Consider the following 138,389-nt stretch of genomic DNA (forward strand, 5'->3'; position numbering starts at 1 on the left):
CCGCTTTGGGGGCCAGACTTGTGCTCAAGTAGCAACTGTACCCCCAACATGTTGAGTGACTTTGGGCAAGTGAAGTAACCCCTCTGAACCTTTGATTCCTCTTCGGAGATGTCTCTTAGGACCTTTGTCATGCTGTACAGCTTCAGAGGGTCAGGGATGGGCAGGGACAAGCCTTCATGGGCCAGAGGGATGTTCCCCAGGGTCCTGACACCGAGTCGCTGCCAAGTCTCGTGTGGCCTTGAGAAGCTGCCAACAATACTGCGAGGCTGTCCACCGTCAGTCCAGCCACCATGGGACCCTTGGTGCTCCTCATTATCCCAGCTCACAAGCCAAGACCCTGCCACCGAGGGGACAGTTGGGCCAGGCCTGCCATCTAGCGCTGGGTGGTGACTGACCGAATGGGCAGACCGTTCAGCTTGGGGCACCAGCAAGGTGGCAGCAGCACATGCGCACACACATGAGTGGAAGAGATTCTGCTTTGATGATCATATCCAGAACTCTGCAATTGAAAACCCAAAAAGAAGTTGCTTTCATTTCAGCACACGTGTATGCGTTGTGCTTCATGGACTAATACCATTTCTATTATGAATTATGTATGGGGAACACCAGACTCTTTTCAATGGGTAGGGCATCTAAATGCCTTAATCTGACCCAGATGACTCCCGTCCTGAGCTGCCCTAGGACTACCCAGCTGACCTTCTCTGAGCCACGCTGTCTAGCCTTGAACCAGAAGAGCCTGGCTTAGTCACTCATTTACTCAGTAAACATTGTCTGATGCCAAGTCGTCTGGCCAGGCTCTGAGCTTGACACTGACAAAGTAAAGATGAGGAAGGCATGGTCTCTAGGAAGGATACCAAGGAGGAGGGAAGCAGGGGGAAGGGATGGGTTTTGTTTTCTCTGCCCCAAACTTCCCATTGCCCCTATTATAAAGTGAAGGCTCCACACTGTAGCCCAAGAGGTGTGGCCTGGTCTGGCCCCGCCCACAGCACTGACCGAGAGTCTCTTACCACTGTCCTCACTGACGGAGCTCTAGTCTTGTGGCCTTCTTTTGGCTCCTCCAACACATTTCATGGTTTCTCCCACCCCAGGGCCTTTGCATGTGCTGTACCCGGCACTTAAAAGTCTCCTTTGGAGCTTCATCTTTTGATTGAAGCTCTAATGTCACCTCCTCAGAAAGGCCTTCTTTGCATACCCCTTGCCCCTCTGAGTCATTTTTGATCACATCACCCTCATCCATAGTACTGCTTCTCCCAATCTGAAATTATAGCACCTGTTTCCTATTTATTGCCCGTCTCCCTCACTAGACTGTGAGCCTGAGGGCAGAACAGAGTGAGATTCACTGATATATATATTCATTCAACAACGTCTTTTACGTTCCAGTCATGTACCAGGCAATGTTATATATATATATATATATATATATATATATATATATATATATATATATATATATATATACACTAGAGGCCCAGTGCATGATTTAATCATGCACCTGGTGCACCAGCGGGCTGGCTGTCCGCCGGTGCCCCAGGCCTTCCGAAAGCCTCCGGCAGCCATGGTACAGACGCTGAGCTCGCGGCGCCACTGGCGCCGCGAGCTCAGCGTCCTGCTGGCCCAATCAGCTACCCCGGCCACCCTGAGTCCCGCCCCTGCGCCTCCTGCTGGCCCAATCGTGGGCGTAGCGGAGTGATGGTAATTTACATATTACCATTTTATTATGTAGGATATATATGGTATATATATATATATATATATATATATATATATATATATATATATATATACCATTGCCTGGTACATGACTGGAACGTAAAAGACGTTGAATGAATGATGAATGAACGTAGTGCTTAAAGTTCCCACAGGACATTAAGAGGGTGGGTATCCTGGAAGCAGAGCGAGAGCTCTGGCTGTCAGTGCCCTGCCACAGGCCACCTGTGTCTGTCTCTAGTCCTGGGGAGTAAGTAGGGGGGATGGTGTTGCATGTGCCGGCCTGGGAAGGGGAGAGCCCCATAGGATTCCAGCCTCAGGGCATGCATATTGCAGGAGGCTCATTCCCTGCATATTAACTTGCTGCTGGACTAGCAGCTCCCACTGCTGCTGAATTTTTCAGTATCAGGGCAAATGGTTGCTTGGGGGTGGGGGTTGGGAGGACAGAGCATCCAAGTTCAGAAGGAAGGCCATATACACTTTTTGTGTCCGTATCATTTGCAGCCATTTAGGGAGGACTTGCTCCTCGGTGGCCGTGCGTGGATGCGACACGTGCAGCTGCATGTCTGAGTGTGCTGGGCCTTTAACTGGCCTGCAGTGCACTAGGTGACTTCTGTTTCACATGCTATCACTTCTAAACAGGGGGAAGGAAGGGCCCTTAGAGAGTCCATGGAGGGTCAGGGCTAATGCTTCGTGGACCGTGAGCATTTATGGAGAACCCAATGTGCCTGGCACTGTGCTGGGCACCGGGGACTTGCCACACTAGAGAAGCTCATAGTCCAGGATAGGGGGCTGAAGGAAGAGGGAGATAGACATGGACATGAGTAGGGGGGGTCTCCTCGTTTAGCCTTCGGGGGGAGGCTAAAAGAAGGAAACACTTGTGCTGAGCTTTGAAAACGAATTGGAAGCTCAGCAGGCAGAGAAAGGGGAAAGGGCGCCCCAGGCGGAGGGTGCCACATAAGCCCAGGCACGAGGCATGAAACTACCTGGCAAGTTTGCAAGTCGTGTGGTTTGGCTGCAGAGGAGAATGCCGGGAGGATGCTGGGCTGCAGGTATGAGGCTGCGAGGGAACGGGTTCTGATCAGAGTGGGCCTGGTGGGCCGTGATGGGGGTCTGGATTTTATTTTGAGGACTTCCCGGGAATCACTGAAACCAACCTGGGTTTTAGAAAGATTTGTGTAGTTACCAAGGGAAAGTGAATTCAACAAATACGTTTCGAGCACTTGCTCTGTGCCAGGCACATGCTGGGTCCTGAGGACTGGGTTCTGAATGAGGCACGCACATCTCAGCCCAGCAGTGCGAATACAACAGACGGGTGTAGCAGGTAGGAAGCTTGGCACACACACGCAAGAAGTACCCCATCTCTCTATTTCTGTTAAATCAGCTCCAATCTGACTCACTGTCCTATGAGTTGGCAGAAAATTCCACCTCAACCGTCACTGGTGCCCCCTGTGAGGCTTGTGCAAGGACCTGCTGTCCCGCCTGGGCCCACGCATGGAGGAGGGGCCTTGTCTTGGGCCTACGTTGGTCACACGGAGATGGCGATTGTCCTGGTCTGCGTGGTCCCTTGAGATGCAGCAACTCAGCTGCTCCTCTGCCACGTGGAGGCACTGAGGCTAGTACCCCAGTGCTTGGGCTCCAGCCTCCCCAGATACATGGCCACCTGTCTCCCACAGCTCCGGTCATCTGTCCGGGGAGGTGCTGCTGGACACAGGTCCCCACTGCGCACGGAACCCCCACTTCCGCTCCCGCTCCAGCTCGCTGCTCTCTCTCCTTTCTCTGCCCACACAGGCTGCCCTCTTCTCCCCGTCCCTTGGGAACACTAGCACAGTCACTTCCAGGAGGTCCGCTTTTTTAACAGTCGGGGTGAGCCATCAGACTTCAAGCAGCTTTTGTGTTCCGCCCCGCACAGCTCCCCGAGGCTAGGAAAATCAAAGGGCTTGGCTACCAGCTTGGAACTGGGAGGAAAGCAAGAAAATTAACATTGCAACACATTATCCAGAGTGGACAGATAGGAGAGACCGAGGCAGTGCTACTCAGAGGGCAGGGAGGCACCTGGGAGCTCAGACAGGGGACATCTAACTCACACACGGGGTCAAGGAAGGCCTCCCAAGGAGGGGAGTTGTTTGTTTGTTTGTTTGTTTGTTTTTGCCAAACTGAGCCCTGAGGACAGCAAGGAAAAGTTTTAGGAGGAGGGAACAGCAGGTGTGAAGGGCTCAAGGTAAGAGCCTGCAGGGGTGTGTGACGAACAGTTAGCTGCTCTGTGAGAATAGCTAGGACCGCAGGAGACAGGGCTGGGTGGTGGAGCCTCCTCAGCCCCAAGCCAAGGTTTGGAGTTCATCCTGACTATGAGAAACCATGGAAAGATTTTAATCAAGAAGTGGCATTTCCAGATTTCTGGTTTAGAAACACTAGTTGGCTAGTAGTTGCAGAGAGGGTAAAATTGGAGGAAGGGGGAGCCCCTGGCAGGAGCTGCAGGGATCCAGGCAAAGGATGGTGGCTGCCTGGATGGGTGGCGGTGGTGGTGATGGAGAGGGCATTATCCATAGTCAAGTATGAGGAAGAAAGGACAGGACTTGGGGTTGGGGAGGGGGGAGTGGGGAGGGCAGATCTGTAAATGACCATGTGGGTGAATCCTTGAGATGGAGCAGCCTGAGCAGGATGGTGGTGTGTAGATGCCAGTGGGACAACCAGGGAGAGGAAGGGTTCGGGTGCAATGGATCCCTCCCACCACCCCACCTCTGCATCCCGAGATTCCCAAACTTTCCACTAGATGGAGGGCTGGTGCTGGGAGACCGGCTCCTCTTTCCATCCTCCGCCCCTTACCCCCCAGTGAGATGGGCCTCCACTTAGGCCTTCTCAAACCCTGAATTCGCCAGGCAAGCCCATGTATTCGGGGCCATCAGCTGCCCCCACACCCCAGGTCAGTGACCTCAGCCAATGGGGGTCCAGTAATAGGGGCATCAGCCCAGAGACCTCTGTCCCAGGCGACTCCGTGTGCCGCTCTGTGTATATAGGGGTGTCTCCGTGCTCGGGAATGCCTCAGCCACCCGGCCTGTGAGACCTTCCGCAGATACGTCCTCAGCCTGGAGGCCTCTCGGACCAGTCCACGTCAACGGCGCCATTGCTGCTCTTCCGCCCCCAGCTCTCTCCTCCCTGACCCCACGGTGGGGGAGGAGGCCCCCTTTTCTTTCACTTCTGCCCCAGGCCCCAGAGGCAGGCCCAGGCTGTCAGATGTCCAGCATCTGGGCCATTCTGGATCTTGGGAGCAAGAGACGAGGTTGACCGGAGCTGGGCGGAGCCAGCTAGGAGGCGGGGCCTGGGTGGAGCCGTGGGTGTGGCCCGACGCAGGCCAGGGGCGTGGCCAGAGTGGGCTGGGGCGGGGCCAGCGGCAGGGCGGGGCCGGATCCCCCAACTTGGAAGCTTCCCTGAGTTTCCACCCACAGTCACTTAGGTCGCCCGGAGCCCCGCCCGCTTTGGCCCCCAGTTCAATAGCGGGGCAGACCGGCTGTCTGGCCCCACTTAACAGAGGTCGTTTCTTGGGAGGCCGCGCCCAGCTCCCTAGAACTGCCAGGCCTTGAGGGGAGGCAGGGAAAAGGGGTCAGGGACGCGGTCTCCCGGCCTGCACCTCACCCTGCACGCCCCGCTCCCACCCCAAGGGCTCCCCTTCTTTTCTAGTTGTCGGCTGGAGGGCCTGAGGACTGAGCTCCCGAGCCCAGCCCAGCCCAGCCGAGCCGAGCTGGAGGAGTTGGTCAGGCGCCTGCGCCCCCGTGAGGCCCCCTTCCCTGGCCCTCTGTGCTCCGGCCTGGAGCCGGCTCTAAAAATAGACCAGGGCTGGGGACCGTGCCCACCCAGGAGGGGGTCTGGGAGGCCTGAGTCACCCTGCAGGGAGGGCATCCCGCCCTTCTCTGGAGCCCAGGCCGCCTTGACGGCCAGGCATCCTTCTCTTGGCCCAACTCTGCGCTCTTGGCCGGGCCGTGTCGCCAGGGAGCGGGCCAGGCAATGGGGGCCCAGGCCGGTGAACTGCGCAGTAGCAGCCACAGCCGGGAAGGATTAGTAGTTCCTGGCCCTGATTTATTCAGTTGTTTTTGTGTGTCTGGCGGCTGCGTAAAGCGAACCTCACCCCCCCACCCCCTTCTTTGGCGGGACAGTCATGTCTACACCTGCCTTTCTCTCCCGCCCAGGCCCAAGGGACTGTTCTCTGGGTGGGGACCTGGGCTTGAAGAAACAGAAAGTCCCAACTTGGTTCTTAGTGATTCTGGAGCTAACATGCCCATTCTACAGATGAGGAAACTGAGTCCCAAAGAGAGGAAGGGGCATATCACACAGTAGAGATTCAAATCCCAGCTCTGCCTCTTAGCAAGACACTTCTTAGGGCCTGTGGTCTCCCTGTAAAGTGCTCACATTGAGGATGACACCCATGCACCTGTGAGATGGGAATAATGACAGATACTTAGGATTGTCCTGATGGTTAAAATTATTTTTTTAAAAAGCAGCATTGGCATGTTAGGAGTTACAGTATGCCTAGTTTCAAGCCCAGCTTGGCAAGTTAGTTACCATCAAACTTGGGGAATGGAAGGAGCTCAAGAGTCCCCAGGTTCAGCTTTCCCTTGTTGTCAAAGGGCATGGACCCTCCTCAGGGCAAATAATGCATCAAGGCAGACCTTGTTCTTGCACCCAGGTTCAGTCCCAAGCTCTTTCCTCCTGTCTTCAACCACCGGTCCTCACACCAGTGTCAGGCTTTCTGAATGGTCAAGGCTGACAATACTCCAAGTGATTTTATTTCTTTACATATTATTTGCTACTTGGGTCACTTTGTGGCGGGGAAACAAACCCTTTCTTATATTTATCAGAAATATCATTTACCTCTTAAAGCTACATGAGATCAGCTATGTAAATATTTAAGGGGGCCGGGGGACTCAGAGATGAATATGGGTGTGAGGTGCAGGGCAAGAGTACCTAGTGAATTGCTATCCTTCCTCCAGTAAGAATAATGTTAATAATGACACGTTTGAGTGTCTACTATGGGTTTGGCTTAGTTTCATATTATCTCATGTACTCCTCCCCCAAATTCCATGTGGTTAGGTGTTACTATCACCCCATTTTACAGGTATGGAAACTAAGGGCTCAGAGAAGTGAAGGGATTTGCCTAAGAGAATAAAGCCAGGAAGCAGAAGTAGCAGAACCCTCTCAGATCTTTGATTTTATTTTCTGCCTTGATGAAAAAGTTGGGTTTTCGCTTTGAACTTTCTCTCCTTCAGCCTCCCCTCTGGGCTAGGTTGTCAGGCCTCCCAGCCCAGCCCGGGGCACTATTGGGAGGAGCCGGAGCAGGCGCTGGGGCTGGGCAACCGCAAAGGCATCTCTCTACCCCGAGATTCCAGGATTCGAAGAAATTACGAGTCCAACTGTCTCAGTCTCTTACATGCAAGGAAAGAATCTGGGAGTCCCCGAATGCTCCCTTCCTCACCACACCTCACCCAGGACACGCCATGGAGGGGAGTTTGTCCTGGAAAGGAGCTGAGCCCCCTCTTTCATTCATCCAGCACATCTTTATAAAGTGCCTACTCTCTGTCATAGGCTCTGGGATCAAATAGTAGCCAAAGTGGCTCTTTCTACGGCATACGGTCTAGCAGGGCAAAGACACTCAAAGGAATCAGTGGCTGATCATTGATTACACCCCTCCCTCTCCCAAGCTTCTGTTCAGATGTACCCTCCCAGCCGCCTTCCTCACGGCCTCGTGGGAAGGGAGGTGAAGACAGTCTCAAAGCTAAACGCTGGGGTGGGAGCAGGAGGGGCGGGAAGCCTGCCAACAGATTGCGGGCGTTGTGGGGAGGTTACACTTTCTCATCGTACGTGCAGAAGAGCTGGCATCTACTGGGTTCCAGGAACTGTGCTCACTACTTGATTTGTGTCACCTCAGGCAACCCTCACAGCATCCTTGTGAGCTGTGGACAATTCTGCTTTACCAACGAGGAAAATGAAACTCACTCCAAGAGGTGAAGTGACTTGCCAAAATTGAGGTGGGGTTTGAACCCAGTTATTCTGGGGCTGGAGCCCCCAGCCTTAGCCACTGTGCGGAGTTCTTATTTGATTTTTAGGTGAAGAAACTAAGATCCAGAGAGGCCTTGCGATTGGCTAAAGGCCCCACAGCACAGTAGCACTCACTTGAGTTGATTGGCAGCCAAAGGGATGCCTGGGTAAGGGTATACCAACGATCCCATCAGGGCCTTGGGAAGCAACTCTTGCCCCAAAAGGGACCATTGGGGGTGGGCAGGGTCTTGAGGACGGCTGGGGTCAAGGTCAGTCTGGGTGTCCTCAGTGGCACTGAGGCCTCTTGGATGCCTTGGCAGATGTGGGCTACCCCCCACTGCCCATCCTATGCTGCTCTGAGATGTCACCGCTGTGCCCTCTCTGTGCAGGCCCGAGGAGGTGGCCGGAGACGGGAAGGGGAAGTTTCAGCCCTTCATCCTCTGGGGGCTGTCAGTCTGCCTGTGCTGGGGATCTTTACGCAGTGAGCTTGTCTGAGCTTCTCCTCGGTGCCGGCACCCCGAGAGCGGCTTTCCCTCGCCATTATCTCCTTTAATCCTGTCAGCAAACCCTACGCGGTAGATATGGCTGTTATTTCTGCTTTTCAGAGGAAGAGGCTAAGCAATACCTCCAAGGTACCAAGCTGGCAAGAGCCGGCGGCAGGATTTGAACCCAGGCACAGGCGATCTAACCCCACGCTCTCCGCAGGGGTTTTCTGACGTGGCCCCTGGGCCAGCAGCATCAGCATCGCTCGGGAACTTGTTCAAAAAGCAAACCATTGAGTCAGAAACTCCGGGGGGAGGCCCGGCAAGCTGTTTAAGTCCTCCGAGCCCGAGAACTTATGCTCCACTGCTCTACGGCCCCTGGAGGGCTACGGGGCACCTGTTTGAGATCACGACCCTTGTTCTACCACTTCCCAGCCCTATGACCTCGGGACTTAAATCGTGAATCCTGTTTGGCAGATGGCAAAATAAAGGCTCAGAGAGGGAAGAGGACTTGCCCAGCCCTCTTCGGTGTGGGCTCTTTCCCAGGGAGGCCTCTGCCCTGAGGGCCTGTCCCCAAATGGCCAGTTCAAATCCAGCTCCGTCCTTGCCAGCTGTGTGACCCAGAGCCGATTACTCACCTGTTCCCCGCCTGCCTCCTCCTGCTCAGGAGGGGATGGAGAGAGTGCCGGGGCCTCCCGTGGTGACTGTGAGACTAAAATGAGTTTCTCTGTGCGTGGTGCCGGCCAGCACTTTAGAAGGGCTCAATAGATGTCAGCTGCTGTTATTAAAGGCAGAGCCAGCATCAAACTCTGGTGTCTTCGAGCGGCCCCCACCCCTGGTCAGAGAATGATTAAGAGTTGAAAGGGGGTCAGAGAGTGTGGGAGTTCTGAGAAGCAGGCTGTCTCCGCCTTGGCACCGGGACATTTTGGGTCGGATAATTCTGCCCTGTGGGGCCGGCCTGTGCAGTGCCAGTGTTTAGCAGCATCCCTGGCCTCTGCCCTCCGGGCGTTGTCCCCAGACATTGCCCAAAGTCCCCTGGGGAGCAAAGTTGCCCGGGTTGGGAACTACGGAAGCAATCAGGCCTTTCTGGTGCTTTTAGGGGCTTTAACACGCCAGCTGAATTAACATGGGATCCTACAGTGTACCTCGTGGTGTGGTGGGCCCAGGGTCCCACAGTGGGTGGAGCGAGGACTGCAATCCAGGGCTCTTGTGCCTGTCGCCTCTCCAGGGGTCCCTCAGGACAGGTGGGCAGAGCCAGGGGACAGCCACGCTGGGGCCTGGCATGTTCTGCCTTCTTCCCGCCTGACCACCGCCACATCCACCAGGGTCTGGGCTGACCTCTCCAGAAGCACCCAGGTTACCAAACCAAGCAGGTGCCTGGTGCCAGGAGCTACTGAAGTAGGACGCCCTGGTCGGGCATCGAAAACTGTTGCCGAGGCCAGAGCTGCCAGGGCCCAGGGTGTGGAGCTCACCATGCCCTGCAGGGAAGGCGGGCATCGGCGGAGTGGCGCACCAGTTTGCCCGTTGAGACCATAAAGCTGCCATCAGAGGTGAATGATGGGTCTCCCTGCCACAGGGATGCAGACAGCCATGAGACATGGTGGCAGGGCTGATTTAGGGCCAGGAGAGGGCGGGAGGGAGAACGAGAGACGGAGTCAGAGAGTCAGAGAGCCAGAGCCAGAAACAGGGACGCGGGCAGACAGAGGCAGAGACAGGGCGGAGAGAAGCAAAGAGCAGGGCAGCTCTGAGATAAGCAGAGACAGGAGACAGGGACACCAAGACACAGGGAGTGTGAGCAAAAGACAAAGGCCAGAGACGCAGAGAGATAGAGACAGACACAGATCCAAGAGCAGAGGGAAGCAGGAGTAGAGACAGAGACAAAGGCTGGAGAGGGGCCAGTCACAGGGACGGAGAACCAGAGATCTGACACAGACACAGAGAAAAGAGGACAGGGACGGCGAGAGGCAGTGTAGGAAGGAGACAGGCCAGAGACACCCAGAGAAACCAAAGAGGTGGAGACACACCTTGTCCTCGGCTCTCAGTCTCCGCTGTGACCCAGACACCGCGTGTGTATCTCTGCATACGTGTACGTTCATGTTTTGTTTTTGTTAATCCTCACCCGAGGATATTTTTTCCCACTGATTCTTAGAGAGATTGGAAAGGAGAGAGGAAGAGAGAGGGAGGGGGAAGAAGGGGAGAGAGAGAGAAAGAGAAACATGGATTGGTTGCCTCCCACATGCACCCTGACTGGGGCTGGGGATCGAACGTGCAACCCAAGTATGTGTCCTTGATGGGGAATGGAACTGAGACCCTTTGGTGCGGGGGCCGACACGTTAAGCTTCGCCAGCCAGGGCGTGTGCATTCATGTTTGTGCTTTATGTCACACCTCCTATGGGTGCATGTCTGTGTCTGAGCTCAGACCGTGGACAGTGCTCTTGTACATCTGCCCACTAACTCCCCAGTGGGTGCCTGTGGGGTGCCAGGCTCGGCTGTAAGGCAGTGAGTACCAGCGGACAGGGCCCCTCATGGAGCCTCTTGTTTATTAGTAGAGGACAATACACAAACAAACACATACCAGAGCTAGTCAGAGATTTACAACAGAGTCATGTGGCCCTAGATGGTTTGGCTCAGTGGATAGAGCGTTGGCCTGTGGACTGAAGGGTCCCGGGTTCGATTCCGGTCAAGGGCACATGCCCGGGTTGCGGGCTCGATCCCCAGTAGGGGGCCTGCAGGAGGCAGCCGATCAATGATTCTCCCTCATCACTGATGTTTCTATCTCTTTCTCCCTCTCCCTTCCTCCCTGAAATCAATAAAAGAAATTAAAAAATTAAAACAGAATCACGTGATAGGAAGCGACTTGGGGCTCCTCTCGATCTGGTGGTCAGGAAAGGCCACCCTGGGAAGGTGCTTGTGAGGTGAGACCTGTTGGAGAGCCAGCGTAGCACAGCTCAGGGACAAATCCTCCCAGGAGGAGGGAAGCGTTGGTGCAAAAGGCCTGTGGACAAAACCAGTTTGGCAAATTCAGGACTGAGAAAGAAGCCGGTCTGGCCGCAGCGTCTGCAGCTTCTGGGGGGAGGTGTTGGACAGGAAGGTAGAGGCCAGACCATGAAGGACTTGGTAAGGCCAGGGAAAGATTTTGGCTTGTATTGTGGGTGAAATGAGACCGGGAAGATTGAAGCAGGTCTTGCTGGCGGCTGGGTGGGAAGTGGAGGTTGGGAAGCTCCTACAACAATCCGGGCAAAAGAGGGTGGTGGCTTGGGTGAGGGTGGGGAGAAGTGGGTGGATACGGGCTGTATTTTGGGGTGGAATCGATAGGATGGTGGTGGTTTGCGGGGGCGGGGCGGGGGGGGGGTGAAGGAAAGGAAGGAGCCAATGATGACTAGGTTTTTAGACTGAACATCCAAATGAATTATGGTGGCATTTACTAGAATGAGGTAGACAGGGAGAAACAGATCTATGGAGAAATAACCACGAGGTCTGTTTTGAAAGTGTGATATGCTTGTGCGCTTGTGTGTGTGCGCGCATACGCTATGGCCCAGGTGTGTATGTGTGCATGTGGGGCTTCAGACCGCCTCTGCTCGGCTGTCTGGGGGCTCCTGGGCCTGTCTGGGACCAGGCCCTGTCTTGGCTCTTCACTCCCCCTCCACTCCCGCCCCAGGTGCTGCCGCTGCCAGGCAGGGATTCCCCACTGGCCAGCTGGGACGGTATGGTGGCTTGGCCCTTGGGCACTGCCGACATCTGGGCAGACTACTCCCGGCCCAGGAGGCCTTGGTAGGCCCACCCGGCAGCGGCTGCAGGCTCGAGGGCAGCTGGTGGCGATTAGTAGTGCTGATTACCTTGTGGCAATGCCATCTGGGGTGAGGGCACTGAGCCCAGACCCAAGGATACCCTGCTTGCTGGCGTGCAGGGATTTCTAGGGCTGAATGCATGTAAGTGTCAGCCTCACTACAGGCATACGTGTGTACATGTGTGCATGTCGGAGTGGGGGTTTCTGTGAGAGCCATTCGTGTCTGTGGCCACCTGTGTATGTGCTGTAGGTCTGCAGGTTTCTCTGCTTGCATGTATGAGTAATTATGCCTGTGGGCACATGTGTGTGTTTCTGTGTGTATGTCTGTGGGTGTACATGTCTGTGGGTGCATGCATGTGTGTATGTCCAAGTACCTGCAGTGCTGTGTGCATGCATTCTGCGAATTATGCACCTGGGTTTGAGTTTGTGTCTGTATGTGTGTGTCTCTTTATGTGGAGGAGTATTATGTATGTACATGTGTCTGCATATAAACGTAAGTGCCTACATGTGCATGTGGAGTCTATGCACACATGTCGTGATAGAGCGTATCTGACTGCATGCTTCTGGATGTATGTACATATGTGTCGGAGGGAGGAAGGGGCACGGACTCATTTCTAGACCGTGTCTATGACAGTGTGTCTAGGTCTAGCATGCACCCCAGGCTTGGCTGTTTTGGTGAGCACCTTCGGGTGCTGTGGGAAGTATCTGGCCTCCCCCTTCTCAGGCCCCTCCAGCTCTGGGTCCAGCCATCCCCTGCTGCCTGGGAGATCTGGGGAATGAAGGGTAGGAATTTCCCAGAATGGCACAGTGGTTAGGAACTTATGCTATGAGTCCAGGTTAGCTGGGCATGGGTCCCTGCCCAACTACCCACTAACCAAGGGCAAGTTGTGTTTCTGTGTTCCAGGTTTCCCCATCTGTAAAATGGGGATAAGAACAGAATTCTCCCTGCTGGGTGGTTGTGAGGATTGACGGAGTTAGCTTATGTGAAGTTTTCAACACAGAGCCTCACCTAGCTGTGTTGCCTAATTTTTCCCCACTGCCCACCACGGGGGCAGTGCCCTCTGGCCAGGCTGGCTGTGCCTACCCCCCCCTCAGGCCAGAGCACCCAGAAGGCTGCACCCCCTCCGCTTCCCGCCTGCTGAGCTCAGCGATTCCCAGGCTCCACCACTGTCGTAGCCACATCTGGGCCGGCTCCGTGCAGGGACCACAGCCGGGGCGCCTCCGTGGCCGTGGTTGGGGTTTCCGCTGACTCAGCGCCTCTGGTTCTGGAGGCGGGAAATCCTGGGTTAGATGGGGCCACAGGGCTACACCACGTCGCTTCTACAGAAGCCCCCCCCCCCAAAACCAGTTGGTCCCCCTCACCCCCACACCATTCCTACCACTCATGGGCCTCTTGAACCCACGTCTCTGTAAGTTGCTCAGCCTTGGTGTCCAGAAATTTGCTGCCTCTGGGGGAGACCCTTGGAAAGGTCACCTTGACAATTCCCCTGCCTCTGGACAGACCTGGACACGTGACCTGCTCCCTTCTCCTCAGAAGTCCAGTCTCTCATCCAGCCTCAATTCCTCTTGCTTCCCCAGACCCTGGATATAAAGCAACGCCTCTCCGTTGCTGGGTATAAGCTTGAATCCCAGCCTCACCCCTCACCTAACCCCCACCTCCCGCCTGGTTCGCAATAATAATGATCCCAACAGTGAATATTTATTGAGCTCCTCTTTTGTGCCAAGCCCAGTAGTAAGCATTTTTACAGATGTTAACGCGTTTCCTGCTCACAACAACCCTGTAAGGCATATAGGTCATTATTCTGTGCTCCAGAGGAGAAATGCAGCCAGAGGTAAACGGTATGTTTGAAGCCACAGAGCGGAGGACAGGGACTGGAGCCCTGCTAACTGCCTGGAGCAAGGAAGAATAACGGGGAAGAGGCCGGAGCAGAAGGGGTTAATTCAAACTCCCCTTCCTGGGTGGGGGCGGGGGGCGGACAGCACCGTCCCCCCAATTCAGACAGACCTAGAAACAGACTAACGGGAAATGCTAGGATGAGAAAGTGGGAAAAGCTGACCAAGGAGGCTTGGGCAGCAGCCACGTCACGGGTGCCATGGAAGTGGGGGGGGGGGAGGGTCTCCACCCAGATACCCCAGCCATCAAGAGGCCCAGCCAGGAAAGGGGAAGGGGGTGGCGCAGGGAGGCCCTTTCAGCTCAGGCCTGGCTCTTAAAGGGCCGGCCTCCCCGCCCACCCACCTGCCCCCAGAGCCCCCTTGCAGGGCAGTTCTGGGCACGCAGGGTCCCGCCTTGCTGGCTGGCTGGCTGGCTCGCTCACCTGGCGGGAATCGGGAGGGCGGGCCTAGGAGGACAGCCAGGCCAGGAACGGGTTGTGTGTCTGCAGCCTCTGCCGCTGCCGAGCCCCCTCCTGGCCCTCCCGCCCTCCTGCTGCCTGGCGGGCGGGTCCAGCTGTGTTCCATTAGCAGCCCTGGCTGATCCCCAGCCCCCTAGAACCTCCCCTTCTTCCCCCACCCGGAGTGGCCGGCAGTCCCGCCAGTCCCGGCAGGCAGGCCGAGAGCCTGGGCAGCATTCAGCCCCAAGAGCTCAGGACCTGGGACGTTGCGGACCTGAGGACAGCCAGAAGTGATCGAGGACTCCCCCGTGGGCCTGAGGAGCCCGGGCCCTGCTCCCCCTGGCTGGCTGCACTGGGCTGCACTGGATTCTCGGTGAGGTAGGGGGATCTCCAGCCACGGTAAGTAGGGGGCGGAGTGGGCTGCTTCCTGGCTGTGGGCTGAAGGGGACCTTCTGCCCTGACTTGCTGTGTGACCTGGGGCAAGTGGCTTTCCCTCTCTGGATCTCAACTGCCTTCTCTATAGGGGATGAACTCTAAACTGAGTCCCAGTTCTGCCTCTCCCTACCCTCAGATCTGTGCCTTTGAATTGGGGTGGGATCATCTCCTTGGCAGGTTCTGTCCCTGTGGCCCCTGGCTCTGGCTGGAGCCAGGGGAGTGGAGGCCAGAGACAGGAGTGGGAAGGGGACACAAATACATCAATGTTCACGCCTCCACATGCATTCACACGTCTCAAACAGTTGGCAGCCCTTCACTGACTGGAAGGAGGGGAGGCCAGGACTGGGTTTGAGAGATGGGATGTGCACACCACCAGAATGGGGGATGATGAATAAAGTGGGAACAGTTCTGCCCCAGGAAGAAGGGGATTTGGGTCCTATCTCCAAATACATTGAGGTGAGGGAGCCCTTTCTGTTCTCATTCCCTATCCAGGGCTGAGGGAGGAGAAATAGAATTCATTACAGCCGGAGGGAATGAAGTCAGACTTGCATAAGAACTTCCCTTCAGGAAGGCCATTGATAGGCTAGCTGTGTACACGTGTGTATGCGCAAGCTGTTGTGTCTGGGTATGTTGGTGAACATAGATCTCTGTGAGCATGCCCGTGTACAGGTAGGCTTGTATGCATATATGTGTCTGTGTGTATATCCTGTGTATATCTGTGTGCCATGCTGACACATGCATGACCCTGTGTGTGTGTGAGTCTTGGGGGAGGCTGACTGATGTATGGCTCTGCTGGCTGCGTGCTGAGCCTGCATTGATTTATCTGGGCCCATCCATCCAGGGTTTAATAAAACTAAAAGATGAACATCCATCAGCACTGAAGGTTGGCAACAACCTGAGCCCTGGTGACCTGCTCTCCCGCTCACTGTACCCACGGGGGAGGCTTCCTTGGCGCACAGGCAGCCCTGTGATGCCTGCCAGGAAACAGCCCAGTCGTCAGCCCCTGACCTTGTGGGGAGCTAGCAGGGCCTCCTGGCTGAGCTGGGTGCAGCTAGCCAGGTACCAGGCTAGTATATACAAGCACGGCGCCCAGGTTGATAAAGTACTGAAGTGCTTCCAAGTGTATTGGTGAATGGCCTCTGCCTCAAGCCCCCTCACTCTCCCAATCGGCCTGGCCTTCTAGGACCCTCTAGATGTCTCCTCAGTGCAGCGGCTCTCCACCGGCACAGCCAGATGCCGCTTGGACTCTGTGCTCCTGCCAGCATTCTGCTCTGGCTGGTTGGTGTCCATGCCATACTGGTGGTTAAATATTTTGAATATCACCCTGGCCCAAATCCTGTGGCTGGGCCTCTGAGAGGGACGGATGCCTGGCCAGACCTCCTGCCACCCCAGACCAGTGCTTGGGCCCCAGGGGCTGGCTGCTACTTGCCCACACGTGGAGTTGTGCTGCGTGAGCTCAGCAATCCACGTTCCTGGTTTCTGTGATTTTCAGGTGCTGCGGCTGTGGCCGGCTTCTCTGAGCCAGGATGTGGGCATCTTGGGCCCCTGGCCTGTGGCTGCTTGGTCTCTGGGCCACCTGCAGCCATGGGGCAAATACAGGTGAGATGACACATGAGGCCTGCGACTTGGTTCCCTGAGGTGCCAGGTCCTATGTACCTACGTGACCTGGGCCATGTGGGCATTTGTAGGAGAGTCTGGAGGCTGGGCGCAAGGTGGCCTGGGGGGGTTTGTGAGGTGAGCCTGTGCCAGGTGAGCTAGAGTGTGTGTGGGTTCTGCCTGCATATCTGTGTGTCTCTGGGTCTCTCTGTGTTTGCATCTCAGAGGCGCTCTATGCATCTGTGCCTATTCCTGTGTCTGTGTGTGAGACAGCTACCGTCCTCCCTGACACCTAAACCTCTCCTGTGCACACAGAGCTGGTCGGGCCGTGGGGTAGAGAGGAGCAGGCAGTGAGCTCTCCTGCAAAAGGAAGCTGCATCCTGAAAGAGACCCAGGCCCCTCTGATCCTTCTCAAGGTGGGGACTCCATCCTCCAGCCAAGGGCTCCTCCTCCACGGCTGGCCCTGGATCTCAGATAAAGGGCCGCCTTGAGGCCCAGACGCTGGATGAGACAGAGGGTGCAGCTTTCCAAGGCCCAAAGCCAGAGGAAGTTGACCGGGCAACTTGCCCTGCCCTGCTGGGTGCCCTCTGGGCTCGGTAGTTTAGCCTCCTAACTGAGCAGAAATAGAACCACTAGAACCCAAATCCAGCCGAAGGAGGCTGATGCGGGAGAGGTATGCACCTGGGGGCACGCGGCCGCCTGTGAACTGTGTGTGTACATATGTGTGTCTGCATGTGTGCACATGTGCGTTGCTCTCCTCTGTCTCACCGGGTCCCCTGGGGGATGGGGCAGAGGATTTCAACATCTGTAAGGAATCTGGGCCCACTGCCATGGGGTGAGTCACCCATTGCTGCTGCTGTTGAATACAGTGATAATCTTTCTGGTCGGACCTGGGGGAGGGAGGCTCCAGTGGAGTCATCGGGCTAAGGGATCCAGGATGTCTTCTTCCGGCCAGGCCGCCTGGGAGTCCAATGTGCAGCTTCCAGGCGCTGTGTTCACTGTCTTGTCCCAGCTACCACATCTGTATTGATGGGAAGGCCTTTGTGACTCTAGCCCCCATCGCTCCTGTTGTAACACCTCTCCCAACACTTCTGCTCAATCAGGCCTAGGGAGGAGGCAGGCCCATGGTATCCACCTGTCCCCTCAGAGACCTGGATTAAGCTATCCCTCTCCAGTAGCCTTCACCTCCTTGATAGCTGGTCCAAGGCACAGCCTGGCTAAAGGTCCAGAGTGGGGACTGTAACCTCCCTGGATCCCCAGGAGCCTGGCTGTGCAGCTACCTTAACCTGTGCACATCCATTTTTCTTCCAGGTGAGAAGTGCCCACCTTCGCAGCAAGAAGGACTCAAGTTGGAACACAGAAGTGACTTATCGACCAATGTGACTGGTGAGTGCCCCTCTCATCCTGCTGTCCCGCCCCCCACCCCAACCTTTGTCTGGAGTGGCCTGCACTCATCTGCCCCACACTTGGTGTCTCCCCTGAAGGCTTCAACCTCATCCGCCGTCTCAACTTCATGAAGACATCGGCCATCAAGAAGATCCGCAACCCCAATGGGCCTCTCATCCTGCGACTGGGGGCGGCCCCGCTCACCCAGCCCACACGGTAAAGGCCCCAGAGTGACCGCTGGGAGTCAATACTGATCTCCGCCGCACTCACCAGCCACACTGGGTGTTAAGGTGCTAAGGCTCGGAGCACCTGTGGTCATTTCATCCCACCCCCTGGTCTCCACTCCTAGGGCTTGCGGGGTGGGCAAAGAGGGGGTGCCTGCCAGGCCCACACTCCGTCCCTCTCCTGTCTCTGGTTAGCAGTGGTTGGGGACAGGTCTGCATCCTGTGGGTATCATGAGGACCCCAGGATGGGGGTGGAACCTGGCAAGAGTGCGTGTGTGTGTGTGTGTGTGTGTGTGTGTGTGTGTGAGAGAGAGAGAGAGAGAGAGAGAGATCCAAACTCCCACAAATCCCTGGATATTCTGGCCTCTGCTTACCTCTCCAGCCTCATCTCCCAAAATGGTCCTCTTTCTTTCTTGCTTCTCTAGTCCTACTGAACCCTTTTCATCGTTCTTAGTGTCTCTCCTCCCTGCTCTTCCTCCCCCCCCCCCCCCACACACACACCCAGTTATTCTCCCCAGGACATCCTGAATTCCTTGGAAGCACTTTCACTATTGTAATGAGATGGTGAAACAGTCATTCTGGGGATTCTTTGTTTGTGGTCTGCTCCCCCATCACCTCCCACCCCGTTAGACTTGAAAGCTCCGTGAGGGTAGGCACCTTCTCTGTGTTCCCACTACTGTCCTCTCCAGCAGCCAGACCCACACCTGGCACATAGTAGGCACTCAAGAAATGTCTGTAAATTAATGGGTGTGTGTGGGTTGTGCTGGTTTGGAGGTGTGGGCCTGCAGGTATCTTGCGTAGGCTCAACAGTCCCGAGGGCCCACAGTGGGCAGTAGGTGGTCTCTCCCCTGAGCCTCAGGGCACCCTCCCTACTCTGTCCCCAGCCGAGTATTCCCGCGGGGCCTCCCCGATGAGTTCACCCTGGTGCTGACGCTATTGCTGAAGAAACACACCCACCAGAACACGTGGTATTTGTTTCAAGTGACCGATGGAGAGGGGTACCCGCAGGTGAGCCCCCCTCCCACACCTTTTGGGGCTGAGAGCAGCTCTGTCCCAGGTGGGGATGTCTGAGGCCTCCCCGCTACTCCCCAGTGCCCACCCTCACGGCCACCCCACCCCACCAGCATCTCTCATCTGTGACTCCAGCCAGCGTCCTTTCCTTTCTGGGCCTCAGTTTCCCCTCCTGTGAAATGAACTTGAGGGCCCTTAACGGTGCCATGCGGTGGTCCCGGGCTCTGATCCTCTGACCTGCATCTTTCCCAATTCCACCCAGATTTCCCTGGAAGTCAACAGCCAGGAGCAGAGCCTGGAGCTGCGGGCCCGGGGCCCCGATGGCGACTTCGTGTCCTGCATCTTCTCGGTGCCCCAGCTCTTTGACCTGCGCTGGCACAAGCTGCTGCTGAGCGTGGCGGAGCGCGTGGCCTCCGTGCACGTGGACTGCACCTCAGCCTTCTCCCAGCCTCTGGGGCCCCGGCGACCCATCCGGCCCGTGGGCCATGTCTTTCTGGGCTTGGATGCTGAGCAGGCCAAGCCCGTCTCGGTGAGGGCGAGATGGGGCTCTGGCCTCTGCTCCCGCTTCCTGGGAGCCTGGGCGAGCTCCCTGGAATCTGTGTCTGACCAGGTCCTTCCCTTGCTCAGAATCCTGGCTTGTCTCCCCACTGCCCCCCAGATGCAGCCTAAACATATTCACCCGGCATCCAAGGCCCTTCTGACCTGGTCCTTATAAATGTGCGCTGCGGCAGCTTCCGTTACCTCTCCACGCAGCTCTGCTCTTATCGACTCCATCCTGGCCGTCCGCGTCGCCAGGACTTGCACACCTCCATGCCTTTGCCTGTGCTGTTACACCCCCCCCCCCCCCTCCGCGCGTAGTGCTTTTCCTTGCGTGCCCATCTGCTGAAGATCGACTGGCCCTTCATGCCCAGCTTGAATGGAGCCCCCTGACCCCCTGTTCCTCCGGGCCAACGTGAACATTTCTCCCTCCTCTCCCTCTTTCCTGCACACGCAGTGTTTTCCTCTCGGGGACAGCGATATTCCTGATGGTCTCCCAGGCCAGACTAGAAACTCTCTGAGGTCAAATCCTAGGGTGGAGCCTCCTCTGTGCCTCACTGGGGACCAGGACTATTTGCTAAAATGAAGTGAAGCTGACTTGTGTGTCCCCCACAGTTTGACCTTCAGCAGGCACACATCTACTGCGACCCGGAGCTGGTGCTGGAGGAGGGCTGCTGTGAGATTTCACCGGGAGGAGTGAGTGGCCCGGCGCCAGCACAGCGGGGGGAGGGGGTGTTGGGGCACTGCGCAGGGGCACAGTGTGCTGGAGGTGGGCGACCAGGAGGGGATGCCTAGAGATCTTAAGATGAGTGGGTGAAGGGCGGGTGTCAGCCTTCTGTACTGAACCCAGCCCTTCCCTCACACTGGGCAGTGCCCTCCAGAGACCTCCAAGGCCCGCCGGGACACCCAGAGCAATGAGCTCATCGAGATCAATCCACAGACGGAGGGCAAGGTCTACACTCGCTGCTTCTGCCTGGAGGAACCTCAAAGAAGCAAGGTGGGCAGGGCAGGCAGACATAGGGAGACTACCCCTCACCCAGCCTGACTGAGGTCTGCCCCAGGGTCAGGTGTACCTGGGGTAGGGAGGGCACTGGAAGTCTGCCTCTGTGTGTACCATTCCTGTAGGATTCAGGGAGGCAGAGAGACAGCCCACTGGGTGACCCTGTGCCTGCCTGCCTATTGGCATTGAGTTGTGCCCATCTAGCTCTGGCACTACCCAGACCCTCATTGATGCCACTCCAGGCCCTCCTGGTGAGGGCAAGATGAGGTTTGTAACCAAAGGCAGTTTCCGGGACAGGGATACCCGAGGCCAGAGGCCAGACCACACTGCTTCCCTTGGGGTTTCCTCACTCTCCTGGGCCCAGCCCCGGTCAAGGCCAGGCTGGTTCTGCACCCAGCACCATGGCCAGCTGTCCTGCTCATTTGCAGGTTCTTTAGGGGTAGCCTGGAAGCCCAGTTCTTCTCTTATCCCCACCCACTGACTGGGCAACCTCCCTGCCCACTGGGCATCATGCCCAGCCTTTGGCTGCAGGAACACAGGATCTCATTGATTCATGGTCTTATTTTCTCCGACATCACGTGGGTGGGGGGAAAGAAAGGGGTCAGTGGGGTGTCAGGGGCCTGAACAGGCTCTTGATGCCCTAGGAGGTGCCAGATGTCACCTGTCTGAGTACCCCTTTCCAGCATGGGCCCCAGACTGCCCTCTCCTCAACAGCTCCCCTTCACTCTGTCTGCCCAGGTGGATGCCCAGCTGACGGGAAGAATCAGCCAGAAGGCAGAAAGGGGAACAAAGGTAGAGATGGTGGGTGGGGGGAGGAGCCCACGGTACCCTCAGTTTGCCCTCCATGCCCTCCATGCCCTCTTGCATAAGAGACTCTACTCCCACACTCTTCCTACCTGCTCCCTTTTGGACAGAGCTAAGACACATAGGTGCCAGCTCTGAGAAGGAAGGATGAATGGGAGTGAGGCAGACACAGTACCTGGCACTACTGAGGGCACCTGCTCCTGGTGGTTCTTGGGCAGGGGTGTTAGAAGCAGTGCCTCATCCCCTCCATTCCCTGCCCACCCCCATGCCCCCCCTCTTCCCAGGCCCATCAGGAGACAGCCCCCGATGAGGTAAGCCTCCCATCTAGACTGGCAAAAAGAGCTCGGTTGAAGAGGTGCCAGCATGAACCCTTTGGACAAGGCTTTGGGGCACTGGAGCCTGGGCATGGGGGTGTGGGATGACTACACAGCTCCCAGCATTCCTTGGGGGATCAATGCTGGGTCATGTCTGTCTGCTGCCTTTCCTTGGCGGGAGGGGGGGGGGAAGGGGCGGGGGGAGGCGTGATTTAACCCTGGATACTCCTGCTAAGTTGGCAGCCAGTAGCCATGGGCATCATGGGGAGAGCCCAGGCCTTGGCCATGGGACCCCAGATTATAGACCTCATTCTGCTCTGACATGCGGTGTGACCCAGAGTCCACTGCTATTCCTCTCTGGGCTTCAGTTTCCTCATCTGAGAAATGCCTGGCTCTGGGTGGGTGGGAATTAAGGGGCAAGGCTTGTTGGATATGATTCCTATCTTCATGCTCCCTCAGACTTCGCCCAGAACATATATGATGTTCTGTGTGCTTGGTGTGTGTGTGGGTATGCATGGGTGGTCCTGAGCTCTCAGAGCTGACCTCCTGGCCTGTTCTTCCCTTTCAGTGCCCACCCTGTGTCCATGGTGCCCGGGAAAGCAATGTGAGTGAACAGAAGATGTGCAGCATGGGGTGGGCACTGGCTGGGAGTGAGCGTGGCTTAGAGGTTTATTGGCAGCTTCCTGGTTCAGGACAAGGGGTCTTTGTGCACTTTCACACTCCCTCTCTGCCCGTCTCCCCGAGCTGGGCTTGACCCCCACCCCCATCCTCACCAAGCCAGGCTGCAGGGAAGGAAGCCTCACGCCCTGTGATCTGGGCCATGCATTGGGATCCAGGGTGCCACGGGGATGGGGTGGTGGCCCGGAGGATCAGGGCCTTGGCTGCAGATCCCAGCTTTACACTCCCCCAAGGACTCAGGCCTGCTTTGCTTGAGGGCCCCCACATCGTCTTGGAGGACTAGAGAAGGGGAAGGGCTCAGAGTGACACAGCCCAGCACTGGCCCCCAAAACACATGCTGGCTCAAGGCCTCCCCTCCTCACCCTCTCTAGCTGGCCCTGCCCTCCCTCCCTCTGGGGTCCAGAAGGACAAGGGAGAGGGACTCAGCGCAAGCCCAGCTGGTACCCAACTGTGCCTCTTCCGTGAGCAGCATGAGTCACCACTTCCCCAGGGCCTGATATTCTGAGGTGACAAGTCACATTGGTCCTGCTCCCCTCAGCTCCAAGCCCCCTGACTTAGGGGGGCATCAGGAAGTGCCCCTTTTTCTACCTAGTCCCCAACCAAATCTGGCAAGGCTGCAGTCCCCAGATATACAGGGTTACCATGGCAACCAAGCAGCCATGTTATCCTAGCAACTGAGGGTCAGAGCTAGCCAAAGCCAGGCAGGTTCAGAGGGTAGGTTGGACCCCTGTGCAAGTTTGACAGCCTTAGGATACCAAGTCAGCTGGCTGGTTGCCTGGGAGACGGATCAGGGACTGGGATTCAGCGTGTTGTTCCTGTCACCATGCTGTGTGCCCCTGGCTAAATAGGTTGTTCTCTCTGGGCCCCGTTTCTTCTCCCTCTCCGAGGTGTAATGCTCTCGCCTCTGTCCCCTCAGGTCACAACTGGTCCCTCTGGCCTCCAGGTGAGTTCCAGATGGAGAGCAGGACACTCCTACCCTCTTCAGAGATCCCAGCCCATCCTGCAGCATGTCACCTTGGGGCTGTGTTTCTGTCAGGGCTACCAGAGCCTGTGTGTGTGTGTGGTGATTAGACATGTGCGTGTTGGAAAGAGTGAAGGTTGGGTGTGTATAAGGGTGTTAAGAACTGCCCCTTTTAGAGGCCCCGCTGCACATCAGGCCATGGGCCACACATCTATGACCTTCCCGAATCCCCTCAAGCATCCTGTGGGGTGGGTATTGTCATTTCACTTATGGAAAAACCGAAACCCCACCATCCCACGTGTGTGACGCGTGTGTCAGAGTGATTGTGTGTGTGTGTATGTGGATACATGCACCTCTGGTCACATGTTTGCATGTGTGTAGCCCACAGTAGTGGTGTTGAGGGCTGAATCCACATACCTGTGGGCCTGATAGGACCGCAGAGCTTGTGAGTGATGGGGTAGGCCGCATGCGTGCGAGTGTGAGCTTGTGCGCTTATGCGTGCCTGTGAGTATGTAATAGCTCTTGGGGCCACCCTCATGTGAGTGCTGACTGAGTGCTAGGCCCTGTGCCAAGCACTCTACCTGCAGCATAAACACCTGGCACCACACGATGAGATAGTTGCTGACATGAGCCCCATTTTATTGATGAGGAAACTGAGGCTCAGAGAGGTCACATGACTTGAGTCACGTACTAAAGCAGTAGGAGCAGGAATTGAACTCAGGCAGCCTGACACTCATCTCCGTGGGTTTCTTGCTGCTCCACGTTTGTGTCCATGCACGTGTCCCTGTGTCCCTGGGTGCTGCGTGTGAGCTAGTGTGCTTGGGTAGGGGTGTGGGGGGAGGGATACCCTCTGCGTGAGACTATAGATTTGCCAGATAGAGCCTCTTGGCCTGGGAGGGACGTGTGGTTGAATGCATATGGAATCCATGTGTTGGGTGTGTGGTGGGGGTTGGGTGGGGCTGTGCTCATTTACACACCCTTGTGGGGTGGATGGTGGAGAAGACCAGATTTGGGAGGCTCCCCTGTGCCCCCTCTGGTCCCAGCACCCGTTTTGGTCTCATCCACAGGGAGGGAAAGGTGAGCAGGGCCTGCCTGGCCCATCAGGCCTCAAGGGAGAGAAGGGAGCCCGGGTAAGTGGCCAGCCCTGCCTGCTGCCCTGGGGGTGGGCTGGGATGTGAGCCATCCTCCCCGTCATCTCAGCTGGAAACCTGCAGCCTGGCCCAAAGGAGGGATGAGGACCAGGGGCTTTCTAGGGGTTAGTGTGGAAATCTCTATTTTTCTAGGGGCACCTAGGACTGTGGGATTCCTGGGCCCATCCTCTTCAAAACAGGTCTGGGGAGACTCTCCTAGGGGGCCCCACCCCTGATCCCTTGCTCCCTACCCCCAGGGCAATGACTGTGTCCGAATCTCTCCGGATGCCCCGCTTCAGGTAAGAGCTGGAGGTGAGGCCTGCTTTAGCGTCAGCATGGGGTTAGCCTTGGGGAAGGGGCTGTGCCCTTGGCAGCCCATGGGGGGACCCTGGGCCCCTCTCAACACCTTATCTCCCTGCTCAGTGTTCAGAAGGCGCGAAGGGAGAGAAGGGGGAGTCAGGAGGCTTGGTGAGTGTGGATCAGGGGTAGGGCAGGGGCAATGGGGCCTTAGCCTTCCTCTCCTTTATCACGCCTCCTTTTGTGTCCCCAACTCATCTCAGGGACCCGCAGGACCCCCGGGCTCCACAGGCCAGAAGGTAACGGGTCTGGGTTTGAAGGGGTGGGTGGCAGAGAGATCTGAGGGCTCTGCAGACATGAGGAGGGAGGTGACATCAGGCACAGAGTTGGCAGTACCCGCCAACACTCCCAGTCACTCCACCATGTCCAAATTCCCACCAAGACCTGGAGGGAAGTGCCACCGGCCCCAGAGGGAGCGGCCTGGCTGGTTTGGGAGTTCTTCCTGTTGTCTACCCTCCTGTGGGGACGAGGCCGTTTAACCTCAGGGGCAGCAGAGACCTGGGTCTCGAAGGGAGTTGCCTCTCCCCTGGATGGAGCTGCCCTGGTTCTTCCAGGCCCTGCCCTCAACCCCAGTCACGTTGTCTCTACCTCTTCCAGGGCCAGAAAGGAGAGAAGGGAGACGGAGGCATCAAGGGCTCTATGGGAAAGCCAGGCCGAGACGTATGTATGGCTCCCAGCCCTTCCCCACCACAACCCCACGTCCCTCAGCCTGGGGGTCTGGAATGCTCGAGTTTAACCATCAGAATCCATGCTGATACCCTCGCCCAGACAGGACAGGCCTGGGAGGGGCAGGCTCTGCCTGAGGACACAGCCAGGAGGGGGCCTCCTGACTCCCGGCCGAAGAGCCCCTGACCTCTAACACCCTGAGGCTGACATCGGATGACCTTGGGGCCCTGGGTGGAGTGTGGCTTGTGAGGGACAGTGGGGTGGGCGGTGGGTCTGTGCCAAGCCTTGGCCGTTCTTACACCCACCCACAGGGCCGGCCAGGAGAGATCTGTGTCATGGGGCCCAAAGGACAGAAGGTGAGCTGGGGTGTCTGTGGGGTGGAGAGTGGGTGCTGAGCCGAGGCGGCAGCTCTCTCACACCCACATAACACCTGACCAGGGAGACCCTGGCTTTGTCGGGCCCGAGGGGCTGGCAGGAGAGCCCGGGCCACCTGGCCTACCTGGGCCCCCTGGCATAGGACTTCCTGGGATCCCGGTGAGTACTCCTTGCCCCTCCTTTCTTCAGAGACCCTTCTCCTGCCTGGCCAGTGGTGGGGGGCAAGACCCAGGGTCCTGCTGGGGGAGGGGCTGTAATGTGAGGCCCCTGGCACTGTTTCTGCCCTCAGGGGGACCCGGGAGGCCCAGCAGGTCCTAAAGGAGACAAGGTAAGCACAGGCTAGAGCATGGGCGCATGGGGGAGCCCCCTGCTTGGCGGGAGGAGAGAGAATGGGGCTGGGGGCAGCTGGGGTGATGGACATGTAGGGGGAGCGGGGAGGATGGGCTCTGAGGAGGATGGGCTCTCTGCTCAGCCAGGCCCCTCGGTGGGGAGTGTCCCCCTCCCAGTACTCGCTGATGAGGGAGCCTTGGCCTGGGTTCCAGACATCGGGGAGGGCAGTCCGAAGTCTAGTGATGACCAGAGTGGCCTTGCCCGGAGGGCCCAAGCTCATTTTAGGGCCTTGTGCCTTAGTGAGCAAAGGCCCTGGAAATGTTGGTCGGTCTGTCTGCTGCGGCTCCTCTGGGGTCCCCCAGGTCACGTTCCAACCTGCTGCCCTGGGGAAGGGGCACACAGAGGCCTCAGGACGCCCTTCCTTTGCAACCAGAGGACTTGGATTAGACAGACATGGAGGACAGGCAGCAGAGGGGGGTCTCTGCTGACCAAACAGAGCAGGAGGCGACGGGAGACTTGGCAGAGATGATCCTGCCGTCCGGAGAGGGGACTGCATGGGGAGGGGGTGAATGGGCTCAGGTCACAGCCAGGAGCCTCCCCCTTCACCCTTCTTCTGACCACAGGGCAGCTCCGGGGTGCCGGGAAAGGAAGGTCCTGGCGGGAAACCTGTGAGTGACCCCAATTCGGTGGGGGTGGGGGGGGGCCGCTGCCCACCATGTCCAAGTCGGCTCTACCAAGGCTCCCAGAGGTGGGGGGCTAGGTCCTCGGGCCCTGTCCTGATGCACCAGTCCTAATGCCCACTGCTTCTCCCACAGGGGAAGCCAGGGGTGCCAGGACTGAAGGGAGAGAAGGTGAGTCCTCCACCGTGCTGCCCCAGGGTGGGGTGGGAGTGGGAGCCCCTCTCTGGAGGTGACACTAAGCATCAGGGGCCCTGTGACCAAGGGTGCTGACCTTCCTCAGTGGACCCCACCCCTTCTTTGTCACTACAGTGTGTGTGTGTGATTACCACATACAGAGCCTGGCTGGGAGTTACACCGCTGGGTTCAAGGCCCGCCTCAGCCACACATGATTTATGACCGTGGCAAGTTTCCACTTCTGTAGATCGGACACGATGCTTTCTGATGGCCGGCTGTGAGGATGCAGTTTTGCGATGTCCAGGAATCAGTTGAATGAATGAGTCAGCTGAACAGAAAGCCCCTCCAGGGTTCCTGCCGATATTGGGGCTAGGGCCTGGCCCCCCAACGTCTAGAGGTCCTTGTCTTCCCCTAGGTCTCAGCCCCACCTTGTCCACTTACGGTCTCTCCGTTCTTCTAGGGTGACCCCTGTGAGGTGTGCCCAACGCTGCCTGAAGGGTTCCAGAACTTCGTGGGGCTCCCTGGAAAGCCAGGGCCCAAGGGGGAACCGGGTGATCCTGCACCAGCCAGGGTGAGTACCTAGGGTGGCCATGGAGGGACCCCGCAAAGAACTTAAGGGTATCACCACGAAGTGGAGTTGGGCAGAGAGACTGGGTACTTCTCATGGCCATAGAGAGATTGTGGGCAGAGGGTCTGGGTGCTTAGCTCCATGGGTAGCAGCTGAACCATAGAGTTTAGTGCTGGGCTAGAAGGTCACCCCAGGTCTCCATGGCAACCCTGCAGAGTTCCTAAGGAACTGCTAAAATGCCTTTTGGGCAAGCTGGTGTGGAGCCAGCCCTTATAGTGAGCGAGGCTGTGCTCTCCTTCTGGGATTGGGTGTTGGTGGGGATGGTGGGCAGGAGTGGGCAGGGCTGGGTTAGGGTCCGGGCCTGGCCTCCCTCCCCCTCTCCCTCACAGACTCTTTTTTTCAGGAGGGCCTGGGAGCTGTAGGACAGAAAGGTGATCGGGTATGTATAGGGACTTTCTCGCGGGAGAGCTTAGCCTGGCTTCATGGGTTGATGAGCACTGGCTCTGGGGTGCTGCTGACCTTGGACCCCCGAGGACACTTGGGTGTTTGAAGTGCTTGTGGTGTGTGACATGGCTGTCATACGTGGCTAGGAAGTTGGGGTGTATCCCAACATGCCCAGTCTCAGCCCATAAACCTTTTCTCCCCACAGGGAGACCCTGGCATCCAAGGCCTCAAAGGAGAGAAGGTGAGGGAACCCCAGTCACCCGGCTGCCCCCTCTGACTATTGGGGGCCTTTTTGATCCCGTCTCTTCCTTCTCCAGGGGGAGTCCTGCTTGTCCTGCAGCCCAGCTGTGGGGGCCCAGCAGCTTGGGCCTCTTGCAGGGACCAAAGGAGACGGGGGGCCCCCTGGCTTCGCGTTTCCTGGCCTTCCGGTGAGTGGCTGCTTCCTGCCAGCCCCGCCCAGTCCAGCCCGTCCTTGCTATACAGTGTCCTCCCTGGCTCCTTAGGCCCCCCCATCTCAAGGCAGAGGCCAGGGGGAGGCCCTGCGGCCGGTGTCCCCAGCCTGCAGCCTGGTCCCTCCCTTCTTCCTGCACCGGCCCAGGCTACGCGCCCCCGGAACTCCCTCTCGGAACCTCTGAGTCCCCAGCTGTATAACTGAAATAACTGCCCAGCTGCCTGCAGGGCCGTGGGGTGTGTAATCCGGAGCCGGCTTCTTTTTCTCCGCGGACACCGGGGCCCATGGAGTCTCAGAGGGGTGGGGATGGGGAGATGCTGTGACTATAACTTGATTGTTTTTCAGGGGAAAGTTGGGGCTCCAGGGCCAACAGGGCTGAAAGGAGAAAAGGTGAGGCCGGGATTAGATGTTAGGGACACCTGGGCTTAGCAGGGAGACGGGAGCCCTGGGTGGGGAGTAGAGACAATATAGACAAGACAGCAAATGTACATGTGCAGTGAAATAAATCCATCAATGTTTTGCAAACTGGAGTTGAAGAACTTATACCTGAAAGCCCTCATGTTCTCCAAGAGAATTCCTTAATGTTGTGTTTTTAATTTAGTGATAATATAAAGTAATAAAGTATATTCAAGATAGTCTTATAATAATATAATAATATAAACATTTCTTAACTACTTATTTTGTGCAGGGCACTGTGCTAAGTGCTTGTACATATATTGTTTCCTCTTCCCAAAACCTTGTAGGGTAGGGACCCCATTATTCCCATTTTACAGATGAGAAAATAGAGGCACAGAAAGGCCAAGTAAATGGCCCAAAGTCACGTGGGTGTTTGTGTGCAGAAGTGGGATGGAGCTCAGGAAGTCTGTAATGTTCACCTCTCGGCTGGGTCCTCGATTTCAGTGCCCGTGTTAACGTTTGTGTTTGTGGTTGAACTGGAGACAAGTCACAGCACTGAACGTACAGTGCAGTGTGACTCAATGAGGGGTTCTGTGGGTGTGCGAGTGTTAAGTGTGAGAAACACTGGGATATATGTTCACACTCGGCTCTCCCAAGCAAACCTGTCGTTTCTCAGATGGAGCTTTGCACTCCCATGTGACCTGATGTTCTCTCCTTTGATCGCAGGGTGATTTCGGGGAGGCAGGGCCTGCTGGCAGTTCGGTAAGTGTACTCGGGGCGGGCGGCAGCAGCTCTGGGAAAGGACAAGGTGGGAGGTGCTGCCCACTTCCGGGAGATGACAGGCCTGGTGGTGCCTCTGACTGGCTCAGGCAGATGCTGGGCATCACACGTGTGGTCCTGTTGTTTTTATCACACAGGGGCCACCGGGGCCAGTGGGACCCACAGGAATCAAAGGGGAAAAAGTGAGTATGGGGACATTCCCCACCCAACATTATTCCCTTATAATAATATAATATAAACACTTCTTTACTACTTATTAGTGCAGGGTACTGTGCTAAGTGCTTGTACATATATTGTTTCCTCTTCCCAAAACCTTGTAGGGTAGGGACCCCATTATTCCCATTTTACAGATGAGAAAATAGAGGCACAGAAAGGCCAAGTAAATTGCCCAAAGTCACATGGGTGTTTGTGTGCAGAAGTGGGATGGAGCTCAGGAAGTCTGTAATGTTCACCTCTCGGCTGGGTCCTCGATTTCAGCGCCCGTGTTAACGTTTGGGTAAACTTCCCAAACACATCCATATCCTCTCCTTCAAGCTCTCCGAGGCTCCCTAATGCCCGAGGGTCCCAGCTGACCCCTTAGCGTGACCCCTGATGACTTGGCCCCGCCTTCCTTTCTTATCTGTTCTTTCACAACCTCTCCTGAGATATCCCTTACCCATTAGAGGTGCTGTGTCAGGCCTGGCTACATTCCCCAGATTCCAACCTGGCCTGGGGCCCCCAACCCTGTGTCCTTGCTTGGCAGGGGGAGCCTTGCGAGCCGTGTTCAGCTCCGTCCAAGCCTCAGAATGGGGACAGCCACGTGGTGGCCTTGCCTGGCCCCCCTGGAGAAAAGGGAGAGCCTGGGCCTCCGGGCTTCGGCCTGCCAGGAAAACAGGTGAGCTCCAGGGCCTCGCAGGGGGGACGCAGACAGGGCTGGAGAGAGGCGGGGACCCCCCACCCCCGGTCTCTTGGCTCCCTGGGCAGTGGGGAGTAGGTGGGTCAGCCAGGCAGGAGTCTGGCTCAGGTCTTTTCTCTTAGTCTATGCAGTATCCGAGAGCAGAGATTTGGGTCCCAGGACATAGCATGATAGGATGTGCAGAAAGAGTACCAGCCTGGGACCAGACAGACCTGGGTTCAAAGTCCAGGTCTGCCTTTTACTAGCTTTTAGACTTGAGCAAGTCCCTTTTGCTCTGTGCCTGTTTCCCGTGCCTGGTGGTGTAAAGCCTAGGATGTGTGTGAAGCACTTAGCACACACTAGGCCTTCAGGAAATGACAGTCACCACTGCGGTGGTTATTATTGTTACTGCTTTGCCAGTAACAGTAAACACTGGCAGTATGCACAATGAGCCATGCACTGCTTCACGTATATTAGCCCATCTAATCTCACAAGGACCCTACAGTGTAGACGCCTATGCTATTTTATCATCCCCATTTGACAGATGAGGAAACCGAGGCGCAGAGAGGTTGAATAGCTTGCCCAGGGTCACCCAGGCAGGAGTCTGGCTCAAGTCTTTGCCCGTAATCTATACAGTGCCGGAGAGCAGAGACTTGGGTTGTATTTCCCGGGTCTAACGCAGTGACAGCCACTGTGGGGTGTCGGGCATGAGTGAATGGAAATGCTTTCTCCTTAGGGCAGGGCTGGAGAGCGCGGATTCAAGGGGCAGAAGGTGAGAAAGCCTCGGTGGGCATGGGTGGGCACCACCTCTTCTCAATGCCCTCTCCTCCTCCTTTTCCTGATTGCCCTGTGCCCACTTTCTACTCTGCCCAGACCCAGACCCAAGAAGGGCTCTGAGTACCTGCAGGTCCCAGGAGACCCCCCGCTGGGTCACCTCTGCCCTCCTTGATCCCCACTCCTTACAGGGTGACGCAGGGAATCCTGGAGACCCTGGAACGCCAGGCACCTCGGGGCAGCCGGGACTGTCGGGAGAGCCAGGGGTTCGGGGCCCCATGGGGCCAAAAGGAGAAAAGGTCAGGCAGGCAGGGGGCAGTTTGTTGCATGAACAAAAGGAGGCTAAGGGTTATGAGGGGAAGACGGGTCGGGCTGTGAGCCTTCTCTGATGCCAGAGCACTGGGAGGGGGCGCCTCAGCTCTTCTCTGAGGCAGGAGTGTCGGGCGCCTGTTGTGACTTCCCAGGCTGAGGTGGGGGCAGTGGAGGGGCAGAGCTCTCAGAGGGACACAAGGACCCCCCTTCCCCATGCCTCCTGCTGGCCCAGCTGCCAGCCCTGGCTCACTCCTGGCTATGCCCATCTCTGACTAGGGCGATGGCTGCACTGCCTGCCCCAGCCTGCAGGGGGCGTTGACTCATGCGACGGGACTGCCTGGGAAGCCAGGCCCCAAAGGAGAGCCAGGCCCAGAAGGCGTGGGCCGGCCTGGGAAACCGGTGAGTTCCGGCTGCCTGCCCTCTGGTCCTTTCTTACCTGGGCTCCCCTTTCCCCTGTGTGACCCATAGGCCACCTGTGTCTTTTAGGGCCAGCCTGGTTTACCAGGAGTTCAAGGTCCCCCAGGACTGAAGGGCCTACAGGTAGGTGTGGCTATGGGGGGCCTGAGCTGCAGGTATGTGTGGGTGAAAGTCGGGGTGGGGAGTACATGGGGGCTGGAGTGGGGAATGGAGATCAGCTTTAGAGTAGGGCGAAGGTGGAGGAGGTTAAGGAGGTCAAGGGTCAGTGGGAATCTCAAGCCAAGGATGTCCTTCTTCCTCTTCAGGGAGAGCCTGGGCCTCCGGGAATGGGAGTCCAGGGGCCTGAGGTACGTCTTCAGCCTTACCTTTGCCTGCCTGCCACCCCGCCCCCAGCACTGCTACCAGCCAGCTGTCCACTCCCATCTGCCTTGGAAACCATGGAGCGCTGCCCTCCCCTAAGTGCTCCAGGGCACAGCTCTGGGATGGAGTTGTGCCGCAGCCTTAGCCTTGCTTCTGTCCAGGGTCTTGGTTTTGACCCCCACCTCTCTGACCCTCAGGGTCTCCTTGGGGTGCTCTTCTGAGGGCTGGCAGACAGCCCACCCCAGACCAGGTCTGCCAGTGGGGCAGGTTGGCTTGCGCAGGTGTGGCCCAGTCTGCCTTTTCTGACTTGCAGGGGGAACCTGGAGCCCAGGGTTTGCCTGGCGTTCAGGTACGTCTGTCTGGAGGAGGCTGGCAGGGGAAGGGGCCGCTCTAGGATAAGGGATAACTAGCTGTGATTCCATCTGCAGGGGTTTCCGGGGCCTCGAGGACCGCCTGGCCCCGCTGGAGAGAAGGGTACCAAGGTGAGCGTCTGCCTCCTTGGGCACTAGGCCTGCATTGCTCCGGGTGCCCCGGCAGTGGGCACAGGGGACGAGAACTCAGTGATGCCCATGACAGCAGCCCGAGACCTGGTCTGGTGTGTCTCACCTGCTGGATTGCACTGCAACCTTTGTACCCTCTTCCGCAGGGATCTCCAGGGGTAAAAGGAGCCATTGGACCCATGGGACTCCCTGGTGCCAGTATCTCTGGGCCTCCGGTAAGGGTCCTCTCTGTGCTCCGTGCTGGGGGTGTTGCTGGGACCAAGAGCGTTGCTTCTGGGAAGAGGGCACAGGGCTGACCCTGCCCACCCAGCAGCAGGGGGCATGGGAGCAGAGAGGCTCGGCTCAGCCCAGCCCAGCCTCGGAGAAGGAGGACCACACAGTTTGGGGGCGGCACCTGAATAACGGCAATACTGATCACCCGCGGTTTGGGAGCAGTGACTGTGCTGAGGCTCTGTGCTATGCTCTAGACAAGCAGCGATTCACTCAGCCCTCCCCACAGCTCCGTAAGGGAGCGGCTGTTACTGTCCCCATTTCACAGACGAGGAAACTGAAGGCCAGGGAGTGAAGAGGCAGAGCCAGGACTTGGACACAATTCTGTCTGACTCAAAGCCCATACGTTAGCTCCCGCACCCCCACTTCAAGCCTGGGAGCATTAGGGATCATCCAAACCAGTGCTACCCATAACCACCTAGGAGGATGGAAACATTTCGCTCCACACTGCCAGAGACTGCAGCCACGTGGCTGCTGAGCACTTGAAATGTAGCTCGTGTGCCTGGGGAACTGAATGTTAAGTTTCATTTCATTTTAACTCCTTTAAGTGGAAATAGCCACCTGTGCCTATTGGCTGCCATACTGGACAGCAAAGATCTCTCTGGACCAGCGATACTTTCAACCCTCAGAGGCCCCCTCCCCCTGCATTATTGTCCCACCAGAGTCCGATGTCCTGACAGATGTATCTATTGAACAAATTGCATCGATTAAGTTACGATAAATGCCATTTCCTCATTTTCATTCATCAAAGTCCTGTATAGCAGCCAGCCTCCACTTCTCAGGAACCCACCAGGATTTTGTGAGAGGATATAATTCCAGCCTAAATCAAAGAAATGCTACCTTTCAGCCAGGCTGGGCCAGGCCGGGTTGTGGGCAAATGGTAGAACGTGTCTTGTGCTTTTAGTAATGTTGGGAATGGCCCAGGGAACAGAATCTTTTCTGGATTTACGGATCCCTAGAGGCATTCCACTTCCAGTTTGGGAGTCACTGAGGGGTTCCTTCCAGGGTGCTCTGACGCCCCCGGGGCCCGGGGCCTTGCCCACGCCCGCGCAGCCAGTCCGTATTGCCCAGCGGGCCTGGCGGTCAGGGTCCCTCCCTGCCGGGCCCAGGGACTCCCCGTGTAAAGCAGAGGTAAAGGGGAAGGTGGTCCTGGTCCCTGGGCAGCCTTTGGTCCATGTGTGAAGGCGGCAGGTCCCACAGGAAGGCAGCCGTCGGAAGGCCCGTGTGCCAGGCCGACCTCCCCAGGCCTGCTTCCCTGAAGCTGAGTCTCATCCAGGAGGCTCCCCAGTCCCCGCCCCACACTCACCAGCTGTGCCCAGAGGCCAGTGACAGCCCCCGAGTTTCCAGCTCCTTGTGGATAAAATAGGGGCTGCAATAAATCAACCGAGATGACCTTTGTGATAGAGAGAATGTGTGCCCGCACTGAGCGGGGGGAGGGGAGAGCAGGAACTTCGGGCCACACAGACCTGGGTGCAGTCCTGCTGTTGGGCCTCTTATAACATTTCTTTCAGCCTCCGTTTCCTTAGTTGTGCCTCAGATGGTACCGTCCGGCAGGGCTGGGGGTGAGGACCCACTCAGTGTTCTCTGGTGGGCGCTCGGCCTGGCGTCTGACACGCACAGGCGATGAGGAGAGGCCCGGCTTCTCCCTCCTGCCTCCTCTCCTTGTCTCCTGCGCCTCAGTCTTGTCCTCCGGGGCCTGGGCACTGGGGAGCCTAGTCTGCCTCTGTTTGTCCTGAGCCCGCCCTGCAGGCAGGCCGATGGCTGGCTGCTGCCTGGCACTAACCACTGACCCTGCGCGCTCTCCCTTCAGGGGCGTGATGGGCAGCAAGGACAGACTGGACTTCCAGGAGCCAGAGGGATGCCGGTGAGTAGTGTCTCGAGGCAGCGGGAAGCCGCCGCTGGCCCTGCCTCCGCACCCAGACCTGCTCACCGTCCTGTGCTTCCTCCTCGCAGGGTGAAAAAGGGCCTCAGGGCGCGAAGGTACGTCCCATCACTCTGGGGAAACTAGCAGCCCCTCTCGTCCAGCCACTGAAGCGAGCCTGCGTGCATGCCAGTGGCCCTGGACTGGGGAATGGGAACCCCCTGAACCTGGCCTTCCACCAGCTTCCTGGTCCCAGGGAGCCGGGGCCCCAAACGCTCCCCACTTTATCTGGTTGCTGACTCAGGGCTCAGCCACGATCCCAGGAGACCCAGAGAGCTCCAAGATCCCGCCCCACGCCCCCCCCACCCCGGCCCCCAGCAGGGGGCAGCTGCATTTTCAAATGGGCGCTGTCAGAGGACAGGGCCAGGGCAGAGATGTCAGGGAGCAGGAGAGAAGGGCCTGGAGGCCAGGCTGGGCCAGCGGGAGTGGGGCGGCAGCCGGGCCAAGCTGCGACTGTCCCGGAGGCGAGGATACCCGGGCTGTGGCAGACAACGGTGAAACGAAAAAGGCAGGCACAGCAGCAGCCAGTGTCTGCTGAGTGCTTGCCATGGGGCAGGAACTCTAAGTACTCAAATCCATCCCATCCTCATGGCAGTCTGTATTTGGTATTATTATCCCACCTTACAGGTGAGGAGACTGAGGTTCAGAGTGGTCGAGCAGACAGTCCAGTGCCCAAGAGACAGGTTCTAGATTTAAACCCTGGCCTCTCCATCCCGAGAGCCGGTGCTGCCTCCCACATGCCAGTTCCCAGGAGGCCCCCCACCCCGGCCCTCCTCTGACAGAGGCTCCTGTCTTCCAGGGCGAGCCCGGGGAGTGCTCCTGTCCCTCGCGAGGAGACCCTGTCTTCTCCGGCATGCCGGTGAGTGGCGCTGAGAGCCTCCCCCAGTCCGGGGAGAGGCCCCGCTCCCCCCAGCCCAACACGCAAGGGCCCCACGGGGCTTTGTGCGCCCCCCCCAGCCGCCTCCCCACGCAGCCCTGCGCTTGGTGTGGACGTTGCCTGTAACCTCTCTTTTGCGACCCCCCACTCCCACCCAGGGTGCTCCGGGACTTTGGATGGGCAGCTCCTGGCAGCCGGGCCCGCAGGTGTGTGTCGCTTGTCTCCTCTGTGTCTCCTCTTGTCCGCCAGCGCCCCTCGGCTTGCCCACCCTCCGCTCCCTGCCCCCCAGCAATGGGGCAGAGCTTTCTTCTGGGTCCGATTATGTCTTCTCTCCCTCAGGGTCCCCCAGGTGTTCCCGGACCACCAGGCCCCCCTGGAATGCCTGGGCTGCAGGTAAACGGGGGAGAAGAGAAGGAGTTTGGGAGGCAAGGCGCATGCGCCGTGCCCGACCCCACGTGTGTGGCTCCCCTGCCCTGCACACACACACCTGCCATTTCTCCCTGCTCTGTGCTTCTGCTCCCAGAGTGGCGTGGAGGGCATGTCCTGCTGTGAGCTAGCCCAGGCACCCTGCTGACACCCGGGCCAGGCTCGGGCCTCGGCCAGCTGCCAGGAACCCAGAATCTGGGTCAGATAGAAATGTTTCCCCTGGTGCAGAGCTGCACCTGTGTTTGGCACACCAGCTGTTCTCCCGGGGCTGTGTTTTGTTGTTGTTGGGTTGGCGATAGAACAGCGGACAAACATGAAAAACCCTGTCCTCTTGAAGCCTGCATTCTAGCAGGAGGCACAGACGACGAGCAAGATAAATAAGTAAAATACAGTGTGTGAGAAGGGGACCCGTGCTAGGAGAAAAACAAAGCAGGGAGTGGAGTTAAAAAATGGGAGGCGGGCAGGGAAGAGATTTGGGGGCAAGTTGAAAAGAAGGTGACATTTGAATAAAGAGGTAAAGGAAACGAGGAATGAGCCTGTGAAGGGAGAGCATTCCTGACAGAGAAAGCAGCAGGTGCGGAGGCCCCAGGTGGGACTGCGCCCCCTCTGGCGAGGAGGCCAGGGATAGTAAGGGCAGAGGAGTTGGAGTTGAGATCCCGGCCCAGCTGAGATGAGAGGGTTCATTCCAGAGCCTGGCAGCTGACTTTGAATCCCAGCTCTGCCATGTGCTAGCTGTGTGATGCCGGTCAAGTTACTCACCCTCTCTGTGTCTCCAGTCCTCCATCTGTTAAGTGGAGATAGTTACAGCATGTACCTCACGGGCTATTGTGAATGTTAAACAAGGTAATGCCCGCAAAATGTGTAGAACCATCCGTGGCACATAGTAGATGCTTAGAAGGCATTCATCATCGCAACAACTATTACTGCTATTTTACATCCATCCTTTCATTCATTGGAGCCTTCCATCAACCCCAGGAGGAAGGTGGTGTTATCCCTCTGTCACAGCTGGGTGCACCGAGACCCTGAGCAGGGAGGCATCTTGGCTGAGGTCACCGGCTCGGCGTCGGTGGCCTGGCCCGAGCTTCCGGGTGCAGGGCACTTTCTTCTCCCCTGTGCTGCCTTCCAGGACAGTTCCCCAGTGGTTTGCACACCAGGCCGCCTTTGGGGGAGCTCCTAGGAGGCACAGACAGTGGCTGCTGCATGCCTGGCTCTCAGCTCCCGAAAAAAAAAGTGATTCTTACCTGAAGCAAAGCAGAATCACGTGGAACTTTTTATAAATTATGTACTCCCCACGCCCTGGCGATTTTGAGACTTTACACACACACACACACACACACACACACACACACACACACACACGCACACGCACGCGCACACACACACGCGCACACACGCCCATTGCTGGTGGGAGTCTCCACTGGGATCAAGTTCCCTCCCAGAGGCAGAAGTAGAGCCAACGCTGGGTCCTCCGGGGGCAGTCACACATTTACCAAGTGCCCGGCTTCCTGCTTCCCTCCTGCCAGGCAGCGGGAATCTGCCCGCAGGGGGCTTGCAGTCTGCCTGGGGAAGCAGGGCAGCCACTTCAAAGGGATCCGTGAACAAGCTCACGCTGCTGCAGTGTGAACCCCGCCCAGACGTGCTGGGGAACGAGGCTGGAGAGGGACTGCCGAGCCTGGTTCCAGGCACCGGGTCTTCCTCCAGCGCCAGCGCTGAGGCCACCACGGGCACCTGCCCTGTGCCAGGCAGGGCGCAGAAACAGGCTCGGAAATACACGGCACTTACTGTCCAAGGCCCAGGCCTGGATCTACCATGTCACCCGCGTCCATTTCACAGAAGCGGAAGCTGAGGCACCGGGGTGGGGAGGTGTGCCCAAGGCTAGACAGCGAGGAGACAGCTGCTCACACCTACAGCAGAACAGATGGGCGCTTTAGTTCTGGGAGGGCAGGAAGAGAAAGCCACAGAAAATCAGGCGTGAGCTAATACCTGGGCAATGGAGAGAGGAGCATGGGGTGAGTCATCATTTAGGTCATAATTATAATGAACATGTGCAAGGTGTTTTCCCTCTCCAGGGCGCTATTCTAAGCGGTTTACCCTGTTCATTCATTAAGGAGACAGAAGGAGAAGGGCAGGGCCTTGACGTGTGGTGGTGCAAGAGGGGGAACCTGGCCTGAAGGACGGTGGCTGGTGGGAGAAGGTGGCCTGTTCTCTCGCTGATAGCTGGGGCTTGAGGGAGGCCAACTCTCAGGGCGGCCAAGGAAGTCCTGTTTGGGGAGAGCAGGGTGAGCAGCAGTGCGTTCATACGATGCGTATTTAATGCACGCCTCCTCCGCGTCGGGCACTGGGGACTTAAAGGGGAACATACTCCCTGCCTCCATGGAGTGTTTCATATGCAGATGCTCATTGTGAGTCTGTGAGGGAAGCAGAGTTTGCTTGGCAAACATTTCACATGAGCATCCTTTGTGCCAGGCTCTGTACTAAACTCCTTACAGCTATGGTCTCCTTTAAGCCTCACCGTAAACTAACCCGGTTTTACAGATAAGGAAACTGAGGCACAGAGATCTCCAACTCCCCCCAAGTAACCTGCCACAGTTCCCCAGGGGGTGGGAATTGGTGCCCGGCTAGGTCTGTGCCCAGCCTCACCTGGTGGTGGATGTTCTGGGAGTGTCCTTGGAGGAACGTGCCGGAATAGTGGTGGAGGGAGGAGCTAAGCCAGCCGTCCTCCTCGGAGTCTCACCTCCGGGCCTTGCTTGTCCCGTGTCGCCCTCTCGGAATTCCTTTTTCTGGCTTCAAGATGGTGATAACACCTCGTTCAATAGGATTGTGATGATTCAATGAGAAAGATAGAGGAAAGGACTTAGCACAGAAAGAACCAATAGTCACTTGCTATATAGACGGCCCTCTGCCTAATTTCTGACTTCCTGTAACAAGTGCGGAAAAACAGACTGTCGGACTGGTTTTGGGGGTCACCCCGCTGGGCCTCCTCAGCTTTCCCTACACACTGGTCTGGGGGTTTTGAGCTACGAAGACGGGCTCAGCTCTGCAGGGTGAGGGGCAGAGGCAGTGGGGATGGTGGGAAGGACGCAGAGAGAGGAGTCCACTCACCCGTGTCTCTCCTTGGCCGCAGGGAATACCTGGAAACAACGGTTTGCCAGGACAGCCCGGGCTCACTGCGGAGCTGGTAGGTACCGGCCAGGGCTCACTGTCCAGCCGCCGCCCTGCCCTTGCCAGGGCTGAGCTTGCCAGTAGGGGGCCCTCTTCTCTCCCTCTGGGAGGAGCCTGGTTGGCACGTGGCTTCCCGAGGCTCTACCTGATGCCATGAGTCTCCTTCCCCTTCGCCTCCCCGCCTGAGCCCTCCCGTCTGTCTCCTGCAGGGATCCTTACCCATTGAGCAGCACCTCCTGCAGGTAAGAGGAGAAGCGGGAGGGGGTGGCAGAGGGAGCTGCAGATGGGGCTGTTTGTGGGCAGTGTGTGTGTGTGTGTGTGTGTGTGTGTGTGTGTGTGTGTGCTCCCAGCATGTCTAAAAGGGCTCAGCGCGGTGCCCGGCTCCTAACAACCCCTAAGTCAGTACCTGCCGAATCACTGAAGGAACCCTGAGAAGGTACCCATCTTGCGGATGCTGTTGGCAGTTCCAACCACAGAGCTGCTGCCAGTGAGGCCCTGTACCCCCCTGGTTACGCCAGGGCAGGGCCCAGCAGCATGCAGAGCAGAGTGGGGAGGGTGGCAGGGCACTGGTGAGACCCTCAGGCCTGCCCGCCAAGGTTACGTTCCGTGGTAAGATGGGGTGGGGCCTGGAAGAAGGCTTCGGCATCCTCTCTCCGGTCAATCCAGAAAGAATCCGGGGAGGAGATGGGATTCGAGAAGCAAGTCTAGTGGCGCAAGGGGACTTGGGCCTGGGAGGGTGGAGAGTCGGCCTGTGCCCGGGCCTGCAGACACGGTCAAGATCACACCCGAGGGCTGTGGCTTGGTCTGGCCTCTCAAGCTGGGCAGCGATTCCCTTGGGAACCGAGGGTGGCACAGCTCTTCCTTGCTCAGACCTGAGCTCTGCTCTCCTCCAGCTTGGCATCTTCAGGGGTCCCTCCCAAGCTTTGGCCAGCAGAGTGCGCTGTCCTGGCCACCCCCTTACAGCACTGGACATCCCAGTACCCCACCGGGATACTGGGGCGTTGGAGAGACTGCCCCACCTGCTCTAGCAGAGACGTCTCCGGAAACAGCCTGAGGCCAGGGTAACCTCCCGGCACAGTTACGCCGTGGATCAGAGCGGGGTGGTGGCGGTGAAACTGCAGCTTCTCCCCCGGGCTTCCGGCAGCTGGGTCCCCCCAAGTCCTGCCCCTGGGCACGTGACTGTGCAACTCACGCAGGATTTAGCATTTCTCTGTGTAACATTTCATCCGGTGGTTTCTCAGCCAAGTGCTCTGCAGGGGGCGCTAAGCAGCTGTCTGGAGAGGAGTCAGATGGCACCCAGGGTGCTGCCCTGGAGCCCCCACCACACACACGCACAGCCCAGAGGAAGCCTGGGCCTGTGGCCTGAGCACCAGCTCTGGCCTCAGACAGACCAGGGCTTCGTCCAGGCTCCCCCCACCGTGGACACGTCACACTGTCCCTCCGGTGTCGGCTTCCTTATCTCCGCATGCGTGTAAGATGACCTGCCTCCTGGTGCTGCCAGGACGGAGTGAGATAATGCAGGCCCATTACGGTGACTGAGTGCTGAGTAAATGACAACCGTCATCACGGGGCTTTGCAGTGCAGTGAAGGTGGAGCCAGGGCCCTGCCTGGGGGTCCATGGACACCCCACCAGGCCATGCATGGACTCCAGGCCCCCAGTCCTCTGAGATTGTAGCCCGCTTTTCACGAGTGGGTTTCATTTTTCTGGGACGAGGACTCATAGCTTCCATCAAACTCCCAGAGGGCCAGGGGAGAGGAGCGCCTTCTCGTCGGGAAGACTGGCAGGCCCAGCGAACTGGGAGTCTGACGGTTGGGATCTGCGGGGGACAGAGGGCGGGCTCCACCCCAGGTGTCTGCAAAGACCTGGCTGCTCCTGCAGCTGCCGCCCTTGCTCCCGGAGAAGCTGTTTGGAACCGGCCTTTGCAGCCCAAGTCCTCGTGGCGTGTCCTCCCAGCGGGCGCCGGCTGCAGGAACAGCCGGGACAGATGGTGCCTCTGTGGGCCCCTCTGCCTCCCCCACACGCCTGTCTGGAAAGTGGCTTTCGCGGGGGGCCCCCCCAGAGCTTCTTCCTGGAGAAAACGCAAAGCCGGCGCTGGGATTGGGTCCCCTGAGGGTGGGGCTAAGCCGCCGCAGGGCTGTGGCTGGGAAGTGCGGGTGGAGGCCTGCTGCCAGGCAGGTGACGGGGCTTCCCATCTGGCCCTTCCTGGCCGGCTCAGACCCCTGCCCTGCCCTCTCCTCTCCCTCCTAGAGCATCTGTGGGGACTGTGCCCAGGGGCAGAAGGCCCGCCCAGCGGCCCTCCTGCAGAAAGGCGAGAAGGGAGACCAGGGCATCCCCGGCGTGCCAGGCTTTGACAACTGTGCCCGGGTAGGAGGCTGGGCTCGGGGCGGCCTTGCTACAGGGAGGGCTCCCAGTGGCCTCACCTGACAGAGCCCCTCTGTCCCCCACAGTGCTTCACAGAGCGGGAGCGCCCCAGAGCGGAGGAGGCCCGGGTGAGTCGCCCTCGTCTCCCCTTCACCCCCTGCCCGGAGCCCCACCGGGAGCGAAGCAGCCGACTGCTCACTCCCACCATCTCCATCCACTGCAGGGAGACAACAGCGAGGGAGATCCGGGCTGTGCTGGGAGCCCTGGCCTGCCCGGTCCTCCGGGGCTGCCGGGCCAGAGAGGAGAAGAGGTAAGGCCAGGGCCTGGGCCCTCACCTGCGCGGTGGCCCTTAGTTCCCCAGGGCAGCTCCACTCCGGCCCGATGTCTTCTTGGGCCCTCCAGTGGCTCCCTGTCTCCTGGGAGGCCTTCCAGGGCTCTGGGGCCTTAGGTCAGCAGGCACCCCATCTCATCTGCTCTCCTCACACACTGGCCTCCTCTCTGCTCTTGATCCATGCGACACTCTCCCTCCCCGGCCTGGCTGCTGCTTTGTTGTTGTTAATCCTCACCTGAGGATATTTTTTTCTTTAATTTTTTTTTTAGAGAGAGTGGAAGGGAGGGAGGAAGTTAGAGAAACACGATGTGAGAGACACATTGATTGGTTGCTTCCGCACATGCCCCGACCAGGGCCGGGAATCAAACCTGCCACCCAGGTACATGCCCTTGACGAGGAATCGAACCTGTGACCCTGCAGTGCTCTGGCCAACGCTCTAACCACTGAGCCACAGTGGCCAGGGCCCTAGCTGCCTCTGTCTCCCCACACTCATCCCGGTCTGACATACTGTGTATTTCTTTCATTTAAGAACATCCCACAGGTATCTACTGAGCACCAACTACGTGACAGCCCCTGTTCTACCGTATTTATTACCGTCCACCTCTCCCCTAGGGTGTAAGCGCCACGAGGCTCAGATTTTTGTATGTTGTTTATTGCCGTGCCCCCAGCACCTGGACTAATGCCTGGTACATAGTAGCTGCTCAGTAAATGCTTGTTGGATGATGGAATGAACTGAATGAAAAGTTTAACATCAGCTTTGACACCAGCTGCCCGGAGACTCTGGCTGGGGTGAGCCAGGAGGAAGGCGCTGAGACCCTGTGGGGCCTGGGCCTCTCTATCCATTTCTCTTGGCTTCCTTTGCAGGGTCCACCTGGCGTGAGGGGCTCCCCGGGTCCTCCAGGCCCTGTTGTGAGTATCTGTGGATTCCTGGCTTGGTTGACGAGCTCTCAGAGGGGTCCTAGTGCTCAGACACCACTTCGCTGCCTGGTCTCCAGGAAGCGGGGCAGGGCAGACAGGGGAAACCTCCACTGCCTGCTTTCTCTTGTCGGAGCGTCTGTGGGAACTGAGGACTCCCACCCCCGAACCCCTGGGAATGGGCCTGCTGTGCCTGTGGTCCTGCTTAGAGGAGGCCCTTGGGGCGCATCTGTGTTTCCCCGTCCCTGACCCGCTGTGTCTTGCACAGGGACCCAGGCTGCAGGGGGCAGGGGTCTAGGCTTCTGGCTCGTGGTCTCGGCAGCCGGGAAAGCATGGTGGCCAGCCTAGATCTCTGTGCCCCGGTGACACCAGGCCCTCCAGGGGCCAGGGGCTGCGACGGAGCTGCCCTCCACTGCTCTGTAGGGCCATCGCAAGGACAAGTCTACAAAGAAAGGCCAGACGAGGGCCTCCTCCTTGGAGTCCTCTGTGGTGTTGATATGGCAGGAACATAGAAATGACTAGAAAAGACCGAAAGAACTGAAAATGCTTTCTTTAGAGAGAGAGAAAAAAAAAAAGGCTGGTGGGAGCTATGTTAGAACCAGGAGCCATCCATCTGGGAGCCTGTGGAGGTCAGGAGGAAGCAGGCGTGAGGGGCTCCACTCCAGCAAGGGGGTTCAGTTAGACTCAGGGAGACTCGGGAAGGGCTGCTGACCGGGGACTGTTTCGTGTCTCTGCGGATGGCAGAGCCATTCCTCCTGGAGCCCAGGGCAGGAGCACGTGTGTCTGGGCCAAGCCTTCCAGGGAGCCTCTTTTCCAGCTGCCTTGCCATAGTCCCGTGACCTCTCCCACGACCCTCAGCCCAGACTGCCCAGGGAGGCTGTGCTTGTGAGATGTGACCTGCCTGTTTCTCCCACCAGGGCCCCCCAGGTTTTCCTGGTGCCGTTGGCTCCCCCGGATTGCCTGTAAGAACCTAGCGCTGCTCGACCTCCCTTCCCCCCGCCAACCAGGTCTCTGTGGCTTTTGCTGTCTCCTTTGCCGTCACACCCGCCCCTCCATCCTCCGTGTTTGCGTTGTCCGCCTGCAGGCATGGTAGCTAACGACACAGGTTCCTGAGGTCCCAGCAGCTTGGACATCCTCCTGGTCTCGGCCTTCTTTTCCTTTTCCCTTCTCCCCCCTCTCCTGCTTCCTTCCTCTCATTGCCCCCATCCCACTTCCAGCTCCCTTTTCTCTCCCACAGCCACACATCACTCCCCACGAGTCCTCTCCCATAAGTCCTCTGGAGCTATTTTACCGTCTCAGCTTAAGCTGGTGCCTCTAAGGGGCTCTTTATTCCTCCCTTCTCATTCCTGCCTCCTGCTTCTCCCACCTTTGGTGTTGACTAAAGATTTGCTGAAAGTCGTTCTTGGGGCCCTGCCAGGCACCTGGCACTGAGCCTGGCAGAGATGCCAAAGCTTTAGGGCTTCACATTGCAGGCTGGCATAGGTTTGCCGCCCTGCTGCTTGGCCAGGCTGTCCAGAGGCCCCCGGGAACCGAAAGGCGAGGACGCCCGCATCTTTTCCATGGTCCTGGAGGAAACGCTCAGCTTCCTTCTCTTCTCCTTTCCTCTTTCTGAGCTCCAGTGCCTGTCTGCTCCGAGGCTGGACACGTGATGCCAGCCAGTTGGGTTTCTGAGCGTCGGGGGGCCCTGCCCCTCTGTTCCCGGCCCCTTGGCCGGCTCCTTCTGCCAGGTGTCGTTAATTGCTCTGCCTTCATCGTCATCACGGTGTATTTAAGTCATCCCCATCCTCACTGTTGCTCCCTCCTGGGTCATGGACACTAACCTTTTGTTTGTCCGGTTGCGTGTTTCTGGGGTCTGGCTCCTCTCCTCCGGGGAGCGGGGCCCCCCTTGCCGCAGTTCCATCTGTCCCCACGCCCTCATCCTGGCCGGACCTTGTCTGTTTCTGCTTGCTTGGGTGAAGGGGCCATCTGTCCGTCTAGCCATCTGTCTTGTGTTGTGGAGAGGTTTGGGCGCCGTCTCTTGCGGGCATGAGGGAAGAAGGGGCAGACATGGCCCCTTAATGGTGAGGCGAATGTATGGAGGGCAGAGTGAGGAGGGGGAGGGGCGCTCTGGCTTTGATGGGCATTGAGATCCCTTTCCACCCCGAAAAGTGACAGGGAATGCTCTGACGGAGCCTTCCCCTGTCCCTCCCCGGGTCCCTATAAGAAGGTGATTTTGACGGGGGCGGGGGGACTTGGGCAGGTAAGTGTTGGGCACCTGGTGGGACATTTTAGTGGGAGCATCACGCTAGGGACACTTCTCCAGGCAGTTGCCACCACAGGGAAAGGACACACACGTCACCCTCCTAAAGGCACACCCCAGACAGTTACTGCAATAGGGCACACCAATGACGGTCACCTGCCCGGGAGGCACCCATTGGGATCACCCAACTTGGGGGACACATCACTGTGGTTACCTGTCTTGGGGAGGATGCTTCTGAGAGGCACCCGTCTACGGGAGTTTATATCTCTGACAGTTAGCCTTCTGGGCACACACCCTATGGATGCCTTATTGGGACCCTAGGGGACCACCAGCAGCCCCCCTTTGCCTGGAACAGAGACAGAGGCTGTGGGGTGGGGGCAGGAGTTAGGGGCTGGGCGGGAATGCCCTTCCCTGCAGTTTCTCATGATTTTTCTCTCCAAGGGTCTCCAAGGAGAGCGAGGCCTCAGGGGCCCGACGGGCGAGAAGGGGGAACTGGTAAGAGGAGGCCGCAGGGGCCTGCGGTAGATGAGGAGCCCTGGGGAGACATCCGGGCCCCAGGGTGGCTGCTGTGCGGGAGAGGGGAGGGGACTCCTCCTTTTGAAGCTCTCTGCCCCTCCGCCCCGATTCCCTCGGGGTGGGGGTCTTCGCACCACCTCAGGGTGAAAGGAGGCCCATCTGCAGGCGCCCAGCTCCCTGCCCCCTGGCTTCCACCAGCGTCCTTGGGGGCTCTTCTCCCCACCTCTCCCTACAGCAGGTCCCTCTGCTCCCCCTCCCTGGGCCCATCAGCCCCTGCCCTGGGCCCCTCCCAGGGTCTCAGTGAAGTCGAGGCCTAGCGAGCCTGGCCTGGGGGAAACGGCCCCTGTGCCTGCTGTGCGGGGTGGGTGCCTGCTGCGTGGGGTGGGTGCCTGCTGTGCGAGGTGGGTGCCTGCTGTGCGGGGTGGGTGCCTGCTGTGCGGGGTGGGTGCCTGCTGCGTGGCAGCTCCGGGGGTTCTGGCTCTGGCCACCCTTCTGCCCAGGAAGGGGAGCAGAAACGTTAGGGGCTGATCATGTCTACCTTTCTTTGCAGGGTCCTCCAGGGCAACCTGGCTACCCAGGTGCCATGGGCCCACCGGGACTGCCTGTGAGTACGGGGGCCCTGGCTCTGGGGGTCTGGAGCCTTGGAGGGGTGGTCAGGACAGGGCCAGCTTGGACCTCCCTCAGCAGAGCAGGCTCCTTCCTTCCCCAGCATTTCAGCCCGCGCTCTGCCGGGCCATCCACGCACAGCCCCTGCGGGAGCCCCGGGGTCGCAGGCGTGGTCCCTTCTCTGCCCTTTGGGGACCCACTGCAGTCACTGCACATCAAGGCCCAGACTCTCAGAGGACCCGAGAGGCCGAGACCCGCAACACGGAGATCTATCTGCTCCTGGGGTGGGGTGTTAGATAATTGGAGGGTCAGCACGGAGCCGCCACCCCACACAGGAGCCCACTGGGTGGGCATGCCCCCCCTTTCCACTGAGGGCCACCACGGCCGATGAGACGCAGCCCACCTCTCCCCCGTCTGAGTACCAGCTGCAGTCTCCACCCCTCACATTAGTGCGGTGACAGCAGGCCACGGGGCTAATTCCTCTCTCTCTGCTCGCTTGTCAGGGCATCAAGGGAGAGCGAGGCTACGCTGGGCCTTCAGGAGAGAAGGGAGAATCGGTGAGTCTGAGTCGCAGCTCAGCACGGGGGCGGGAGCAAGGCTTCAGAGAGAGCCGGGCCCTGCCTGCTGCCCCCACCGCCGCCGCTAGAGATTTTCCCAGAAGCCTGGGGGGGGGGGGGGCATGACCCCTGCTTCCCTGTCCCCTGAGTCACTCCAGCTGCATCTCAAGCAGTCAGCACAGGCTGGTGGCGGCGGAGGCCAGAGCTGTGAGGAGAATGCCAGCAGGATTCATGGAGCCAATGGCCGCCTGCTAGGGGGAGGGGCACGGGGAGTCAGCTGACAGGAGACCCCTCCCACCCCCATCCAGCAAAGGCAGGCTTACAGGGGCGGCCTGAGAGGCCCAGGCCTGGCATCTAGACCCAGCTCAGCCACCTAGTCGGTCCTGCCCCCACCAGCCTGGAGCCACCCTTTGCAGAGCCAGGCCCTGGCTGAGTGCAGGAGCCAGGCTGCTGTCGGATGTGTGAGGTGGTGTGGCTCCCCAGGGTCCCGCAGCTAGTTAGTGAGTTAGGGTGCAACCTGCATTCAAACCTGGGTTTCCCCTTCCCCCTCACACATGTCAGTGAGGCCCCGTGGGTGCAGCCAACCGCGCTGTGCATTCATTCAATAACTCGTGGGCCTGCTGGGCGCCAGGCTCTGAAGATGCTGTGGTGAATAAAACAGGCAATTTTGTCCCCTGACCTCATAGGGCTCACATTCCAGGGGGTGGGGGGAGGCAGATAAGAGAGGAATAGACAAACACATACAAATGATGAGCGATCTGATGGAGAAAACGGGTGAGGGCCGGAGTGGCGTGCAGAGCACTGTTAACATGGATGGTCAGGGAGGCCTCTCGGAGGAGACGGCCTTTGAGCTCAGCCCTGAGTAAAGTGGGGGAGGGGCACACGGTTTCTGTACTGGGGAATCCCAGAGGGAGGGTCCAGGGCTGGGAGCACGGAAGGAACAGCTTTGAGCCATTTAATGATCTAATGATCCGAGAGACCTGGAAGGGGTTGGGGAACAGAGGGCATTGTGGGTAGTGGGTACAGTGTGCAAAGGCCCAGGGTGTAGATGTGCAGTGTGTTCAGGGAGCAGCGGGCTGACCAAGCAGGGCAGGAGGTGAGAAAGGGGGGGGAGGGGGTAGTGAAGTTGCGGGGTGGTGGGTACCAGATCACAGACGGCCTCAAACCGGCATCAGCATGGGGGGGGGGGGGGAGTGTGCTCCTCCTTCAGGTGGCGGAGGGGAGCCAGGCAAGGTTCTGAAGCAAGAGAGTGTCCTAACCCCAGCCGGGCTGGAGGAGATGGCAGCCAGTCGCTGGCTGGATTGGAGTGAGCCAAGTGGGGGGCAGGGCTGGTTAAGAGCTAGTCCAGTAGCTCAGGCTCAGAGGAAACTTGAACAGACAAGGGGAGGAGTCCTGTCGGCTCAGCGGGCCTCCCACCACATCCCCTGCCCCCTCCCCTGATTGCCCACCTCCTCCGGTCAGAGGGGCTGATTTTGCTCCTCTGTGTCCCCAGGGCCCACCGGGATCTGAAGGCCTCCCAGGTGCCCCAGGCCCAGAGGTGAGTAAGGGAGGGGCGGGGAGATGTGGCCATGGGGATCCCTAGGCCTGGTCCTGGTCCTGCCCTGGGGCCTGGGGGCAGGAAGATTGAGTTCCATCTGCGTTGTTCTCTGTGGTGACAGGGTCCCCGAGGAGAGCGAGGACCCCAAGGGAACTCCGGTGAGAAGGGCGACCAGGTGAGTGGCAACTAGGACCTGGCTAGCCATTCTGACCAGAGTGGAGGGCTGGGTCCTCTCCTTGGTGGTCACCTTCACGTGTGGAGGGGTGACCAGCTGTAGCCTCCCAGCCCCCATCCATCTGGAGTTGTAACCTCCCACCTCGTGCCCAGAGCCTTGCCTGCTGGCCATCTTGGGCAGAGTGGAGGGCCAGGCCCATGTCTGGAAGCAACATCACCCTGTCACTCTTTCTGCCTAGTGGCCGGTGGGAGAGGAGGGCAGCCCAGCAAACTGTCCCCTGCTTCTTCCCGCAGGGTTTTCAGGGCCAGCCAGGCTTTCCCGGCCCGCCGGTGAGTGAAGACACGAAGCAGCTCTGTCTGATGTGACTCCATCTGGAAGGGCAGGCTGGCCGGCCAGGCTCGGCCGATGGATCTGTGGAGGGGAGGGAAGAGGCTCGGGGGCGGGGAGGGGAGGGAGGGAGGGACAGCCTGGGTGGCCAGGCCTGATTCCAGGAGCCGGGACCTGGAGATCAGGGCCTCCTGGGTGGGCCCCAGCCCAGCAGGCCGGCCGGACCCAACGCTCCTGGGGGGTGTTTCTAGAAAGCATCCACAACAGTGGGGCACACGCAGCAGGAAGAAGGAGGAGCGCCCCCTCCGGCCCACTTCATTCCGATCTCTCCTCTGTTGGTATAGGGTCCCCCTGGATTCCCAGGCAAAGCTGGAGCGCCTGGCCCACCCGGCCCCCAAGCTGAGAAGGTGAGCTGGACGCCACGTTGGCCACAGTCACAGATCTGAGTCACTCAGCTCCCACACCCCCGTTTCAGCCCCAGCATCAGCCTTTGGAAATTCGAGAACCGCCTCCCTTACATCCGGGGGGGGGGGGGGGGGGAAGGACCTCCAGGATGGCCCTAGCAACAGGGCCATGCTAGCAACCAGGCCCCAGGGCAAACCCGTGGGCTCCTAGGATGGGCCAGTACACCCGCCAGCCTCTGCAGGAGGTCTCTGCCTGGTGGGAGAGGGTGGGTGGGGAGAAGGCAGAGGGTACAGTGAGAGGGGGTGACTAGGGTGTGACTGGCCGGCCTAGGCCAGCTTCATCTCCTCAGGGGGGATGGGGGGGCGTTGGGGGAAGGAGGAAGTGTGCTGACACTGGGAGCCCCAGCGCCCCACAGCAGGGGGAGCTCCGGGCACTTTCCTTCTGGGTCTGACACCAGCAGGAAGAAACTCACCTGGAGGTGTTGTCCCCAAGGGCGCAGTGTGACTTGGCGACAAGGGTGGGAAGGGGCAGCCATCTGGGGAGCCCCACACTGGCTGCCCCCCCCCCCCCCCCCGGGTTGGGCTTGCTAAACTGCCCTGGTCTGGGGGCGGACGCTCCTGTCTCAGCCCAATTTCTGGGCGTCTCAGAGGTGACAGCCGGTGGTGTAAGAGGCCCAGCACTGACTGAGAGCTTGGGGCAGGGGGAACCTCTTTCCTCTGGAGCCCACACAGCACAGCTGGGGTGACTTAGAGGGCTCCCCTGCTCTAACTACTCGCTGTCCAGGTAAAGAAGTGAGGCCCGGAGAGGCCAGGGCATCCCAGGGGCACACAGCAAGTTAGAGGCAAAGCCGAGGCCTCCCTCCCAGCCCCAGGGAGCCCCCAGGCTGCTTCCCAGAACCAGTGCCGCCTCCCTTCCTTCTGAGGGACCTGATTGGCAGCCACTGCGGGGGCCCTCTGTGCTGCCTCTGTACTCCAGGGCTGCCTGCTGGCCTAAGGATGATCATTGCAGACAATCCCCAACCTCCGGCCAGGGGTTCCAGTCCCGATTCCCGGTGGAGCTGACATTTCTCTGGGGCTGTGCTGACCCCTCCTGGTGGGTGGTGGCATTGCACCGCCACCCAGAGCTCTTCTCCCTCCACCCCACCCCAGGGGTTTCTAACTGGATCCCTTCCCCTTGGCCACCCCCATAGCCACTGCTCCAGGGCAGCCACTCTCTCCCCACAGGGGATGCAGCAGCCTTCCTCACCAAGCTGCCGATCTGGCCCCTCCTCCTGTAAACACTCTGATTCAAATGGTCCGTTGTCATCACTCCCCTATTTTGAAACTTCAGTGGCTCCCCAGGGCCCACGGCAGCGGTTTTCACTTTATTTTGTAGTCCTAGAGTCTTGTCATCACACAGAAGCTCACGTGGACCCTCGGTCTATAAAACAGATTCAACTGGAGCTTCTCTGGCTAAGGCAAGGGAAGGGGGTCCCGGAGTCCCACCCACTGGGCCCCCACTTTGTGCCTTAGCTCCGAGGCCCTCCAGGGACCCCCGGGACTCTGAGAAGCCCCGTTTGAAAATCACAGGTCTTGGTAATAATGTTGAGCACGGCGTTCAGGGCCCACAGCCACCAGGCTCTAACCTCCCCAGCCTCCACCACCACCCATCGCACGGGCTCCCCAGACACCCTGGGCTAGGCCAGGCGTGCAACCACTTCCAAGTCCTTCTCCTTCTCTGGAGCTCCCTCTGGCGTGCCCTGTCCTCCTCCACCGCCGGCCAGGCCTCAGGCACCAGGCGGAGTCAGCATCTGTGACTCTTGTGTGACGCTTCCCCGGCCCGGGCCGGAGTGAGCCTCGCCCTCTTCTGAGCTCCTGTGGCCCCTTCCCCACGGAGCACGTGGACGGCTGCGTGGCCCTGGCTGTGAGCCTGTGACCCTCTCTGGACTGCGAGCTCCTTGAGGACGGGGGCCGCCCCTTCTCTCCGGGGAGAATCAGGGGCCCCGTAGTGCTCGGTGCCTCGTTGGGACTGAGGCGAACTGAGTGCTGTCGGTTAGCGCATGCTACTGAGCACCCACCGTGCCAGCCCCTGGTCAACCTTGGAGAAGACGCTAGACTTCCTAGGCTCTGTCCCTTCGTGGAGCAGCCAGGACTGCTCTGCAGATGAGACAGATCCTCCTGGGGGAGTGGTGTGTGTGGAGTGTATCTACTCAGTCCAGAGCAGAGCTGGGTTAGAAGCCAGCCGTCCTGGCTCCCAGCAGCCGCCGAGCATGTGGCCCAGGGCCGTGTCTCCAGCATGGGACGAGGCTCTGCTGCTTTTGTTTCCAGGGCAGCGAAGGGATGCGGGGCCCATCAGGCATGCCTGGTCCCCCCGGGCCGCCAGGGCCTCCCGGGATTCAGGTGAGTGTGTGCCCCTTAGCCTGACAGGCGTGGGTTATGTGTGCGTGTGCGCGGGTGTGTGCGCGGGCGTGTGCGCGGGTGTTTGGTAGGGCTGGGAGTTGGGTGGGGGTGGCGAGGCTGGAGGTTCTGGGCAGGCTGTAGAAATGCCCGTTTCCTGTTCCCAGGGCCCTGCCGGCCTGGATGGTCTGGACGGGAAGGACGGCAAGCCCGGCTTCAGGGTGAGATGACGCGCCGGGGAGGGCACCCCTTCCTTCTCCAAGAGCCCAAGTCCAGGGAACCCTGATGAAGGGACTGAAGTGCCCCCCCCACCTCAGTCAGGGGGAGCCCATGCCTTCCCTTGGTCTGCCTCTCACTGCACCCCGCCTCCCTGGGTCTCGCTTATCCTGGTAGCCTTGGCCAGCTTGGCTGAGCTAGGCCTCCCCAAAGTCAGGACAGTGAAGTGAGTAAGTTCCTATCCAGAAACTCAGACAACTAAAGAAATAGAACCCTCAGGTCTTCAGCAAGGGGTGCAGAGCCCCCGACTGGGACCCCAGGTCTAGCTCGGAGCCTGCACAGGCAGGGTGGCCTGAGTGGCCACAATGGCATAAGGGTCCTGGACTCTGGCCCGGTCAACAGCTCGTACCGGCTGGCACCAAGGTTCCCAGCCCGTGGGTGGATGGGTTAACCTAGTGGTCGGCAAACTCATTAGTCAACAGTGCCAAATATCAACAGTACAACGATTTAAATTTCTTTTGAGAGCCAAATTTTTTAAACTTAAACTATATAGGTAGGTACATTGTTATTAACTTAATTAGGGTACTCCTAAGCTGGCCTTTGCTAAAAACTCAAGGGGCCAAAGAGCCGCATGTGGCTCGCGAGCCGCAGTTTGCCGACCACTGGGTTAACCCACGGAAGAAGCAGGATGCAGGCATGGAAGGACTTGAGCAAGCTCCTTGATTTTGCTGGGGAATCTGAAAGGGATGGAGCCGTGGCAATGAGCAGAGCATCCAGGTCAATCCCCGTCTGTACCCAAAAGAAGGAAAACTGAGGTCCAGAGCGGGGGTGGGGTTCATGCAGGGGCCATGGCCAGTCAGAGGCTGAGCCTGGCTTAGTCTTCCCTCCGCCGCATAGGCCTTCGCTCCATCCTGGGGCGGGTGGGGGAGGGGCTGGAGAAGGGAGAAGACAGTGGCGAGTGAGTTGGGTACAAGCTGGACAGCGTTCCTGCCCCAACGCCCCCGATCTGTTTTCCTAGGGAGAACCCGGTCCCGCTGGCCCGCCTGGACTCATGGGCCCCCCGGTAAGTCGAGCTTCAGGGAGGAGCTGGGAGGTGCCACCACTGACACCCCCCCCTCCCGGGGCAGCTCTGCGTTGGTGTGTGTGTGGGGGGGTGTTCTGAATTGGTTAACCGGAGGAAAGAGGGTGGGACGAGGCCTCTGGTTGAGGCGAGGGATGTGGCAGCTCCCTGCTTCTCTTCTAGGGTTTCAAGGGGAAAACAGGACACCCTGGTCTCCCAGGACCAAAGGTAAGGGCCCCGCAGGCGGAGCCTGGCCCCCGCCAGAGGGGACACACTGCCTGGTCCTTGCCCGAGATGCCATCCCGGCACCCAAGCCTCCTGAGGCCGCTGGTGCCTGGCAGAGTGGGTCGGGGCTTCTCCCACCCACCAGCCTGAGGGTGTCAGAGGGCCGCGGGCCAGAGCAGGCACGTGGCTGGATCCCTCTGGTGTGGGGGCAGCCACGTGGCAGTCTGCTGAGCTCCTCTCTCTCTTTCAGGGCGACTGTGGAAAGCCAGGGCCCCCCGGCAGCAGTGGCCGGCCCGGAGCTGAGGTGAGGGCTGGGGTCTGTGCACGCTGCCTTCAGACAGCCTCTGGGCTCTGCTGATCCCGATGCAGCCACTTCTTCGCTCTCTAGCAACATGGCTGCCTCCTCTCCTCCCCTTTCTGGGGGAGGTGTTGCCCAACACGGCACATCTTGACTTTCTCCCTCCTCTTAAGGGTTGTACCTGGTTCCCCTTTCTATAGGCTGTTGGGTCATTAGCCTAAAAGGGCAGGGCTTGGCCTTCTCCGGCTGGGGGCTCTGCTGTCTCTCTCCACAGTCCTCACGGGCAGGGCTGGGGCCTTGGCCTGGAAGGCTTAGGCCTGGAGGTCAGGGCTCAGCTGGGCTCCTGGGAGCACCGGTGTTCCACCTGCTCTGCTCAGCCCTCTCCCCCTATAGCCCCGTGTGTCATTCTGTTTCTGTGTCTTCTTTTTTCTGGCTCCTGCAGGGTGAGCCTGGTGCCATGGGACCCCAGGGAAGACCCGGCCCCCCTGGCCACGCTGTGAGTTAACTGGATTGTCTCTGCCTCATGAGAGTTGGGATTCTGTTGGAGCGGGGGCGGAGGGCGGGGTGGGGGAGGAGGGGAAGGGAGGGTGTGGGTGAGCTGGCTATAACCCCGAAGAACTGAGCGCAGGAGCAGCCCCAGCGCGCGGAGCCGTGAGGGGCTTTGGGCTCACCCAGTCCAGTGGTTCCCAGGCCTTTTGCCATTTTCTTGTTTTCTGGGTACATTCGAATCTACTTATCTTTTTTATTTTAATGCATTTTTATTGATTTCAGAGAGGAAGGGAGAGGGAGAGAGATAGAAACATCAATGATGAGAGAGTATCATTGATCGGCTGCCTCCTGCACGCCCCCTACTGGGGATGGAGCCCACAGCACGGGCATGTGCCCTTCACTGGAATCAAACCCAGGACTCTTCAGTCCACAGGCCGGTGCTCTATCCACTGAGCCAAACCCGCTAGGGCCGAATCTACTTATCAAACAAAGATCATTCAGTTATTCAACAAATAATGATTGAGCACCTGCTCCACGCCAGGCACTGTTTCAGGCCTTGGACTAAGGCAGTGAGGAAGCAAGCACAGCGCACAGATTAACGCGGAAGTGTGTGGCGTGCGGGGAGGGACTGGGAGGTGACTTTAGAGCCATGTTTTAGGAGAAGGGGCCAGTTGTCCAGCAGTTTGGGGAAGAGCATCCAGGTCAGGGGGGGGAGGGGAGGGGAGCGAGCAGGTGATGCAGAGCCTGAGGCAGGGGGGAGCTTGGTGTATTTGGGGAGCCCAACGTCAGCATGGCTGGAGTGGAGTTCAGGGGGTGTGAGTGGGAGCGGGAAGCTGAGTTTGGAGAAGACGTGGTGCAGATGGTGGAGGACCTGGGAGGTGCGGGCTTGGGGTGGGGGAGGGGGCCGCAAATGGAAGCGGAGATCCGTGGGAGGCTTTGCAGAGGTGGTGGCTGGTGGCCGTGGAGCGGGGTAGCCGTGCACAGACCTGGTGTGGGTTTAGGGGCCGAGGACTTGCTGACGACCTGCGTGGGGTGGGTGGTGGGAGGTGGGAGCAATGGAAAGACAGCAATCAAGGGGCACTCCTGTGTCTGGCAGCTGGGTGAGTGGGCGGTGTATTTACTGAGATAAGCGACTTGGAGAGAATATTAAGTAATAATGGATTTTCCGTCTTCTCATCGGTAGCATAGAGGACTGCCAATGGGCGCCTTTGATCAGTGTGAGGGAGCAAGCTGGTGGGGTTCCAGAGAAAGGCGAATCAGCACGCCGGCATTTTATCGCAGCCCTGCTGTGGCTGGCTGCGTGGTTGCAGGCTTTGGGAAATGTTAAAAATAGCTCATGGCCAAAAAACAGAACTCTCAGGTCTTCCGCACTATTTTTATAGGTCGCAAGGGGTCCCGAGCCCCCAGTTGGGGACCCCAGCTCTAGCTCAGTCGCCCCTCATGTTACAGATGAAAGAAGGAGTCACACCCTCTGGATGTGTCCCCACTGGAGACTGGTTCAGGGGCTGGGGACAGGAGGGGCGACAAGAGGGGTGCAGGGTTCCTCTTCTCACCTGTCCACCCAGCCCCGGCTGTGTGCCGGGCCGAGGGCTGGAGATTCCCGAGCGTTCAGATGAGTAGGGCCGACCAGGCCTCCGGAACGTTCCATCTGGGAGTGTGGAGGGAAGTGCTCTGAGAGGCGCGTGTGCCCTGGGAGCCCTGGGTGGCTCTGTGTGGCTCCGTTCAGGGAGGTGGCCTGGAGCTGTGCCTCCGCTGAAGGTGCAGGAGATGGGGGAGGGCATTTGGACAAGGGCCAGCCCAGCCAGGGCAGGAGCGCTCCTTGGTGTCTGAGTCTCGTAGGAGACCAGGGAGGCCTGGGGCTGTGCTGAGCCCCTGCCCTTCACTCCCTGCTGCACAGACCAGACCCCCAGCTCCTGCTCTTTGCTCCTCCCAGTACACAAGGTGGGGGGCGGGATGCTCTGAAGACACCCAGGCCCCCAGGCCTGCCGTCTGCACTGGTTCTGGGTGCCAGCTCATCCCTTCAGCACGGCCCCAGAGGTACCACTCCCTGTGTGGCAGGCATGAGGGTCCTGTGAGCTTGGGGACCCTCAGGCCTCAGCTCTGGCACAAATCTTCTGGCAGAAGCTCAAGTGCAAGACCGGAGGGAAGGAGGGCTTAGGGCGAAGTTTAGGGCTTGGTCCTGCTGTCGGTCCCTCCACACCTCCCGGGGGCCTTGTTACTGGAGCCTCTTCCCAACCCACTGCCTTTGTCTCTCTTTAGGGACCACCGGGGCCTCCAGGCCAGCCAGGCCCAGCTGGGATCTCTGCAGTGGTGAGCGACAGGGCCCCTCACCCCTCCCTCCCAGGGGTTGGGCCCTGCTCTGCTGTGGGCTCCTTTCAGCGGGAGCTGGGGGGAGGGGAGAGCAGTTTGCCCCAACCCTCGCCTTTCTTGGTCAGCCTCTCTTGCCCCCAGAGATCTCCCTGACGGCAGGCGGTGAAAGTGAAGGCCTTTGGAGAGGGCTGGAGCCGTCCCAGGCCCTGTCTCCAGTTCAGGAAGCACCAGCTCTCCCTGTAGAGCCCGTGGTTGGAGGCATGGTCCCTGGCACACAGCACCTGCCCCTGGCTCTGTGGAGTTCATTTTTCCCTCTCCCCTCCCCTCTCACCACCCTCCTTCCTTTTGTCCAGGGCCAGAAAGGAGACCAGGGAGCCACTGGGGAAAGAGGCCTTGCAGGCTTTCCGGGCGAGCCTGGCCCACCTGGACACCCTGGCCCCCCGGTAAGACCCCACCTCTCAACGCACAGCCCCAGGGAAAGGGCCCGTTGGCCTTGCTGGTTGAGCGCGGCCCTGCACGTCCGGGGTCTCCGGGGAAGGAGAGGCTGTCTGCATGGAAAAGGCAGCGTGGAGCTTGTGCCTGAGGATCACATCATGTTTGGGAGAAGGGACGAGCTCAGCAGCCAGCGCTGTGCCCACCGCACACCAGGCCGCTGCCTGACCCTGCACAGCACCGCCTGTAGAGATCCCTCCCCCAGATGTCAGGCAGGGGACACCTGGCTCCTGATCCGCCCTGCCCCTCTCCAGGGGCACTTTTGGTAACCACAGAAAACTTGGTCACCAGAATCGAACCCACAGCCCTTCAGTTCATAGGCCGACACACTAACCACCCAGCACACTGGCCAGGGCAACAGTACTCCCACTTTTAAAGGTTCTAGGCAGGTGAACCCCATCAGGTGGGACTGGTTGTCAGTGGGTGGAGCTGAGACAGGAACCCAGGCCTCCCAGCCCCCAGGTCAGGGCACTTTCCATCAATGTGGGGAGCATAGCAATGACCCTGGGACTGGTGTCCTGGGATGGGGTGCCTGACTCCAGCAGAGGTGACTGGTCAGCCCATGTGCCAAGAGGACCAAGTCTCACCTCCCACTCACTCTGATTCCTGCCAGCCCTCCACCTCCCCTGCCTGCAGGCTCAGGAGCCTCCAAGATCCGGGATGAATCTGCCTGGTTGCCTAGCAAGCGCAGATTCCTCTTCCCCAGCATCCTCCAGAAGCGGGTGGGCGGGGCCCAGGAGGCAGCCTCTACTGTCCCGGGGAGGGAGCAGGCTCACCTGACCAGATCTCTGGTTCACACCTTCATTCAGCAAACATCTAACCTATACTCAGAGCCAGAGAGTGTGCAAGATGCTACGTTTCCGAGCCTGTGCCCAGCGTGTCCGAGGGGAAGGGGTAGGAGCAGGACCCATTGATGGAATGGGGGTTGGGCGTGCCCAGTGGGCAAGGTGAGGCATGTGACATCAAGCGAGGTTGGCATTCATCACATCTTTATTGCTCTCACTTCCCAGGGCGAGCCTGGTGCAGATGGTGCAGCTGGCAAAGAGGTACTGTTGTCCTGGGCTTGTCCTGTCCCCGTGGGAATGCTGCTGCTTGCGCCTCGCCTTACCCTGGCCCCTTTGTGCATTCAGTAACCATTCTTCATGTAAATGTTCTCTGGACAGATGTGTGGGAAACGTGCCCTTGTTGCTCTGGGAAGAGGAGTGGGGGACTAGGTGATAAGGATGAGAGCGAGACTTGTTTTTCACTATTTTTTTAACCGTGAACCTGGTCAAAAGGAGGCAATAAGAATAATAAACTCCAAACAAACAAGGACTGGGCACCAGTCCTTGCCAGGCCCTTCAATATGCTACAGATTGGCCCTTTCATGCCGACTCCTCACCTCCTTTTGTCTGTGACAAGGGACCCAGCCAACATAATCATCTAAGGCCATGCTCTGGGGGACATTCGTCTCCTTTGCAGCTGTCAGCCCTTCTGTTATCAGGGACGCTGTCATCATTTCTCACCCAGAGCCCAGCCAGACAGCGCAGGGGCCCGAGGCAGTGGGAGGGACCTGTCACAGCACGTGCCTCCCCTGGGTGGCTTGGAGATGCTGCAAAGACTTGACCTTTGACGTTTGATTTCCTCTAGGGACCCCCTGGAAAACAGGGACTCTATGGACCGCCTGGCCCAAAGGTGAGTGGACACGGGCTGGGTTTGAGAGAAGCTCCCGAGTTGGTTAAGCCTGACTCCCCGCTGTGGCTTTAGCCATGGAGGGGAGACACAGGAAGGCCAGTGGACAGGAACACATAGTGGACAGAGCTTGGAGCAACCTCATCTCTGAAAACGTCCAACATGGGGCTGTTTCGAGGTTCTTAGCTATGGTTGGGGGAATGGAAATTTCAAATTCATTCACTCATTGATTGATTGATTCATTCAGTCTGCAAGCATCTGCTTGATCTTGCTTCCATTCCTGGCCAGGTGCTCACTTAGTCCCGTCACACTTACTCTAGAGCAGTGATGGGCAACCTTTTGAGCTTGGTGTGTCAAACTTCGCCAAAAAACCGAGCATAACTCGGGTAGTGTGTCACTTTGAGGAAAAAACATTATTTCGCGATATTTATAGTTTAAATAACATAAATATTTCATCCTCGGCATGCGGCCGCCTCAGCAGCCGCGTGTCATCAGAAATGGCCCTGACACGCGTGTCAGGGGTTCGCCATCACTGCTCTAGAGCATGGCAGATTTTACTGAAGATTAGAGCCTGTACTGTGGGATTAGAGGGAGAGAGCACCAGCTCAGCTTGGGCGTCAGGGAGGCTGCACAGGAAAACAGGAGCATGCGTCTGGGTTGGGGAGTGCACTGGGTAGGAAGGCGGGGGAGGGCATTCAGGCGGGGAGGACTCATCGGAGAATGATAACCTCTGAGGTCTGGAGGGAGATGAGGCTGCGAAGGTGAGATCAGAACCACATCATGAATGGTCCTGAAAGCCTGGCCATGGAATGAGGCCTTTATTTGGAGGGCAGTGGGAACTGGCAGGACGTTCAGGCACGGAGTAGCCCCATGAGAACTGTCTTCTAGAAGGACTGTCCTGGGCAGTGAAGTGAGCCATCTGTCAGGATGCTGTGGCCACAGTCCAGAGGCAGATGCTGGGGGCCTGGCTGAAGGATGGAGAGAGGGGCATCATGAGGTAGACTTGGTAGTATTTGGCAGTGCTGGACTGTGACTTCCTGTCCTTGCAGGGTGACCCCGGACCTTCAGGACAGAAGGGCCAGGCAGGAGAGAAGGGAAGAGCTGGCATGCCTGGTGGGCCCGGCAAGAGTGGCTCCATGGGGCCTGTTGGGCCACCGGGTCCTGCAGGAGAGAGAGGCCACCCTGGATCTCCAGGGCCTGTGGGGAGCCCCGGATTGCCTGGGGTACCTGGCTCCATGGTAAGGAGAGGCTGGCAGCTACGGACACTCTCTGGGCATTCAGGGTAGAGCATGGACCATTTTAGAACCTCCTGCTGACATTCTGCAGGAAGGAGCATGACTGCCCTACGAGTGGCTCTTAATTGTGTGTGGGAGGGTGGGGGGTCGGGGACCCTCTCCCCAGAAAAATGCACTGATGCACACAATGTTTTGGACCATTTCAGAGGGGGTTAGGATTAAGTATCTGTGGGTGGCTCCTGGGACCTTTGCTTCCCCCCATCCTTTATTTCCATAAAATCTACCCCCAGGGAGAGAGCACCAGGCTTGGAAGTATAATTGAGGCAGGTTTTCTTCTCTTTTCTCAGGGAGACATGGTGAATTACGACGAAATCAAGCGATTCATCAGACAAGAGATCATTAAAATGTTTGATGGTAATTGGCAGCCGCTGGGTGGCAGTGGGTGCTGCTGGCCCTTCCAGCCTGCTTCTCCACCCTGCCCTGGCCTCCTCCTCCTAAAGCTCAATATCCTGCCCCCCACTCAGCCCACCCCCCACCTACAGGGTTGTGTTCGGTAAGACTTCAGACGTTCCTTGTCACCTGCTCTGTTCAGAGATAACATGATTCCCTCCCGCCCTCCCCAAGCCCCCACTGGAGCAAAGGAGACAGACAAGAAAATTGACATCAAACGAGTTTGCCTGCAGTGAGCTCAAAATAGTGGGGCGAGCAGCGACTGTAAGATGGCTGGGGTGGCTTCATTCTAAGCTTTTGTTTCCTGTTCATTTGCTCGTCCAGGGCTGGTATGCTAGGGACTGGGGAAAACATGGACCCTGCCCTCAAGGGGCTGGACATTGCGGTCAGGGAGCAGACCTTGAATGCCAAGCAAGGAGTGAGTCGGGCTTCAGTCTGAGGCCAGTGGTGAACTAATGAAAGGTGTTGGAAAAGAGACGTAATTAGATCTGTGCTTCAGAAGGAGCACAGTGGAAAGCAAAGTGGAGGCCCGGACACGGGAGACCACAGAGCAACCCCAGGTCCCTCGCTCTGACGTCCCTCTGAAGAAAGGCTTCTCTGGACGCCATGCTGAGGGCCCGTGTGCAGCATCTGTGGTCGGTCATTCTGAGTCCCTGGGGCGCCCTCTGACCTGCCCCTGTCCTTTCTTACAGAGAGGATGGCTTACTACACCTCCAGGATCCAGTTCCCCATGGAGGTGGCAGCAGCTCCCGGACGACCAGGGCCCCCAGGGAAGGATGGTGCTCCCGGCCGGCCAGGCTCTCCGGGAGCACCTGGGCTCCCTGGTCAAATTGGCAGAGAAGGACGGCAGGGCCTGCCAGGAATGAGAGGTAGAGCTGCCCTCTGGTTCCAAAGTGCACCCGCAGTTCTCTGGGGCACACATGAGCATTGTATGAGGTCTGCTGGGAATATACTTACCCGTATGTGTGTACTTCTAATAATCTGACTGGGTGTGTCATTTTTCTGCTCAGGGATAGGACTTCTTATTTTATTTCTTTTGTCCCAGGATTGCCCGGTACCAAAGGTGAAAAAGGGGACATTGGTGTTGGCATCGCAGGAGAAAATGGTCTCCCTGGTCCCCCAGGTAGGAAAAGCCAGCATTTCAGACCAGTAATCTAAAACATCTGAGATCTCCTTTCTTCATGCTCCTTCTATAACACAGCTGTGTGGCACCTCAAATAACTACAGGCCTATCCACCAACATTTACCTCATGTGATGTGTGTAAGGCCCTCTGCTAGGGCCTGTGTGGGGCGGAGTGAAGGGCCAGTGCTTGCCCTCAAGTCCTAAATTGGGCTAGCACGACGCAGAGGAATGGAGTCAGATGCTGTTGGGCCAGGGAGTGCTAGTTCAAGTCCTGCTGGGCTGCATGGGTCACCCAAGCCAGGAAGTATAGCTAAAGAGAATGACTAAAGCCTGATGACCTGGCACTGAGACCCAGCTTCATCGCTTGCCACATGTGCAACCTCTCTGCACCTGTGTCCTCATCTACAAGACGAGATAATAGTTCCTTTCTCATGGAACTGCTGTGAAGAGTCAATGAATCCTATCTAATAAAGAGGGAATATGCTAATTGACCCTCATGCCATAGCAAAGATGGTGGTGCCCACAGCCAATAAGGAGGGAATATGCTAATTGACTGCCTCGCCCTTAAAGATGGCAGTGCCCACAGCCAATAAGGAGGGGATATGCTAATTGACTGCCCCGCCCTCAAAGATGGCAGCACCCACAGCCAATAAGGAGGGAATATGCTAATTGACTGCCATGCCCTCAAAGATGGCGGCACCTAGTCCCCTAAGCCCTGCTGGGGCGGCAGGTGTGTGGCAAGGCCGGGCCTGCTGCTCCACGCACCTGCCTTGGGAGTCCCCCAGTTCCTTCAGCCCCCCAACCACCCAGGGCCAGCCCGAGGCACAGGCAAGCCTTGATGGCGGCTGCCCAGCCAATGCCTGAGATGCAGGCTAGCCTTGGATATCGGTTGCCCAGCCGCCCAGGGCCACCCGAGGCTCAGGTACCCAGGGCTGGCCGAGGCTTGCGCTGCCAGCAGTGGCAGCAGCAGAGGTATGATGGGGCATCACCTTCCCCTGATTGCTGGGTCGCCTCCTGCCCCTGAGGGCTCCTGGACTGTGAGAGGGGGCAGGTCGGGCTGAGGGACCCTCCCTCCAGTGCATGAATTTTCATGCACCGGGCCTCTAGTAATGCATAAAAAGCACTTGGCCTTGGGCCTGACACATGGAAGCTCTCAGTAAAACTAGCCAATAGTGTTGTTGTTGTTAAATTAATGTAAGGGTCTGATCAGGTCTCATGAGAACATGTTTTAACCTGAGATGTATTCATCAAATGTAAGGTGTTTTTGACAACAGCCATTATTCTTTCCTGTAGTCTGGATCTCCTGATTTTTCTTTTCTGACTTCCCTCTCTAGGTCCTCAAGGTCCTCCAGGGTATGGCAAGATGGGTGCAACTGGACCGATGGGCCAACAAGGCATTCCTGGCATCCCTGGCCCGCCAGGCCCCATGGGCCAGCCGGGCAAGACTGGCCACTGTAACCCCTCGGACTGCTTTGGGGCCATGCCAATGGAGCAGCAGTACCCACCCATGAAAAGCATGAAGGGGCCTTTTGGCTGAAATCACCATCTCCGTTAGATGAAGGACTCCATGGGGAAAAAATGGCTAAACTTATAAGACTCTGTGATGGGTTGTGAATGTTCTGAGTTTTTAATTGCTATTAATATTTTTTTATCAATAAATAAAAAATAAAGTGATGTGTAGTCTCACTTTCAGCGGGGTTTCTCTGGTGCTGCAGCTGACCCCCTGTCATCCTCCTTGGTCATTTGGTTCCAGAGTCACAAAGGGCATTTCCCTCACTGTCTGTGGTCAACCCAGTGGAGTTGTGGGATGCTGCTGTCACGGTGCCCCAGCTCAGCTCTCCTCTCCAGCTGCTCCGAACCATCCCTTGGTCCTCTGGACTTGTGTCCTGTCCCTCACAGCACACTTCTCGGAGTCAGAGAAGGGGCATCGCTCGGCCTCTCCCTACTAGTGAGGCAAAGCAGGATTGAAGACCCCAATCCCAGCTCAAAAAGGCCCCTCCCTAGTTGCTTTTCTAAAGAAAACAGTGTTTGGTACCTCACCTACCCTTTTCATTTCTTGAGCGTGACCCAAAGCTAATGCAGGTTGCACCTTGGGAAATGCCACCCAATGCTGAAGGCTGTTCATCTGCCTGGCAGCACCTCCAAGTACAGTTTCTTCTTGCTGCTCCAGTAATTCTGTGATTAGAAAGCCTGCAAAACAGGAGGGAAGCTTGGCTCCAGCCCCTGGCCTAGGCAACCAGGGAATGCTTCTCTGGGAAATGAGATGAGACCTCCTGCCTGTACTGATGTATGGCCCTGTCACCAGCTCTCCTGGACTGCAAATGGCATCCTTGGTTAACCTAACATGTGATGCTTTCCCGGACATCTTAGCCTCGGCCTTCAGAAACAGGCTGCATCAATACAAAGTGGTCATGGGCAGGCCACGATCAAATCTAAGCTTATGGTCCTCAAAGTCTGCTGGGAGTCTGGTGATCTATCTCCTGTCTCCTCCATATGTAAAAAGGCTAGAGAGAAAAAGAAAGGAAGCAAGTTGAATATTATAGAAACACTAGAGGCCCGGTGCATGAATTCATGCACTGGTGGGGTGTCTCTGGGTGGCCTGCGGGGATCAGGCCAAAACCCACAGTCCAATACCGCCTGCAGCCCCTACCTGCTGCTCCTGCTCATCCCGGCCCCACTGTGCCTGCCACAGGCTCGCACCCAATCAGTCCCAATCGGAAGAGGCTCATGCCGCATCAGTGCTCAACAGCTGTAAGCCCTGTGTCTGGCGTCCTCCCGAGGGAGTGGCTTGTGGGATCAGGCCAAAACCAGCTCTCCGACATCCTTCGAGGGGTCCCGGATTGAGAGAGGGTGCAGGCCAGGTCGAGGGACTCCACCAGTGCACAATTGGAGCCAGGGAGGGACCACAGGAGGGCTCCAGGGCGTGTCTGGTCCTGTCTTGCTCAGTCCCACTAACTTACCAGTTGGAGCATTAGCCCCTTGGTGGTCAGTGCATATCATAGCAAGCGGTTGAGCAGCCTTAGCATATTATTAGTACATTACACTTGGATTGGTTGAATGGATGACCTGTCACTGGACGACCGGACACTTAGCATATTAGGCTTTTATTATATAGGATTCCATCTCAAGCTTCTCGTTCTCTACTTTTCAGACCTCTCGTCCTGGGCGGGCGGCCGTGTGAGAAAGCAACAGGGCACATCCAGAGGGACTTCCAAAGAATGTCTTGTTGCTGGCCCCAGCTTCCCGGAAGGTTTATCCAAGTTGGGTAAACTTCAAAAGGATCTCAGAGCAGGTTCAGAAATGTACTGAGGGTCCAGATGCTGATCCAAATTGGCTGAAGCCTTCAAACTGGCTGTCAAATCTCTCCAGAGCTGGTGTTGCCAGCAGCTCTGAAAATTCCCTTCTCTGGTTGGACTCCAAATACCAGGAGACCCGCCTAGGGGTGGCTTGTCAGAACCGTTGCCCATTATTTTCCTGCCAGGAGCAGAGGAGTGCCATGGCCAGGGGAATGAAACCAGGCCTACTCCTGAGCGTGCCCGAGGTTTTTAGGTATCGGAGGAGTCCATTCTTATTTTATCTCCCACCAGCAAGTCTCAGTGAACCCTGGTTCTAACATTAGCCATGAAGAAGCAAACGCATCACCTTTGCCTTGAAGGAGCAGCCAGTTTTGGCCAGTGGATGAGGACAGATGTGAAAGTGCTCCCATTGGAAGGCCCGCTTCCCCCTCAGCCCACACCGTGAAGTGCTAACTGATGACAAAGAGCACGCTGGAGCCAGTAGAAAGAAAGAAAGAAGCAAGGACCAGCTGTTGCATCGGGCAGGACGGCTTTGAAGGCCAGAGGGGAACGTCGGCGTGAGAAAACATCAAGCTCAGCCCCTCGGAGGGCCACCCGGGCATCGATCCTGACAGAATAAGTGATGCTTTCTTCACTTTGGTTCTTGAGTCAGATTCCATGACGGTTAGGTTTACGCTTTCATGATTTGAGTGCTCATCTCCCTGGAGTTTGAAATTGCTGTATTTTCTTGGACCGTGAAGAACCAGATGGAAAGCGGAATTTATAGTCTCTTCTGTTTCCGTGGTCAGCAAAAAAACAGTCCGTGGATTTTGCTCGTTAAGTTCAGGAACCGGGTAAGCGGAAGAGAGAGGAAGGAGGGGCACATGCCTTCCACGCCTTTGAGGCAGCTTTCTCACAGTCCCCCTGCTCGTCTTCCGTCTTCCTGTCTTAGGGTATTCCGGGCTTTTAGGGCAACGCACAGATCCTTCAGATTGGCAAAGTCTAACTTGATGAGTCCATTTCCTCTTTCTACTTCGTGCCAGGAACTGTCTGGGGATTCCGAGGCAGATATGGTCGCTGCCCCCGCAATGTCTATGGGGAGAGCAGACAGTTAAACAAGCAATTACAACAGAGTGGGATGCTGGGGCGGTACCAGGCACTGGGGGAGCGCGGAGCCGAGGGACCTAAGTGTGTCTAGACAGAGATGGATGTAGGCAGAGGGGACAGCACGTGCCAAGGTCCGGAGATGATGGAGTCCAGGACGCTGAGTGGTGAGAGACAGTGCAGGGTATGGGTGGAATGCGGACCGTGAGCAGGGAGACCGTGCGTCGAGTCAGAGTTACCTAAGGTGGAGTTCACTGACGGCCGGGTGAAGAATGGACTGAGAAACCCTCTGCTCTGTAAGACAAAGAAAGGCTGCTGCAGGTTTATTCTGCAGAGGAAAATCCCAAAACGCGATGCCTTCTGGAATTTAAATCTTCCTTTTGGTCATATTTGCCCATCAACAGAGTCTATTTAGACTCTTCACATTTGGTCTGTTAGCCTCTTACCCGACTAGATCTTTCTGTTGTTGTCCTGAATAGTTTACGGGAATGGAATGTGTGCATTGATAGATTCCATTATAGAATTCCGTAATGAAAGGGGAGTGTGGCCAAATTGCCATGTCTGCTGTTCCCATTCTTCTGTTGGTTCTGTGGAAAGCTGCAAATCACCCTCTGATCCGCAGCATCCACTTGGAATTTAAATTTCAGACTGGCTCTTGTTGGAATCAAAGAGAATTAATTCCATAATAATTAGGTGAGTGTCAGGCTGCCTGCTCCTAAGCAATCCTGGAGCTTGGTGCTGAGCCAGGATGCCTGTGGGGAATGATGTCTCTAGGGGAGGAGACATTTTCCAGTGGATGGGCCTTCCAGCACCAAGCTCTGCCTCACCTCTAATGGGTCAACCGCAGGGCTTCCATGAACTCAGGAAACTGCTCTGTGCTCTGAAAAGGGCTGGAATCCAAGAGTTCTTCTTTGGCTCGAGCAGAAACAATAGCAGGAGCCTCGCCACCCACCTCTGTCTGCTTCAGGTAGTTGAGGTTCTGGAACTGAGCTGATTGTTTTTCAGTCTTTGGAAGGCCCTGAGCTGCCTTTTATCCAGCCCTCTCCAAGATAAACACACCTGGGCCCACTGCAGGTCCTCAGAGGCAGAGCCCTGGACTTGGCTTTGGCTGGTTTCTGACAGCTCAAGAGATGACTTGGATGCCTTGCCCCCCAAATAGCAGTCATCCAACAGGCCGTTCTCCTAAGAGCCCTTCGCTGGGCAGAGGGAGCTGGGACATGAAGTTCTCATAGGAGTTTAATTTCAGCACCTAGACAGAGCTTGGCAAGTGGTGGGAACTCAGTGGGTTGATATGTTTGTACAATAAAATGAGTGCATGTCGCATTATCCCCTTTTGCAGGCCCTTTGCAGGCCACATGTCACTTCTCTCTGCCGACAAATGTTCCTTGACCTTCATCCCAGACTGCAGGAATTCTTTCTGAGATTTTGCCATTTGATTCCACCTATTTTTTTTTTTTATTATTATTATTCAGGAGCCGGGGGTGGGGGGGTGGGGGGGGCGGCGGGCAGGTTTACAAAGGTAAAGAAGACAAGACCTCCTAAACACTAAGGACTGAGAAGTCAAAAGATTGTGGACCTCAGTTCAAATCCTGACTCCTCCATTTATCTTTTTGGTAGTAGAGAAGTCGCTTAGCCGCTCTCAGCCTCCTGATTATAAATCGGTAACAGTATCTTCTCAAAGGATACAGTGAAAATGAAACAACACATTGTACTTAGCACAATGCCTGGTACCTAGTAAGCATTCAATACAGAATAACAACTGCTAATATTTATTGAATTCATGCCAGGAACTGTTCAAGGCGCTGGGGATAGAGGAGGAATAAGAAAAGGACAACACAAGAGGAACCCAAGATGGCAGCATAGGTAAACACCTAAACTGCCGCCTCGCACAACAATTTCAAAACTACAACTAAAAGATAAAACATCTATCACCCAGAGCAGGGGTCCTCAAACTTTTTAAACAGGGGGCCAGTTCACTGTCTCTCAGATCGTTGGAGGGCCAGACTATAGTTTAAAAAAAACTATGAACAAATTCCTATGCACACTGCACATATTTTATTTTGAAGTAAAAGAACAAAACGGCAAAAACACCCGCATGTGGCCCGTGGGCCGTAGTTTGAGGACGCCTGACCCAGAGCCACAGGAGGGCTGGCTGAGTGGAAGTTCTACAACTAGACGGAAAGAGAAAAGAGCATTCAGTGCACAAAGACTGAAAAGCTGAGGTACGGGGGTGCACGTGATACGGGCTGGCGGCAGATCCCGGCTGGTGGCGGGCATTGCTTTCTTCAACCCGAAGGGAGACAAGCTCCTGATTTCTCTGAAATCCAGTTTCTGGGGAGACACGCAGGACCCAAACTCCTACGGGGAGAAGCTGGACTGTCTGCCATCGGGTCGGAAAGTGAGGGTGGCTTGCTTGCAGAGCTGCGTGGAGGAATAATTGTTTGCTGCGCTGGGGTGCGAGACGCAGGGTCGCAGTCAGAGGCGTGTGATGGCGGGCTGCCAGCCATTGCTGTTTGCCACGCCCTAGCCTAGTGACGCCCTGAGACCCCGCCCCGCACAACCTACAAACTCACCCAAGCTCCAAGCAGCGGCTTTTGCATAGAATGGCCTTCACTATCGCCGCTTAACCTAGCAAACTTGCAAACCGGTTCAGACAGCTCCATAATCTACAAATCCCAAGCAGGGAGGAGAGGATTGTAGTTCTTGCTGTAGCTCCTGCAGGGTGGCCTCAGACAGTAGCTGACCTGCACCCCAATGGAGATCCAGAAGCCATTGTACCTAGTGGTCAGTGTGAGACACAGATTTCAACTCCTCACATCCATAAGTGACACATTTAAGAGGCAGACTCAGTGAGCACCAAAGCCCCACTGAAACAAGTCCTGCACCATAAGGGTGTCTCCAGCGCAGCAGTTCTTCCATTATAAACACAGTGGTTCCCCACAGCCAATTGGCCTGGAGGACAATTCCTCCCAGTGTACCAATAGCAATCAAGGCTTAACTACACCAAGACTTTGCACTCAGCCCACAAAGGGGTGTACCAAGACCGTCCACCTCAGGTGATTTGGGAGGCTGAACTACTGGCCCCTACAGGTCACCTACCACTCAAAGCCACTCCATCAACACAGGGAAGCAGCCAAAATGCGGAGACACAGAAACATGTCACGAATGAAAGAAATGGAGGAAAGCAAACTATGGGACGACATAGAGTTCAAAACCACATTTATAAGGTTACTCAAGAATCTTCTAAAAACCGCTGAGAAACTTGATGAGACCTTCAAGGACCTTAATGAGAATGCCAAAAAAATGGAAAAGGACCAGTCAGAAATTAAGCATACACTGTCTGAAATAAAGAACATACAGAAACTCAACTGTAGATCAACGTACCCCAAGAATCAAACCAAAGATCTGAAATATGAGGAAACAAAAAACACCCAACCAGAAAAACAAAAAGAAAAAAGGATCCAAAAATATGAAGATAATGTAAGGAGCCTCTGGGACAACTTTAAGCGTACCAACATCAGAATTTTGGGGGTGCCAGAAGAAAAGAGAGAGCAAGATACTGAAAACCTATTAGAAGAAATAATGACAGAAAACTTTCCCTACCTGGTGAAAGAAATAGACTTACAAGTTCAGGAAGCGCACAGAACCCCAAACAAGAAGAATCCAAAGAGGACCACACCAAGACACATCATAATTAAAATGCCAAGGGCTAAAGACAAAGAGAGAATCTTGAAAGCAGCAAGAGAAAAACAGTTAGTTACCTACAAGGGAGTACCCATACGACTGTCAGTTGATTTCTCAACAGAAACTATGCAGGCCAGACGGGAATGGCAAGAAATATTCAAAGTGATGAACAGCAAGAACCTACAACCAAGATTACTCTACCCAGCAAAGCTATCATTCAGAATTGAAGGTCAGATAAAAATCTTCACAGACAAGAAAAAGCTAAAGGAGTTCATCACCACCAAACCAGGATTACATGAAATGCTGAAGGGTATTCTTTAAGAAGAGGAAGAAGAAGAAAAAGGTAAAGATAAAAATTATGAACAACAAAAAGACATCAAATACATACCTACCAACACGTGAATCTAAAAATCAAGTGAATAAAAAATCTGAAGAACAGAATGGACTGGTGAATATAATGGAATCAGGGACATAGAAAGGGAGTGGACTGACAATTCTCAGGGGGAAGGGGGTCTGAGGGGTGTGGGAAGAGATTGGACAAAAGTCTTACACCTATGGATGAAGACAGTGGTGGGGGGTAAGGGCATGGGGTGGGGAATCAGGTGGAGGGGAGCTATGCGGGGGGGGGGGGGCGAAAAAAGAGGAACACCTGTAATAATCTGAACAATAAAGATTTATTTTTAAAAAATAATAAAAAAAAAAGAAAAAGAAAAAGAAAAGGACAACCCAGTGCTCTCCCTCCCTAGAGCGCGCCCATCCCTTTCCCTTCCCTCGCCCTCTCCCTGCCCTCCACTCACCCCTCTTTCCCCCCCCACCCCCCCGCCACTCTCCAGGCACATTATCATTAGCTTCCTGACTCCCAAGCTCCAATGGATCTTCCTTTATGTCTATAACTTGTTTCCTAAGCCCCTTTCTTCTAGGAATTACTTCTTCTACCTCTGTAATTTACTTAAAACAACAACAATATACATGTAAACTCTAACGAGGACAATTCAAATAGTGACAAGTACAAAACTACTTTAGATGTGGTGTCAAGGAATGTCCCCCCAAGGAGGCGATCTCTGAACTGAGACCTGGATGGCGAGGAGCCTGCCAGTGAAGAGCCACGGGAAGAGCATTCCGGACAGGGAGAGGAGCTGATCCGAAACTCAGGAGGTGGGGATGATGTGGGTATGTCCCAGGGATGGAGACCAGGACGCATGGCTGGAGTGAACTGGGACAGCAGTGGCAGGAAGTGAGGCTGGAGATTCAGGCAGGGTCTTGGTCATAGAGGGTCATGAAGGCCATAAGGATGTGTTTAAATGTTATCTTAAGGGTTAAGGGAAGCCTCTGGGGGAATTTAATCCAAGGAATAACATTATCTGATTTACATTTAAGACAATTACTCAGGCTGCTCTATGAAGAATAGAGTATGGAGTAAAGAGTGAAAGCAGGGACTTTGGTCAGGAGGCTATTCAGCCACAGATGATGGTATCTTGGATTCGTGCAAATAGGGAGAAAAGAGCAGATGTGGGTCTATTTTTGAACTCAAGCAAATGGAGATGTGGAAAAACAGAGGCTCCACAAGAATGCTCCTAGGTTTTTTGGCCTGAGAGAAGGGATGGATTTTCTTAGATGGAGAGGAATGGGTTTTAAGAAAAATATCAGAGAGAACTCATATAAGGCAGGCTGGAATATAGCACAGTGACAGGACCAAGTGCAAAGAGAGGCAGGCAAGAGAGTGGCTAACACTGGAGCTGGAGGGAATGTGAGAGAGTGAGGTGGACGATGGGATTGCAACTGAGCTCTGAAGTGCTGGCAATGGGAGGAATGTTGTTCTGGCAAAAGGAATGGTTTGAACCTACGTCTGGACAAAGGCAGGTGCAATAACTCATTTTTCAAATCCCTACATATTTATCTGGCAGCTGAGGAAACTGAGATTCAGAGAGGTTAAATAACTTTCCCAACGGTCATACAGTTAGAACGTGGTAAAATCAAGGTTCTCACTCCAAGCAAATGGTGAAACTGAACATAGTACAAGAATGAAAGAAAGACGAGGGCTGTAAAACATAAGATAGGAAAGGTGAGGTTGGGCCAGACTGTGAAGGACTTGGAGTGCCAGAATGAAGAGGTTAGGGCTTATTTTGGTGTAGATCAGCAGTGGGGAACGTCTGGCCCGAGGGCTGTATAAGGCCTGCAAAATCATTTGGTCTTGCCCTGCCAAGGCATTAGGGGTGAGTTAATTACATGTTTGACCAAATACAGCAGACCAATTTTTAAGTGGATAATTTTGTATGGCCCACAAATTATGTCGTTAAGTATCCAACTGGTACCTTGGCAGAAAAAAAGTTCCCCACCCCTGGGATGAAGAGGCTGTCCAGTGGGCAAGCAACATAACCTGCACTGTGATTTTAGAAAGTGCCTAGATAGATAGATGGGCTGAATTGAATAAGACCTCATAATATATTCACTTGTTTATTTTATTTTTTTAAATATAGTGTCAGGCACTGTGTTAGGTACTGGGGATATAATGACAAGCAAACCCAGACACAATCTGTGCCCACATGGAAGAATTTAACAAATTAATCAGATAAGTGTGCTAACAAGTGTAGAGCCTGAACCACCAAGTGGTAAGTAAGTACAGGACAATAAAATCACTTTGTAACCAGGATTTGACCTGCTTTAGGGACCCGTCAAAACTTCCCTGCTGAGAATTAGGCATCCATTTGTGAACTCTATTATTAAAAAAAAGATACCTACTAAGAAGGGCTCCTGGAGGCTAACTGGACTCATTTTAAAAAGCAGAGCCTAGCAGCCATTTCTGCACAGGGGCCTCTTATGCAAACTGCACTTCAGAGAGGCCTGCACTGAACTGCCTGCCTGTACTGTATTTCTGCCATCCCAAGGTCATACAGTTAGAAAGCCAGCCCTCATAAAAGGTTTCCTAGAATCCTATTTCAACCAAAAGGATTGAGGGTTTCCCCATCCATCCAGAGCTGTGTGGCTCCCCTGAATCAGAGTAACTCTATTCTGATCAATCAGGACAGTGCCTTTTAGATCAATCAAACGTGAGAATTTGGAGCCCTCATTTGCATGAGGATGGACCAATCAGGAACCAGGGGCAGGGACTTCTGTCTATATAAGCCAGCTCCCCTCTGGCTCTAGGAGCTCAGTTTCTCTCCTCAGAAATGAAGAATGTGAACCCTGACCAGTTTGGCTCAGTGGATAGAGCATCTCAATTCCAGTCAAGAGGCAGCTGATGGATGTTTCTCTCTCTCGTTGATGTTTCTAACTCTGTCCCTCTCCCTTCCTCTCTGTAAAAAATCAATAAAATATATTTTTAAAAAAAGAAATGAAGAATGTGAATGTTTCCCTGGTTGAGCTAGAATACCCACTAGACTGAGTAGATTGGGGTGACTGAAGTCAAGGAGCAGAACAGAGCCTTCTAGCCAGAGGGCCTAGCCCCAGGACTGTTCTACAGCTCCACAGTTTTCACAGTCATGCTGTATTGCAATTCCGCTCTTTTGCACTGAATAAAGTTTCCTTCTTCACTGCACCCCAAACTGGGGATTCTTGTTGGTGATGAATTGGAGCCAATGATCATCTGTTGACACACTGACCCCAGTTCTAGGCCATACTCTGCCCCTAACTCACTGCCTCTTCGGACCTGTTTCCCCACTAATGAAAGAAGAGACTATTCATCTAATTTTCCTCTCCCACTTTGGGGGATTTTCCTCTCCACAAAGACCACACATCCCACTCCAATGCTACTAATTGACTCGTTGCGTCTTGACATTAGAGCGAAGTACTGCGGCCATTGCCTTTATTCTTCCCAAGAGGCCTCTGGTCCCTGTTGTCATGGTAACCGCCGGACCACGCCTCGGGCGGAACTTGGAGTGACACAGGAACTAGTTACTGTGATGGTTCCAGTTTGCCAGGTTAAAATATGGCCACCGCCGTAACACCTAACTTAAGCTTCTCACTAAAGACCCCGGTCTGACTACCCTGGAGCCTACTCTACCGCTGGAAAGAGAGGAACAACGCCACAACAGCGAGCGAACAAAATTCCGGAAACCCCCATCCGACCTTTAACTCCTGCCGCCTCTCTGGGAGGTATCCGACCACCGCCCAGTGGCGTCACTTCCGTCAACCTCTGCGCCCAGGATTGACAGGCGCACCATCCAATCAAAAGTGGGTATGTCCTCAGGGAGCGGTTTGAGACCCGGAAGTCCGACCCCTCTCCGACTTGTTACGTCAGATTCGACATGGCCGGTTATCCCTATGGGCAGGTGAGTTTGTGAACGGCGGGTGAATCCAAGCAGGGGCCTAAAACCCCCGCTTTGCTTTCTCTCCTGTTTCTCTGTGCCCTTCCCATGCTGAGGTTGACTTGAGCGAGGTCTCGCGTGGATGAGAAGGGAAAAGCGATGGTCGGTTGCGCCCGTCGCACGTTACGCAGAACCGCACGTCGCGCACGCGAGGCTTTGGGGACCTGGTACCCCCCCACCCCCCCACCCCCCTCTCCAGACTCAGGCTGGGCTTGGCCTGGGCCCCACGCTTCCCCAAAGCTCCCGCAGGGCGGGTGCCGGGACGGGGTCCTGGACGCCAACACCGCGTTTACAGCACTGGTCCGCCGGTATCATTTGGGGCGCCGGATAAAAGCACACCCCCGACGTATTGCATCCGAATAATCAGGAGAACCTTTGGTTTTAGTTGACTCCACAAGTGAGCTTGTTTGACTACTTGGTCCAACACCTCCATTTCAGACCTAGGAAAAATGAAACGCAGAGAAGACACAAACTTCCCTGAAGTCACCAGGCAATTAGGCGGCATACCCTGGAGCTCTCAGCAAATGCTGCTTCTCCACTCGGCAACCCTTCTTGATCCAGCCACGAACACCCAGCAGGGCGATTCTGTGGCCACAGTCCGTTGTTGGATGGTAGAATGGTTGAGAGATTAAGTACAGTTTGGAGTCAGGAAGGTTCCCCCGAGCGAGGTATTTTGCCTTTCGGAGCCTAAGTTTCCAACTCTGTAAACAGGGCCAACCTCATACTGGTAGAGCTATTATGAAGAGCAATGAAGTGATGCGTATAAGCCATTTGGTCCTACTAAGAGTGTAACAGGTGTTACCTTTGCGTATTTTGATTTTTACTAGACTCCTAGAAGGTCACTGCTGGGAGGGCCCTCAAAATAGTCCCTTCATTTTAAAGAGGGCTCCTGAGTTACCCAAGATCACACTCATTTAGGAGATAAAACCCATGCAGGAAAAAAATGGTTAAACTATGTCATACGGGGTATTACAAAGTGCTCAATTGAGTATAGTTAACATGCCAAAAGATGGGACAAGAACCCTCCGAGGGAGTGCTGCTCGTACAGGTTTTGCACACAGTATTTGGATCTCCATTATCTCAGTCATGAAGACCTGGTAGGCATACTAGCAGGGAGTATTATCCCCAGTTTATAGCTGAGGAACCAGCCCAAAGAGGTTAAGTGGCTTGTCCAAGGTCATACATAGCAAGTGAGGGGATGAGGCCAGGGCTAGATCTTAAACTCTTTTCGTTGCATACTTAGCAGAGGTAGGAGATAGAGAGGCCAGCGTGGGCCACCATTAGGAGGAAGTACTATAACCTAGCAGTGTTTCCCAAGCTCCATTCTGTTTTCTGAGTCTTGTGAAATGTTAATAGGTATTGCTAATGGAGGAAGATTCTGTGGTTAAATAAGTTTGCAGAATACTCTGTGAAATAGAGCTGAACAGTTTCACCACAGGGCATCTCAGTATATCTTAAGCTTACTTAACCATGGGACACCGCCGCCCCACCCCCCTTTTTTAATGTGTAGTTTTTTTTTTGTTTTTGTTTTTGTTTTAATACTAGTATTCCTGAGAAACCTGGTTTGGGTAAACATTGTCACGGTGCATTGATTTTCAGTGGATGGTCTGCATCAGAATCACCTAGGAGCTTGTTAAAAAAGCACTCTTTGGGGTTCCATCATAGACCTGTTGTGCATCTAGGAAGTGCCTTATATTTTAATAAGCTTTTGGAGGTAATTTGTATTCGACCTAGAAGAAGTGACATAGAATTTAAGAGCCTGAACTTCCAGGTTGGACAGAATGAGGCTAGAATTCTAATTCTACTACTTAATAGTTATATGCCCTTAGACAAATTTATCTAAGGGCTTGGAGCCTCCGTTTCCTACTTGTAAAAAGAGAGGACTAATACTTCACAGGACTGAAATGAGGATGAAGTATGATAAAACCTATAGGAAGCTTGGCACATTGCTAATGCATAGTGTGTGCCAGTGCATGGTGGCATAGTTCTTACTGCTGCGATTGTTGTTATGTCATGCTGCCTGGGCCTATGCTCAGTGAAATATTGAAAAGGAGGACAGAGAAACATGTCTGGAATAGAAGTGCTTTTGTTTCCCCATCATACCCTTGTCTACCTCTTCAGCTCCTGGTCCGTGGTATCCCAGGAAAGGAAATGGGTTGTTTTAAAGCATCCAAAAGCGTAGTGCCACTTCTTCTAGAGGCTCCAGCTTATTATTAGGAGTCAGAACTAATTTTCCACTTCCTTTAGCCCAGGGTCCTCACGCATGACTATGTGTTGGAGTAGTAAAACTCAGGTACCCTTTGGCCCTGTGGAGGAGCCAGCATGATGGGTTTCAAAGAACTTGGTCTCCGAGGCAGAGAGATTTGGCTTCAAATCCTTGCTCTGCCTGTTCCTTGCAGAAAATTTTTGGAAAAGCCTGAGACTTCGTTTCCCCTTCTTTAAAAGGGGGTTGTAATGAGATAATCCATGTAAAGTGCCTGATATGGTGTTTTGGTATAATAATTATTCCACGTGGAAAAGGGATATAGATATATAAATTGTACAGACAGTGTATTAAGTATTAAATGGGACTAAGTGTAAGGTACTAGGACAGCACAGCTGGGATACCTACACTCAGTCTCCAGGGAAGGACGGTTTCCTAAAGGAGGTGGCATTTAAGCCCCAAATTGAATCTCCAGTAGGAGTTAGCTGGATGAAGAAAGGAATGTATTCCAGTAGAGGGAATAGTATGCTCAAAGGCCAGGAAGCAAGCGAGAGCCCAGTATTTTGGAGGAATTTAAGATTAGTCCATGTGCTGTGAAGAGGGAGAAAGGGGTAAGAAATGAACTGAGAAAGGTAAGCAAGGACCAGATACCTTTTTGAGGAGTGTGGGCTTGGTCCTAAGAGTAGTGAGGGAACTGCTGAAGAGTTTTCTCCCATTTGTGCTTTGGAGCTATTACCCAGAGCACTGTGGGAATGGGTTGAGGCAGGAGGGACTGGAGGCAGGGAGACCAGTTTCGGAGCTATTGAACTAAGCTAGGTTAGAGAAAACAGTGATCTGGTGAAAATGGTTTGAGAAGCATTTGGGAGGTAGAGTTGAGAAAACTTGGTGTCAGAGGGGAGGAAAGAGGAGGTGCCCAGGAAGGCACTAGGGCCTCCCACTTACTGAGATGGGAACACAGAGAGAGGAGTAGATTTGGAGGGAAGGCCAGGAGGTTGTTGGATACGTGGGTCTGCAGCTCAGGTGAAATGAAGCTGGAGGGAAAGATGGGACATTTGGAGTGTCAGCTCAGACATGGTAATTGAAATCTTGGGACACTTCCTGGCTCACTGTTTATTGGCTGCAGATTTCTGGACTTTAAATATTTTAGGAGGTTCTGCTGGTGAATGTCCCAGCCACTCCTGTCTCAGGATGGTTTAACCCAAGCATGTCAAACTCTCTGCCCGCGGGCCACATATATTTTTGCAGCCCAGCCAACATAATGGTATGTAAGAAACGTTTTAATAAAAGTTTTGTAACTTAATTTTTACAATATCCTGTTATACGTAATTATTAATAACGAACTACAACTTTCGCTAATGACTGATTACTATAATCGTGTTGCACTTATTTCCCTTACACGCCTTATGCGCAGGCGCACCATTTTTCTCCACTGATACTAGCAGCGAATATTTTAGCAGCTGGTTGACATGTCATTAGTCTTGTACTGAGTTGTTTGGTGTGCGCAACAGGAAATATTTCACTTTTGGAGAACAAGAAAAATAGGTTTATTTGCTTATTAATTTGTGCAGTTATTCAATGTCTGGTAAGTTAATGTTCAAGAAAAAATTAATTTTTATTAAAATGTTCTATTATTTTATGTTAATGATTACTCATTTATTTCAGCCCTTTGTATTCAGTATGTCTCTATCGAAATAAACCTACATTTCTATGAAAATTGAAGCTTTTTTTGTGTGTGTGTGGTCCACATAAACTTAAACCTTGTTTATGTGGCCCATGTCAGCCTTTGAGTTTGACATGCTTGGTTTAACCCCTTAGAATAGGCTCTAGCCTCCTCCAGCAGGCACTTGAGGGATAGCTCCGGAGAACAGACTTACCTTGGCAATGCAGCCTACTCTCTTCTCCATCAGGACTTAGCGTGGATCAACCTTTGACCCTTCTAAGCTTCACAAGAGTCTTGGACGTAGAAATATGAGCCCTCAGAGCCAAAAGAAAATAGAAGACTTTCTGAGTGGATTATTTGGGATGTGAGCTCCCACCACATGCAGGAATATAGACAGATTCCAAGATTCCAACAATGGCTGAAAGGTTGGACTGTAAGGTCTTTGGGATTTCTTACAATGCTGTGGCTCTCAAATTGGGTCTAGGAACTGGGGTGCAAAAAGAACAAGATTCTTCTGCATCTCCCTGATTCCTGCGCTGGAAACCTGAAAGAGCACTAATCCAACCCTTGCCTCTACACCCCTTTCTACAGTAGAAATCCATCAAATTTGACATGCATTTAGGACAATCCCTGGCATCGGCACATGGTAGACGCCCACACATTTATTGAAGAGTGTAGTGTAGTGGAGTCATGCAGATCCTGATTAGAATCCCAACTCACCTGTTTTAGCTGCATCATCACAGGCACAGTATTAAACTCTCTGCACCTTAATTTTCTCATCTGTAAAATGGAGATAATGCTGCTTTTTTAGGGAATAAAGCCACTCTTACAGGACTGAGGATCAGTGAGGGCCAATTGAACTGGAAGCATTTAGCAGAGCCTCAATGAATGTTAATTACCCCCCCCCCCCCCATTTCTGTGATGCTTTGGAAACCATGGTTACTGAACTCTTCCTGTCTTTTTTTTTTCTTCCCCTTTCATGATCTTGTGTTTATCAGCATGAAATGCTCTTGGGAAAACTCTTTAAAAGGCTGACAGCATGGAGTAGTATAAAAGAACCTGGAGTCAGGGATTCTGGTTTTCATTTCTGATTCAGACCTTTACTGACAACTTGATGACCCTGGGAACCCCTTTTCTAGCCTGGATTCTGTCTCAGTTGGTGGCTCCACTTCATATTCTTGTGCAGCAAGAAATCTGCGTCATTCCAAGCATTTTCCTTTCCCCCTCCTCCCTCCAGCTCTTCCCTAACCTAATTAGTTGCCAAGTCATGTCTAGTCTGTCTCTGAAATAGCTTCAGAATTCATCTTGTTCTCTCCATCTCCAAGCCTGCTATCTGGTTCAGGCCCTGCCAGCCTAGGGCTTAGCCTACTGCCTCTCCCTCTCTTAGGTCCTGCCCCCCCCCCCCCCCCCCCCCAGCTAGCTCATCCTCCACACCGCCTCTTGTTAATTCTCTAAACAAGGCTCTGATCTTGTTCCTTCCCACTGGAAACCCTTCTGTGGTTCTGTTTCCTCCAGCATAAAGCCCAAACTCTTCAGAGTGGTAGTTATTTGTTTAGATTTTTATGGAGGCTTGCAGGTGCCAGGCACTGTGCTGGATCCTGGGGTACTGTGATAAATGCGTCCCACTCTCTGCCCCTGGGGAGCTCACTGTTGCATGGAGAAGACAGCAACAGAAACTACTCTTAAGTCACTAATAACTCACCAGCTAACTGAAGTGCTGCAGGAGAGGTGTATAAAGAGCCTACCTCTCAGTTCTTGCCTCTGCCCCTGCTTTTTAGCTTATTACTTGACCACTCCATGCTTGCTCCTAGGTCGGTACCTGTGCCTTTGTCTCTCTTCTCCCTTCTGTCTGGAATGTCCTTTTCTGCCTTCCTGTGGGAGAAGTCCTATGCATCCTTCACTGCCAGCTTCAATATTACACCTACCTCCTCCAGGAAGCCTTCCTTGACCCACTTCATGAATTTTTCATCTTATTGCTCATTTATCATTTGACAAACAGAACAAAATTCCTCAGCTCTTGTCTCCTTGATAGTGTTTAAGTCAGTGATGGCGAACCTATGACACGCGTGTCAGCACTGAAAGGTCCCAGGTTCAATTCTGAGGCGGCCGCATGCTGAGGATGAAACATTTGCTGCTCCTGAGGATGAAACATTTGCGAAATAATGTTTTTTCCTCAAAGTGACACACTACCTGAGTTATGCTCAGTTTTTTGGCGAAGTTTGACACACCAAGCTCAAAAGGTTGCTCATCACTGGTTTAAGTAGATGTTTCTGGTGGCACTGATCAGACTATCATAATTATCTGTGGGTTCCTTGAGGACAGACCCTATTTAGTTTTGTGCCCCCAGGCCTAGCAATAATGTCATCACTTTGTAAATGCTTACTAAATGAAGTCTTTCAATAGTTGTGCACCTCAGTTTCTTCATCTAAAAATGCACCTACTAGTTTCTTCCTTTTTTCTATAAGAGGATTTGCCAGAGACCACTGCATTGACAGGAAAGTGCAACAAGGAATTTGGAAAACCATAAACCTTGGGCGTCAGCAGGGCTGATGCCAGCACAAATTGTTCTTACTAGGATTGCGGTGTCTAGAAGCCTTCCCTGACCTGATTATCTTTGAGTAAATGTTTACTGGCCTCTACCAACCTTCAATACTGTCTGCTTATTATGTGCTCTGCGTACATGCTATACTAAAAGCAATTGTATGACCAAGCTGAATAAAAACAGGCAAGACTAGGGCTTGTGGTTCCTCTCCCAAAAGAGGTTCCACCTGGCCCCCATGCTTAAAACTTATTTCTTGAGTAGTGTCTTCATTGTGCTTTGGTGCTCCTGCAGTCCCTCCTAAGCCCACTGTGCAGGTCATAGCAAGTGGCGCCTGAACAGGGACTTGAAGAGAAGGTTCGCCTAAGGGGAACGAAGTGAAAGTGGAAGTTCGCTGAACGCACAAGCCTGTGCCAGCTGCAACCGTAAGTGGACGGGGACTTTTCTGAAATTAGCCAGGCCATTATGGGGCAGAATTCAAGTGAAGGGGAAAAACATTATTGCAGACTGTTGGCTTACATGCTCAAGGAAAAGGGAATTAAGGTGTCAGAAGGTACTCTCCTACAGTTTTTGCATATCATCATAGACATAATCCCTGGGTACATTAGATGTAGAGTGTTGGGAAAGAGTAGGACAGAATTTGAAGAGAGCTCATCAGCAGGGGAAAACTTGCCCCCAAATTGTTTCTCCTTGTGGAGCATGGTATTACACTTGCTGGAACTTTTTAGAGAGGCAAAGGAGGATAGACCTCCTCCTCTTACGCCCTCCGCTCCTACCACACCTACAGAGGAGCAAAAAGAAAAATTGGAGGAATGGCTTTCATGTCCTCCTCCATCTCTGTGTTCTGATCCTGAAATATTGATTCACCACTAATAGAATCAGCTGTTCAAAAAGCTATCCAAGAGGGATTAAGAGACATGACGGTGGAGGAGAGACTTGCTTTTCCTGTTATAGAGGTAGCTAACCCACATAATTCAAATCAAATACTAAGACAGCATGACAAATTTGACTTTAAAATGATAATGGCTTTTCGTGAAAGCATAGTACAAAATGGTCCTACAGCTCCCTTTACTGGTGAAATCATGACTAACATTTCTGATGCATTCCTGCCTCCTTTTGATTGGTACTCTTTGGCTCGTGCAGCCCTAGATGGAGGGGACTACTTGCTGTGGAAGGAAGAATTTTTAGAGAGATGTCAAGAGCAGGATTGTACTAATCGAGGGCAGAATGTTCAAATAACTTTTGAAATGTTAGCAGGACCAGGACAATACAATGACTTGCAAAATCAGCTAGGTATGTGCAACAAGCTTATGAGCAGATTAGACTTTGTGGAAGAAAAGCCTGGTGGGCTTTACCAGCTAAAGGGGATCCTGAGGGAGCTTTTATTAAGTGTATGCAGGGACCCACGGAATCATTTTCTGATTTTATGGCTCACCTTACTTGAGTGTGAGATGGCAAATACAGCATGTAACAGCAGGAGACACTTGATTCAGCAGCTAGCATATGAAAATGCCAATGCTGGTTGTAAAAAATGTCTGATACCTCTAAGAAAAAGTGGTACTATTACCGAAATGATTCAAGCATGTCAGCTTGTAGAATCAAGCACTTTTCAAGCAAACTTACTAGCTGCTGCTGTAACAGCGGGGAGTAAAAAATGTTTTAATTGTGGGAAGCCAGGACACTTCCTAAAGCAGTGGTTCTCAACCTTTTTAATGCCGCGACCCTTTAATACAGTTCCTCATGTTGTGGTGACCCCCAACCATAAAATTATTTTCGTTGCTACTTCATAACTGTAATTTTGCTACTGTTATGAATCGTAATGTAAATATCTGTGTTTTCCGATGGTCTTAAGCGACCCACAGGTTGAGAACTGCTGCTGTAGAGCCTAAGACCACAGATATTTACATTACGATTCACTAACAGTAGCAAAATTACAGTTATGAAGTAGCAACGAAAATAATTTTATGGTTGGGGTCACCACAACATGAGGAACTGTAAGGGTCACGGCATTAGAAAGGTTGAGAACCACTGTCCTAAAGGAATGTAGGCAGCCAAAAAGGACTCAGGCTGGCGGACAACAGAGGAAAGGCGAGAGCATTCCACCTCCCACTTCAAACAACGCAGCTGCACCCTCCTTGTGTCCTAAATGTCAGAAAGAAAATCACTGGGCTAATCAATGTAGATCTGAATTTCATAGAAATGGGCAGCCCTTATATGAAGGCATAGGGAGTGGCCAGCCGCAGGGAAATGGCAAAAGGGGCTTTCCCCAGCCCCGTCAACAACAGGTGGTTTACGCCCTGCAAAGCCCACAGTGAATTCCCTCATCCAAGCCACTCCAGGGAATGCAGGCCTTAATCTCACCAACACAGCTTGGCAAGCTGTCCCTATGGGAATTGGGGTCTGTATCACCAGGAATGTTAGGATTAGTTTTAGGAAGAAATGGAAACACTCTGAAAGGACGAACTGTTTTGCCTGGAGTCATAAATTCAAATTATAAGGGAAAAATCAAGGTAATACTAGAATGCAAACAGATTATGCAAGTTGCCCCAGGACAAAGTATTGCTCAACTCCTACTCATACCTTATATTCAGCAAGGTAAGGCTATAGATAGAAAAAGAGAAACACAAAAATTTGGAAGCTCAAATATCTATGAAATTAGTAAAACCCACCCTATAATTAATTTAAAAATAAAGGGAAAACTAAGGGTTTAGTAGACACTGGAGCTAATGTCAGTGTTATTAGTAAAGAATTCTGGTCTCCAAATTGGTCTATAGTAGAAACTATGGGATCTATTACAGGGGTCAGAGTTCCTGATAATACTCAACGTAGTACTTCAGTGTTAAAATGGCAAAATAAGAAAGGACAAACAGAATGGTTTCAGCCCTATATCGTCTCCGGAATTTCAGTCAACTTATGGGGCTGGATGTTTTGGAGGGTTTACAAGCACATATTGTTACTGGCAGGGATAGCAGTTAATAACTCAGATGGAGAATCAAACTGGTCAAGGTTTAGGGAAAAATAATCAGGGGATTAGAAAACCCATTCAAGCCAAAGGGAACCCAGGAAGACAAGAAGTAGAATATCAACCTTTTTAGGAATGGCCATTAATCAATCTACTCACCCTCATGCTAATCCTATACAATGAAAAGATAATAAACCTATATGAGTAAATCAATGGCCGTTAACCAAGAAAAAATTAGGTCATATTCATGAATTAATACAGGAACAACTGAAGGCTGGCCACATAGAGCCTACCAATAGTCCTTGGAATACTCCTATATTGACAATACCTAAGAAGGCGACAGGAAAGTGGTGGTTGTTACATGATCTTAAAGCAGTTAACGCTACTATACACACCATGGGAGCCTGACAGCCTGGACTCCCAGCGCCTTCACAAATACCTCTAAATTGGTCTCTTATAGTAGTAAATCTCAGGAATTTTTTTTTCATCATTCCCTTGGAACCTAAACAAAAATTTGCCTTTTCAGTACCATCCATTAACAAAGTAAAGCCTATGAAAAAATATCAATGAAAAGTTTTGCCTCAAGGAATGGCCAATAGCCCCACCTTGTGTAAAAAGTATGTTGCTCAAGCTATTCAACCATGCATTATCCATTAAATGGACGACTTGCTCTTGGCAAGCCAACAGGAAAAGCAGACTTTAGCAATGTTTACCCAATTAAAGCAGCGGTCACCAACCAGTGGTCTGCGGACCACTGGTGGTCTGTGAGGTCTGAAAGGTTGGCGACCGCTGAATTAAAGAAAAAATTTCCTAAATAGGGCTTAAAAATTGCTCCAGAAAAGGTACAAAGAGAAATGCCCTTCAAATACTTAGGAACCATAATTAAAAACCAATGTATTAGGCCTCAAAAGGTAGAAATACAAAAAAAATTGCCTTAAAACCCTGAATGACTTTCAGAAATTATTAAAGGACATTAATTGGTTAAGACCTTATCTAAAAATCTCTACAGAAACAATGACAAATTTATTCAATAACTTAGGGGTGACACTGATCTTTCCTCACCCCAAACGACAGATAAAGCTAGGGAGTAGTTACTAAAAATTAAACAGGCAATATCCTCAGCCCAAGCAGCATGGGTACAGCCCAAGTTGCCTGTGTTAGGACAGATTAATCCTACTACAAACAGTCCCACTGGGGTCATCTTCCAAAATAAGGCCTCTCCTGCTATTATTAAGTAAATTCATCTAGGGCAGTGATGGCGAACCTCTGACACGCATGTCAGCACTGACATGCGTAGCCATTTCTGATGACACGCGGCCGCTGAGGCGGCCGCATGCCGAGGATGAAACATTTGCTGCTCCTGAGGATGAAACATTTGCGAAATAATGTTTTTTCTCAAAGTTAAACACTACCCAAGTTATGCTCGGTTTTTTGGCGAAGTTTGACACACCCAGCTCAAAAGGTTGCCCATCACTGATCTAGGGCATCAAACCTCTAAAACTGGTTACGTATATAGAACTCATGGCTCAATTAATGCCTCAACTCAAAAAACACTGCAGGCAGCTTAAAGAAGAAAAGCCCCAGTACATTTATCCTCCCCTTACCGGGAAGTAGTTAGAAACCTTATTTCAGAATGATTTAAATTGGCAAATTGGAATAAGTGAATATTCGGGGGCACTTAGTTGTCACCTACTAAAAGACAAATTACAATTTTTATATTACACCCCTATTATTATAATACCAAAAAATACTAGACAGGAACCTATTCCTGAAGCATTAACTATTTTTACTGATGGCTCCTCTTATGGTAAGGCTGCTTATCATACAAAAAATTCAGACCAAGTCATCCACCCTAGTCACACTTCTGTACAAAGAATTGAATTAAAGGCTATCAAGGCTGTATTGCAAAGTTTCCAGAAGCCTCTCAATATTTCTAATTCTCTCTCTCTGCTACTGGCCTAGTAAACAAAATTGAAACTGCTCGATTAAAATGGCTCAGGGACCCAAGTCTATACTATTTAAACAGTACAGCAAATTGTACAGCAAAGACAATATCCCTTTTATATTACTCACTAGAGGCCTGGTGCACGGAAATTCATGCACTTGGGGGTCCCTTAGTCTGCACCCTCTTGCAGTCCGGGACCCTTCGGCTGATGTCCACCTGCCAGCTTAGGCCTGCTCCCCAGGGGATTGGGCATAAGCTGTTAGTTGGACATTCTTAGCGCTGCTGAGGAGGCGGGAGAGGCTCCCGCCACCGCCGCTGCGCTGGCCAGTCATGAACCGGCTTCTGGCTGAGCAGTGCTCCCCCTGTGGAAGCATACTGACCACCAGGGGACAGCTCCTGCATTGAGCGTCTACCCCCTGGTGGTCAGTGCATGTCATAGCGACCGGTCATTCCCCGTCGATTTGCATATTGCCCTTTTATTATATAGGATTATTATATAGGATGTGAGGGCTCATACCACCCTGCCTGGTCAATTAACAAAACAAAATGCATATGTCAATCAGTTAGTCGTTTCATTACAGCAAGCCACAGAATCTCATCAGCTTTTACATTAGCCTGCCAAAATATTATCTAAATAATTCTCAGTCACAGCAGGCTAAACAAATTATCAAGGAATGTCCCACTTGTATGTTACATCTGCCTCAAGGGCCTAATACAGAAATTAACCCTCGAGAATTGAAAAGGGACCATATCTGGCAAATGAATGTAATGCATTATACTCCTTTTGGACATCTTGGGGCATTGCATGTTTCTGTAGAAACCATTTCAAAGGTCCTTTGGGCCACCCCATCTACAGGGAAAATGGCAAAACAAATCATTAATCATTGCCTAATTGCTTTTGCTGTCATGGGAATTCCAAAAATTATTAAAACTGACAATGGACCTACATACACAAGCTGTCATTTCCAGCAGTTTTATACAAAATGAAAAATTCAACACATTACAGAAATACCATACAACTCCCAAGAACAGGCAATTATAGAACACCAACATCAGTGGCTAAAATCCCAACTTGGAAAACAAAAAGGGGAAATACTAGAGAAATCTCCCGTAGGTAGACTACATCAAGCCTTGATTACCTTAAATTTTTTCACTTGTAACATTGATGGTAAGACCCCAATGAAGCTGCACTGGTGTTGTGATGAGCCAAAGGAAAAAGGCTTGGTCAGGTGGAAGGATCCTGAGTCTGATTTATGGAAGGGTCCCGACCCTTTGTTAACATTTGGTCGAGAATATGCTTGTGTATTTCCAGGAAACTCCTCCAAGCCTGAGTGGATTCCTGTAAGGAACATCATACTTCAACATGGATCCACGGAAGGAACTGACCAAACTATTGAAGACCATGCACCGGGAACCTCAATCTGTACCCCCTCAACCTATACCCCCTCAACCTGTATCTCCTCAACCTGTACCCCCTCAACCTGTACCACCTCAAACTGTACCACCTCAAACTGTACCTGAGGCCGCAGACAATCAACCACTCTGCCCCCAGGTAGCATTAGCCCCAAGCAACGTGAGGAAGATAAGGAGTGGGAGGCGAACGAGGCAGACCAGAGAGAGTCTGGAAATGACATGGGGGATGGTGAAGAAGACAATTCATAAAGCTGAGAAAGTTTGTGAGGACACAAGAATCCCGAGAACACCTGAGAATGTTTTCCTTGCCACGCTAGCAGTCGTCAGTTGTGCGGTAATACTACTAGGGGTACATGGGGAAGTGTATTATACTTATGTTCCTGACCCTCCATGGGTGAGACCCCTTACTTGGGCTAATTCCCCACATTACATGACCTAGTATAGTCACCAATAATACCAAGCACCTTGTTCATCCCCAGGGGGGACCACAGGTAGGACAAGGAAGTATCTGGGCAAACTATAATTATACGGGTGTCACCACACAGCTTCCCTTTTGTATGACAGAGAATCAAACTACTGCACCTTTGTGTGTAGAATTAAAGAGAGGTCTTTGGTTAGCATGGACACCAAAGGAAGAGGGGGCAAAAGCCCACATACATCTACTCTCCCTGGGTGCTCCTGGGAGAGGTACAGAAAATGTAACATGAATAAGATGTCCCACCTAAGCCATTATGTAAAAATTTTTATAAATGGTACCCCACAGGGGAAGAAATTAATTGGCAAGACTGTTATAGTGCCTACTCCACCAACAGCAATCTTAATAATAGTTTTTCTTTTGTGAATTGGTGCCCCCTGGGTCTGCATATAGTAGCAATCACACCTTAAAATGGAAAGGGACTGCGTCCTACCTGTATATTGAATCTAATCACTCCACTTTGTGGCATGGAGGAGGATTTGTTGGATCTCAATTACAACATGATCATTGGCCTCTACAAAACACAATGGAAATTAGCTGCTGCACTTGCACCTATAGAATGGTATAGTTATCACTATGGCTTAAATAACTCTACTCATACTTACATCTTATGGGGAACTCCCAATAAGACAGTACTTGCCACCGCCTGTGTATTTGATCTTTTTGTACTCCTCTCAGGCCCCACCCAGGTACGACTTAATACAAGTCAATTGTATAAGGTATCATACACAGGCTGCACACTATCCCATTGTGTTAATTCTACCTATTGAAAGGATTCCCTCGTGATATTAAGACAACCTGCTTTCGCTTGGGTTCCTACTAACCTAACCGAGCCTTGGGAATCTCATCAAACCTACCAACTATTACATGACCTAGTAAACTTAAAATGACAAAAAAAATTCCTTGGAATGTTAATTGCAGGACTCTTTGCTCTAGTATTGTTACTTCTGTGAGAATTGCTGTTTCATCCATGGTACAAACTGTTCAAACTTTTCAGTTTGTACAACAAGTTTAGAAAAATGTAAGACCTTATCCATACAAAAAAGAATTGACAGTCAATTTGAAATAGAATTATTGGCACTAAAATGTACAGTTCTATGAATGAGTGATAAAATCCACAGCAAAAGCTACAGTGTCATCATAATTTTTCCTAGATTTGTGTGACCCCCATTCCCTATAACAGCACCTTACACCCTTGGGAATCAGTAAAAATTCACCTTCTTGGTACTTAGGGTAAAGGTAACACAACCCTTGATATTTTAGAATTACAACAACATATTGCACAATTATCCTAGTCAAACTTACAAACTAGTTCCTTAGATGCCTAGCAGCAATTTAAAAAGGATATGGAAAAATTCAATCCTTTTCATTGGATCTCCCTACATTTACCTTTTAGCATAACCACTATTGTCTTTCTTATTCTTGGGCTTGTGTGTTTATTTTTAGTCTGCAAAATGCAAATGAAGTCTTAAAAAGACTCAAGCCCTACAGACAGCATACACTTTTCAAGATTTATTAAGAAAACAAAAAGGGGGAAATGCCAGAGACCACCGCATAGCAGCATTGGCATGAAAGTGCAACAAGGAATTTGGAAGTCCATAAACCTTGGGCGTCAGCAGGGCTGATGGCAGCACAGATTGCTCTTGCTGAGATTGCGGTGTCTGGAAGCATTCCCTGACCTGATAATCTTTGAGTAAATGTTTACTGACTTTATCGACCTTTAATACTATCTGCTTACTATGTGCTCTGCCTACATGCTTTACTAAAAGCAATGTATGACCAAGCTGAATAAAAACAGGCAAGACTAGGACTCGTGGTTCCTCTCCCAAAAGAGGTTCCACTTGGCCCTCATGCTTAAAACTTATTTCTTGAGTAGTGTCTTCATTGTGCTTTGGCCCTCCTGTAGTCCCTCCTGAACCCGCTGTGCAGGTCGCAGCAAGGATTGTTGACAGGATTCTGCCAGGAGCATTTGTGTGTATGTGAAAGTGCGTTGTAAACTGTACACGTGAGGGCTTTAATGCAGGGCAGAAAGAAAAGGGTTTGGTTGCTGCCAGGTTGCACCATGCCCCTAGAATGTGGTAGGGAAGGCCAGAAGATCTGTCTGGCAGCCCCTGCTTTGTTGGCCTTGGGTGCATTTCCGAGGGTGCCCTATGCCAGAGCAGTTTATGGCTCTGTTCACAGGGCTTATTGTGAAGCAGCTACTTCCTGGCTTGGTGTCCAGCCTGTTCTTTGGGTGTGCCCAGACTTTGCAGTCCCCACCCCCTTTTCTATCCTACCCTGGAATCCTGTTCCCAATTGCTTAAGGAAAATATGCTGTAGCAGGAGCAGTGGGAGTCTTTGGGTTTGGGTGTGGGTGGGGAGTGATCTAGCTCCGCCTGTACCTTCAACTCATCCTATATAATAAAAGCCTAATATGCAAATCGACCGAATGGTGGAACGACTGGTCGCTATGATGCACACTGACCACCAGGGGACAGACACTCAATGAAGGAGCTCCCCCAGCCCGCAGGCCCCAGGTCAACTAGGGCAGGTGCCAGCGGGGCCCTCACCCCCCCCATCACCCTGCTGGTCATCCCGCAGAGGTAGGCTACAGGCAGCAGCAATGGCGGGGGCGGGGGGGGCTGGTGAGTGGTGGCACCAGGCTGGCCAAGGTGGATGCCAGCGGGGCCCCGACCCCCGATCGCCTTGCTGGTCTACCTGTGCACGATTTTGTGCACCAGGCCTCTAGTAGTGTGATATGAACAAGTCCCTTCCCCTCTTTTGGCTGAAGAGGTTACTAGTAAATTGGGTCGTCATCCCTCTCCAACTCCCTTGGGAATCATTTTCATTTTTAGGTCTCAGCTCAAATGCTGCTTTCTTAGGGAAACCCTCCCTGATTTCACCATCTCATTTGTGATCCATAGCACATGACTTATGCGTCCATTTTAAACACCTGTTTCCTTATGCGGGTTTGTTAGGTGTTATGGAAAGGATTTCCATGCCTTTCCTGTTAACTGTGAGCTCCTTCAGAACTTGTCCCTCTCCTTTATATCTCCGCCTGAGTTTACTGCACAGGGCTTTTCTGATGATGATGATAATAATAATTTAATGATGGATTTATTGATCATTTTCTTTATGCCCGACACTGTTGTTAAAACTTTTTTTTTCCTTTGTTAATGGCTTTTAGACTAATACCTTGCTCTTCTTACAGGCCCTCTCAGAAAGTGGCGACCAAGCGTCGGGAGGGCAATATGGCAGTGGGGTACCCCCTGGTGGCGGTTATGGAGGAGGTCCTGCCCCTGGAGCGCCTTATGGATACCCTAACCCTGGGGGCTTCCCCTCTGGAGCTCCAGGAGGACCCTATGGTGGTGCAGCCTCAGGGGGCCCCTATGGTCAGCCACCTCCAAATTCCTACGGTGCCCCACCTCCTGCGCCTTATGGACAGGGACCTCCTCCAGGTAAGTAGGGATTTGGGGCTCCAGGTGCCTCTGACCTCGGTCTCGGTTACCCAGGGCCCATCCTTGTCCTTCCTGTAATGTGCAGGCAGCCTAGCATCTTGCTTCTAGCTTCAGCTTGCATCAGTGGAATAAAAGTGTTTTAGTTAGCTTTGCTGTGGTCACAACAGCTCCAGTCTCTCTGGCTACAACAGCAAACAGTTCTTTCTATTGCTTGCTCACACTTACTTCCTCTTGCTTACATGTCAGCAGCTGTGCGTTTGGCTGCTGAGATTCTGCCCCATGTGTCTTTTCTTTCCAGGCTCCAGGCTGGAGGAACAGCCGTTATTTGAGATTTGTTCTTGTTGCAGATAAGAAAGAGCAGGAGAGTCAGCAGGAATGCGTGATACCTCTTAAAGTTTCTGCTTTCAATAACTATATCTCCCATTCCTGTTCTCTTGGCCAAACCACACCCCCTGGCCCAGCCTCTTACCAATAAGATGGGAGTGGATACTCCTCATGGAGGGGCTCTGTAAGCCACCAGGCAGTGGAGAGGATGGGGGAGACGGTGGGGGCAGGGCATAGGTGAGCAAATAATTGGAGATAATACAGCCTATCATGGGAAGAAGCCCCATTTCTGTGTAACGGAGACTGACTACTATATGTGGAAAGGCAAGGTAGTGTAGTTGTTGATAGCTTGGGATTTTGAGATCAGACAACCTACTGACCTGACCAGATTACTTTACCTCTTTAAGCCTTAGTGTTTACATCTGTAAAATGGGTGAATATCCCTCAACATTGTTAATAAGGATAAAGTAAGAATGTACAGGTAAACATGAGCACAGTGTCTGGCATGTGAGAAGGGCTTAATAAACAGTATTCTCTTAGAAGATTCGTACTGAGACATTCTTAGCAAAGAGGTGTTCAGCATTTAATGTGATAGCAGATATGGCAAGGGCCTTACCACTGACAGATGCTGAAGCAGGCAGATGGTGAGATGAGCTAGGGGCGGGATAAAGAGCAGAGATACTAAAGGTGAGGTACTGGACAGCATGGGGAGGAAGTGGGGGCTTGGTTATTCAGTGGAGGCAGAGAATCTTGGGTGAGGGTTTCGGGCTCTGAAGATTTGAGTGGTCTCAGGGGCCAGGGGAGGTGAATGCCCACTCCCCGGTTTCCTCCCACACTCATTCAGTCATCCTCTTCACCATATGCTGTTCCCAGGAGACCAAGCCAGCAGCAAGGCAGCCTGGAACCAGTCTGGTGCACCTGAAGGGCCTCCTGGGAATGGCTTGCTGGGAAGCTGCAGCATCTTAGCAGATGTACCCAGGCAGGAGGCTCTGAGGGGGATGTTCAGACCATGGGGTTCTAAACACTGAGCTGTGGCATTTATCTTGTCAGAGCCCAGAGCTTCTGGCCATTTGCTTTCAGCTCAGCAGCTTCATGGTGGACTTCCTCATCCTTTCAAAATCTTGTCTCTGAGCCTACATGAGGTCACTGTAGGGAAACCTTACATTGGAGGCTTATCCCTCCAGGGCCTGAGGCCAGAGATAATCTCTGGGGCTGCAGAAGAAAGGAAAGATGTGCCTTAGGCTCTTAGCTACTCTCTAACTCTTCACCCAGCCGGCCACCCACCATTGCCACCTCTGCAGTGCAGCTAGTGGCCTCCTGGAGCAGTGCTTTAAAGTGAGATCCATATGTCATCTGCAAAAAAGAATGGGACTCCACCTGAAGCCCCACCTCAGCCCCACTGAATCCAGGAGCTAAGGTTGGAGCACCACTGCTCTGTAAGACAGGGTTGACCAGTAAAGGTGCCCCACTGCCCACTGGAAATATCCGGATGGCACTCCAAACCCAAAGGGCCTTTCCAGCCTCCTCACCTGAATTGCTTCTCCCTCCCATCAATCCAAGACCCCTTAGAGTACTCTGAACATACTCTGTGTCTCTGTGTCTTTTCTTCTCCCTGTAACAGCTCTGTCATCCTTTCAGATCCAGTTTACTAAGTATTCCTTCCTCCGTGGAAAAGGGACTGCACATATTCCAGGCCTTTTGCTAAAACTTTCTGTTGCTGTTATCTGATTTTATCATCACAACCACCTCAGGAAGCAAGTCTGAAAAAATGAAACAATTAGTCTAAAGTTGCACAAACTAGCAAGGGTCAGAGCTCTTTGCTTTCAGAGCCCGGGCTCTTCTGTGCAAACTGCAGGGGCACCTGTTACAGAAACTGTCCCTCTGTGGGCTGTGGCCCTCACCCTCCATGGCAAAGCTGCTGTTTTAGGAAGGACGGCGGTGGGGCAGCCTAATTTCCCATTCAGAGAAGCTAGATAGTCCCTCCGGCAAGCAAACCTCCTGGCCTCATCTGTGGGGCTGGGTGGTGGTTTCTGTGCTCCAGTAGGGCCTGTGGCTGTCTATGATACCGCCCGTGTGAAGGGGCCTTTTTTGTGGCCAGATAAGTCATTAGGTTTAGCAGTACTGTGTAACCGTGGCCTTTCCTAAGTTAGTCTTCTGTGCTTCTCCACTTTCATTTATCATCCTTTGCCCTACTCTCCAGCTCACTCCACATGTCTTTTCAAGTGAGTGATCCTTTCCTCCATCTACTGACAGACGCACAAAGCTACTTACGGTGCATACTCCCAACAGACACAGCAGCACTAATAACCTGCAGTCACATAGTGCTTAGATTGTAGCAGGCGCTGATTTAGGGTTTTCATATACTTATATCTTCATAATTTATGAAGTAAATGCTACTGTGGCCTCATTTTACAGATAAGAAAACGGCTACGCAGAGAATTTAAATCACCAGGGCTATAAAAAAATGGGGGTTGGGGGCTGAGGCTCTGCGGGGTCTTGGGTTGACAGGAGGAAGAAGCAGTTCAGGTGAGGAGGTTGGAAAGGCCTTTGGTCTGGAGTGCTGTTAAACTGAGACCAGCTCAGCACGGACTGAGCACTTTCCCTCTCTGTGCCTGCCTCTGTGCTAGCCCCTGGGGGTTCAGAGATGAGTTAGGCTCCTGCCCAGAGGTTGCTCCAAGTCTAACCAGGAAGGTGGTTTAAAAACATGTACACGGTGGAGTGAGCAGGGCCATAAAAGAGAAGGAGTAGGTCCCCTCAGGTCTTTGTGGATAGAGAGAACCCCTAGACAGGGAGGCACTTAGACTGGCTCTTACCAGCATTTCTGTGATTGGCCTTGAGAGCTCCGTTTGACTCCCTGGTTTGCACCCTTCCTGCAGGCGGCCCCCCTCCCAATGTGGATCCTGAGGCGTACTCCTGGTTCCAGTCAGTGGACTCCGATCACAGTGGCTACATCTCTGTCAAGGAGCTGAAGCAGGCCCTGGTCAACTCCAACTGGTCCACATTCAATGACGAGACATGCCTCATGATGATAAGTGAGTACCAGCCCTTCCCTGTGGGCTCAGGCTCGGGGCAGAGCCACCTGATGTCTGACAGTAGGTGGGTGACCATTCTCAGAAACACTGTTTAGCCAGGGGGGATTTCAGACAGGAAACTGGGTTCAAGGAGAGATCTAGACTGAGAGCGCTTCCCCTGAGATCTTTTCTCGAGTTCTAGGCCCTGCTGAGTCACAGGCTGACTCCATTTCCCATTCTTCAGAACGGGACTCCATGCCCTGGTGGGAGATGGCAGGGAGGGGGTCATCTGCCAAGCCTGCAGAGAAAATGCAGCTCTGGAAGGGGTGGCCAGGGGCGGGGGCTGCTGTGGCACTCGATGAAGTGTCTTGGGGAGAGGCATCTGGGCCTTGCGTCTGTGGTTCTGTGAAGTCTCCTGTTCCATCCAGCCTGAGGAGAAGGGCTGCCTCCGTGGAGAAGGGCTGCCTCAGGACCCTTGGCCCTCAGCCCTGAAGCCTGCCTTCCCTCTTTCCCCGTCTCCCCAAGACATGTTTGATAAGACCAAGGCAGGCCGCATCGACGTCCACGGCTTCTCAGCCCTGTGGAAGTTCATCCAGCAGTGGAAGAACCTCTTCCAGCAGTTCGACCGAGACCACTCGGGCTCCATCAGCTACACAGAGCTGCAGCAAGGTGAGGTGCAGTGTTCTCTTCGCTCTCTAAGCAGAGCAGGGCCTTTTCTCTAGCTCAGTGGTCGGCAAACTCATTAGTCAACAGAGCCAAATATCAACAGTACAACAATTGAAATTTCTTCTGAGAGCCAAATTTTTTTAAACTTAAACTATATAGGTAGGTACATTGTTATTAACTTAATTGGGGTACTCCTAAGCTGGCCTTTGCTAAAAACTCAAAGGGCCAAAGAGCGGCATGTGGCTCGCGAGCCGCAGTTTGCCAACCACTGCTCTAGCCTCTGACTACCAGTGTCCACTGCCCTGCTAAATACAGCCCTCAGCACAGACTTACTCCTCTCCTTTTGTGGCCTGGCTGCGGCTTTGAGCCAAGACCTGGGGCAGGGGAACACCTGGGTCCGGGGTCAGGGCTGGACTCCTGATGATGGGACCCCTGGCAGTGCTAGGTGAGACAGGCCCAGCCTACAGAGCCTCAGGGATGGAAATGTAGTAGCCCAGGGTCCTGTGAAACCAGGATGTGTGGTGTGTGTGGCTCTCTCCGCTCTAGTCTCTAGCATGCAGAATGGGAAGAGCCTTGATGGGGGCTCAGAAAGATGACTTCTGTTCCTGGCTCTACCAGAAGGCAGTTACCTTCCCCACTCGGGCCCGGACCACTCTAAACGCTGCAGTTGGGTAAGATGATCAGAGGCCACAGTTCCAGGTCTGGTTCCAATTCTGACTCTAGAGCAGCGGTCGCCAACTGGTGGTCCATGAGATCCGAAAGGTTGGCGACCGCTGCTCTAGAGGAAGAGTGTTCGTGGTCTGATGAGAACCTGACAGGCAGCTTTGCCACCTGAGAGAGGGAAAGGGATCCCCAGAGAACCCAGCCCCTTGTCCTGGCTGTGGATTTCAGTCCTACTAAGGAGTTCTGTGGTGGGGAGGGGAAGAGCTCACCATATCTGCACCCTGGCAGAAGGGAGAGGAGATGGCCTGTACTGATCACCTACTCTTTTGCAGAGTAAGGGTGATGTTATCACAACCAAACTAGTAGTTATTGAATGAATGTTGGCTAAGCACTGTAATAAGTACTTTCAGCATGTTACATTATTCATTCTCTTCATGTGCTAGGTACTGTTTATTATCTCTCTCTTCCCCATCCCCCACCCCTTAGATGAAGGGTCCCTTTTGATTATCCTTTTATGGATGAGAAAACTGAGGCATGGCGTAGGTAGCACACTCTCGGGCCACATAGCCAAAGGAGAGATGAGACTAGCCTGGGGCAGTAGATTATGCAGAGAGGGAGGGAGGGAGGGAGGGAGGGAGGGAGGGAGGGAGGGAGGGAGGGAGGGAGGGAGGGAGGGTGACAATCTCCCAGGCAGAGGGACATGGGCAGCGGCACGGAGGCTGTGACCTTGGAACTGCCCACAGCCTTGCCTGGGTCGATGATGATGTTTTTATTATTTGTAACAACACTTACTGAGCGTCTGTTATGTGTCAGGCACTGTGCCAGGTGCTTTACCTGATCTCCTTTCATCCTTAACTGAAACTGACCAGGTAAGTATTGTTCCCATTTAGAGATGGTACGACAGAGGACTAGCGAGGTTAAGTAACTTGCCGAGGGGCTGTTTTGACTCGCGAGCAGGTCCTCGGGACCCCTGTGCTGTGCTGCCTTGGCTGTCCGCCCGGTTAAGTGGTCCTAGGGGTCTCAGACTCCTTCTGTAATGTGGACGAGTCAGAGCTGAGCATGGGTGGCCTGGTGTCATTCTGGGGCCCCAGGAGCCCCTGACTGACAGATCGGAATGGAGATTTAGAGAAGGGACAAGGCCTTCCAGCTAAGGGGGCATCCAGGCAGAGCCCCTGTTGTGCTGCTGCCATCCTGGACAGACCCTTGGGACTTCTGTCCTCTTCCTCCTTCGGTGCTTGATCCCTCAGAGTCCCCTGAAGTGCTGTGCTCTGTGGAGCTGGTCGATGGCAGTGCTCACGATGGGTTTTTGTGTCTGCTCTGTGTACCCCTCCTCTCCAGCTCTGTCCCAAATGGGCTACAACCTGAGCCCCCAGTTCAGCCAGCTCCTGGTCTCCCGCTACTGCCCGCGCTCCGCCAACCCCGCCATGCAGCTAGACCGCTTCATCCAGGTGTGCACCCAGCTGCAGGTGCTGACCGAGGCCTTCCGGGAGAAGGACACAGCTATGCAGGGCAACGTGCGGCTCAGCTTCGAGGACTTCGTCACCATGACAGCTTCTCGGATGCTCTGACCCAGCCCATCCGTAGAGAGTGGTGTGCACTGGGGCACCTCTCCTGGCTCTTTGGAGTGGGAGAAGCATGTGGGCCGCTCGCCTTTTCCTGCTCCTCCTGATACAGCGATTTTGCCAAGAGGGCTGGGACCCCTGTGTCATAGCCACCAAATAGTGGGTCCTGGGCTTGACGTAGGAGAGGACTGGAAGTTCCATGTCCTTTCAGCCCTGAGCATAGCCTAGCAGCAGGAGCAGGAGGTGCCAGTCTTTATGATCGGCTGGACTCCAGCCTCTCTTTCCCTTCGGTGCCCTGACGTAAGTGTTCATCAGTGTTTTACTATGAGCACCTATCTCCCCGCACCCATTCTGTCCTATCAAATGAAGCCAGTTTCTCCAAAGTGGAATCTGACCAAGCATGGGAGAGAGGGACCAGGGGCTTGCATTCCACCACCCCCGTGCCCACAGTCCGTGTGTGTCCACTCCTAGCCACCTGGGGCTGTCCCTGCTCGGGGAGTTTGGGCAGTCTGCTCGCTGAGCATGTTGGGCCAGGCTGCTGCACTCCTCAGCTCGGACCCCACACGTGCCCACCACTCTCTGCCTGGCTTCAGTCCCCAGGGGCCAGTTGCCACCTCCCTCTGCCAATGCCCTTTTCATTCGGAGCCAAAAGTTCAGTGAAACTGTAAGCTTCAATAAAAGGATGAACTCTGTTCCACATTTTCCACCATGCCTTCCCAGCTAAGGTTTATGTGCTCATCTGTTCAGTCACTCATTTATCCTTTCATTCAACAAAGATTTAAGTATTTACTGTGTGCTGCGCCGCTTAGAAAGTAGCAGCTGAGGGGGCATCGTCTACATGAGGCTGCTGTCATTTACCAGGGTGAAGTTGAAGGGTAGGGGGCTGGACTCAGCTCAAGAGGCCAATTATGTGTTTTATAACTGTTTTAGGGCTGGCATTCTGAGCAGGTCGAAGCCACTCCAAACTTTACAGCCTGGCCTTTTTATTATCTCAAGCCCTCCCTGGTTTTATCCTCCAGACAAACTGCATTTATTAAGTCATAACTTTCCCCCCGTGTTTATTAAGCACAGACAGCTGTACTTGTCTGCTGGCTCTTCCGATCAGCATGATAACCAGTCTACACTGAATGTCCATAGTGAGCTGACAGAATTTCAGTCCAAAGCCCAAACACCAGACACCTGGTTTGCCTGGGGGACCTTATCATGGGTGATGGTGCGAGAATCCTTTTGCTTTGGGGGGTAAAGATAAGAGCTCCCAAGCCCTAGGCGGGGCTCTCCTCTCTGCAGTGGATGGTTGGGAAAGAAACTATGGCTGTTTGGCAGCTCAGTGAGGCCCAGCAGGTATGTTGGACTGGGCAGTTCAGTCCCATTCTCTGTAGGCTAGAGTGGTAGAATTAGATGCATTCCCAGAGGCCAGCCACCATCCAGAGCTCGAGCCCCTCATGGCCCCATGTGAGTCCAGCCTCTACTTGCCAACCTCCAGTGACAGTTCAGTGCATGCCAGCCCTCCAGATGCCTGGAATCTGCCACACATTCCCCCCAAGTCCTGGGCTCTTCGGCAGCTTTTCACCGAGCATCTCTTCCCCTTGTCATTCTGGTCACGTCCCCTGAATTTTCTCCAGTTCATGTGGGTCCCCCCAATGGAGGCCTCAGGCTCACATGGCACTGGGTTCAACCAGCAGAGAGTAGGGGAAGCTTCTGTTGTTTCTTTGTTCCCACTGAGATAAGTGTCTACTGAAACCCACTTTATAACGATGCCAGTCATATCCGCCTTGTGCTCAGCGAGGGCTGAGGAACCCAGGATCTAGGTTGGTCCTGTGGGCACAGTTGGTTCTGAGTCTGGGGTCAGCCCTCACACCTCATTCTGCACACTGCACTTCCAAGCCTGGCTACAAGCTTGACCAGCAGCTCTGGATCCTAAGGCCAAAAGGAGTGTAAAATGGGCAGGACAGCCCAGCCCAGCTGACCACCCTGCACATCTGTGGGAATGTCCACAATGTGCAGGGCTGGTGAGTCATCTAGGAAGGTGATGGCCCACACCTTCCACATGTCCTGGTGATGCCTATGAGGAGGGGTGCTTAGCATTCCTGGGCTGGGCCCTGGCGAGACCATGGTTTTGCCCCACTTCCTGATGGGTGAGGTCAGAGGGAGGCTGTGGCTTCTTTAATCAGGTTACGCAGACCCAGCAGTGCACATGTCCTGTCCAGCCTCTGCCAGGTGCCTCCCACTCCTCAGAGCAGTGCTTCAGACTGTGCTCCGCCTCCTGCCCTGGCAACAGGCGCAGGGCCTCTGGCAGCCCGCTAATCATCTCGGTGGCAGGCGGAGCACGTCCAGCCAAGTCTGTGCTTTCCCTTTATCCTGTGAGTCCTCGTGAATAAGCAAAGCCCTGATACCCAAGAAGGCGATGATAATAGGAAGTCAGTCTGTTCGCTCTGCTGTGTGCCCTCCCTCCCCCCTTACCTCCCAGAGCCCACTGGGCCCATGAGCAGACAGGCACGTCAAGGGTTGAGGTCCTGGGCCTCAGACGGCACTGCCTGAGGAAGCAGCACCATGTGTGCTCTGAGGCCTGGCGAGGAGCCACAGGGACCCGGTGTGTTGGGGGATGGAGGTGGGAGTAGTCAGCAGATAGCATTCCCTGCCGCCTCTCTCCCCAACCCCGACTTCCCCACCTTCCTCGCTTTTAACTTAAGAGGCACAGATTTTGTGCAATGACAAGGAAAGGGAACATTCAGTGCCAGGCTTTTAATTACAATTGCTTCGGGCTGCTGGCCTCCACGCCAAATGGTCACATGGAGAGCGTTTTATCACACCACAAAGCCGAAGGATCCAGTCTGTGGTGTGTGCACTGGGCACCTGGTGAGGGTGGGGCTGTGTTCCCACAGGGGAGGGCTGGGCCTGTTCGTTCAGGCGGGCAGCGGAGCAGGGCTGGCCGAGTGCAGCCTGGGCAGGATGGAAAGGTTACTGGGTCCTTCCAGCAGACTCGGGAAGGCCTGTAGTCCGGGAGGAGAGGGGTCTTTGGGAAGAAGGCCAAGCTCTGGAAGGATGATGAGGATCGATGGTACTGTGAGGGACAGCCGAGTGAGGAATACAATGGTAATCTTGTCCACGACACTACAATTTACAGAGAGCTTTCCACTTTCTTGAGCATGCTTAATCCTCACATCAATCCTGTTTAGGGGACACAGCTCAGAGAAGGCGTGTTACTTGCTCAAAGTCAAACAGGTAGAAAACCAGGACTGGAGCCCTGGCCTCGCACTGCGTCCACAGTCAGTCAGGGCTGGTCCCTCAGGAGCCAGGGGAGCAGTCCAGGCAGGGAACGGGTTGCACCCCCTGGAGCCACCAGGGTGGGCAGCCTCGCTCAGGGCAGCACCGTGGTGACGCTGGTGACCACCACGTGCTCGGAGACTTTGGAGACGGAACATCGGCTCTGCAAGGACAAGGATTTGTGCCTGGCAGAGGAGCGGGGGCTGGGGGTCCTCAGAGAGCCGCAGGGACCCAGGCTGGGCAGGCAGCAGGAGAAGGCAGCTTTGAACTGCTCCCGGAATTTGCCTTGATTGGGAGACAGAAGACAGAGCCATCAGGAGCCGGATGCAGCAGGAAGGGGCCTTGAGCCCAGGGACACCCACGCAGCTCAAGCCAAGCTGCCTGGGAGGGGGTGGGAGGGAAGGGTAGAGTGGGATGGAGAGCCCCGGAGCCACCTCGTCACTGCCACGGGGAGAGAACAGAGGCCGGGAGCTGGTTCCCAGCGAGAAATGCAGTTTTTATCTGATTCCTTGACTGCGCTCTGGCTCTGAGCCTGGCTCTAACCGTGTAAACATGGTGTCTGGCTGGGGGGCCTCAGATAGTCTCTGCCCTCCTGGGCGTGCAGGTGGAGGGGCTCAGGGCTCACCGAGGCTTTCCCATCTCTGCCCCATGGCAATGAAAATGACGGCAGCAGCAGCCCTCACACCAGGCATGAGAGCCTGGGGTCCTTGATCCTCACCACAGATGAGGCACAGAGGTGCAGGCTTGCCCAAGGTCACCAGCTGGCTGTTGGCGCTGGTTCTAACGCTAAAGCCCTTTGTCTAAATGGGAAGAGTGAGTGGGGACGGGGGGACTGCCACAGCCACCTTGTTCAGCAAGGGCACCAGGGGAACGGATTTAACCGGAACTGAAACCTCCTTGATCATGTTTCAGCTTCCCGCCGGCCTCTCCAGTGCCCAGCAGAGGGCCTAGCACACAGTAGGCGCTCCGTAAATGTAACCACAAAGGAATGCACTGTGCCTGCTGCAGCGTGCATCTCTCTGTTCTCTCTGAGCTGGAGACCACCTGGCCAGCCTCTGTTGAGTAATTCTTGAGTCTCAGGAGGGATATTATATTGACCCCAGGTCCCTTTCAACCTTTTCTGGATGATTATTTGTGTCCAGGCCTGTACAGTCATCTGGACCAGTTCTTTAGGCCATAAGTCAGAGGTCAGGTGAGTCACACTTTTGCTGGGCTGGGGGACTGTGTGGAAACGGAGGTGGAGGGCATGGCAAGTGCTGGACAGGAGAGAGGAGGCCCGGTTGGAGTTGGGGACCGGGAGGCCTGGATTTCCAGAGTGGGGAGCAGGAGGACTGGTGCTGGAGGAGGGTGGATCCAGGGATAGCCCCCCAAATTCTGGCCCCTCTGCCAGTGTGTGTCTAGCTGGGCATGGGGAAACCCTCTCCCTGCCTTGGGTTGCCTCTGCTGGTGATGCCCTGAGCCCCAACAATGCCTTGATTACGCAGCCATCCCTCAGGCCCTCTTCCCACAGGCCTGCTTCCCTCTGGAGCAGGGGTCCTCAAACTTTTTAAACAGGGGGCCAGTTCACTGTCCCTCAGACCGTTGGAGGGCCAGACTGTAGTTAAAAAAAAAAAAAAACTATGAACAAATTCCTATGCACACTGCTAAGTCGGCTGCTAAGCAGGACAGGCAGCAGCGGCAAAAGCACCCGGCGGGCCGGATAAATGTCCTCGGCGGGCCGCATGTGGCCCGCGGGCCGTAGTTTGAGGACCCCTGCTCTGGAGCCTGTTGACCAGGCAGGCTGATTGGAGGCCTTGCTGTGCACGCACCTGGCGGGGGTGGAGACGAGCTGGCCTACTGCTGCCCTCCCCACCCACTCACTGGTCTGCATAATCTGCAAAACTGGACCCTGGGTGCTGGCCAGCTTTCTTTGGCCACCGTTGGGAGAGTGGCCGGTCTCCCACTCAGAGCAGGACTCCTGGGGTTAAGTCTTGCCCCTGAGTGGGAGTGACCAGAGCAGGGTCATGATTCCCAGGAAGGAGGAGGTATGGACCTCCCTCCCTGCCAGCCTTTATTTGGTCTGGATTGGGAATGGGGAGACGATTGCCCTGGGGACTGTTGCTGCCCTCGGTCACTGCCCCCAGCCCACTCACCGCTGAGGAAGTTGTAGATGATGGGGTTGGCCGCGCTGTTGGCGTACACCAGCCAGTGGGAGAAGGTGAAGCAGGCGTAGACGGCCTCGCGGTCGCTGGCTTGGTGGAACATCCCGAACACCCTAGGACCGAGGGGAGGACAGTCAGAAATGGGGCAGACGTGTGTGTGTGTGTGTGTGTGTGTGTGTGTGTGTGTGTGTGTGTGTGTTTACAGGAGTTCCCCCTGCCCCTTCCATCCACCCCTTTCCTGGGCCTCTGGGTCTGGGTTCTTGACCACAGTTTTGGGTTCTTGAGCACAGAGTATGACTGGAGTGGGCCTAAGGGCAGGCACCAGGGCACATCTGCTCAGTCACCAGCTATCTGACCCCCTGGGTCTCCCCATTCATGTTCTCATCCATTCTCACAGCAACATGATGAGTCATAGACACGCCATCTTTCAAACAGGCTCAGAGAAGTCAAGGGACTGGCCCCAGATCACTCAGCCAGGCAGTGGCCACGCACTAACTTACACAGATGCCTCATGTCAAATAGTCCGTGTTCTTTCCCTGCACCCCGTGGCCTCTCGCTCCCCATGCCCTTGTGCTCCCTCCGCTCAGCGTGCCATCCCTCCCTTCAAGTCTCTGCCAAATGTCGCTTCCTCAGAGGCCTTTTTAAAAAAACATATGCTGCCCTAACCAGTTTGGCTCAGTGGACAGAGCGTCGGCCTGTGGACTCAAGGGTCCCAGGTTCAATTCCGGTCAAGGGCATGTAGCTTGGTTGCGGGCACATCCCCAGTGGGGGGTGTGCAGGAGGCAGCTGATTGATGTTTCTCTCTCATCAATGTTTCTGGCTCTCCCTCTCTGTAAAAAATCAATAAAATATATTAAAAAATCACACACACACACACACACACAAAAACATATGCTGTTTTTTAAAAAGATTTAAAAAAACACACCAAAAAACCACAGCCCATCACCACTACTCTCTATCCACTTCCCGTATTTTTTTCTTCATAGCAATTGTCACTGCCTGGCTGTATAATGTATATTTATTTCTTTCTCCCATCGGATGTGGCCTCCACGAAGGCAGGGATTCTGTATTGTGCACTGTTCACTGTGTTCCCAGCCCTACCATCTGACGAGTGAGTGGATGAAAGCATTTTCACAGTAGCCCTAGGAGGCCAGGACTGTTACTGTCACATGTTACAGATGAGCAGACTGAGGCTCAGAGAAATGACCTGCCCCAAGGTGATATCATAGCTTTGGGGTTAAGCCGGGTCTTTTTCCAAAGCAAAGACAGCTCCTTCCCCTGACCCCATAACCACCTCCTCACCCCTAACCTCTCCCCAAGTGCTCTCACCTCTTGAGGACATTGAGGACACTGATGGGCAGGTAGCAGAGGGCAAAGACCAGCAGCACCACCATCAGCATCTTGGCTGTCTTCCTCCGAGCGCGCATCTGCTTCACCTCAGCCAGGAAGGCCCGGGCCCGAGGCTGGGGCTCTGCGCCCAGGCCCTGCCCCTGCTCCTCCGACTGGTCTGAGGGCCGCTTCCAGTTCCTCACCAGGGCTGATGTGGTGCCCGGGATCTGTCCAGCACACACAGAGACAGCGGTGGGGGGAGGAGCTCCTCGGAGGTCAGGCCCTTTGCTGGGCTCTGCTTCAGGCTGGACCCTGGGGCAGGTGGAGGTGGGCGAAGGGAACAAACCCTTGCAATAGGAAGGAACCTAACATTCATAACAGAGACCAACACTCTGCACGGAGTGTGAACACCTGCTTTCATTTTCCATTGGCTCATGGGGGGGCCGCCCCAATTATGCCTTTGGGGAAGATATTATTGGCCCTTGGTTACAGATGAGGCAGGGGACCCTTGGCAACATCCTCCCAGCACCCACCCATCCTCATTGGGTCACCTCCTCCATCTGTGGGGCTGGGGTGCAGGTGAGTCTTCCTTCTGCCTGTGGGGAAGCGTTGGCAAAGGCTGAGCCAGGGAGCAGCATGGAATGGCCTGGCCTCAGAGCACAGGTCCCAGCCTAGGTCGGCGCCCATAAGCCTATCAGGGCCCAGGCTCCTGGAGCAGCCACAGATGCCCTCGAAGCCTCTCCCACCGCTAGACACCGGAAGCTCCCCCCAGAGGGCATGGGCCAGGGTCCAGGAAACGGGGGCCTGGGGCCGGCTCAGCCATTCATGAGCGCTGCGACCTTGCTCAGCGCATTTCCTTTTCCGAGCCTTGGCTCTCGGGTCTGTGAGATGAGAGAGTGACTGCCGCCCTCTCGACTGGCGGCTGTGAGGAGCAGGTGGCATATGTTCGTGGACGGAGGGCTGGTCATGCTCTGGCCTGCATGCTCTCACTGCCCAGACACTGGCCCAGGACTCACTCCTGCTGGTGCCATGGGGCCTCTGAGCACCCCAGTCCCCACAACCCTCCCCCCCTCCCAACACACACACACACAAAACCTGCTGTGGGTCAGTTTGTAATAGAGGAAAGAAGACAGGCCCTGGGCCCAGAACGTCCCTGCCACTCACTGGCTGTGGCAAGCTGGCTGCCGTTACTCAGCGTCTGTAAAGTGGGGATATTGCTGCTTTGGTGAGACGGTTGCGAAGACATTGTGAGCAAAGTGCATGATGTGGCAAGCAACACGGAGGTGCTGCTGACCTGAGCACTGGACCCCACCGATCGGGGACTGAGTGCCTGGCCTTCCCCTTCCTGGCGGAGGGGTTTGGGGGAGTTGCTTTGCCTCTCTGAGTCTGTTTTCTCCTATGTGAAGTTGGGGATAATATACGGTGGTTGAGAGGGTCCAAGATCAGTGGGAAGTGCATGGGACAGTCAATGGCAGCTACTGATACTAGAAGGTGTTCGTTACCGTTCAGTTCCAGGGTCGGCTCTACCACTTCAGCCTTGAGTTTGAGAGTCCCTGGGCCTTTCCTCTCTCTGGCTGCAGCCAGGATGGCATGTTCTGAGAGCAGAGGACTGTCTACTCCTTTAGACAGCGCCCGCCCCCCTCCCAGCCCAGACAGTGACAGCAGAGTGGGCCTCACCTGGCGACCCCAGAGCTTGCGGAAGATCTGGAAATACGCCATGGCCATGAGGCCCAGCGGGGCCAGGTAGGTGACAACGAAGAAGCAACTGTGGTAGATCTTGGGGTAGAGGTCATCTGCAGGGGCCAAGGATGCAAAGGTTGGGCCCCAGCCTGCCCTGCGTAGCAATGCCACCTGGCCGCGGCGACGGCCAGAGCAAGCAGCGGGGCCCCACACGGGCACCTTGGCAGAGAGACCCTGGAGTTGCCCAGCCTGAGGGTGTCCACCCTGAGGGACCGCTAGCAGATGTCTTTACCAGAGGAGGTACCCGCCCTGAAGGTATCCTTGGCAGATGTCTGCTCTAAAGTGTCCTCTCAGAGACACCGCCTGGGTGCCCTGGCCGCTGCCTGCCCTAGGGGATGTGCCCCAGAGGCGCCCCCTTCAGGAGAGCCTGCCCAAGGCTACCCCGTTACCTGCCCAGCGCTCATCGCAGACAGAGAAGAGCCGGGTGCGGTTGGCGAGCTCGGGCAGCACACTGCTGCATTCCATGACGGCAGCCTGGGGCACCATGACAGCCAGCGACACAGCCCAGATGCCCAGGATGGAGCCACGGGCACGCCGGGCCGTGCTCTTGAACAACAGGGGGTGGCAGATGGCATACCAGCGGTCCAGGGCGATGAAGCTCAGGGTTAGCACTGCCACTGACACAGACACGGCCTGCCCCAGGGAGACACCAGGTCAGTCCTCTCAGGGGCCACCCAGAGATGTGCAGGGGGGAGGGGCTCACAGCCCAGGTGCAGGGCACATCCTGACTCCACCACTTCCTGGCTTGTGAGATTTGGGCAAGTCACTCAACCCTCTCTGAGCCTCGCCTGCGCAGTGGGAACATTCCACTCGCCTGGCAGGATTCTCGTGGAGAGAAATGCAATCACGGATAGAAAATGTCTAGCTCAAGACTTGTCCCAGAGTAGGTGGTCCCTGCATGTATCCGCACATGGCTGTCTGTGCCTGTGCCTCGTGGGGGGAGGGTTGTGGGGGATCTCTGTAGGAGTATGTGGGGCTAGGGCTGTGTGCTCCAGTGTCGGGCTGATAGATTGCTCTTGCTGACAGTAGAGAATGACACCACACATGTGCTGAGCGACCGTGTCCTGTCTGAAAGGCAAGTCTGAGGGTCCCTGAGGCTTACGTAAGGCCATGGTTTCTGTGCTTGGTGTGACGGCGGTGATGAGGGTCACGGGGCAGAGCTCACCTGTAGGTAAGGGATGACCTTGCAGAGGGCATGGCCGAAGAGCCAGGACTCGGTGATGTCCACCAGCAGGCTGGCTGGCAGGCAGATGGCCGTCACCAGCACGTCCGCCAGGGACAGGTTGACGATGAAGTAGTTGGTGACGGTCCTCATGTGGTGGTTGCGCCACACGGCCAGGCAGACTGCGGGGTGGGCAGGATGAGGGAAAGCGGGAGGCAGAGCCATGCCCATCCCAGCTCGCAGCCCATCAGCAAGCTCCCCCCGCCCCCGGCCACACACACTACCCCACACCGAGGCAGAGGAGAGAAGCCGGGCCCGGGACTCCTGCCAGTCCCCACAGGAGTCCCGCAGCACCACAGGGGCGCACGGACCTACCCAGCGTGTTGCCCACCAGGGCCACGAGGAACACAGCCATGTAGGCTGCGATGAGCACCCACTCGTATTGCTTCGGGAACAGGTAATCGCGCCACAGATAGCTGAGAAGCTCGTCTTCATAGTCGGGAGGCACCGGGGAGGGTTCCCTGCTGCCATTGGGGACCCCCGACTGGGCCCCCGGGGTGGCCGAGGGCTCCATGAGCTCAGAAGCCGTTGCTGCCAAGGGCCATCATGGTCTCCACAGGCCTCAGCCCACTTCCCTCAGGGAACCCGGAGTCCTGCACCCAGGTCTTTTGGGGTCCCAGCCCCCGATGTCCTGAAGAAAGGGAGGGAGCGAGGAAGAAAGGAAACATTAGGGGATGTGCCAGGCAATTTGCATATAAACTCCCTCTTAATCCTCAGCGTTCTGTGCTGTGGGTTACAGTGGAGAGGGACAGACCTGGCTCCGTCCAGCCTCGGTTTCCCCATCTGTTCACTGGAATAACGGCCGCACCTACCTCACAGGACTGCAGTGGGAGTAATGAGCTCTAAAGCATGCCCAGCGCTTTACCCAGAAACAGGCGCGGGGCTGGCTTCCCCGTTATTGGAGAGCCCTGCTTTGACGAGGAGGAGGTAGAAGCTCAGAGAGGTTGAGCCCCTCGCTCAAGGTCACAAAGCTCTATGCCAGGTCTGTCTGAATCCACCACACACCACAGATTTGAGAGATGAACCCATCCGGTTGCAAGTATTCTCCTGTGAACAGGTCACAGGCCTGAATTTTTGGTTGGAAAAAAAAAAGGTCAAGGGAGGCTTTAGAGACCCAGGCCCCGCCCACTAGACCTGCCAAACCCTCCCGGGTGGACACACACACACACACACACACACACACACACACACACACACACCCGGTGGAGCAGGGGTGCAGCGGGAAGCTGGAGACCTCTCTGGAAGTGGGGAGAAAGCCCCTCTTGAATCCCCGAGGCCGCTATGCGCCCCGGCGGCCGCCAGGGGTCGCTGGGGGCCGGCGCGCAGGACGCTCCCTCCATTCATAAATCCGGCCTCGCTCCCCGCCCCTCCTCTCTGGCTCAGACCCTCCTTCTCCGAGGCTGAGAGGGAGGACCCCGCACTTGTGAGGGAGGTTGCTGGGCCCTGGAGACCCCTGGGAGAGGGGGAGGGAACTCCTTCTTATCCCCACCGAACAGGGGCGGACCCACTCCCTGAGCAGGACCTCCGTGCACCTCGGGAGCTGTGAGGGGCTGCAGGGTGGGGCGAAGGGGGGCGGGGGACGAGTTTAGGGGTTTTGCAGGAGGGAGCCTGCTGGGGTCTCAGCTTCCCAGTCCCAGGTTATCCCCCCCCCCCCCGACTCTTGGCTCCTGTCGAGGGTTGTTTGGAACCCCCACCCTGGGTCTGGGGGTCTCCCACGCCCCGCACCTGTTGGCTCCGGGACTCCGGCGTCCTCGGTGGCTGATCCCCGACCTTGCAGCGGGGACTTCGCCCCCCTGCGCCGAAAGCCGGGGTCCTGGGGGTGCTGTGGCTCCAAAGCGGGCTGTGGCTGGCGCGGGCTCCGCTGGGCTGCACGCCGCCGGGAGAGGTGGCCGGGGCGGGAGGGGCAGAGCGGGGAGGGGAGCCCCCACCGGTCTCCTCTGCTTGTCTCCCAGCCTGGAGACCGGAGGGCGGAGGGAGATGCTCGTGCCTCCTTACCTCCCACTTCACGCTGCCATCCGCTCCCATTCATGCGTCCATCCGTTCATTCATGCCTTTCGCATTCATTCAACATTTCTGCCTCCGGCCATTCCCCACGCATCCAGAGAGCACCTACTGTGTGCCGGCGGCCCTGCCTGGGCAGCTTGGGAGAGTCCCAGTGCAGAAGGAATCCCAGCGCTGCCTCACCTAGCTGAGGAGGAGGAGGGCACAGGTGGGTCACAGGGGTGAACAGGGCGCCTGCAGCGCCTCCAGCCAGGCTCTGACTGCGGCGGCGGGAGCTGCTATCTCCCAGTGACGCCAGAGGCCTGTGCCCATCTCCCAGCCCCCACCCTATCTGACCCCCAACCCTTTATCCTCCTCCCAAGACAGAGATGGCAGGTGGAGGCAGCAAGGGGGGAGTCAGAGGGGCTGATTGTTTCAACAAGCATTTGCTAAGTGTGCCAGGCAGTGGGCTTCATTCATTCAGCTGCCGTTTATCTGGCCCTGGCCACGCATGACCTCATGTAATCAGTCCAGTGAGGCGGTTGTTATTGCCCCCATTTCACAGATGAGAACACTGCACTGACGGTTCAGCCTAGGTCACACAGCAGAGGTGCTGCTGAGACCCAGGCTTCTCTCCAGGTCTGCCCCTCCTCCCCACACAGAGCGCTGGGCTGGCTGGAGGCAGGCGGACTCACAGCCTGGCAAGTCCCCTATGGGGTGGAGAGAGCTGTGAGGAAGCCCACGGACGCCGTGGCACAGAAGGACAGATGGACCCAGCCAGGGCATCAGGCAGGCGTCCTAGAGCAGGAGCTGTGCACACAGCCCTGAGCAATGAGAAGGTGGCCCTGAAGGGGACGGTGGTAGCAGCAGAGAGAATTCGAGTTCGAGGAAACGGCAGGCGCAGAGGTGTGAGGTCAGGCCTTCCAGGAAACACAGGCAGCTGAAGGGCGACCTGCAGGGCATCAGGCAGTCACCTTGGCCACCCCCTGCCTTAGGACAGACCTTCCTGACACATCAGCCCCACCCTCCTCTCTCACCTTGGAGACTCACCCTTCCCTCCTGGGAGGCGATGCCTGAGATGGAACCTCCATCTTCCCTGTGGCAGCCAAAGCCCCTTTTCAAAGGATCTGGAGCCGTGAGTGTGTGAGGAGAGCCGGGCAGCACGGGGGGGGGGGGGGGGGGGGGGGCGGTCCAGTGCCCTTCGCCCTCCAGAGCAGCGGGGAGGAGTGAAGGCGACCCTGAGGCAGACTCGGTCCCGGGCAGGCACAGCACACAGTGGGTGAGGTGGCATAGCAGCCCTCTGGTTGCAAAGCTCTGTCCTGCCGGCCTGAGGTGCTGGCGGGGGGAAGGGAATGGGTGAGGTGACACAAGAGAGGAATGGCGTGTGTGTGCATGTGCATGTGTGTGTGTGTGTGTGTGTGTGTGTCCATGTCCCAGCTCTTGCACCTGCCCCTACATGTGTGTATTTGAGTGTCCATGTTTAAGTAAGGGCTGTGAGTGTGTGTCAGGGGAATCCCACGTGTGTGTTTGTGTCTCTAGAGTGTGCATGTGGGTAGGGGACAGGCTCTGGGCTGATGACTGGGGTGTCGCCCTGGGTGGGATGTGTCTGGGTGGGTGTGTGTGTATTGGCGTCTGTGTCTGTGAGGGATATATGTGTGTGTGTGTGTGTGTGCAGGTGTGTGTCTCTGTGTGTCTGGATGTGCAGTGGTGGCTTGGACTCGCCTTGGCCTCCCAGTGTTCTCCCTGTGAGCGGGGGTGTGAGTGTGGGCATGCCTTTGTGTCCATGGCTCTGTGAGCCTGCGTATGTGGAACTTAATATGTCTGCCCCCACAGGGATGACTCATCTCATCCCCCCACAGTGCCCTCCCCCGATGTAGAGCTGGCCTGCTTTCCATGTGGGGGTTGGGGAGGGGCTGCGGTGCATGGGGGAGGGGAGGCAGAGCGTGCAGGGCACTCGGCAGGAAACGACCAGCTGCGTCTGGAAGGTGCAGAGCCGGTGTGTGCGTGGGCGGAGGGCGCCCGCTGAGCCCAGCACAGCACAGCCCAGGCCAGAACCCAGTCCTTGTTCCGAACTCCACAATTCAGGCTCCCTGGGCTGGAGTGAGCAAGGGGCTCCCCATGTCCCCCAAAATCATTGTACATAGGGGTGCACGTGTCTGTGTGGGGAAGGAGTCATGGCTGAGAATCCACCCTCTCACCCACAGAACAGACCCATCTTGCCTTAAGAGGGATCCCCATTGCCAACCCCCTTCTGCACCTGGTACCGGAGGTGGCTGTTCCCCAGGACAAGGGATCCTGGGTGATCCTCCTGCCCAGAGGCAGCAGATCTTTCCTCCTCCCCTATCAGCCCCTGGCCAGGCCGGAGGCTCTGGGTCCCCAGGTGCCTCTGGTCCTGACTCTGGCTCCCTCAGCCTCGGCCGGAGGGTGAGATGGGCCAGATATTCAGCGTGGACTGGCACGAGGGAGAGACCCAGGTGTATGCTCAGAGAAGACCCGGGGCCTGAGTGGGGCCAGTGATGCCATGGAAGACCCTCGAGGAGCTGGGTGTTTTGGTCCTTGGGCCCAACAGCACTGGCCTCTGGGAGCTCCTGGCAAAATGTCGTGTCCATGGGAGAGACCCAGGGACCGCATGTCCTCCACCTGCAGGCTGGGCACGCAGCCCTGACACCTCCTCCACCCAGGGAGGGGGGCCTGAAGCCGTTGCTCTGCCCGAGCTGTCTGTCACCCGGTGACACATGACCTCTTGTTGATCTAATCCTGAGCCTCTGAGCCACAGAGCCCTGTCACATCCATCTCTGAGTGTCAGCCCCGGCCCTGGCCCCAGGTGCTATCCCCTGTCCCTTCCAATTCCAACGTGACTTGCAGTAACCTCTGTCTGGCTAGAACTAGAGTAATCGAAATGTAATTGGGTTTTCAACCTGCAATGCTGCCACGGGCCTGGGATGTGCCTGGGAGCTCTCCGGGCAGGGCAGAGGTGCTTTTCAGAAGAACAGAGATCAGAAAACAAGCAGATGTGTGGGGTAGGGTGGGGTGGGGAGGGGTGGGGTGGGGTGGGCTGAGGGAGGGCCAGCAGTGACCAGGCTGTGGGCCTGGAAAGGGGATTCTGAGGGCGGAGTCTAGGAGGCCACGGAGGCAGCGGGGGCGTTTTGGTCCTTGGGCCCAAATGCACTGCCTCCCCCTACTCCCCCCCCCCCCCCAAGCTCCTGGCAAAGTGCCGTGTCCATGGGAGGGACCCAGGACCTCATGCCCTCCATCTGCAGACCTGGTGCTCAACCTTTGTGCCTCTTCTTGGGGAGGCCTGGCCCTCTCTCAGGGTTTGGGGGGCTTGAAGGGGACCAGCATCTACTGAGAGAACTGGAGTCTCGGGGCCCAGAGTCAGGCATCCTGGTGGCTTCACAAGCTTGACAGCATCTTTTAGCCCCGGGCAGGAACAAGAGGGAAGGGGCTGAGACAGCGGTCTTCTATCTGTGCGCTCGCTCAGATAGCCGTTCAACCAACACTGGCAGCTGGGCTGCAGAGGTGGGGCCTGCTTGTTGGGGGGTAGACCGTATGTATGCAAACGGCTGGGGTGGGTATGACATGCATTAGGATAAGAGCCTGTGAAGTCAGGGGAGGGGGCGGGGAGGGGGCCGGCTGGGACTGGGGCCAACAATAATAGTGCATGTGAGCCCAAAGGAAAATCAAGTCAGCCGCCCTGTCTGTTCGATCCAGTGTTAAAAGGAGGCTGGGAGCTCAGGCTCTGGGGCCAAAAAGGCTGGATTGGACTCCTGGCTCTGCCACTTCCTGCTGTGTGATCTTACTTAGTCACTTCACTCTGTGATAGGCCGGGCAGTGGCCGCCAAAGATAACCGCATCCTAAACCCCGGACCTGTGACTGTGATACGTGACCTCGCAGATGTGACTACGTTAAACATCTTGAGATGGGACATTGTCCTGGGTTATCCAGGTGGGTCCACTGTATCACAAGGGTCCTCATAGGAGGAAGGTGGGAGAGGCGGGAAGAGAAGATGTGACGGAGAAGCAGAGGTCGGAGTGGTGCCCACGCTGGAAGGGGACATGAGCCACGGAACATGGGCGTCTTCGCGAAGAGGAGAAGACAAAGACCAGGTTCTGCCCTTTGGCCTCCGGAGGGAATGCAGCTCTGCCGATTTCTTGATTTTAGCCTCACAACACTCACGTTGGACTTCGAAACTCCAGAAACGAAAGAGAAGAAAGCGTATGTTGTTGTAAGCCACTGAGTTTGTGACCATCCGTTACAGCAGCCGGGGGGCTCTTGTAGGACCCTTACGCCGCCTCTCCGAGCCTCATTTCACTGGTTATAAGTCCCACAGCAGCCTTTGCCGCACCGAGTTGTGTAAGGGCCCGTGCAAACAGCAGGTGCTGGGCACCAGCGCCTCAGAGATTCACACCTCCATACATGTGCTATTTTTTTTTAATTATTTAATATTTTTTAAAAATTAGAGTGGTCATCATGGGAAGAATCAGTGCTGTGTCAGACATCCTTAGGCTTACCTTGTCCTTTGATATTGCCTTTAATTTGAGCCCATGTATGGTGTAAGAGGCTGCTAAAGATCTAAGTCACAAAATAATAAGTAATATTGGTAAAAAAAACCCCAATGATGTGGTGTGGTTATTTTGAAATGGGAACACCCAAGGGGAAGGGAAAGAAAGAGAGGCCTGATTTTCTTGGGAGGGGTGGTGTGTGTGTGTGTGTGTGTGTGTGTGTGTGTGTTAGACTGGTAGGTTTCTAACTATGACCTGGATCACCAGACATTTGAGGAAAATCTTCAATAGGACAAAGATCTAACTTGGAGACATGAGTGAGGGACAGGCCCTTCAGGCCAGTCTGGTGCTCAGACCCTTTAAGTTGCCAACCCAAGAACAAAGCATGTGACTTGTCGATGTGCAGCGTGACATCGTTACAGACTGATCTAGCCGCAGAGTCTAGCCTAGGCTTGGAGCCTCGGAGAGCCGAACATAGCCCTGGAGAGCCGAGCGTGGCCAGAGCCCTAATTCTTCTCAATAAACTATTTCGTTTGCATTTTGTTCTATATCCATAATTAAAATATCCTGATTTTGTGTGTTGTCTATCTCTGAATTTCAAAACTTGAAGATCAATGAAGTGCTGTCTTGTTTTTTAATTATGATGTTTTTTAGTTATATATGCATAACCCATGGACACAGACAATAGTGTGGTGAAGGCCTGGGTGGGATGGGTACAGGGTGAAGGTGGTCAATGGGGCAAAAGGGGGACCTCTGTAATACTTTCAACAATAAAGATAAATGTTTTTAAAATATTATGATTATGGCTCTGGCCAGTGTAGCTCAGTTGGTTGGGTGTCATCCAGTCCCATGCTTGGAAAGGTTGCCAGTTTGATTCCCATTCAGGGCACATGCCTGGCTTGCAGGCTCCATCCCCAGTAGGGGGCGTGCAGGAGGCAGCCAATTGATCTCTCTCTCCTCCCTCCCTCCTCTCTCTTTAAAAAAAAATCAATAAATTAAAAAAAATGCTATGATTATGTAAACATTATTCTCTGCAGAGCTAACTAGCAGCTTGAGCCCCATGGAGAAGAAACTATATCTTATGGTTTAAGTGCTGCTTAAAGGGAAATACTCCAGGCTTCAAGTTCAAATGTATTTTCCTACAGTCCCTCAGACACTCAGAGTCATGTTAAATTTTAATTTGCTTCATATTTGGAGCATGACTTTTTTATACAACTTTTTGTTTCCCTGGAGTTTCTAACTGCTTTTCTCTTTTCTTCTTGAGAAAAGAAACATATGCCTTTTAAATCAGGTCATTAAAATCCTCCAGCTTCTTAATTACATTATTTGTTGAATGAAGCCCATTTTCTCCTTAAAGCGGTTCTCCTCCAAACCCTCTGACTTCCTGTTCTAATTTTGACTGATGGTTTTATGAACCTCTGGCATTTCTATTCATTGCACTCCTGGGTTCATTCCAGGGTTTCGTGAATCTGTTCTCTCTCTCTCTCTTTCTTGGGTTTTGCCTCTGTTTTGCTGGAGTTTATTTTCAAATAACATTTTAAAAGGGAGTGCATGGAAGAAAAGCTTTCTGAATCTTTGCATGTCTGACAGTGTCTTTAATATGTCGTTAGGCTTATCGAGTGGGGAGATCAACCAGCAGGCTTTGCCGTAGGGCAAGTGAAAGGGGTGCAGACAGGCAAACAGATGCCCTAGGTCCCACCCTGGGCCAAGATAGGGAGGGATTTACTCTAGACACCAGCACTCTGAATAGAACCCTGGTCCTTTTGAGAAAATCACTCAATTTCTTTAGAATGTATTCCTCTCTCATTTTTTAATCTCTCCACGTCCCTGTGTCTTCTCTGTCTGTGAGTTTGCAGGGGAGAGTTGGTGGCAGACGCTGCTTTGTTATTCACTAAACAGACCTTTGTTTGAATATTTTCCAAACTGTGGTTATTCTCATGCCTCTGTCTAATTTTTTGTCATATCTTCTTATTACCTGTATTAATATTTACTTATGGTATTATTTTTCTTTAAATTGACCATCCTAGCCTTACACTATACCTGTAAAGTTGCAACTTTGATGTTATATTTATACCTCTTGTTTGCAATTATATAGTTACTAGAGGCCCGGTGCATGAATCTGTGCATGGGTGGGGTTCCTCGGCGTGGCCAGTGATTGGGGCCCGATCAGAGCTGGCCAGCCAAAGGGTGGGGTGGAGAGGAGGGACTGCAGGAGGTTGGTTGGTGGCAGGAGGTTGGCTGTGGGAGTACTCTGACCACCAGGGAGCAGCTCCTGCGTTGAGCGTCTGCCCCCTGGTGGTCAGTGCGCATCATAGCGACCGGTCAACTGGTCATAACAGTCACTTAGGCTTTTATATATATATACTAGAGGCCCGGTGCACGAAATTCGTGCATGGGGGTCCCTCAGCTCAACCTGCACCCTCTACAATCCAGGAGCTCTCAGGGGATGTCCTACTGATGGCTCAGGCCCACTACCATGGTTCTCTGCTCTCTGCGGGGCCTGGGGGTTTTGCTGCAGCCATGGAGATGAAGCCCCCATGCCCTGCTGTCTGCTCTTTGCCTGCCACCGCCAGGCAAAGGAAGCCCCAATGCCCTGCAGTGTGCTCTGTCTGCCAGGCCTGGGGGCTTCGCCAACACTGACACACTAAGGAAGCCCCCATGCCCTGTTGTCCTGGCTTTGTCTGTGGGGCCTGGGGGTGTTCCTGCCACCACCTTACTAAGGAAGCCCCCAAGCCCTGCTGTCTGGGCTCTGTCTGCTGGGCCTGGGGGTGTTCCCGTTGCCTCTGCGCTAAGGAAGCCCCCAAGCCCTGCTGTCCGGATTCTGTCTGCTGGGCCTGTGGCTTCACAGCCATCACCCTGCGAAAGAAGCCCCCAAGCCCTGCTGTCTGGGCTCTGTCTGCCGTGTCTGGGGGCAGATCAGGCTTCGCCGCTTGGTCCGCACGAACCCCTGATGGGCTGACGGGCCCAACCGCTGCAGCACCGGAGGAGCGGGAAGGCTGGATCTTCCCCCTCCAGCAGACAGGCTCAGACACTCCAGCAGCGGGGCTGAGGGGACTGGGCGCCGCCATCTTGTGGCTATGGAGCCGCCATTTTGTAGCAGAGTGATGGTTAATTTGCATATTACTCTTTTATTAGATAGGATCTAGATATTTCTAATCGATATTAAAACAGACACATAACTCTTAAGGTAACAGGTTTTTGATTTACCACTAAATATCATCCACTCCAGTGGTGCATGTACCCTGCTTTGGGGAATGTCTGTAATTAATTACTATGGTAATTACCCTCTAATCAATTGCCTGAGCTTTCTCTGTGTACCTGCCAGTCTGGACCTCCAAGGAGGTCTCCTTTAAATAGTCCGCCTCCTCCTCGGTCTGATTCTGACATGCTCAGAAATAAAGTAAAGGAGTAATTATGGAAGACAAAATACCACTTTCGTTGCTGATGATGTAAAATGGGCGGCCTTAGCTTAGGGTAAGAGCTGAAGGACCAGTAATGGAATCTCCATCCCAGCGTCACCAACTGCTGAGAAGGGTTTGACCATTTCACATGCAGTGGGCTCACACGCTCCGTCACGCCTCTGCCATCCACTGGTGGTAGCATGTGGCTATGACAGGCAAGTATCTAGGGCTCAGGTACATAATCAGAGAGCAGGCAGTTTATATCATGTACAAATTGCTCCAAAAAAATAGAAAAAGAGGGGAAACTACCCCTTGCATTTTCTGTGGCTGGTAGGAACTTAACATTCAACCTAGTCAAGGACAGATGAAGACAGAAAGATCTTAGGGCCATTCTCAATTATGGACATAGGTTTAAACATCACTATTATCAAACTAAATTCTGCAATATGTTTTAAAAAATACATCGTGACCGAGTTGGATTTATTCCAGGAATGCCAGGGTATTTCCACATTAGAAAATTGTCATGTTAAGTCTCAACATTAACAGACACAAAAATTCTGTAATCATATAAAACAGATGGGAAAGAAACACTTGATAAAATTAAGCAGTTTATAAAAATTCTAGGCAAACTAAGGAGAGGAAACTTCCTTAATGTGATATATGACAAAGGGTTTCTTTCTAAAACCTACAGTAAACATCCCACTTAATGGTAAAAACTAAGTGCATTCCTTTTAAAGTCAGAAACCGAAAAAGATGTTCACTATCTATGGTTCCGTTCAAAGATGTTCTGGATGTCCTAGCCTGTGCAAGAAGAAGAAGAAATAAATGGCATAAACCATTGAAAAGGAAGAAACAGCATGGTTGTCCTGTATTTGTAGACCATGCGATTGTCTACCTAGAAAACTGAAGAGATTCTACAGAAGAACTAGTAAGACTCTCGAGAGGATTCGTGTGAAGGGACACATTTTCTCGGGTCTGCTGTGTTTCTGGATGCCTTTTTTCTTTCCCCTTTTTTTTTTTTCTTTGACAATCCCTTCAAGGATATTTATATGTCAGCTATCTTCAGAACATACACTGAGTGGCCAGATTATTATGATCTCTGAACGCATAATAATCTGGCCACTCAGTATATATATTTTAGAGGCCCGGTGCATGAATTCGTGCATGGGTGGGGTCTGGCCAGCTTGGCCAGGGGGAGGGGACATGGGCAGTTGGCCGGCCTGCCTGCTGGTCGAACTCCTGGTCGAGGGGACAATTTGCATATTAGCCTTTTATTATATAGTATATACACTGAGTGGCCAGATTATTATGCACTCAGAGATCATAATAATCTGGCCACTCAGTGTAGTGTCTCCCTCCGGAGCGGAAGGCAGAGTTGCTTACTGTCCAGTATGTCCTGCTGCCTCCAAGATCGGGCATACCTGGAGGTCCCTCGCTGTGTGGGATGGAGCCAGAATGGGAAGAGTTTAGAGGTGAGCCCTGAGCCTCCAGATTGCTCTTGCCCTGGGTCTCATAAACATTAGGGGCAGGCTGTGGGCACTTCAGCCCATTTGTCCAGACTCTGCCTACTTACCCATCAGCCACAAGCAGGCACCCCCGTCCTCTCCTGGTGGGGGAGATTCCATGAGCAGCTTTGACCACATCCTGAGCCATCCTCTGGGGCTGGGGCTTTTATGTTACAAGAAATAAACTGGGGCTTGGGGAAGTTCACGCCTCCTGGGGCCAACAGATTTCTGCCTACTGCCTGGGGAAAAAAATCAGGATTCTGTGGCAAAGGGCAAAAGGCTTGGGGCATGCTGTCAGTCAGGCAATGGGCAGAGTCTGTTATACCTAGCGTATCTCTTTTCAGATCTTTGCTTTCAGGATTTCCATGTTTTTGTTTTATGTGTGTCTCTCATGAATAGCATCTAGCTGGATTGTGTGTTTTCGTGCATGCTGATAATCTGCTAACTGGTGAAAGCAGCCCATCTACTTCCTTTGTGATTACTAGCATTTAAAATTTTATTTCTAAATCTTATGTGTGTGTGTTTGTTTTGTTTTCTTTTAATTTTTAAAACCTAACCATGACCTCCTGGTTCATAGATTGATGCTCAACCACTGAGCAACCCTGGCTGAGTTGGTGATTTTTTAAAAAAAAAACCTTGGTTGCATCTCTAGTCATATCTTCATTTTTTGTTCCCAATGTTGTATATTATGTGCTAGTGATTTACTTATTTTATTAAGGCTTTTAAAAGATTTCATTCACCTTTTTGTTGCTTTCTGTATCATTACTTTCTGCTTTGTCTTTATTATTTGCTTTCCTCTACTCTGAGTTTTCTGATGGTCTCTCCCTCAAGTCTTGAGTTGGAGGCTGGATTCATTTGTTGCCAATCCTTCCTGTTTCCAATAAATGCTTTAAAGGCTATAATTCTTCCTCTCAGTCACACTTTAGCTTATTGTTATTCAGTTTTAAATATCTTATCATTTTCATGGTAATGTTCTCCTCAGCCCATGTATTATTTAGAAATGAGTTTTTTAAGTTAACAAGCATATTGAATTTCCTTGGCCAACTTTTTATTGTTGGTTTCTAATTGTACTATATTGGGATTAGAGAATGTGACAGAATGATATTGATTCTGTGAAAAATGTAGACTTCCTTAACGGCCACGTGTGGTAATTTTTGAAATGTTCTACTTTTCACATTGAACTTGAAAACAATGGGTAACCTGATTGATTGATTTGCTATCTGGTCTTAAAGTTTAATTAAAACTTCTCACTTTGTTTATAGATTTGTGACTTTCTCCTTACAGTTCTGCCGGATTTGCTTTATACACTGAGTGGCCAGATTATTATGATCTCTGAACGCATAATCATCTGGCCACTCAGTGTGTGTGTATGTGTGTGTGTGTATGAGAGGCCTGGTGCATGAATTCGTGCATGGGTGGGGTCTGGCCAGCCTGGCCAGGGGGAGGGGACATGGGCGGTTGGCCGGCCTGCCTGCTGGTTGAACTCCTGGTCGAGGGGACAATTTGCATATTAGCCTTTTATTATATAGAATATACACTGAGTGGCCAGATTATTATGTGTTCAAAGATCATAATAATCTGGCCACTCAGTGTATGTTGCACCAAAATAAATAAATGTAAGTTCATGATTATCCTATCTTCTTGGCCGATGTTTCTTTTTGAGTGTATGGGTAAGGATTAGACTGCTGTTACACAAGACCCACAAAACAACAGATTAAAAAGTCTACAGCCATAGTTCATGTGGGGTTCGGTAAATGGGGAGCCGGGCAGGAGATGAGAGTGAGGTTGGAGTATTTAATCCCTGTTCCTTCACCGCGAGGTCTCTGCTGCTCTCCGGGACTCTCCACCAGCTCAGTCCCCTCTCCCGCTCAGCCTGCAGCGGGGAGAGTGAAAGCCAGGCTGCTGCTGCCCCGGAGCACTGCACTCTCTCTGGTGCCTCCCTACACCCGGCTTCGTCATTAATCCTTTGGAAAGCAAACTCTGCCCCACTTCTCATAGAGCATGCCATCTGTTTCCTGTCGGGATCCTGAGTGGTGCAGGCTGGCATCGTGTGTTTAGAGGCCATGGATTCTGAATGCCTTTAGGCAAATGTGCACTCTCCCATGCACGCTGGGCACAGGCCCACCACTTCCTGTTCACACTCCGCCGGCTCACTCCTCTGTCTGCCTGATCTCAGAGACAACGGCAGGAAGCGGGTGGCAGAGACCTGCGCTAATGGCCCCAGGCCCAGGCAGCCAGTTCCCAGAGCACCAGCCAGCTGCGGGGCACCCCCTGGTCCGTCTCAACACAGGCTCAGCGTGGCCACCGGTCCGAAGGCCAGAGCTGACCCTCTCTGGACAAACTCAGCAGCTTGGGGTCATGGGGACTCACCTTTGAGGATGCTTACTACTTCAGATGGGTCAATACTTTCACCTAGTGCCCCTCGCCTTCTGCAGGACCCAGAGTGAGCCTGGCCCTTTAAGGTGGCGCTGCACATCTCTGCTCTGATTCAGTAGGTTCCGATCCGTCTAACTTCCCTGTGCCTGGCTTGTTTCCCTTATTTCCTCATTCTTGGGGAAATCCTCAGTCTGGGGCATGCAGAGGTAACAGATCACTCCTCATTTTACAGACTGGGGCCCTGAGTTCAGAGCGGGAAGGGAGCTTCGGGGAGTCCAGTGGGGCTGGAATTTGAGCCTGGCTCTGTCTGGCTCTGGGATGGAGGCTTTCCAAGGGAGGCGTGTGTAGGGGGCGGGGGCTGGGGTGGGGGGGCCAGACATGGAGCCTGAGTGGAGGCATGAGCGAAGGACAGTGCCACAGGTGCGGGAAACCTTATGCCAAACGGAGGCCCTCTCCTGGCCAGGCTGGGGCACAGCATCGGGTGAGGAGTGCGGGGTGGGGGCCATGGCCACGAGTCGGCCTCTGGATTCAACAGACTGAGATCTCCACCCAGTTCTGGCCCTTCCTGCTTTGTCCGTTGGGCCAGGGTCTGGGCCTCGCGGAGCAGTTTTGAGGACTCACCAGGACTGTCTGTAAAGCACGCAGTCCGCAGTAGCTGCTGGGACCTGGGCCTGCGCAGGCCCCTTCTCCCCACGGCTCCTCCGGGCTGCGGCAGGTGAGGAGTCAGCCACCAGGGGGCCCAGCGGCCGCGGTCCACAGCACCGCTAGGCCCTGCACGTGTGCACCCATTCATTCACCCATTCCTCCCTTCTCCCAGCAAACAGCTCCTGTGTCTCTTCCGGCTTGGCTTTGCTTGGGGAAGACTGCCTTGGGCGTCAGTGTCAGAGCCACAGAATTCTCCTACGTGGATGGAATTCTAGAGAAGTTACCTCCTAGTGCTCAGAAGTGAATCATCAGGGAGACGCTGAGGAGGAAGCCCTCACTCTCTGGCCTGTAAAGGGTATCTCTCTGGCTTAATCCACAAATTCAGTGGGAGGCAATGTGGTCTGTGTTAACTCCCCGCCCCCCCCCCCCCCCCCCCCCGCCCTCAGCCCCCTGAGAGAGTCACAGCATTCCCGAGCCTTGATCTCCTCGCCTGTCCCATGGTGGTCACCCCTGGCTGTGGTGGGCCTATTCCTGTCATCTGTTCAATATTCTGTCTTCTCCCTGGAATAGCGGCCCTCTCCTTCTTTGGGGATCCCCCTGCTCCCAAACATGGCTTCCATGGCAGGTGCACACCCAATGAGGGACAGGCCAATCAGGAACCTCCCCTGTTCTGCTCAGTTTTGTTTTGGATCAGAACTGAGAAAACGGCTGTGGGCTGAGAAGCTCAGGAGGCCCCATGTCCTTCCTCACGGCAGAGTCAGTCTGTAGAGAGAAAGGCGGGAGGGAGAGTCGGCGGTCCGGGGATAATTTGTGTCTCTGGCTCCAGCTGTGTCTGGGCCCAGGAGCCCTGCTCACCATCTGGATGCTGACAGCACCTCGCTGGTTGGCATTGGTGTCTAACGATAGACTTTCTCACAGGGATGTGTGTAGGATCAAATGAGCGCAAGTGCATGAAGAGCCAGCCCAGGGCCTGGCCCGCTGCAGGCTCAGTAGGCATGAATTCCTTTCCCTTAATGGGCACCAGGCAAGGATGGGGGTTGGCAAGATACCAGGAAGATGTGAGGCAGCAGCACTCTTGATGTGATGTAACTTAGCAGCTCCTGGGAAACTACAGTCAGGTGCCCTGGGACCCTGCAGAGCCCCACAGGAGGCCAGAATGAATGCCCAAGCAGAACATTTGGTGGGTAGAAAGAATGAGGCTAAGAAAAGAATTCCTGCCCCATTCCTTTGGGGGATGGGGTGGGAGCAGGAGTTGTCAACAGATACTCCCTCTGGGCCAGGGATACACGCTGAAGTTTCTGGAGGTCCAGAGGATTGTTGCCAGAAAAGGCTTTCCAGAAAAGGGACATTTGAGCTGGGTTTTGTAGGATAAATACGAGTTTTCCAAACATGGAAAGGACTTGGAAAAGACACTGAGCTATCACTACCGATCAACCACTATTCAAACAGAGCTGATTTGTATGAGGATTGAGATGGTCTGGGTTTGAATCCCGCCTCACATAAGTTTAAACTCGTCTATGCTTCTGTTCTCTGTCTGCAAAATAAGGAAATAGGTTGCTTTTAGTGTTAAAGGAGATACTATATGTAAAGCAGTCAGAGCAATGTGGTGACATTGTGGTTAAACACTCAATAAATGTTTAGCTTTTATTGGGAAAATCCTTTATGTTATCAAATCAGTCCCATCCCCTTAAAATGATCAAAGCTGTTACCAGGTACTGAGCCCCTAAGTCCCAAGCACAGTGCTAAATGCTTAGTATGCTTTGTCTCATGCAGGCCTCCCAACAGCTCCAGGAGGTGAGTACAGTCACGATGTTTCAGTCACCAGTGGCCGCGTATCTGACAGTGGTCCCAGACATTATAGCGGAGCTGAAAAACTCCTACCACCTAGGTATGCCCTAGCTGTCCTAACGGCGTAGCTGTCCTAATGTGTTTGTGGTGATGCTGGTGTAAATAAGCCTACTGTACTGTCACGCCTATGAAAGTATAACAGAATCACATGCACGACCTAATACTTGAGGAGGATCATAACCGACTATGCTGCTACTTCATGTATTGGCTACACTGTGCTTTTTATCCTTATTTTAAAGTGCACTCTTCCTATTTATCAGAATGTTTGTTGTCCAACAGTAGCTGTGTTAAAGGAGCCTCGTCTCATTCACCGGGTCTCTCGATTGCACCGTTTTCTTTTGTGCTTGATTTAACCTCGTGTGGTTTTGCGCAGCAACATGCGGTACAGGTTTGTAGCCTGGGAGCAATAGGCTTTGCCGAATCGCCTGGGTGTGCATTAGACTAGACCACGTAAGCTTCTGTAAGTGCACTCTATGATCGCACGATAACGAAATTACCCGGTGAATTTCTCAGAATGTGCCTCTTCCTCTTTTTTAATTTATTTTCTTGTTTTTTTGTTGTTGTTAATCCTCACCCGAGGGTATTTTTCCCATTGATTTTTTTTTCTTTTAAAAAGAGAGAGTGGAAGAGAGGAGGGAGAAAGGGGTGGTGGGGAGACATGGATGTGAGAGAGACACATTGATTGGTTGCCTCCCACATAGGCCAGCCCCTGACTGGGGATTTGACTGGGAATCGAACCCTTGACCCTTCGGTGTACGGGCCTATGTTCTACCACTGAGCCACGCCAGTCGGGGGGTAGCCCCTCCGTAAGTGTGCAGGACTGTGCTAGTATCCCCACTGAGACAGGACCACAGGCTGAGAGGCAGCATTACCTACCGGCCAGTGTGCAGCCAATAGAGCAGGGTCCAAACCCAGGCTGTCCAATGGCCCAGGCCCTAGGCCTCAAGACACAGCCGAGCAAGGGGCTAGAGCGCTGGGGTTTCTTAGGGGCCGACTCCAATTTGGTTGGGCGGGTGCGGCTTGATGTTGCTGGGTTCTTTCTAACAACACGTTCGTTATTAACATCAGAGAACCAGGGGTGGCAGCCGGAGGTCACTTAGGCAGGCTAAGCCCTCCACAGTCCCACCCGAACCCTCTCCCACTCCAGGGCTGGGCGGGCTGGGGCTCCCTCCCAAGGGGAAGGACGAAGAAAAGGCTGGGCTGACACCCCCAGGGTCCGCAGGGCCCGGCCTCCCAGCCTCAAGACCTGGCTGCACCCTTATTACCGTCTCCTCCCCAACTGCCTGCAGCTTCCGCCAAAGTCCTTGTAGAAAATTCCATCCTCACCCGCCTGGCCAAGCGGTCCCTGGACGGGGGTTTTCCCAGCCGGTGGGAGCAGCGGTGCGTCCTGGCGGCTGCAGCCCAAGGCGTTGGTGAGCGGCAGCCCCCGCATTCCCTGGTGGGTGTCCCCGCCCCTCCTGGTCCCCAGGGCCACTGACTGGCCTTGACTCCTTGGGATGGGCTGGCCGCCAGGGCTGCCGGGTTCGGGACGTCCTGGCAAACAGGAAATGAGACAAAGGCGGCCCCTTATCGGGCCACGCATTCCTTTCAGGTGATGCCCAAAAGGCTAGGGGACACCGGTCCCGAGGGTCTGCCCACGGGGGGCAAGGACCTCGCCTCCCCTCAGTGACTGGCCTTGGGTGTGGGGGAGGAAGATTCCTGCTGTGGGAGCCTCCACCCAGGCACAGCCTCCCTGGGCTCCCGGAAAGGCCAGGGCTCCCCACTGGCATCTGTGCTTAGAGGGATGGGCTGGGGTCCAGGTCTCCGAGGCAAGTGGAGGAGAAAGAATGAGTCATGTCCACTCCACCATCTCACTAACGAGAATGCCGCTTTATCCGGGGTCTCCGTGTGGGTGCCAGGACCCTCAATGAACCAGACCCACTCCCCCCTCGGGGGACTAGCAGCCCAGCGGAGGAGGGAGTAGACACCCAGATGAGTGAAATCCAGGGTGAAAGGGCGGGGTGCAGGGGAGTTCAGGGAGGGGTGTCTGAGCCACGCCAGGGGGCGTTCGGGGGGTTTGGGGACACATCTGTTGTCCTCCACAGGTATTGTCCGGAGGAAGGAAACCTGGAGCTGGCTTTGAAATGGGAGTGGGACGGAGACAAGGGGTGGGTAGAATGGAAGGTCTCTGGACCGGGGGGAATAGCATGTGCAAATGCCCTGTGGTCTGCATTGTACTGGACATCTGAGGGGCGGTGAGGACTCTGGAGTTGCCTGGGCACAGGGTGAAGATGCTGGCCAGGCGGGTCCTTATGGCCTTGAAAGCCAGACTGAGCCTGGGAGCCGGGGAAGGTGGGGCAGAGAGAGGGCTTGGAGAGGCAGGCTCAGCTCAGCCAGGGAAGGAGGGGGCCTCGCCTGGGTGGCTTGGAGAGGCCGATCTGCCGAGACAGAGGCTCAGCTTCTGTGGGGCTGTGCCCCCCTTGCCTGCTGGGCACGGGCACCAGTTCTGCTGACTGGTGGGTTGTCTGCCCCGCACGGGCAGTGCCGAGTCAGCGTCTGAAAGGTGGTTCCCACGAGCTCATGTCTCTCTGAGGGTCAAAGGTCGTGCCATCCATGGTCTACCTCCAAGAGGTTCAGTGCCCAGGGCCACTGACAACGAGGGCTGAGCGGAGACTAAGATGTCCAGTCCACACGCCACTGCCAACCAGCGAGACCTCAGGCAGCCCTTTCTGCTTTCTAACCATATGCCTGCCAGCTCTGGCCTGAAGATCCACGTTATTAAAGTTACCAATATTTTGTCTTTATTTTAAAACAGTGAAAAAAATAAATATCTTTGGAGAATAAGAGTACAGGGGTGGGATGGGGTCGTGGGGCTGGAGACTTGGTAGTGTCCTGGCGTCAGTGGTCTTGTGTGGGGGTGCAGGGCCTGGGGTCTGCAGGCTGGTTCTCCCGGCCAGGCTCTGTCCCATACCCGCTGGGCGGTCTGGGGGCTCCACCAGCTTCGCCTGCCCTCAGCTCCCGGGCGGGGCGCTGTGTCAGCGGAACCCGCGAGGATTAGAGCTACGGCGCCTGCCTGTGTCCGGAGCAGCACGATCTACAGGCAGGCGGCTGGGACGGGGGGCCCCACGCCACAGGGGGCACTTCTGCCGGCTGGCCTGGCACGGTGGCCACGGCCTCAGTGGTGAGCCATGTCCTCCATGCCCACACGGCCCCACACGCCCAGCACGAAGCTCTCAATGTCACACTCGTTGGCTCCACGCACGATGCGGAAGTGGCCCTTCTCTCCCCAGTCTGGGCCCCACGAGTTGGCCGCGGTCTGGGAATGAGGAGGCGCATGAGCAGGGCATGGAGACGTGGAGGCAGGGGGAAGGGGACGGCGGCTGCGGCGCCCGCAGCGCAGGGACTCACCCAGTATTTGAGCGTCCTTCCATCAGGGAGTGACTCCTCTCCCCACCTGCGGGCCAGACCGGGCAGGAGCAAGCGCGCTGATTCCACCTGCTTTCAGGGGCTGCACCCCAGGCACTCCCTATCCAGGCCCCTGCTGCCTTGGGTCACTTGGGTACGCCCTTAGGACGTGGGCAGGTCTCTGTCCTGTCTGCGCCTCCCTCGGTCTCCACATCTAAGTCTGTGTGCCTGCGCCCCGTGTGGTGGAAGGCACGAGAAGGATAACTGAGGGGCGTGCAGAAAAGGGGGAACGTGGGCCTCCGTCCTCCAGGGACCCCCGTCCTGTGCACCATTTCTCTGGAACCTCACACTGCCGCCTGACCGCCCTCCTCACTTGGGGAGCCAAGGAGGAGTGGGTGCCAGGGGCCAGAAGGAAGAGACTCAGGGAATGTGGGTACCCTAGAGGCCCGAACTCCACTGCAAAGAACAGTCATTGGTTGGACAAGTGACATCAGTCACTCTGACGCCTCCTGTTACTCAGGCGGAGGCACTGACGGCTGGGGAGTGAGTCGCTGTGGGACAGAGCTGAGCAGGTGCTGAGATCGGGAGAGGTTAGCCACCTCTGAACCCTTGTCTGTTGCACTGGACTTGAGCTCTCTCCGCGTGTAGGGAAGGAGCAGTCCCTTGAAACCTTGAGAGGCACCCCCTCTTGGTGTGACTAGGCTAAGTCCCTCCTCTTTTGGAGTCTCGGTTTCCTCCTCTTTGAAACGGGGCTTTGCAGAGAGATGGTCTGGATTCCGGACAGGCTCAGAGCCCCCAGTGTAAGCTCGGCTGCCCCAACCCCTCTGTCCCCCCCAAAGCCCCTCACCCTGTGATCTTGACCGAATGGGTTCCGTGCCGGCGGTAGCGCTCTGGCCTCCCGAGGCTCACCGGGGTGTGGCTGTAGATGCCGCCCTGGTACAGGAAGAAGTCCTCGTGCACCTCCATGAGGGCTGTGGGCAGGGGGCAAGGTGGGGCCAGCTCAGCCGTCAGCACAGGCACCACGCCCTGGCCCCGCAGCCTCTCCGACCCGGTGCTGCCCCTGGGGCGGGGACATGGTCCCCCCACTTCCGGCCCCTACGGACCGGCTGCTCCGTGCTGTACAGAACACGTGTGCTGCGGGCCCTGCTCACCTTGGACAGGGCCGTTCTCCATCAGCTCCTTCATGATCTCCGTCTCCTGCAGGGTGGGAGGCGGGGAGGGGAGTATCCATTAGGGGTGAGGCTCCAGCCTTCCGGCTCTCTTCCTCTGCCCCTCACCCAAGTGCACACTTACACTGGAGCCGAGGCGGTAGGCAGGAGTGACCTGGTAGATGTCATTGGCCTGGACGTGGTGATTGGGGCAGCGGGCAGTGGCCTGGCGCTTGCCCCGACCCGTGGCCCGGCTGTGCATCATGCAGCGGGGCGCCGGGCCTGTCTCCGTCTTCTCCCGGCCCGAGAACGGGTAGCAGTGGTCGGACACAACCCTGGAGGGGCAGCAGGAGGGAGCAGGGGCAGAGGGAGCTGGCCTTCCCCCAGGCCCCTGCCACGTGCCCTCTTCCCTGCCCACGCGCCCTGCTGCTCACCCTCGCCGTCGCAGGAACCACCAGGCGCCGTCCAGATGCCCACCGCGGCAGCCCCGCTGGTTGTGCTTGTCACAGGACAGCAGGTTCTGGGGCGACAGGACAGGTGCCATGTGCCCCAGAGAATGGATGGAGACGCGATCGGAAGCCACGGCTGGTGGAGGAGCAGAAGGGCCGTCAGAGGGCTCAGGCCTCGGCCCCCCTCCCCGCCGAGCCAGCCCTCGTGCGCACCTGCCGTGGAGAAGGCCCAGGAGCCCGCACAGTTGCCCTGGTCAAGAGGCTCGTGGATCAGGTTGGGCCACTTCTCAGAGGCCTCAAAGGCTGTGGGCAGGACCTCCCCCGGGACCAGCACCGTCTGCAAGACAAAGGCACTCGGCCTGCCCCCTGCTCCTGCCCGCCTGCCCCTCCGCGGCCTGCTGGCCTTGGGGGGCCACCAGGAGTCTAGGGCCTTCTGCCGTTTGACCTTGAGCCTCTTGCTGAGGAAGGATTCCCGCGACCTCCACGCTGACTCAGTGCGACCCCACACCACCGAGTGCCGCCTGGTGTCAGGTGGAGGCCGCCAGTCCTGAGGCCAGGCCGGAGCCATCCTGCTTTCCTCCTCAGCCCCTGCCTCACTCCTCCTCTGCACCTTTCAATCTGTCACATCCTCCTTCCCACCAGGACCTTGGGCTTCAGGCCACTCAGGGCAGGGGCGGGAAGGAGCAGTTGGTCCCGTGACCGAGCAGGCTGCCAAGGCAAACAGCAGGAGGCAAATAGCAGAGCCCGGGGCGGGGCAGGGTCTGCTCACCCCAGCCTTGAGCTGAAGTCCCTCTTCAGACAGGGCCACTCAGGCCAGCCCCTGCCTCCTCCCTGCCTCCTCCCTGCCCACCACTGCGGGGTGGAGCCTCCCGCCCGCGCCCAGCCCTGTCCTGCTGAAGTGCCCCTTCCTCACGCTGACTGTCCTGCTCTGGTTCCCATTTCTGCCCGGAGAGGGTCCCACGAGTGGGAAGGGAGAAGCCCCCTCCTCCCTTGGGGTTCCGCTGAGCTGTTTCCGAGAATTGCTGCTCTCTGGCCAGAGCTGGAGGAGTGGCTGTTTTCCCTTCCCAAAATACCAAGGTGACCTCCTGGCCACTTGGGCCCTGACCCCGCCGTACTGGGACCAACAGCATTTTTCCCAGGCTGGGGAGGCCAAGAAGGGGCTCAGGCTGGAGGCACAACACCCAGACTCTAAACATCAGTTCTTCTAGTGCAGCCCATCTTGCTGTAGGCCAGAGCTGAAGGCCCAGAGAAGGGGAGTGACTTGTCCAGCGTCACACAGCCTGTTGGAGAGGGATAGGCCCGGGCCCCGGACGAATAGGACACAGGGTGCCAGGATCCCTGGCATCTTAGGCCATGAGGTGGCAGGATTGTGGACAAGGATGGACTTACGTGAATCTCATTCATGCTGGTGACAGAGGGAGAGGGGCGGAGGGTGCCCAGGCGATAGCGAATGCCCTCATCCAGGGTCATGCCCCAGAAGGCACTGTGGTTCCCAGCCCGCCACCTGAAGGAGAAGGGATGGAAGGGACAGACTAAGGCTGGGGGTCCTGGAGGTACACGTGTGTTCGTGGGAGAGATACATACCGGCTAATAAACATATTCTGCCACATAAATGAGGTCTGAGCGTGGGCATGCCTGGCGGGACATGCACCTCGGGCAGAATGTGCGTGTGCCCCGGGGCATTGCAGGGCCTCTTACCCGTAGTTGCCCTGGTTGATGGCGTTGATCATGTCTTGGTCCACCAGGCATGGCTCCTGATCACACTCCCACTGCCCGTTCTGCTGGCAGGTGCTGGGAGAATGGGGGGAAGGAAGAAGTGAGGGGTGCTGAGCAGCCTCCGAAGGGAAGAAGCCTCAGAGGTTGACATGGGCCTGAGATTCTGCACCAGCGTCTACGACAAGACCCTTAGAGGATCCCATGCAGCCTGGTGGTTTAAAATGTCAGCTTCAAGTTCACGATTCTCAAGTGTATATCCCCCCGGATCTTTCCCTAAACTCCCTCAGCCCAGTGTCTACCCCCAGGTCAAACATAAAACATCCCAAACGGAACCCCTGGTCTCCCCTTCTCCCATGCCTGTCCCCAAAGCGGCCACTCCATTCTTCCCAGAGCTCAGGCCCAAAGCCTGACTTTCTCTTATTTCCTGATCTAATTCACTGGCAAATCCTGTTGGCTCTACCTTAAAAATGCATCCAGAATCCAAACCACGTCTCATTCTTTCCTGTGGTCCAATCACCTTTCACCTGGATTATGCTGCAGTCTCCTCGCTCTTCTCCCCACTTCTGCCCTGCACCCCCCTTCAGTGTATTTTTAACCCAGCTGCCAGCGAACCCAAGTCAGATCATGTCATTCCTCTGCCCCAAACCCTCTACTGGCATCACATCGCAGAATAAGAGCCACAGTCCTTATGGTGCCAGCAGGCCCGGCATGATCTGTCTTTCTATCCGCTCTCCGACCCCTTGCCCCGCCAGACTGGCCCTCTGACTCCACCCCCGCCATGCTCCTGCCCCAGGGCCTTTGAACTGTTGTTCTTCCTCCAACATCCCATGGCTCCCTCACTTCTTCCAAGTTGTCATTCATGTGTCACCTGCTCCGGGAGGCCTGCCCTGGCCACCCTAGCTTACAATTCCCCATCCTCCGCGCCTCCTATCGCTCTTCCCTGTTTTATTTTTACCCTTCGCATGCCATCACTATCTGGTGTACTACACAGTTAGTTATTTATATCGCTTATACCTGCTTCCTCACACACTCTAAGGGCAGGTATGATTTGGTACTGAAGAGTGCCTACAAAACAACACCTAGCACATAGCAGGCACCCAGTAAATATTTACTGAATGAATGAATGAGGCAGTATAGCGAAGTGACTAAGCATAGATTCTGAAATTCAAATCCTGGGTTCCAGTCCTAGCTGACGAGGCACGTGACCTCGGGTAAGTTAGACTATTGTCTGTACGTTGAGGACAATAACAGCACCACCTTTCAGGGACGCAATGGCAGCGTGCAGAGCGTGCAGTGCAAGGCTGGGCCGGTCTCAGGTCCTCCAGGGTCGTCATCGACCGTTCTTGTTCTCATTGCAGGGACCCCGCCCCGCCCCGCCCCTCTGGACTTTCCGATCAGATCCCACTGGCCCCTCTGGGTGTGTAAAAGTCATCTCCAACTTCAAATGGCCAAGCTGCCTTCCCACACCCGCTCCTGCCCTAACATTCTCAACCCCAATCACGCACCTTATCCACAGGTGTTTAAGCCAGAGCTCAGGCCCACCCCGTGCCTCCTCCATCAGCAGGTCAGGAAGTCACATCACAAAAGGCTCTGAGTCCGCCTGCCTGTCCCCCCCCCTCCGCCTCCTCTTACCTAACCAGGCTTCCTGCCTTTTCATGATCCCTGCACACACCTCTTTCTGAAGCCAGAGAGATCTTTGAAGATCAGCTGGCCAGCACGTCAGGGGATTGCTCTCTAAGTGGCTTCCCACAACACACAGAACAAAATACGAAATCCTCGCCACAGCTATGAGACTCGCAGGAAGTGGCCTGCACCTCCCGGGGCCTCTCTCCCCGTTTCACCGGCTCGGGCTGCAGGGCGCTGGGTCCCACCCTGGCCTTCCCACACGCTGTTCCTCCCATGTCCCCTCCTGGGCTTCTCATCTCCCCGATATCAGCACAAATGTCCTTCCCTGGGCGGCCCTCCCTCAACCCCACCACACTCTAATCTGGGGTCCCTCTTGTTCTCTCTTTCCCCCTCATGCCTATACGAGGTTGCAATGATGCATGTGTTTGTGGGTCTGGCTCTTCACCACTAGCCTGGAAGCTCCAAGGACAGGACCTGTGGTGCATTCTGGCTGCACTTAGTAGGTCTTTAAAAAAATGGGTGTCGACTGAAGAGTTGAATTCTATGAATTCTTCGGTACTTTTACAAGCTCTTAGCTCCGCTATTACAGATGCTAAATTGCCTCCGTCCAAGCCCGCCCAAGGCTCCCCGCCTCCAATGTTGCCTTTTAAGGAGCCTTAAGGGGAACAAGAAAGACCCAGTATGGCTGGCTCTGCCGTCCCAAGAAGGGGCGGGCACTTTCAGGGAGGCCAGAGGGGACTGCAGAGACAGGAGGCTTCCCTCCTCCTTCCCTTCCCCCTGGGACTCTCTCTCAGCATCCCTCATCCCTCGAGGGCTCACACTGCCCGGAAGGCCCACGGCCCTGCCCCACACCCTCCCTCAGGTGTCCCAAGCACAGGGAGCACAGCTGTTCAGAGCTGGCCTGGGTGGGCAGTGGGCTGGTCAGTCCTTGCTTGCACCTCCCCTTTGCCCCTAGGGCTGCCCAAGCAGGTCTAGACTGGACTGGTGACAACAGATCCCAGCATTCCAGAGAGGGTCTGGGGTGGCCAGGCCCAGGGACAGGCTTGGAGAAAGTGTTAACCCCTTAGTGTCCAGAGGTATCCTATCAGGACTGGCAGAACCATGCAGGTGCACTCCATCTTTCTGAACACATACAAGCAGCTCACACACACAGACACACACACACATGCACACACACACACACACACACACTCTCTCTCTCACCCAGACACACTCACCCCGCACCCCTCACACCAGTGAGGCAATGGAAACAGCTTATGCGTAATGCATTCCAAAAAGTTTCCTTCTCTCTGGGGCCTCCCAGGCAAAGAGGGCAGGGGGTGGAGAGGGTGCAGGGCCTCCTCCTTTTAAGTCAACAGGGTCCCCATTATTTCCATTAAGGCTTCCTACCCACCCATCTCCACTTTGCATCTCAGGCTTCAGATCAAACCGAGGAGCACCCTGACTCCTTCCTCCTCCTGCGGAATGGAAGGGCGGAGGTGAAGGAGGGAGAGGGGCCACATTCCAGGGAAGGCCCTGCTACAGGCTGGCTGACCTCCAGCGCAGCCACCCCTGACCCTCATCCGGTCCAGGGCAGCGGATGCTGCAGTCAGAGGTTTCCTTCCTGGCGCCCCCTTCTCGCACTCTCCTGTGACATGGAGAAAGGCCGGGGGGTGGGGTGGGGGGTGGCAGTAGCCCAGCCCGAGCCAGGAGGGGCCAGGAATGACTCCCAGCTCAGGGCCCCGCCTGGAGTCAGGTACCCATGGCTGATCACCCCTGGGGAATGTTGTCAGAATGTTGTTTATAGACGTTGACACGGTCAGTGTGAAAATCCCCATGTTTCAGATGAGGAAACTGAGGCTCCGAGAAGGGGAAGGACTTGCCCCCAGCAAGTGAGTGACAGGGATAGGGGTTGAACCAAGTCTGTCAGCCACAAAGCCCACAAGGGTGCCCTCCAAGCCCCAAGCACTCACCAACGGTTACAGTTGTCCCAGTAGGTTCCTAAGATTGGATAGATGCGACCCCCATGCGTGCATCCTGGTGGGAGGGAAGAGGAGAAGAACACAGCAGAACTGAGACCAGAGATGATGGGCTGCCATGGCCAAGTTCTTAAAGGTCAGGTGTCCAGACACATGGACACCCCCCCCCCCACACACACACACACACACATCCCAGCCCTCACTGAAACTAAAGTCAAACAATAACTGAAGACCCTCCTGCAGGGTCACCCAGCAACTGCTCTTAGTAAGTTCACCAGGGACTCCAACTTAGATCCTTCTTGCTCCACTTTCTGCCAGCCACAGCATTCCGGGGATGCTTTGCATGCAAGTGAGTTGGGGTTTGGGGACCCGGAATCGGGGTGCGGGGGGAGCAATCCATGGGGAATCTGAGGCCCAGAGAAGGCAAGGGACTCCACTAAAATAACGTGGCATTTGAGGTGACAACCCCCATATGCAGTCTCACATCCATAGTCCCATGAAACTGTGGGAAGGAATTCATGTGTTCCATTGGAGCGGGGCAAGTGCCTGGGCAAGGAAGGGGGTGAGGGCTGAGGCAGGCGCAGGTTCCACCCAGCTCCCAGGTGTGGCCAGCCACCTCGGGGCAGAGAATCCCGGGGAAAGGCAGAGGAATGGCTCAGATGACCCCGACCAGCCCCTGTGCTTTATCAACCTGAGCGTGAGTCAGCGGGCGGGGCCGGCACCTTCCATGTCCGGAATATGGACACGGGACTGGGAGAAAGGGCAGGAAGCTCCCCTTCTCCGGGCCACCCTAGAATCCCACTGACCAAGGACCCTCTCTCGTTCAGACTTGCTGGAGAGGTTCAGGTTAGACCAGAGCGGGGACTTCCCAGAGGCACCGAGAGGGAGGTGGGGTCTCTTTCCCAGTCGCTACAAAGCCCCCCCTGGAAATGTCAGTGCATCAGCCTTGCTCCTGAGCCTGGCTGAGTCGGAGGCTGCAAAGCCACCCGCCCTGGCTGAGGGTGCCCACCTTGGCTGGGGGGGAACGGGGGTGGCACGCCGAGGCAGAAGTCCCAGAAGTCGGGGCAGCAGTCGGAGATGGTTCGGTTGCAGAAGAGGTCGCAGTAGCAGGTAGCGCCCAGGTAGGGCAGGGCGCAGTGGTCGTCGCGGCCTCGGCAGCACAGGTCCCGCTCCTGGCAGTACCTGCCGCCGGCGTCCCGGATGCCCCGCAGGTGCAGCGCGGGGGCGAGCTCCCGGCGCCCGCGGCCCCGCCGGGCACCCAGGGCCCACTCGGCAGCCAGCAGCAGCAACAGCAGCAGCCGCTGTGGGCATCTCCACATGGTGCTCCTGGTCCCAGGGAGGGCAGAGGTCAGGGGTCCCGGAGGGGGGCAGCAGAGGCTCCCTGGCACCCAGGGATGAGTCCCAGCTCCTGGGACTGAGCCCGAGGGCGTTGGGCAGGGTCAGAGACCCCGATTCCTGTGTCCCCAGCCTTGGCTCCTAGGGAGAAGGGGCCGGCAGGAAGGGCAGCCAGGGGGCCTTCGAGGACGGGAGGTGGGGTGGGCATTCTTGGTCTCTCCTGTCCTGGGTCCCTCTGCCTCCGCCTCCATCCCTGATGTGGGTCCTCTCGTCTGTTCTTGGTGACCCTCTGACACTCCACGCTCCCGCTCGGCATCTGTCATGTCCCTCTGCCTGCTCCCTCCTCCTCTCCGATCCTCTGTCTGCACCCTCTCCCTTCGGAGCAGGGGAGCGTCCCTACCTGATGAGGGGTGTGGGCTGGCCTGGGCTGCCCCACGCACCGCCTCCGGACTCTGGTGACCGGACTCCTGTGACCGCTGGACACTCAAAGTCAAGTGAGGAGCGCGGGGCGGGATCGCTTTTTGTACCGCCCCACCCGCGGAGCCGCCCCCCCCGCCCGCCCCCTGCCAGCGGCCACAGGGGAGGGGCCGCGCCTGCACCTGGGGCAGCACCGCAGCCCAGCGGGGGCTGATGAGGGGCGTGGGGTGGGGGCTGGGGCCGTGCTCGCCTGGTATCCGGAGGAAGCTGTTCCCTCAGGGGGCGGAACTCCAACCGAAAGGGAAAGGACTGTGGTCTGACACTGGTCAGGACTTCCCAGCGGCGGCAGCGTGGGTCTCGGGCTCCCGCGGAGAAGGGGCGATCAGGGGCACGGAGCTGGAGTTTTGGACCTCAGTTTGGGAAATAATGGGGAGGGTGCCCGCGGCACACCTCTCTCAGGTCCCCTTCTGAAGGCTCGGTAAGAGAAGCAGCCAGCACACCCCGGCACAGTGCCCCCTAGGCCTGGGACCGCGCCACGCCATCTCCTTCCTCGGAATGATTGGAATCCGGACAAGGATGGCTGCAGATTCCTGAGGGGTGAGGCCGGTGTGCTGTAGGGGCTGCCTCCCTGCCCTACAACCCCTCCTTGGGTCTGCAGGGCACTGCCCCCTCTACCAACCCTGAGGCCATCCTGCTTGGCACCTGTTCTCCTCCCGGGCCCAATGGCAAGAGTCCTGACAGCTGGCGCCCTCCCCCTGCCCCAGCACCCTCCTTCCTGCCCCGGGGCATAAACCCTTCCTTTGCCCAGGCTGGCCTGGGCCCCAAACAATGGGGCTTCTGTCCCGCCAGGCCCGCTGTCACCTTTTACCTCCCCGTTGCACAACCCCGTCTTCCAGGCGGCTGGGTTCAGGCCAGAGGCCTCTAACTGCAGGGAGGAGGGAAGAGACTACACCTGGACAGGCCCCGCTCCCCAGGCCCGGGCCTCAAAGCTGCCCCTGGGGAAAGGGCGGGAGGTGGACTGAGCATCAAGCTTGGGGATTCCCTTTGCCCTCTCGCTGACCTCCCCACATCCCTCCCCCAGCCTAGGGCATCCTCAGCTGGCCAGGAGGGGGAGGGGAGGGACCAGGACAAATAGGCATCTGTGACTGGGTTACCCCCTGCCAGGGGAGCGGGCAGTGAGTCACCAAGGGGATCCTGCCCTAGTGGGTGTGTGTGTGTGTGTGTGTGTGTGTGTGTGTGTGTGTGGAAAGGGTGGAAAATGGGGGAATAATGTCCTGCAGCCCCAGCACTGGCACTGACACACCCAGGAGCTGGCCCATCTGCTCCCTGCGGGGACCTGGGACTAAGGCTCAATGGGAAACTGAGGCTCAGAGGTCAACTGTATCTGAGGTCACAGAGCCAGAACGCAGGCTCCCTGCCTGCCACCACCCGGCTCCTTTCCCTCCAGTCACCTTTAGTCACCCAGCACAGGTCTCAACACCTTCCTGGTCGAAAAGTCCCTTTCCATGCTCTCACCTCCAGCCACCTTTCTGCACGGCCTCTCCGTGTTGGTGAAGGTCACATCCTCAGGGGAGGCGTGCCCACCTCCATAGACCCGTTCCTGGACTGAGGGCTGGCCAGCGGGGACATTGGGCCTGTCCTTTCCCTAAATCACCCCTTTAAGTCTGTGGTGTGTGTGTGTGTGTGTGTGTGTGTGTGTGTGTGTGTGTGTGTGGCTGTGCGTGTGTGGCTGTGCTTGGGGGGGGTGTTTCTGCCTGAGTCTGTTTGTCTGCTCTGTGCCTGTGCATCTGCCTGGAGGCTGCTCCCGTGTTGGTCACGGGTCGGCCTGCCTTGGGCCAGTGTATTGGTACCTCTGTTTGTGTGCTTGTTGGCAGGTGTGTCTGTTGCATAGCTGTGTGACTGTCCCTATCTGTGTCTGCCTACTTACTAGGTGTCTGTGTATCTGTGGAGGTGTCTGTGTCTGTTTGGGGGTTTGGGCTGCCTGCCTGTCCTTGCCTGTCTGTCCGTCTGTGCATAGGAGGCAGGGACACAGAACAAGAGATCACACAGCCAAGAGCGTGGCTTGTGTGTGTGTGTGTGTGTGTGTGTGTGTGTGTGTGTGTGTGTGTGTGTAGGGGGGTTGGGGAGTCCCTTCTCAGCACTGAGCTTGGCGCTGAACCCGCTGGAACCTCGTGACTCACTGGGCTGCCTGGCCAGAGGAGAGGAAAAGGGCAGGGCTCCGGGAGGGGGGCTGGAACCCCACTTTCCTTTTCCATGGCCTCCTCCTTCCTGGTGACTCATTCCCTGTCTTGTTCTTGTCCCACAGCCTGAGGCAGAGAGAGCAACAGGTGAGGAGACACTGCAGGACGCACAGCGCGGTGAGGGCTCCCTCCTGAGGGGCAGGTGGCCGGGCTCGCAGCGACTGCTGCCTCACAGTGACTCGGGCAGACACTGCCCCGCTCTGGGCCTCGCTTTCCCATCTGTACCCAGATGCTCCCTTGGGGTTCTCTCACGCTCTTTTCTTTCTACAAGGGGCGGGGGGGGGGGTTTGAAACTGAAAAGGGGCAGTGACATGCCTAAGGTCACACAGCAGAGGCCAAGCCTCCTCTCTCCTCTCCAGAAGTCCAGGGCTACCCCTCCCCCCCTACAGCTGCTCTGGGTGCTCAGAACGGGCCATTCTCCCCTGGAAGCTGAGCAGAGCCTCCTGGGAAGACAAAGACCCATTGTCCTTGGCTCAACCCTGGTCTGTGACGGAGGACCCACTTACTCGAGGCCTAGAGGCTCAGATGCTTGGGTCCCAAACGGCACTCCAGTTCAGGCTGGGAGTCTCTTGCGTCCCACTGGTCAGCCGGACGTGTCCAGAACTGGGAGCAGTGATACCTGGGACTAAGAGTGAGATCCGGGCCAGGGTAACGTGGTGGGTGTTGGCCCAGGTCGTGACATGTCGGGTTCCCGGGGCGGTTGGGTGCGTTGCCGTATAAAAGTGCTGCCCGCAGGGCTGCGTGACAGGCAGACTGCCGCTCTGCGGTAGCATGCTGGGGCTTGTGGCAGATAAGATTAGGGGCCACATGGCAGTACGTTGTACACAGCGGTGGCATGCCTTACTCACTGCTCTTCTCATTCACTCAGCACATATCTGCCCAGCATTCACTGCGTGCGGGCTCTGTGCTCGGGGCTGAGTGTTCAGGGTTGAGCCACACAGACACGGCCTCTGCTGTCCTGAAATCTGCAAATGAATGGGGAGACAGACAAATAAATGAGCAAACACAGGTTCCAAGGAGCCATTCCACCGTGCGCAGTGCTATGAGGATGTGTACAGGCTCAGGAGCCTGGAGCGTGGAGGTGGGCCAGGAGGTCTCAGAGAGGCGATGACATCTGAGCTGAGACCTGCAGGCCGAGGAGGCAGCCACTCCTGGAGCCCAGGGGAGGGTGGGCCAGGGAGCACGGTCGGCGTGAGCAGAAGCCCGAGGCCGGGCACAAGTTGGTCTGTTTGAGAAACAGAAGAAAACCCAGAGTGGCCGCACCACAGTGAACAAGGCGGCGGAGGAGCAAGAGGGGCTGGGAGGTGGGCTGGAGCCCATCGGGCAGGGCCCGGGGCAGTAGTAAGCAGCTGGAATGGACTTCCGGCTGCCGACAGATTTCCCAAGCGCAAGAGCCCACTCGGGCTGCTCTGCAGATTACAAGGCCAAAGTGGAGTCAGAGAGGCCAGGTAGGAGGCCAGGGTAACCCAGACTAGAGACACTGAGGCTTGAAGGA

General features: G+C 55.1%; 4 protein-coding genes across 14 annotated transcripts; 2 read left to right on the forward strand and 2 right to left on the reverse strand.

The window, feature by feature from the left end:
- Positions 1-14,417: 14,417 nt before the first annotated feature.
- Positions 14,418-63,092, forward strand: COL16A1 (collagen type XVI alpha 1 chain). Of its 8 annotated transcripts, none has more exons than XM_079777978.1 (72): positions 14,418-14,714; positions 16,264-16,370; positions 17,679-17,753; positions 17,852-17,969; positions 18,862-18,985; positions 19,251-19,517; positions 20,141-20,221; positions 20,397-20,522; positions 21,264-21,317; positions 21,614-21,640; positions 22,212-22,247; positions 23,238-23,264; positions 24,350-24,412; positions 24,670-24,711; positions 24,836-24,880; positions 24,973-25,008; positions 25,367-25,429; positions 25,747-25,791; positions 25,874-25,969; positions 26,100-26,138; positions 26,764-26,808; positions 26,956-26,991; positions 27,455-27,565; positions 27,966-28,001; positions 28,212-28,247; positions 28,324-28,434; positions 28,803-28,847; positions 29,580-29,615; positions 29,771-29,815; positions 30,376-30,507; positions 31,244-31,279; positions 31,473-31,580; positions 31,870-31,992; positions 32,080-32,133; positions 32,316-32,357; positions 32,684-32,719; positions 32,799-32,852; positions 33,017-33,085; positions 34,951-35,004; positions 35,094-35,120; positions 35,861-35,920; positions 36,097-36,144; positions 36,278-36,331; positions 39,489-39,542; positions 39,736-39,768; positions 41,775-41,891; positions 41,975-42,016; positions 42,112-42,198; positions 43,084-43,128; positions 44,052-44,096; positions 45,815-45,868; positions 46,440-46,493; positions 46,999-47,052; positions 48,545-48,589; positions 48,711-48,764; positions 49,058-49,093; positions 49,436-49,498; positions 51,803-51,874; positions 52,039-52,092; positions 53,106-53,150; positions 53,331-53,375; positions 53,623-53,676; positions 54,113-54,166; positions 56,419-56,469; positions 56,823-56,912; positions 57,972-58,007; positions 58,591-58,635; positions 59,682-59,870; positions 60,215-60,281; positions 61,010-61,186; positions 61,363-61,440; positions 62,775-63,092. In XM_079777978.1, exons 2-72 carry the CDS (start codon positions 16,298-16,300, stop codon positions 62,975-62,977), a joined length of 4,878 nt encoding a protein of 1,625 aa, XP_079634104.1. In that variant the 5' UTR covers positions 14,418-14,714; positions 16,264-16,297; the 3' UTR covers positions 62,978-63,092. The 8 variants fall into 8 exon arrangements, with proteins under 8 accessions (XP_079634104.1, XP_079634105.1, XP_079634108.1 ...); XM_079777979.1 differs by having other exon boundaries at positions 14,418-14,709; XM_079777977.1 differs by having other exon boundaries at positions 14,419-14,735.
- Positions 63,093-73,731: 10,639 nt separating this feature from the next.
- On the forward strand, positions 73,732-97,359 carry PEF1 (penta-EF-hand domain containing 1). 3 transcript variants are annotated; one of them, XM_079776374.1, is made up of 6 exons: positions 73,737-80,634; positions 86,429-86,863; positions 90,195-90,441; positions 93,642-93,797; positions 94,302-94,445; positions 96,444-97,359. In XM_079776374.1, exons 2-6 carry the CDS (start codon positions 86,480-86,482, stop codon positions 96,671-96,673), a joined length of 1,161 nt encoding a protein of 386 aa, XP_079632500.1. In that variant the 5' UTR covers positions 73,737-80,634; positions 86,429-86,479; the 3' UTR covers positions 96,674-97,359. The 3 variants fall into 3 exon arrangements, with proteins under 3 accessions (XP_079632501.1, XP_079632500.1, XP_079632499.1); XM_079776375.1 differs by lacking the exon at positions 86,429-86,863 and having other exon boundaries at positions 73,732-73,771; XM_079776373.1 differs by having other exon boundaries at positions 73,737-86,863.
- A 107-nt stretch (positions 97,360-97,466) lies between these two features.
- On the reverse strand, positions 97,467-106,877 carry HCRTR1 (hypocretin receptor 1; the record flags this gene model as incomplete). 2 transcript variants are annotated; one of them, XM_079776372.1, is made up of 8 exons in its annotated part: positions 97,467-100,216; positions 102,064-102,185; positions 103,402-103,628; positions 103,953-103,997; positions 105,079-105,194; positions 105,531-105,774; positions 106,307-106,485; positions 106,679-106,798. In XM_079776372.1, 8 exons carry the CDS (start codon positions 106,716-106,718, stop codon positions 100,026-100,028), a joined length of 1,164 nt encoding a protein of 387 aa, XP_079632498.1. In that variant the 3' UTR covers positions 97,467-100,025. The 2 variants fall into 2 exon arrangements, with proteins under 2 accessions (XP_079632498.1, XP_079632497.1); XM_079776371.1 differs by lacking the exon at positions 103,953-103,997 and having other exon boundaries at positions 106,679-106,877.
- Positions 106,878-125,384: 18,507 nt separating this feature from the next.
- On the reverse strand, positions 125,385-134,790 carry TINAGL1 (tubulointerstitial nephritis antigen like 1). Its single transcript, XM_079777055.1, has 12 exons — positions 134,638-134,790; positions 133,912-134,228; positions 132,897-132,960; positions 129,301-129,393; positions 128,992-129,106; positions 127,816-127,939; positions 127,588-127,738; positions 127,299-127,488; positions 127,157-127,202; positions 126,853-126,976; positions 126,009-126,054; positions 125,385-125,916 (listed from the first exon to the last, which is right to left on the reverse strand). The coding sequence occupies exons 2-12, from the start codon at positions 134,219-134,221 to the stop codon at positions 125,776-125,778; spliced, it is 1,404 nt and encodes a 467-aa protein (XP_079633181.1). The 5' UTR covers positions 134,222-134,228; positions 134,638-134,790; the 3' UTR covers positions 125,385-125,775.
- Positions 134,791-138,389: the final 3,599 nt, after the last annotated feature.

This window comes from Cnephaeus nilssonii (genome assembly GCF_951640355.1).
Source record: "Cnephaeus nilssonii genome assembly, chromosome: 7".
NCBI lineage: Eukaryota > Metazoa > Chordata > Mammalia > Chiroptera > Vespertilionidae > Cnephaeus > Cnephaeus nilssonii.

Coding starts and splice junctions, on each gene's coding strand:
- COL16A1 (XM_079777978.1), top strand. CDS start 16,298: ATGTGGGCATCTTGGGCCCCTGGCCTGTGGCTGCTTGGTCTCTGGGCC. Junction 32,358..32,683: donor TGGGAGTCCAGGGGCCTGAG/GTACGTCTTCAG, acceptor TCTGACTTGCAG/GGGGAACCTGGAGCCCAGGG. Junction 46,494..46,998: donor TGGGCCCACCGGGACTGCCT/GTGAGTACGGGG, acceptor CTCGCTTGTCAG/GGCATCAAGGGAGAGCGAGG.
- PEF1 (XM_079776373.1), top strand. CDS start 86,480: ATGGATCCACGGAAGGAACTGACCAAACTATTGAAGACCATGCACCGG. Junction 93,798..94,301: donor GACATGCCTCATGATGATAA/GTGAGTACCAGC, acceptor CGTCTCCCCAAG/ACATGTTTGATAAGACCAAG. Junction 94,446..96,443: donor CTACACAGAGCTGCAGCAAG/GTGAGGTGCAGT, acceptor CCTCCTCTCCAG/CTCTGTCCCAAATGGGCTAC.
- TINAGL1 (XM_079777055.1), bottom strand. CDS start 134,221: ATGTGGAGATGCCCACAGCGGCTGCTGCTGTTGCTGCTGCTGGCTGCC. Junction 129,107..129,300: donor ATCAACCAGGGCAACTACGG/GTAAGAGGCCCT, acceptor CTTCTCCTTCAG/GTGGCGGGCTGGGAACCACA. Junction 125,917..126,008: donor GAAGGACGCTCAAATACTGG/GTGAGTCCCTGC, acceptor CCTCATTCCCAG/ACCGCGGCCAACTCGTGGGG.